Genomic DNA, 142,463 nt, shown 5'->3' with positions numbered 1-142,463 from the left:
CTACAAGGGCTGAGCTAAACTCCCACCCGGCACAGCAGTCGGGAGAAGCTAGAGGGACGCTGGCAGGAGCTGAAGGCACCACCACGCCCACCAGATGGGCACGAAAGGAAGACGGATGCTGCCTCACCTCGCCGGCCAGCCCTCCTCCTGAGTCGGCAGCAGCAGGGCACGCCTAAACGCGGGAAGTACATTCCCCGCAGAGGAGGCGGCAACTATGTCCGTGGGCAATTTGGACTATGGGCGGCCTGAGGGTATGGAGAGCAGGGGCGCAAGAACCTCCTCCTACCGTTCTGCTGGTTAGGCCAGAGGGCATGAGAGCTGTCTGTTAACATCTGGGCCGGTTTACTCTCTGGGACGGGGAGGGGCTCACGGTGTGTCTGTAGTGACTCTGGGCACGTCCAGACAGGAGGAGGCCCTGACTACCACGGCCACATCACCCTCTCTGAGCAGGTGCCCGGTGTCTCTGTCCTGAGGGCATCTGTTCTCCTCTCTCCTCTAGCATGAGATTAGCTGCCCATGTGGCTCTCCCTGGTCTGAGTGCCTCCTTGGAGTGTGTAATCATCTTTGAAACATGTTTTTTCTGTAATAGGAAAATCTTTTCAAAAAACAGCCGGGGAAAACAAAAAGCAACAAAAAACCACCATGGGGTATGAATTGATATCCATAGGGCTGACTTAGAAAGTACAGGTGACCTGGAGTGTGGTCTCACACACTGTCCTCAGGCAGACCCACAACCTGTGCCCCTTCTGCAGTGAGATGCTGCTGGAGGGGCCCAGCTAGAAGCTGTGGGTTTGGAGGAGGAGTTGGCTGCGGTCCAGGGAGGCCATCGGACCCTCACTCTTAACGGACGTCAGATCTGTGGGCCACTCTCCCCGCGGCCACTTGGTGGCAGTGTTGTCTCATTCGGCTGGCCGTCCTGCAGCTGGGGACCTGGTGTTCCGTAAGGAAGCATGTTGCTGGCCCAAGTTCTGCCAGTGCAGACTGCTGGGCTCCTGTGAGAGCCCTGAGCCTGGTGGTAAGTCCTGTTTGGTGACCTGGAAGGAGGGTTGCCTTGCTATGCGCTAAATCCCCTCATCTTCATATCAAAGTGGAAAGAACAGGAGATAAACGCAGAAGAATTGGTAGTAATCGATACCGGCAGAGATCAACCGAAAAGTTGGTAGGTAGTTATCTATACTGGAGGTCCTGTGTATGTGTATGGGTGGGAGGGGAGAGAGGGAGAAAGAGAAAGGGGGGAGAAAAACATCAGAACACAGTATTTCTGTGGAAATGGGGAAATGGACGGGGTTCGCTCAGGTAGATGACTGGCGGCAGGACTGAAATTAAGACGGTATTTGTTTTATGCTACTGCTCTCTCTCTCTGGGTTTTCTTTGTTTTCTGCTACCAGTAAATCCTTTTACTTCTTGAACTTCAGTATGTTCCTTTCAAATGAAATGTGATGTTATGATGCTCTAAGGACCCAAGGCTACAAACGCCGCTGAGATTCGTGGGTGAAGATTTTGTGTAGGCGCTCATGGTAGAAAGTGGCCACAAAGTCATGAGCACAATGTCCATTTAATGAAGTTCCAAATCCCAGTGAGTGGGCTGCTTACTTCAAGTAGTAACTACACCCCCAAGAAAACACAAGAAAAGACTTGCTTTTCTTGCATTTAACTTAATGCCTTTTGATTTAATAGGAGTTGGCTTCTACTGATTTCCTGTGCCGCTGGCCAGGGGTACATGTGTCTTCCTTATATATCACAGGTAATTTTGCCTTTCTTCTCCTTTGCTCAGAAGAGAGATCTGGTAACCCCAAGGCTGACCTGCCCTAACTGGAAAAAGTTTAAAAAGGAAAAAGGAAAGCTTGCCATTATAATGACCACATTTTCTAAGCCAAAGGTTGAAACATGCTGTAATATACGGCCTGACCAAACATTTCAATTCAAGGCTGTCTTTCAAATATTAACACTTGTAATCGACTTGTTAAGAGTACCTGTTTAGTTTTGGTTTTCTTTCCTAACATTTATTTTTAACTATTTCAAAACCTGCACCTGGATTCTGTGTTCTCCCCGTTTTGATAATCTCATTTACTTTTTGAATTGACTGTTCAGAGCCATGAGGCTGGCCTAGAGGGTGAAGACGCTGCTGGTCCGTTTGTGACGACGTTGCTGTTTTTCCTCTTCACTTAGGATGCTAAGAACATCCACCTACAAACCCTGAAATGTTGGCTAGCGTCTCAGGAGGTCATCTTGGACTGTACGAACTCTGTTATCACTGCTTCCTGGGAGGGGTGCAGTGCACGGATCTCTGGAAGCTTGTAGGCTTGGCGAAGGCCTCCCGGAGAACTGCCAACCATCCCGCTCCCAGGCTCTGAGGCTCTGGAAGCCTTAAATGTCATAGAACATTCCCCATTTGTAGGATCCTTGTGAAACTTCTCAGAGGGAAGGGGAAGGTGTGAACAGGGAGAAAGACACAGGGTCAGGGACAGGAGACCCTGGGTAATGTCAAAGAGCCAGGGTGGTTGGTCATATTCCTTTCTGCAGGCTCTGAAAAGAGTATGAACCATGTGAGCTGGGACTTGAGAACAAAGAAAAGCCAGGGGTTTGAGGATCTTGGGGATGAGTTTGCAAGGCTCATTTGTTCCCCCAAATACCAGCTGAGCACCATCTCCGTGCCAGGCCTGAACAGACACCAGTCCTCTGGAGCTCATCTTATGTTGGGGGAAGGGAGACAGTCAACACAGAGGAATATAGGTTCTAGAGGGAGCAGAGCAGAAGGGAGACTGTGCTGGTGATTCTTCCTGAGAAAGAAGCCAAGCACTTAGTGACTCTTGTGTTGTGCCTCAGAGGGAGGCTGGGATCCTAACACGAAGGTCATGTGTTGAAGCCTCAGCTTCTTCTTGTGCGGTGTACGGTTCCCTTTGAGAAAAGCACTGGGACTCGGCCCATGTGGGCTGTTGCTAGTGGGGGTCCTGACATGAAGCACATCTAGATAAATAAAAACCTCGTCCAGACGGTGTTTCTGTTTTAAGTTCCTTAAAAACTAACAATTGGGAATGATTGAGCAATTTATGAAATACTGACTACCTAGGAACTCTGCAGCCCTTAAAAGTAGTGCCCGTGAAGCCCTTGTGGTAACACTGCAGAATATTAGGGCAGAACATTACATGAAATCCACAGAATGAAAATTGTCTGTGCGCCATGACCAAAGGTATGTGAAAACATGAATATAATAATGCAGAAGAAAAGACGTCCAAATTAATACAGTGGAGTGGCCCAATATGGGTGGTTTTCCTTATTTTATAGGCCTCCATAATGATACTTTGTCATTAAAAAAAGTTTTAGGTGAAGTTTTGTAAATTTAGAATTCTTCATTTAATAACTCCTCTTCCATTTTTGCCAACCTCCTCACAATATTTTATTTTGAGTGTGGATGCAATCTAGTAATCAGCTAACTCAATGAGAAAAATCCAACTGGTAATTTGGTTTGAGTTGGTAAAAAATTAGGTTGTTTGACAGAGTATCTCACTTTTAACCAGCCATGTTGACATCAAGAGATATACCTGATCATTTCCTAATTATTAACTAATAAAAACTATTGTTTTCATGGTGCTATTTTCATAAGCCACAAATATTTTGGGGGTGGGTAGGTGGGGCAAGGATGGGGCTAACTGCAGAGCGCACGCCTGCTGTACTTCAGGACTGTTGGGCAGTTAGGCAACGGCATGGCCAGAACACTAGTCTTGCTTATCTGTCGAATTATGAAACTGAAACCCTAGCCTTTTCAGAAAGAGGTGTACAAAGTCTCTGGGTCGTCTGGAGAGAATCACAGAGAATTCTGACTTCCCTCAGGCTTCATGAAGGTGAAAGGAATTTTAACCTTTAGCAAACATTACAAAATTCTAACAAAGAAAATGATATTGAAGGGTGTAGAGTTTCCCTCAAAAAGACACGCTAATAAATGCTTAGAGCCAGTATGTCCCCCACAAAACAATTAAAGAAAAACTCCAGGGAAAATCACCAGCGCCTTTTTTATTCCATTGGAAGTTTGGAGTAATGTCAAATATCAACACTTCAAAACCAAGAAAAAAACACATTCTTTCTTACAGTTTTCACAGATTGGAGGGAAACAAATTACTGGTCAAAACTTATCAGGAGGGCTTCCCTGGTGGCACAGTGGTTGAGAGTCCGCCTTCCGATGCAGGGGACACGGGTTCGTGCCCCGGTCCGGGAAGATCCCACATGCCGCGGAGCGGCTGGGCCCGTGAGCCATGGCCGCTGAGCCTGCGCGTCCGGAGCCTGTGCTCCGCAACAGGAGAGGCCACAACAGTGAGAGGCCCGTGTACTGCAAAAAAAAAAAAAAAAACTTATCAGGAAGTTTGGTGTAGTTTTGAGGGGCATTTTAACTTTCTCTTCTCCCCTTACTAACTTTGTCTTGTCCCGTGTCCCTCGTAATTCTATGAGAAAAATCCGTATGGGATTTTACACTGGAGAGAACTTTAACATGAGATCTTCATTTGCTCAAAATTTACAGCCAGTTTTGAGCCCTCCTGATACTTCAGTGCCTCCTGTTCTGTATCTTCTATTAAATAGAAGAAAGAAATCTTCTATTTGATTCTAAAGAATCTATTTGATGTGAAGAAATCAGATGAAAATCCTATAACATCATCTGTAAATATTTCAACTCTCTAAAAGATAATGATCATATTTTAAAATATAATCACAATTTCATAATCATACTTTAAAAGATTAACTCTAATTTCTCAACGAAATATCCAGTCTATGTTCAAATTGTCTCGATTGTCTCACAAATGTCTATTTACAGTTCATTCAAACCTGGAGCCAAATAAATCAATCTCTCTCTTCAGTCTCCCTCTCTCTCGCCAACCTCTCTCTCTGTTTTAATCTCTTTCAATCTCTTGAAACTCAAAGGTCAAAGAAGCCAGGTGCTTTGTACTGCAGAGTTTCCCACTTTCTGGATGTTACCGATTATATTCCTGTAGCTTCTGTGCTTGTCTTTTCCTAGAAATCGGTAGTTAGATTTAGAAGCTTGATCAGATTCAGTTCAATTTTTCATCAACAGAGCAATCTAAGTTTACATCTTACCATTGCTTAGATCGGCAAATTTGACCCGTTTCTATTAGTCAAACAATAATCTACTGTGATGTGACACATATCTAAGTACGATTGATTGTTTTAGTTTATACCGTTGTAAGATAAACTTCAGTTTCTAAAAAAGCCACAACGTTCTTTCAATCACAGGTTCCAAACTCAGACAGGGCAGGGCTTCAAGCTTCCCGCTTGTACAGGTCAGATGTTCCTTTCCCGCTGCCCTGGGGTGGGGGCACCTGGCCTCTGCATGAGCATCTCCAGGGATGGGGGCTCGTCCACTCAGCCCATCCCCGGGGCCACGTAGGAAGCTCCCTCACAAGGTCACAGCTTCTCCTCCAGGGCAGTGCATTTTCTTCCAAGGTTTTTGGTTTTTTGATTTTAAACGGGGTTTCTATCATGTTACCCTGCTCTGTGTTAATAATGTAAATATCACTTGCTTTCTCAAATAACACACTTTCCAGGCTATCTGGCCCACTAACTGAGGGAGTTTGGCTTGCTCTTGGGAATCCTCTTAGCTTAGCCCCTGTATTCAACACTCTATCTCCTATGCCTGCTTGTGGTCAACACCTTTGTTCATATTTTATTCTAGGGATCATAGTAAGGATGCGTTGCTATTAGTCTCATTGTCACCTCTGCCTTTATCTTTATTGCTCCTGTTGGGACTGTTTCTGGGAGAGGGACTCAGGGAACCTACCAGCCAAGGGTCTGTTCCAGCTCAGCTCAGCTCCAGATGGCTCCTCTGGGCACCGGGGCAGAGGGTCTGTGCGACCGGTGCCTCTTCTGCGAGGCCCAGGCTGTCAGGCTCCCTTTTAGACACTTCAGAGTCAAGCTATTCGCAGGCATCCAGCTGCCCTGCCTGCTCCCTGCCTGCCGGGCTCAGATCCCTGATGGCCTTAAAAGGAGAGTCAGAGGGTGGGCTGCACAGGCGCAGCTTCTCTCTGAAAGCGCCCAGGGAACAGTTTGTGGGAGCGAGAGGGTGCCTCCCAGAGCTTGGCCTCAAAATAGCCCGGTCGTCTTGAGCTGCCCTTAACAGCCGGCCGTGAATCGATCACCCACAGTCTACGTAAAGCCCCTGTAAACCTATTTATATTTGATGTTTGTGCCACTCTGAACGAGCATTGAATCCAAACGGTTATTCCTGAGCATATTCTTTCCTCTTTTCCTTAAACTAAAGCTATCTTTAAGTTTCAAAGGTGTCCTCTTGCCTCTATGACCTGGAATTGGGTGGCGTGTGACATGTCACATCCACTTGTGAATGTGCCGTGGCGAGGTCCAGCTGCGTCTATGATGCCAATTCATTGTCACTGTCACTTTCAGATGGAATACTGTTGCCCAAGTGACATCAGTTTCTGGGCGGAAACTAAGTGCCTTGCCTTTTGGAGTAGATTCCATCTCAAGGAATTGTCCAGAAAAGGAGACACTTATTTATCTCAGCTTCCTCCATGACTCCATTCCAAAATCAGCTTCTATAGGGACAGTATTCCTTGCAAATGTGGCAGATGGTCAGGGCAAGATCACAGCTCTTCTCCTTCCTTTACAGCTGTGACAAGTGTATGTGACAGGAGGTTGAATTAAGGAAAGTTACAGATAGGAAGCAAATCTACGTGGATTTCCACCCAGAAAGAGTCAGAGCTGGGCTCATTCAGCAGCCGAGACAGACGTGGATGCCAAGAGGAAGGCAGGGTGTGCCATGAGCCCCAGGGTGTTTACAAGATGCCAGCTTAGAGGGGGCATCCAGGGACAATATTTTGGAAAATCTAACATGAACTGGACATTAATGTGAAATAAGGCCCAAGAAAAGGCTCCGCTTTCTCTGTGTTTGCAGGGTGACTGTGCAGCGGTGCAGTGCATGGCTCTGTGCTCGCGTCTGCACTGCACTCTGCCCACTCCCCGCCGGCACTGGAGCAGCTCTGCAGACCAACGTGGCGCAGCCGAGCCGCACCAGCACCCTCAGGTCCTGGCCTGTCTTCCCACTGTCCCTTTCCAGTGACGACAAGCTGCTTGCTGTGGGCCAAACACACTTGCAGAGTCGGTGGCTGTCAGCCCTGGGGCCCAATTCCCTCACTTCCCAGCCATGCGGCCTCAGACATCCTCACCTGTGAAACGTGTGCAACGTTAGGAGGAGCGGATGAAGTGACGCGTGTGAGTGCTCAGCCCGGACCCCGACGCGCAGCAAGGCCTCAGTGAATTGCAGCTATTTTCTTTAAGCCTCAGGCTGTTCCCGTTCTCTGGGGGGTCCACAACCGAACGCCCTCCTATCTGCCTAGAAACTTTTTTTCTTTTCTTTTTTTCTTTTTGGCTGCTTTGGGTCTTCATTGCTGTGCACGGGCTTTCTCTAGTACTCTTCGTTGCGGTGCGCGGGTTTCTCATTGCGGTGGCTTCTCTTGTTGTGGAGCTCGTGCTCTAGGCGCACGGGCTCAGTAGTTGTGGCTCGTGGGCTCAGTAGTTGTTGTGGCTCGTGGGCTCAGTAGTCGTGGCTCGTGGGCTCAGTAGTCGTAGCGCACGGGCTTAGTTTCTCTGCGGCATGTGGGATCTTCCCGGACCAGGGCTCGAACCCATGTCCCTGGCATTGGCAAGCGGATTCTTAACCACTGCGCTACCAGGGAAGCCCTACTTGGAAACTCTTATTTGTCCTTCTTCTCCTTCAAGTCCCGGCTCAGGGGTGCCTCTGGGAAGCTGCCCCTGACCCACCTCTGCCTCCTCTTCCTTCCCTGCCTCGTCCCCGCTCCCCTCTCCTCCTGCACAGACGTCCTGAGGAGGGTAACTCCTCACTGCATGGTGACTTCTGACTCTTACCCTAGAGGGCTCGACATCCATGTCTACCATTACTGATGAACACATATTTGTTAAAATAATTAATTAAACAAACTCAGGACTTTATTCAATAAAACTTTGGCTGGAAACTATAAATATCTTTGATCCTTGAAGAATTCATTGTTACTAAATGCAATTTTGTAAGAGAAACCTTCCCGACACAGGGTGGGTCAATGGAGGCGGGGTGGGAAAGATAAAAAGAATTCTTGGTGGTAGGAAGTTTGAGGAACCGCTGCGCGAGCTTCTCCTTCCATCCCAGTGGGAGCCTGATCTCCGGATTAAGCCTTTGTTTCTGAGCTTAGGAGGCAGCAGCTGCCACTGAAGGTAGGATACAGGGCTTTGCCGCTGACCAGTGCCTTTCCTGGGTCACTTCCGCCTTCTGCCTGGCATGTGCCCCTGCTGGCCTTCTGTGGGCTGGCCTTTAGTCCCTGGCCACTCCCTAAGGTCCCTTGGGGTTAGTTTGATGCAAACAGTTGGATGGGACCAGCTCCTCTCACCTCCTGCCATTTTGCAGTTAAAACTCTATGCATGCAAAATTTTGTAAATGACCCAGCATGATACGGTGACTATATTTTCAGACCCCCAAACTGAGTTTGTTAACCAAAGATTGATTTCAGACTTGTGAACTCTTTTATACGAGAAGTCTTATAAAGTTACAAATACTAAATCATATTTTATGATGTATTCTTTAATAAATTTATTTATTTATTTATTTTTGGCTGCATTGGGTCTTCGTTGCTGCACGTGAGCTTGCTCTAGTTGCGGCGAGCGGGGCCTACTCTTCGTTGTGGTGCGCGGGCTTCTCATTGCAGTGGATTCTCTCGTCGCGGAGCACGGGCTCTAGGCACACGGGCTTCAGTAGCTGTGGCACGCGGGCTCAGTAGTTGTGGCGCACGGGCTTAGTTGCTCCGCGGCATGTGGGATCTTCCCGGACCAGGACTCGAACCCGTGTCCCCTGCATTGGCAGGCAGATTCCTAACTACTGTGCCACCAGGGAAGCCCGTGATGTATTACACTATCATTGTACTCTCCTCCCAAGTCTATACTCCTATATGCACCCTTCTCTCTTTATTCCATCCAGATACAACTGGAGAAGGTCTTTCCTCCTAACAAAGATCAGTTATTTCACAGGAGTTTCAGACCCCTTTCCCTCTCATTGTGTAGGTCTTCTTTCCTCCTATTACGCCCTCCTCCGTTGTGAATTACTGGTCTTTCTTTAGGACTTGGTCATCCTCACTGGCAAACTGATGTGCTTTAGGGCCTCCCACATAAAGAAACAAGAGAACCCCTCTGGCCTCCTCACCCCCCTCCAGCTACTGTTCCATTACTCTGATTCCCTTTATAGTCAAATTCCTCAAAACGCTTTCTGTAAACACCACTCGCCGCCCTTCCCTCCACGTGGCCTCCTGCACTCTGACACATCAAAGTGCGCTTGTCAAGGCGCCACGGAGGTACTTGGGCCAAATCTAAAGAGAATCCTCTTGCTTGGCCTCCCGCTGTCTGCCTCGGCTCTGTGGCAGCGCATCTCTGGGGCTTCCTCCCGCTCCATTAGCTGCGCCTCGGACCTCTGTAGCGTTCTCCCTCCTTACCCAAGTTCTGCTGGTGGGTGTTTCTTAGGGCTCTGGAGGCCACTCTTGAAGGAACTTGGATACGCTTGGCTTTTGTTATTTAAAGTTTTGTCGGTATATTACGCTACATGACTATACCTTTTCATTAAAAACCCACAATTACATAAAGAGTCAAAATCCCACTAACCACTCCCACCAGCCCCATTCTCGTCCACAGAACTAACCGCACCCCAGGCCTGGGGCTCTGGAGCCTCGCCAGCCACTTCGGGCCTCCAGGCCACCAGCCACCTCGCCTTCTCCCCTCCCCAGACAGACGTCTTCACGCCGTTAGGAAGGGCTTCCCTGGTGGCGCAGTGGTTGAGAATCTGCCTGCTAATGCAGGGGACATGGGTTCGAGCCCTGGTCCGGGAAGATCCCACATGCCGCAGAGCAACTAGGCCCGTGAGCCATGGCCGCTGAGCCTGCGCGTCCGGAGCCTGTGCTCCGCAACGGGAGAGGCCGCAACACTGAGAGGCCCGCGCACCGCGATGAAGAGTGGCCCCCGCTCGCTGCAACTAGAGAAAGCCCTCGCAGAGAAACGAAGACCCAACACAGCCAGAAAATAAATAAAAATAAATAAATTAAAAGAAGCCTCAACATTTAAAAAGAATAAAGCCTCTGGGAGCAGCAACTCTGTGTCTCTCAGTGTTTCAGTCCCAGTGCTTGGAGCAAGCAGGGCACAGCAAAGTAGTACAATACACGGATGGCAACTTCAGTGCAGCCTGTTTGGTGCCCCTCTCACATGTACATACCCTGAGACTACATGTGTACATACGTATAGTCAATCCTCACTACCCATGGATTTCATACGTGTGAATTTGCCTACTTGCTAAAAATTTCCAAGGAAGGAGAAGATCGGAGATGCACAACCTCCCAGGAAGAAAGGCAAGTGAGCAACACAACACAACACAGCACAACAAACACCACACAACAGTCATCAACATTCGAGACGTCGGAGCACGAGAGCCTTCCTCCCAGATATTAGCTGTGCTCTATTTCCCAGAGTCGAGATGTCGCCCCAAAGCCTTTCCCCAATGAAGAAACCTTCATTTCTTTTAGCCTCAACAGGCCATGTGTCCAGAGTTGTTTGTTGTCTTTCATACTCTTTAATAGACTTACTTCGTTTAAAGGGGAAAAATTTGCCCAAGAACGTGGCTACTAGAGACCTGATCCAGTGCCCTGTTTCTCTGGCATCTAGATGTTCACAGATGTGGTAATGACAGTGAGGGAAGGCACAGAAAGGCTTGAGGGTAAGAGGAGTTACTGCCCTCTCCCCTTCTGGGAGTCCCTGTGCCTGCCCACAGGCCGTGGGGAGTGGTGCTGAAACCCGCGCAGCTCTGTCGCCCAGACGCTTCTGCAAGCTGGTACATTCCCGCCCTGTGGCATGGAGGTCAGAGGGCTGCTTCCAGATATTCTCTTTTCTGCAGAGCTTTCTGTCCAGAGCAGCTGCTGGTTTCCCAGCCCCTGCGCCCCATTCTGGGAGGAGCCGCACTCTTTCCCTGCTCTGTTGTAAACAGTAGGTGCTCAGAGAGCCTGGGCCCGAAAGGCAGGGCAGGAGGCCACACGTAAGCTGGCGGGGGAGCAGGGCCCCTGCGAGCGGGCGGGAAGCAGGCACCGCCCGCCCGGCCTGTGGGACGCCCTGCGCGGGTGGCTTGCTCAGAAGATGGGGTTCCCTCGTCCCTTTCTGGAGCACCACGCCCTCCCCACCTCCGCCATCGTTTCCTGCTGCGGCCCCTTGCGCAGCGTCTGTCGGTTATAATCTTGTCCCCTATCGGCTGCAGCCAGGAGGGCAAAGCTTCACACGTCTTGCTCGCTTGGACGGGTGTCTGGCGCTCAGGGTGCACAGCACCTGGTTGTGGTGAACGGATCCAGCCCCTGCTCGGCTGGTGACCGTCTGTACTGCACAGCCTGTGACACGGGACAGACCACTTCAGGCCTCTGACCCTCCGCTCCTTCGAGAACACGGGTTTTGAGGGGACTCTGTGATTCTATGTCATGAGCGTGAAGCCACACTGGGAACCAGCAGACGCAAGCTGGGGAGTCGCCCTGGACAGAAATGGGTAGGCAGGAGGGCTTCCAGAACCATCAGAAAGCACTCTGTGGGGTAGAGGAAGGAGGGCGGCAACCAAGGGGACAAAGGAAAACTCCTGCCCAAGGGACAGTCCTCAGACTCCGCCCTCACCAGCCCCTCTCAGCCTGGAGGCTCGGCTCTGACCAGGAGGGCCGCGTCATCTGTAACAGAATTCATGCCATTTAAGCCTGACAGTAGGCCTACTTTGTCACACAGATGAGGAACCTGGGACTCAGAGAGGTTAAATCCTTCCCCACGGTCACAGCAGCTGGAGAGGCGAGGAGATCGCATCTGACCCCAAAGCCTGAAATGTTACAGATCTCTTAGCTTCTGACAGTTCCCTGAAAACTGCAAAGGACAGCGGTTGTTAGGAGTTCAGGCTCTGAAGTGAGAACGCAGGGTGAGACTCCTGGTGCTGCCCTGTCTGTGCCTCAGTTTCCACATCTGTAAAATAATGGGGATGATGGTGGTATCTGTGCCACGGGGTTCAGTGGCTTAAACTGAAAACACAGCCGACAAGCAATGCGCGACCAGTAAGCATTAGCTGCTACTATGGTGATTATGCTTAAAGAATTACTACAATGAGGACAAAACCTGCTTTTCCAGGTTTATCTCCTGTTGCTTTTGAGTCCCCTCCGACTCTGCTCTAGATGAGAAGTCCGTGAGGAGAAAGTGCTCAGACAGTCCATGCTGGTGGCCCAGACCTGTCTGAGGTCCCCACTTACCAGCCTTCTGGGCAGAGGAGAGGGAGAGCCATCCTCTAGGTGACATCTGCCTGACTGCTTTCAATGGTGCCTCATTTCTTTCAGGTTTTGGGATTAGCTCGTCAAGCTAGCTTGTGTGGCCACTTTGAAGGAGACGCGATCCTGGGAGAGCCAAGGACTGGGGATGACAAGGGGTCAGGGTGCGGCCGGGCCCCTCGAAGGCCTGGCTGAAGACAAGACACACCCCCAGACACGGAAGGGCCGATGTGGCCGCGGCTCAGGCCAACCCTCCCACCTGGGCTGCAGGGGCTCATGCAGCCTTCGGATCAGGAGGGGTCAGGAGAGGGAAGGAAGATGGTCGGCCCAGGACACGCAGCCCCTCTTAGGTGGCCCCTGCGCCGACCCCGCTTCTCGTTACCTGCTCTCTGGGTGTCTTCTGGCTTTGCCTTCTGCTGCCTGTCTGTCTCAAGTGCCAGCTCCTGCAGAGAAGCTGGCCATCTCCTCAGTTTCCCATCAGCCCCCTGGGCCTTCTGCCTCTTGGGCCAAGGGCAGATTCAGACGCTACCCTTGAACTAGGAGTGACTTAAGAAGGGCAGTGAGCACGGCAGGGGCTCCTATGTGCGTCTACTGGACGCCCAGGGCTCAGCGTTGAGGCCAGGTAGCCAGGGCATGACCGTTAGGGGTGGAAGCAGAGACGGAGACAGAGAAAGACACAGGCAGAGAGAGAGACAGAGAGACAGGGGCAGAGACACACACAAAGAGGAAGGAGAGGCGTCCGGCACCTGCTGGAGGTGAGCACAGCTGCCTCTGGCTCAGCCACACCTCCTGGAAAGGACACCCCCATTTTATGGATGAGGAAATTGAGGCTCAGGGAGATTCAGGGGCACCTGGGTTTTGCTCAGCTTGTCTGAGCCTCCTTACTCCCGGGGAAGCTGTGGAGGAAATTTAAAAGGAAGAGATGGAGAGAGCAAAATTACTATGTTTGCATTGGGCCTGAGGGCAGTTTGCCAAAGGTGGAGGGAAGCCACACCTGTGCAGACCGGAGAGGCTGTGTGTCCCCAAGTCAACTAGAAGTTGCCGGGAAAGGCCACGATGGCAAGCACGACAGCTCCCCTTGGGGAGGAGGGAAGGCAGCTTAGCGTGGGGGGAAGATGGAGGCGTCTGTGTTTATTAAATCACACAGCAGGGTCTGGAGGGGGGCGGTGCCGCGGGACTCATTGGTGTGGAAGAGGTTCCCTGAGTGCATCTCACGGGGGCCTGGCTGGGAACGCAGCCGGCAGAGCTGAGCAAGGGAACAGACACACAGGACTAGCTGTGGGGCGGCTGGGGAGGAGGGTGGAGATGGCGGCCCAGGAAGGCTTCGAGGGGCTTGCGGATGCCCCTCCGTCTGGGGCCACTGTCCTGGTGGTGCCCTGCCCCACCTGAGGTAGCAGAACCGCACCCGCAGGGTAGGGAGATGCCAGGGAGTTGCCTACAGAGCACAGCGTCTGTGATCAGACCCTTGCACGGTCCTGAGCTGGGTGGAGGGAAGAGAAGAACCGACGACCGGGGAGAAAGGAATTCCCAGCGAACAGCTGGATCTCAGACACCGGCAGAGACTGTCAGGCGACGGTGTCTCAACGATAGTGCGCGTGTGTGTGTGACACACGAAACCGTCTAATGTCTCGTTTTAGTCTCAAAACCATGCTTGGGTGCAGTAACCAGCTATCGCTATGACAACCCTGTGCTCCAAGCCATCACCCCGGTGCTCGGTGGCATTGGGCAGTAGGCTCCCTTTCTCACTCAGCGTCTGTGGGCAGCGGGCCTGGCAGGCCCCCTCCCGGGACGAGGGGGCAACTCTCCAGGCCTGGCTCTCCCATGAAGGGGTGGGAGGGCTGGAGGTGAGGACTCACTGAGCAATACCTCAGCCGACCGGCTTGTTTTCTAGCTAAGAAAGAACAGGCCCGAGGGTTCATTTGCTCGTCAGCACATTCTTCACCTCCAGAAGGGGGCAAGCGTAGGCCCAGCTGGGGGCAGATGCGGGATCTGGGGGTCAGAGCATAGCTGCAGACACCTGCATCTATTTGAGCTGGTTCAAGCAGAGGAGGCCATAACACAGGGAACAGGCACTCCCGGAGTCTGAAGCCGAGGGCGGGCTCTAGCTTGGACTTCCAGAAACAACCCCTGCCCCACCCTCTCAGGACTAGCCCTGTGAGAGGGCTGGCGCTCCTGCTTCCAGGATCAGAATTCAGGGCGGTCAGATGCCCTGCAGGCACGCAGACCTCAGGAGAGGGTGCTGGTAGCTCCGTGGGCTGCCAGGCCCCACCTGCCTTGTTCTTTAAACAGTAAAGAGTGACCTGTGGGGACTTAGGGCTTCTCTGCTAAACGGCCCCGGCAGAGTCTGCAGATGGGACCAGAGACGGAGCTGCTCTTCCCGCAGCCCCAAGCTGACCCTGGATGCTCTGTGGCCGCTGTGCCTGCGTGAAGGCCCTCGGGCCCGGGCAGCCTTCTGAGCTGCCCTCGGCAGCGCGTGCAGGTGCGTGCACACGTGTGCCTGCGCGTGCGCGTGCGCGTGCCTGCCTACTTGAGTACGGACCTGGGTTTGGATTCTGGTTTGGAACCCTGGACCCACCACTTGTTAGCTGTATAATCTGGGGCAAAGGCACAGCTTCTCAGACCTCGGTTACTCACCCGGGAAGAGGGCTGCCAGCACCAGGCTGACTGCCCGGGAGCCTGGGAATTTCCCCAGGAGCCGGAGGGTGCTGCTGGGGTCTCCGAAAGGGCCCTGACAAGGCGCCCTCCTCCGCATCTGGGTCTCAAGCAAAATGAGACCCCCCCGGTCCTGGGTCATCGTGCAGTTCCAGTCGGACCAGCGACTCCCTTCCGCGAGAAGACAAACCGCGTCTTGTCCAGACACCGCAACTGTGCTTTCCAGTCGCAGGTGGTGGCGCTCGGGGCCTCACCGATAAACATTTATTGCCCAGAGCTACTGCAGACAGCGAAGGACGTCATAAAGTCAAATGCCAAATGAACGTGGCTTGTTTAGGACTCACTGGCTTCCCTAGCAGGACTTGGGAGGGTCTTTCATGGGAAAGGAACTGACCGCGGCGCCACACCAAGCAGGAGTGCAGACGGCCTGTCTCAAGACCACCTCCCTCCTCCACGCCCCACGGCTCGCCGCAGGCCAGGGCCACCTCTTCCAACCGCAGCCCCGGGGACAAACCCCGCCGGGTGGCCCCCGGCGGGGCTCTCGCTCATCCTTTCTTCGGACGCACCACTGACTGTGCTTCGGATCTCAGCTGAAGTTCGGGGCTGACCAGTGAGACCCTGCCTGACAGAAGGGTGGTAGGGGGTGAGTCTGCGATTCCTGACTTTCCTTTTTGGCTGTCTGGAGTCTCCCGGAAGCCCCGCCTTGTCTGGTCACCACACCAGCCTCCCCTGAACCTTTCTCAGTGGGACGTGGGACCAGGGGAAACAGTCCCCTTCCCTTTTTGCTCTCCCAGGCAACTGGTCACCGATCAGCAGGACGGCTGCAACCGGGGCGGGTCTGGCTGGCTGAGGAGGCATGAGAGGGACTGACACACCTCGGAACTGCCCAGATCATTCTGTTACTGAGGATACAGCCTGTATTCAGGCGTGGTCACTTGAGAAAAGAAAAACAAAACAAGACAAAACCAATGAGCTAAAACAATTAAAAGGTAAAAGGAAAAACACCAAAGTTAATTATCTACTTTTCTTTCTCTTAGGTTGTCAAATGACGCTCATCCCCCACCATGAACCGTAAAAAACCAGGACAGAGACTTCCTTGAACCATGAGCATTTGTGGCAAGATCCACTTCTAATACGTGAAGTGCCCACGGAATCAGTCGCCACGGTGAGCGCGTCCTTGCAATAAATAACGTTCGCGTCACGTTTAGACTGCGCGAGGACTTTTACGTAACTTTCCACTGGATTCCATGGTAACGTTTGCAGTACAAGTTGTTGAAAGTGTCATTCAGCTTTTTAAAATGAGGAAACTGAGAGGATCCATGGTTTGTCGAGGCCTCTTTAAGGAACTTCAACACATCTGGGGAGACCATGAATTCTTAGTGACAGGGATGTGGTCGGGGGAGGGGAAGGCTGTGAGGAGCCGGTGGCAGCCGCTGCGCTCGCGGGTCTGCGCCCCTGTTCACCGCCCTGACAGGGAGGCACCACATCCCCGCCTTGGAAGAGGACCCCAAGGGTCAGAGAGGCTAAGGCGCTCGTCCAAGGTCACGCAGCTAGTGCCTGCTCGTGCCAAGCCCCAGTGCCTTCCTCCAGCCTCCCCGAACCCCGCCCCCCTGCCCCTGCCCACCTGCCCAGCGCCCCTGCACTGGGAAGGGCCAGAGTGTGAGTGGGGTCGTGAGCCCGGTAAGGTGGTAGAACTTTGGGGCCGAGGGCCTTAGGGATCATTTAGCCCCTCATCTTAGTCCTTTTCTCCTGGCTGGTGGGCTGGGAAGCGGATCCCTGAACCCCTGTCCGCATCTTGGCCTGAACTGCCAACGTGAGCACTGATGTCCGGTCGGGCGGCTCAGGGCGCCCCCCACTGGCAGGAGGGGACTCCGCACCACGGGCTCTGCTCCTCTGCGTCTGGTCTGAGGTTCTCCTGCCCGGGAGGGAAGGACAGAGGACGCTCCTTGAGATTCAAAGTTTCTATTCATAACAAAGTTCTCCCCAGAAGAAGGAAGGGGGAATTGGATAGCTCTGGGAACCAGTAACAGGATAGGGAGTTTTTAACCTGTACAGACCACCTGTTGGAATCTGGCTGGCCGGCCTGACAGCTGCTTGGTGAGGGCTGGTCTCATTTGGGGTGGAGGGGCAGCTGTGCCCGGTCACCACCTACCCTTAGCCAGTACCTCTGCTGACAGAAGCAGTCGAGGACCGGGGTCCAGGGCGGCCACCCTTACGCTCATTAATTCTGTTCCATTGTCACAGGAACAGTCAGTGAGCACCTAGGCGAGCAAAGCTCTGCTTCCTCAGGGGGCAGATGTGAGAGGGTACGGCCTGGGTTTGGGGCTCACCTGGGGCCTGTCCAGAGGGCGTCCCGTCCCCGGGGGTGCAGGCAGGGGTGCCCCGGGTTTGGTGTGTGTTTAGTGAACGGCCCAGATGGACAGCTGCTCCATCCACTGCTAAAGGGGGGCTTATTTAGAACTCTGTCGACTTGACTTTCAAACCACTAAGACCATCTTTGGTGAGCCAAGATCAAGGGTAAATTGTGTAGCCATGAGTCAGGCTTTAGAAAAACTGGCAGAAACAGACAATCTTGTGTAGGTATTTTTTAGGTTGGCAAATTTTAAATAGAAAACTGTCTATTCTAGGAAGGATTTCTGTTGACAACTATCTCACTAGTTTATGGTGTATAGCAGCCAAGGACACTTCTTGTAGACAAAATTAAGTTCTTCCTGAAGTAGTGTTTTCGTAGGATTTGGGCCACAGGGCTCAGGTGAACTATGGTGGCCTGCAGTTTGATTGTTCTGGGAAAACTTCTTGGACAGCTGAAGCCTCCATGCACGTCCGAGCCACGGGGGCAAACCCCAGATGCTCAGACAACACTGCTAAACAGTAACTGAAGTGAGCAGAAACAACTAACATGCCTCACTTGAAGAGTTCCGGGTGAATTACTGTTCCGTGACAGAGGCTAACCCTCAGGAAGGTTATATCAAGCATCAAATCGTGTGTCCAACAAACATTCACTGAGCACCGAGGGTGTGCAAGCTACCCTGAGAGGGCAGTGCCCCTGCAGGGACGCGCGCCCCCGGCCCCGTGCTCCGGGCACCATTTTAGAGACGTTCTGAGTGAACGTGCTCATGTCACCAGGGCTACAGTGACACACTCAAGTGGCCAGTGCTTGGTTTCCCAGCTGAATCGGGGAAGTTCAGGGAAATCGGTCGTGTTAACGAGTTCAGGTGTATCCACTCCGGCTACTAGATTAAGGTTTTATGCGTCCATTTGGCCGAGGTGTCCACCGCTGTCCCTCCCAATGTGTCCTGTCCTCGCTCTTTGTCCTTCGAGTTCTGGCTCCAGGTCACACCGGGCAGCCCACTGGACTCCAACACAGCTTGCAGCTCTGCGCCTGGCTGGCGAGGGGCACAGTTTGTGGAAAGCAGGACTAGAGGCCTCAAGCCAAGGACCTGTGAAGAGGGTCCGCTGCAATGCAGACCCCACAAAAGCATCTTCTGTGGTGTAGCAAGGTCACCCTTGCATCTTGTTGTCCCTGGAGGGGCTGCCGGACGGCACCTTTTGAAAGTTCAAACTCATGCACCTTTGCAAGCGATGCCTCCTCACACGGGGCCAGCCCCAGGGAGGTGTGAATTCCCGTCTGGGGGCCGTTGTGGGACAAGCCGCCTGGCTCCTTTGATCTCAGACACTCTTCAGAGTCATTTGTGCGCGGAGATGGTGCGGCCTCACTTCTCAGCCTACTGTTGATGGCTTAGTTCCCAGAGGCGTGCGGGCAGGCAGCAGCTCTAGAAGCTGAGAGCTGCAGGCCCTGGTGTGGCTCTCGCAGGGAGAGGAGGGCGAAAGCCAAAGCTTCCATTTGCCTCTTTTATATTCACGGTTGCTTTCTGCTTTTAACCTTTCACGGGCTCCAGTGAACAGACTTCAGGGGCTTGTGCGGGAAGGAACCTCAAAAGCTCATTTGATCCAGCCCTCTGCCTCAGGTGGGACCACACCCAGAAGCCCCACGGGGGGACAGATGGCGGCCGCCCACCCGCTGGAGGGGCAGCCCTGCTTGGCCTCCAGCCCCTGCTGGAGGGGGTGTGCTGGGTGGGGGCTCCAGGCTCCTGCTGGCCCCTGTGTGTGCAGACCTGTGCCGGTGACAAACAAGCCCAGACTAGCTGGGCCCTGGTGACAACTCTGGGCCTGTAAGCAAAACCACCAGACACATCTGCTTGCCTCTCACAGGTTTAAAAATAAATTATGCACTGTGGGAAAGGTCCCCTTTCCCTCCTGCCCTGCACCCTTGTCCCAGAGGCCGTGTCGAGCGCCCTCTGATACCACTGCCTGCCCTCATCGCCCCTCTGTGACCACGTTTCCTGCAAAGGCAACCCCCCGGCTGATTCTTTCTTTTTTTAAAATAGAAGTTTTAGCTGTAGAACAATATAATTTGACATCTGTACACACTACAGTGTGATCACGACCACAAGCGTAGTTTCCATCTGACACAATACAGCTGAGTATCTATGAGCTTGTTTTTGTTTTGTTTCTCAGATTCCACAGATGAGTAACATTGCACAATCCATCTTTCTCCATCTGACTTACGTCACTTAGCAAAATACTTTCAAGGCCCATCCACGTCGCACGTGGCAGGATTTCGTTCTCTGTGATGGCTGAGTAGTATTCCATTGTATACATGTACCACATCTTCTTTATCCATTCGTCTGTCGATGGACACTTGGGTTGCTTCCACGTCTTGGCTGTAAAGACACTTATAAATAGTGCTGCGGTGAACATTGGGGTGCATATAAATTTTTGAATTACTCTTTTTGTTTTCTTCAGACAAAGGCCCAGAACCAGAATTGCTAGATCGTATGGTAGCTCTACTCTTAGTTTTTGAGGAACTTTCACTCTGTTGCCCACAGTGGCTGCACTGACTTATTGTACATCCCTGCCAACAACACACGAGGGTTCCTCTTCCTCCAACATCTGTTATTTCTTGCCTTCTTGATGGTAGCTCCCAGGCTGATTCGTAGCTTGATTCCACTTCTGTAACAGCGTGGGGTGCAGGGGAAGTGTTGTTTGACTGACACCTGTGCCAGCCCCCTTTTCCCTGAGCCCTTCTCCCAGTTCGGCTGGGAGGTGGGGGGATGCCAATGCCTGCTCCCCTCCAGGCCACGCTGATCCACCAAGGCTGTCTGTCACTGGGAGCCGAGTTTCTCCTCCAAGCAGAGCGGACCCGTATGCACAAGTGCTGAGGTACCATCCCCATCAGGAGCCAGGGAAAAAGCCACTACGAGCCTAAGTAACATCTTGCAAAGCTGGTCTCCTCCTCCCAGGCCATTCCTTCTCAGCCCTCCTCTCACGATGCCCTGGCCGACAGTGCTGGGGGCCACCTCTGCCTACGGGCCAGATGTCCCGCTTCCTTCGCCGGGCCCTCATGTGATCGACCCCAACACTGCCGCCGGTCTAGGCAGTGGGGGCCTTGGGTTGGCGGTACACAGAGAGAAGGTTCTGCTACCAGGGGTGACCCTCGCACTCAGCGCTGCCTGCAGTGGTGGTGTGGGCCCTGAGCTTCATCCATTGCTGGCCCTTTGGGGGCACCTGTCTCTTTACCTCCCCTCCCCACCCGCCCCAACTCTGTGCACAACACCCGAGCTCGATGCTTAGGAGGTGCTCAACACTAATTCAAAAAGATACACGCACCCCAGTGTTCAGTGCAGCACCATGTACGACAGCAAAGCCGTGGAAGCAACCTAAATGCCCGTCGACAGGTGAATGGTGAACATGTGGTGCACATATGCAATGGAATACTACTCAGCCACTAAAAAGGAGTGAAACATGGATGGACTTCTTAGAGATTATTATGCTAAGTGAAAGAAGTCAGACAGAGAAAGACAAAGACGGTATGATATTACTCATATGCGGAATTTAAAAAATACAGCCAACTAGTGAAGAAAACATGAAAGAAACAGACTCACGGATGTAGAACACGAACTAGTGGAGAGGGAGGGGGGAGGGGCAAGCTAGGGGTTAGGAGGGTAAGAGAAACTGTTCTATATAAAATAAGCTACAGGGTTCATTGTGCAGCGCAGGGAATATAGCCAATATCTTATAATAACTATAATTGGAGTATAACCTTTAAAAACTGTGAATCACTATATTGTATACCTGAAACGTATAATATTGTACATCAGCTACACTTCAATTTTAAAAAAAAGTCTGCTAGTATTGCTAAACCTGTGAGCATTTTCTGTTTATGTTACTTATTTGACACATAAAACACAGGTCAGGAATATCAATACTTGTCTGCGTTACACAAGCTGTGTGGTGGTGAAAGCCTGGGGATGCCTGACAGGGGCCAGACGTGGAGCTTGCGGAAAAAAGCAGCTGAGGGTCTGAAGAGGGCTCCAGGGTGTCGGATCTCTATTTTATTTGGATTTCTATGTTATTAGGAGCATTTCACACACAGAGAGTGGATGTTGAATTTCATCCGATGTTTATCAGCATCTTTAAAGACAATACTTTTATCTTTTGCTCTACTAAATGGTGGTTTACATCAAAAGACCTAGTATTGACCCATTCCTACTTCACTGGAAAAAAACCACTTTGCCTGGAGAGGCCACGCTGCCCACCCGCTGACACGAGGATGGGGGGCCCTGACTCTGCACCCGCCAGGGGATGGGCTGTGCGCGGGCATGAACGAGCGCGTGCCTCGGGCTGGGGTGTGGGGGCTCTGCAGGGCCGTGGCCAGCGTAGGGGTGGTTGGTGTCTTGCCACTTCCCCACCCATGGCGGCACCATTTGTGGCTTCTTGCAGATTTGCTAGTGACACTGGCACACAGGCCATTTCAAGTTCCTTATGTTTGTGGGAGGTAGTTTCTTTGCTCATTTATATTTTCCTATGTCTGTATTTCAGTAAAAAGTGTGGTTAGCCTTCTGGGGTGCTGAGACGTACGGTAACAATAGGGGACAACTGGTCACTTTGGGACCGACACGGGGCAGGCGCTGGACAGACGTGAAACCCAGGCTGAACACGGGATGGGGAAGGCCACAGGCTCTGTGGCTTGGCGGCATTGCTGTGAATTTTGGATTTCTTTGATTACGCAATGATAAAAGTTACACCAAAATGCAAATGTTCCATCGCTCATCAAATCCTTAACAAATATTTATTGCGTCCCTACTGTGTGCTAGGCATTTTGTATGTTATATTATGCATTGTTTTCCTTGGAAAATAATTTAGCATTTCTTAAGCCGCCCCTGGACCTGGCTGTTGAACCCGCAGGCAGGCCCGGATGTCTGCTTTAGATCATTTGGCCAGATCCCCAGAGACCCTCATCTCAGGGGCCTCTGATGGGCGGCCTCCTCCCATTTCGTGGTTACAGCAGCTGGGTGGCAGCCCCTCTGTCTGACAAAGTCACGCAAACTTCGTGGATTAGACTGTGCGCAGCACTGCCAGCTTCTCATCATCGCCATTTGATGGGAGGGATTGGTAGTATTTAACAGTTTTACATATTTAATAGCTATTTGTCTAAGAAGCTTAACACAATAAACACTGCCAGCCACACGGGCCCCGTGTGCTCGGCGTGAGCAGAGGCTGCCGTTCCCCCTGGATTTCCAAGTCCAGGCACCACCCGGGACCACAGTCCTCCTCTGGCCTCCGGGTGCCCTCAGGAAGGGGTCGGGAGCCTGGGTCGGGAGCGGCTGGGACTCCTCGGTGCTTCCATGCTAGCTTGCTCATTTTTGCGAAAGCAGGAAGAAAAAGAAACTAGCCTCAGCAGTAGACAGCACCAATTTGGATCCGGGCAAAGTGAACGCTTCTCTGGGGCCCTACATCCCATACACAGCAGGGACTGTAAAATGTGACTTTCCCGGGCTCCGGGCACGCCAAGTCCTTGCCACTCAGCTCAGGAAACAGGAGGGTCTGTGGGAGAGCTTCTCTGTCTGTCTCAGCCTCCAGAGAACCTCACACTCAGGGCTGCTCTCCCTGTCTTCCCCCATCCTACCGTGGGCCAGCAGCCTGGAAAGCCCACCGCTGACGTGGGGACAGCGCCCAGCGCTGAGGCTCCCCCACCCACCGTGGTCCCAAGCGCAGCAGAGGCTTGGCTCTGGTGGCCCCATGGCTCCCAGCACACGGCAGCCACGAGGGGCAGGCCCAGAAGAGGAGGGAAGGCACGGGACCCCCCCACTGACGGACAGCCCTCCTCGACACACTGGGAACATGGCACCGTGGCCAATCCCCAAGCCTCCAGGAAGGCGGCACGGAGCGGCGTCCTGAGCCGCCTACGCAGGACCATCGTGTCTCACCTGGGTTTCCCAGACGCCTGTGGCACTGTCTCCCTTCTCTTTGGACCACCGCTCACAGCAGCTGCTCTGTCCTGCAGGGTCTGTCTGAGAAAGCATGAGGCCCAGGCGCTAGCGACACCCATGGAGGGAGGCTGCCTCTGTCTCGCAGTGCTGCCCGGTGCACGGGCGTCACCAGCCACAGGCAGCTCCACAGAGGGAGCGCCGTGTGCAGGGCACTGTCCCGAGTGCACAGCCGAAATGCCCCGCATTCAGAGGACCAGGGCGTGTTCCTGGCATTGGATGTGTTTCTGGGAGCCATTCTGGCCTCGCTGATCTTGACTGGGCTGGTGATACTCTACAGAGGACACGGGACGAGACGGGCTGGGCTCTGAGACAGCAGACGGCGTGGCCGGACTGTCACTTAGGTGGTCTTCAGATTGGCCAGGAACAGGGAGTGGCCGGTCGGACAGGCCTCATGGAGTGACCCCCCCACTCCCCGTCTGGTTCTGAAGAGTTCAGCTACTCATGTGATGGGTCAAGGTCCATGTTCCACTTTTCTTACTTCAGGCAGAGTTCCGAAGTTCACCTCTTTCAGTCTCCGCTTTGCTGCCCGTGAAGCTGGCCTGGTGCGTCCGTCCTGCTGTTTCCTTCTCCTTGGATGGGTCCACATGCTTCTGCAGCTCTGCTGGTCACACACAGAGACTCTGGGTTCTCAGTGGCTGGGAAAAGCTGTCACTTTCCTGCCAAGATTCTTTCATGCTAACTCCCACTAGCTGGACGTTTTCTTTTTTCTTTCCTTTTTTTTTTTAATAAAAGCGAAAACTACGATTTTGCTGCCCCTGTTATGGGACACCTTGCACACATTATGTTATTTGTTTATTAATTAGGTGGACGTTTTCTCACCCACTCCTTTCCCTCTGGCTTTGTGTAAGCATATCACACTTACGGCTGTGCAGCCACGTTGTGGCCATGAGGAGGCGCTCACCCAGCGGCCTGGTATCAGTGAGCGCTGAAATAGCCCTGAGCTCCCCACCTCAAGACTCCCTGTTCTGTGAGAAAAACAGCTTGTTTGCTGAAGACACTGTTATTCCAGGAGTCTGCTACTTGTAGCTGAAAGCATTCCTTTTGACGCGGGGAGGATTTGGACAGACCACTGGGTAGAAAGGGGGCTCCAGGGATGTGCTGGGGGGTTGGCCAGTTGCTGGCCTGCTTCTGAGGACACAGAGGGTGGGCTTTTCTAGAACACTGCTCAGCCAGCCCTCGCAGGGCCAGAGTCACCAGGCAGCGTCAGGGCAGCGGGCGTGGACGTGAGGCCGGGAGCCCTGGCACTCACGGCTAGCGTGGCCCGGCCCATCCGAGGCGCCACGAGGGTGTCCCAGAGGGGTCGGCCCAGGCACGTCAGCCCAGGCTTTCTGACGGTGTGGCCTGGCCTGAGCCTGCCCCAACGCCTGCTCCCTCTGGCTTTACCCCAGGCTGGATGGAGGCTCAGACATGCGGCCCCGTTTGCCTGTCCAGCAGAAGCCACCTCCCTCCCTCTTGTGCCCCTGCCGCTTTCCCCAGGATTTACTGTGGGTCTGCTCCACACCTGTCCCACCGGCTCTCCCCACCCTCATCGAGACAAGGTTTGCTGCCCTGATTGGGGGACCCCGTTTCCCAGAAGTCTGACCGAAGCCTTGGCGCAGGCCTGAGCGTGGCCCGAATCCCACCCACTGCAGCGCCGGCTGCCCCTGGCCCCTCGGGCCCCCGTGCGTCCTCACTTCCGCTTCCTTCGACATGCACGTCTGCTGTTCTCAGCAGGTCATGGGGCGTGCAGGCACCCAGGGGTTGTGGCCGCTCCTGTCTCCTGAGGAGTCGGAGCCCTGGGGGCCTGTGGCTAGGTGCTGGCACAGGGCTTTCCTGGCTCGGATGTGGCCTCCGTCGCCCCTGACAGGGAGGGGCTGCGGCGCCGTGGGACAGGAGCAGAGTGCTGGGCCCCCTGGGAGCCAGCAGAACCGGGTTGCGGTGGCCTGGGTGGGTGACTTGTCTCCCAGAGCCTCGATTCCCTGATCTGTCAAGTGGGTTAGAGGCTCGCAGCTCCCCGGCCAGCGCCGGGGCCCCCCACCCTCCCTCCTGGGCCCCGTGCCGCTGCCTCCGGCCTCCGGGCCGCGGGCTCCGGGTCCTGGGCCCTCCACTGTGGGAACGGAGCGTTTGGGGCCCCGCCTCAGAATCGTCTCAAAAGCAATATTCTGAGCACCCCTGGCGGCGAGGCAGGCCTGAGTGGAAAGCTTCCCGAAGTGACTTTTCTTCCACACCCAGCCTCACCCTGCAGCCAGGACCCTGGAGGGCTGCCCAGGGCCCGGGGCCATGACGGGCAGCGGGAAGCCTGGGGGACGTCGGTCCCCCTGCCAGCAGGTTCGGGCTGCACCCCTCCCTCAGCCTTAACCCCGTCAAGTCCTCGGGGGCCACACGGCTTCATTGCCTTAACTGGCTCAGTAAGCCCGTTGGCTTGTGATCCAAGGGCAAAGGCCGACGTAATCCTGGCTTTGGGGGTTCAGACCCCTCTGTGGAGTTGGAGACCCCGGAACTTGCTCCCCACCAGCTTCCCAGCAGCGGAAGTGTCTTTGCAGCAATTCCCACAGAGAACAGCCCAAGCCTGCCCAGGTGGCACCTGGAACCCCAAGCCATTGCTGGGGTTAGGTCTGCGGCCTGGGGGGGCCCACCTTTCTCATCTGCCAGCTGCCCTGTGCTGCCACCCCGCCCCTCCTCTGGGTTATGCAGATCTGTGACTCCCTCGGCGGAGGCCCCGGGCAACCCTGCAACCGGCCGGAAGGTGTGATGCCCGCCAGGCTCCCACCCTCTGCTGGCCGAGGTGCAGGCGTGGCCACTTCAAAGCCCAGGGAGGGCGGTGTCCTGAGCGCCCCCTGCCGGCCCCTCGCAGGTGGGAAGTCCAAGTGCGAAGCGGTTCACGGCGGCACATTCCTCTGCGGCCGAGGCCGCGGTCAGGGGCGTCGCAGCTTGCAGCCCCGACTTCCGATCGCTTCGCTCAGATGGAGGCCCAGGCATGCTCCCCCTGCGCCCATGCCGTCGGCTGGAGGGGCGGGCGCGGTCGTCCAGCTCGTCCTGGAGTCTCCGCAGCTCAGAAACGCTGTGATCTGTGACACTGGTGTGGGGCCAGCACGAGGGCAGGAGGACACCGACCGCCGGAGAGAGGGGCCTGGCGTGTCCGTGGCGGGTCGGTCGGTGGAAGGGTCGCCTGCCCCATATCCCCAGATAAGAGCCGGAGGTCGGCTCATTTTTCTTTATCACGTGTCACGTCTGCATGGGGGGCTGGGAGGGAAAACTTCAGAGGAGGAAGCCTGGGCCGGGAGAGCAGCGCGGGGCAGCAGAGGGAACTCTTCTGCCCGAGGCTCTGCGGCGTGAGGGGCTCTGCCCTCGGGCGATTCAGCGGCTGGTCCGGGGCCGGGGGTTGGGTCCCGGCACCCAGGTGGGTGAGCCTGGAGCCTGGGTAGGACACGACCCGCCGGCCCTCTAACCAGGTCCTCGTCAGCAGGTGAGAGCCAGCAGGACAGACAGAGATTTTAAGCCGTTTGGGGTTCCGGCCACCGGGTCGGGCAGGAGTTCCGAGTCCCCGGAGCAGGCTCCCGTGGGTCAGGCAGAGGCCTCCGGTCGAGAAGGGGGACATATGGACCACAGAGCAGCCGCGGATGTCGGGGCCTGGTCCCCAGCACCGAGAAGCAAGGTGGCCCCTGCGATGTTCTGTGCTGTCAACACTGATCACAAGGGGGACCAGGCCTCCTGAACCAGGATCCCCAGGAAATTTACACACAAAGTCAGGTTTCAGCAGCATGATGTACCTCTTAACTGGGCCTTCCTGCCTCCTAGGGGCCCTGGGCGCCTCCCGCGAGCCCTGGAGTTGAAGCTGAATGTCAGCAGTGAGGCTGGGTCCCCAAGTCTGCTCCCCGGGCCAGGGGCACCAGCAGCTCCTCAGCAATGTTAGAAACGCAGGTTCCTGTGCCCGCCTGGTCCTGAACTCTGGGCGGTTCTGGCCACAAAGTCTGAGATCCACTCAGTCCGCTACAGGAGCCTGAGGAAATGTGGCCGAAGGGGCTGGGTCAGCGGTCGGCGAGCACCTGACCCAACGTCCGGGTCACACCTAACAGCCACTCCAAGCGCAGGTGCATGCCCGCTCTTGTTTAAAGAAAGCAGATTCCTGTGTCTGCGGGTCAGGGCCAGAGCCCCGCCCCCTCGGGGCTGAGGCAGACCTCCGTTCTGTTCCTCATTTACAAGAGAAGTGGAGGACCCACCCTGGTCCCCAGAGGACCCACGGATGGCCGTGCCGACACTGTCCCAGAGGACACCAGGGCTGGTGGGACGCGCCCCCGGTCGGAGGTGAGGAAGGTGTGCCTGGTCCTCCTCTGTCCTCTCGCACGAGCAGAGCTGGGTGGTGACGAACCAGCCCCACTGCCCTCTCTGCCTGACCCCCACCCAGGGTCGTACGGCTCCCTCTCAGAAGAGGGCAGGGACGCTGCCTCCCCCAAAGTCACGGGGACTCCTTCGGCGGGGGGGTCACAGTGGCCCAGAGAGCTCCAACTCCGCCTGAGTTGAGCCGGGGAGGGGCGAGGTGGTGGCCAGCTGAGCAGTGACCCCCCCCCCCCCGCCTGGCAAGCTGCAAGTGGACACTCCACAAACCCCTGCTGCGTCAGGTAAGGCCCCTTCCCCTGGGGGGAAGAGGAGAAAGAAGAGCTGGCTGGCCTTGCGTGGGCGGCAGCTGCCGAGAGATGTAACTCGCGCGCGCGCGCGCGCGCGCACACACACACACACACACACACACACACACACACACACACACACACACACACACACACTGTAGACCCAGGTGAGGCAACAGGGCACCATTCTCGCCAGGAGGGCGAGGCCACTGCGGATCTGCCGGGACAGAGGATTTAGAGGTGCCTGTTGTCAAGGCGATCACCCAAGTATCCCATCCACATACTGTCAGGTTCTGCGATGAAACATGGGCTTTGGACACAAACACAGCAACGGCACTGCCGCCTGGGTCCCAGGCAGATGGGGCTGCACGTCTGTGGCCCCCTGGCCCCACCTCCTCCTGCCCTGCCCCCATCCCCACTGCTGAGGATCCCACGGGGCGGGCGCGGCACATCCGCTGAGAAGCAAGAACCATGGCTCAAGGGTGACTCCCAGTGACATCGAGCTTTGGGCCCACCCCTCGGGGGTCCCACCGGGGGGGTGGGGGGGAAGGGAGGAAAGCGGCGACTGTTCAGACCTCCCGTGTGCTGGGCACTGCATGCTGGTCCTTACATGATACCCAGTGTTGTCCTGCTTTCCGAGCTGAGGGAACTGAGGCTCAGAGAGGGTAACTTGCTGAAAAGTCACACAGCCAGTCTCCCAACCACCTTGGCCACATGGCCCCGGCCCCTCATGCCGGCCACAGTTTCTTATGAAAGTCAGGGTCAGCTTGTGCCTTGCTGGGGCCCTGGGAGAAAACAGGACTGGCTCAGAGAACCATGTGTGGGGCCGGGGAGTGGGGTCCACCCCCCGTGAGCTGGACGTGCTGCAGGGAGTGTTTGTGATGGGAACCCCAGCCCCTCCCATCTTCTCCACCTCCTCTGCAGTCCACCCGACATGGGGCTGAGGGGGTCTCCTGGCCCCCGGCACAAAAAGCAGCCGACAGGATCACTGGGCGAGTGGCTAAGGCCACTTAGTCACAGTGCAAGGTCTCTGTGTGCTCAGCAAAGGTGCTTACAGAGAAGCACCTGTCTCATTTAGCCCCGTCATCACTATCACACAGCCAAAACACAACAGCTACCTCTGTGGGCAAAACTAAAACTGAACTGGGCAATCAGACCTGGCTTTGCGGCCCGACTACATGTAGAGGCCGCGGCTGTAGCTTCTATAAGCCAGATGCTGTTCTCCCCACAAGAAACAGGGACAGAGGGGTGTCAACGAGGCTCATTTGGGAGATCGGTTTCCCACCTGTTACAGATACTCCAGAATGAAAAAGCCCCTTCGGCTGCTGTGCAAATCGTAGTTTCTTCTCAGATCCGTGGGAACAGCTGGAAACTGGAGCTGGGCTCCGGGGGGAGATGGTCAGCTCGGCGAGCAGGACAGCGTCTGGACAGTGGGCAGGTGCCGCAGAGCTACAGACCCCGGACAAGGGGACAGCCTCCTGCCAGCCCGGTCGAGCCCCCGAGGGGGGCCCACCTGGTGCCAGCCTGTATCTGGCACAGGACTCGCGCCCCCGGGAGAGGGGCAGGTTCACAGACTTGGAGACCTCAACCTTAAACCCAGGTCCCTAGTTCCACGGCTTTTCAATTCTTGAGTTTCTTCCACAACATACATATGTCCAGCTTCCTCGTCTCTTCCCGGTGAGTTCATCCCATGCGATCACTGCTTCGTCCGTGTGACATGGGTTGTGTTGGGAGAAGGGGTCCGTCCTCGGGGTGGAAAGGCAGGGCTCCCGCCCTCCGTGGGGTCAAAGTCGCTTGGCTCCACTGGCCTCCAGGAGCAAGGATCCTGCTCAGACAGCCCTATGAATTTGAGTAAGTGATCAGAAAAGGCAGTTCCAGCGTTCCTGTGCCTTTTCAATTTGTACATGTTTCTGAATTGCAGTATTTTCTCTGCAAATTAACCCACAGGGAGAAAAGCCTCGCCCAGACACATGCTGAGATGTACATGAGGAGATTTGAACACACCTCGTGGTTTCAGTGAACACCCAGCTGGTGGCTCCTCGGCCCCTGTGGATGGGCCCCCCCAAGCCCAGGCTGCTCCGGGCCCTGGTGAGGTCTCCCACAACAGTGCGGGTACGGGCGTGAGGGGCAGGGTCTCTGGAGGGACGAGGGCCCTCAGGATGGCCTGTGACCTGCAGGGACTTGGGCCCCATGACTCGGGGCTCACAAAGCCACCGAGGGCTCTGGGGGTCACACCTGTCCCAAGCCAGCCCTTCACATCGGGGTCCTAACGGGAAACAACGGTGTCCACGGGTCCGAGTCTCAGGTGAGGATTTTGGTGGCCACAACGCTGGGCTCCGAGCTCCGCTCTGCAGGGCCAGCGCTCAGCGGGCAGGTGACACGCAACAGCATCTGTGGATGAGGGTGGACCCACGGGCAACATGGCCACGAATAACCACACACGTGTCACTGCACACACGTGTGACTGTACCTGTGGAACACATTCATGGAAATAGAGTTCTGATGGACATGCCAAACCTTCTTCGTCCCTTGAGAAGGGAGGGATTTCGTATTGCCTGCTCAGCCTGACCCAAGTGGAACACGGTCGCTCGGGGAGTTTTATGAGAAAAGCTGGGCATCTTTTCGTTTAAGGGCGACTTCTCCTTCCTTCTCGTGAGCTGTGTGTCAACGTCCTTTGCCTCCTTTTCCTCACTGACCTATTGGTCTCTTTATTATTGACTTAAATAACAAAGAAACTCCTCTCGGTTTCTGTTACAAACATCTTTTACAGCTTATCTTCATCTTCTGACTGGCTTACGGTGACGGTTTAGTTCCACGCAGAGTATTTTTATTCTTATGTCATCTTTTTGTTCATATCATTATGGCTTCTGGGTTCTGTGCTATATTTAGGCCTTCCATACAACATAAAAACCCTCCTGTGGTTTCTTTCAGTCAGTACACGTCTGTTTCTCTTCTTTAGCATTCAGATCATTGATCTGTCTGGAATTAACTTTGATGAAGTACAGGGCCAGCTTTATAGTTTTCCAAGATGTTTGTCTATGTAGCACCACTACATTCCCCCAACGATTTAAACACTTTTATCATAAATGACTTGTATTTTGGGTCTGTTTCTGGACTTCCTAATTATCCATTTGCCAGTAAAAGAGAGTTTAAAATATAACTTCAAAACGTGTTTTAATATCTGATAGAGCTAATTCCTCTATGATTTTTCTCTTAGATTTGCCCTATTTTTATTTTTTCACACAAACTTAGATTTAACCTGTCTAGTTAAAAAGAGTTAACATTTTAGTTGGGGTTGCACTATGTGTGCAGATTAACTATGCAGAAGCTGGCATCTTCAACCCAAGCGCATGCGTGCTGGTCCCTGTCCCGGCGTGCACGTTCCCCAGAGGCGCTATACAGTTTTCTTGCTGTAGGACTTTCATATTTCTTCCTAACCACATTGTTATACAGCTTATCTTTCTTCTGTTGCTGTGATAAATGAAGCCTTGTCTTCTGTCATATCTCCTACTGGTTCTTGTTTCCAGACAGGAAGCCTGCTGATTACTTTGCCAAATTCTCTTATATTTTTGTACATATTTTTCAGCTGCTTCTCTAGGGTTTTCCAGATATACAATGAAATAACCTGTAAGTAATCATCACTTTATCTCATCCTTTCCCAGTTTTGTACTTTCTTTCTCCTGACTCAACTGCATGGGCCAGAACCACCAAAGCTGTGTGAAGGGGCTGTGGGATCGTGAGGGTCTGTCTTCTTCCCAGCGTCTCCAGGGTTCCCCAGGATGTGAGCTTTCAGGCTGAGACAGCACTGATAATATTAAAGACGTATTCATCAACTGCTGTTTTATTAGGAGCATTTTAAAAGCTGAGAGTGGATGTTGAATTTCATCCAATGTTTGTCAGCATCTATAGAGACATTTTAATCTTTTGCTCTACTAGATGGTGGTTTATATCAAAAGGCCTAGTATTGACCCATTCTTACTTCACTGGAAAAAAACTACTTAGTCCCTTATTAGTGTATAATCTTTTTAACACACTGCTGGATTCTGTTTGCTAATTACTTACTTAGGATTTTCACACTTGCTTATACATTAGATTAGTTGATAGCTTTCGTTTTTGCTGATCTCTTTGGTGTCAATGTTATGTCCGCTTTCTTTCTACATTTGCGATGGCTTAAATAATGTTGGAACAGGCAGGGCAAATGGCACAGAGGGAAATCAGCACTTGCCACCCTTTACCCAAGTAACCTGGAAATGGGCCTTTTATGTGCATCTGTTGGAAATTAAAAGATACTTGAGATATTATGAAGAAATTCCTATTTTAAAAAGCCATCGAGATAAGAAGTCTAACGGGAGTTTTGCTTTCGGTAAAATTCCAAGTTTGACTTGCTCTTAAGGCCATTTGGTGCCCAGCAATGTGTGTTAATTTCATTGAAATATCACTATCTTATGCTCACAAGTGCAGTGGTGAAAGGCCAGGGAAGTGGAACTTAATGAGCAGCCAGGCACCTGCTTTCTCGTTTCCGGGAAGCGAGGACCTGCCTGCGGTCGAGCACCGGGCGGGTGACTGGAGATTGGAGGGAGCCTGGCAGGAGGTGGCCAGGGGCCCGGCTAGGGTGCGGACGCTTAACTAACTCCAGCGGGCAGTGCGGTGCGGAAGGCTGAGGGCCACTGCTGAGCTTGGGGGGCCGTGCTGATGAAGTGACCGCGGGGCACCAAGACCCTCGTGGTGACACCCAGCCCCTGGGTCTGAGGGAAGTCGCGTCCTAGAGCCACAAATGAACCTTTACAGCAGATTTTGTGAAATTCTGGGGGCGCTGCCACCACGGCAGCCGGGGGCTCTGTGCGGGGCGGGCATCTCAGGAGAGGCTTGGGTGGGTGAGTCTGGCCACGAGAGGCTGACTCCTCCCCAGAGGTGGCTTCCTATACCGCACGGAGTCGCTCGGGTCCCTGGCTTCCCACTGACTCCCTGGAGACCATAAGATGCCTCAGGTCTTGCCTGGGCATCCGCTCCTGCCCACGCCCAGGGTCTGGCTGAAAAAGCGCCGAGGGGGCCCCAGAAACCCTGGAGTAGGTCCCGTGCTGCCCTCCTGCCTGGTCCCAGCTCTGGGTGGTCCCATCAACTTGGAGAACACGGAGGGCGGCCTGGCGCCCTTGTTTCTGGGAGGAACTGCCATGCTCTGCCCTCTCCTGATAAACCTGGGCGTGGGCCCTGCATGTGCAGCTCAGCAGGCTGTGAGGCCTCCTCGTGCAGGTCTGTGTGGTGCCCGGTGGAAGTGCCCCGGACACACGCCGTCCTGATGGAGAGAAGCAGCCCAAGGTCACAGCCAGACCTGGGAGCTGGTCTCCCCAAGAACCAGCAGGAGAAACAGAATCTCTGTATCCCTAGGTTCTCAAAAAAGAAAGTAACTGGAAGCAAACAGGGTAGGGGGTCCCTGGAGAAAGAACCAGGCATGGCCTTCCTGACATAAGAAGCCATTTGGGGCCTAAGCCTTTTGTGATCTGAACGTGGACACAGCGCTTGCCCTTGAACAGGTCTCAGCAGTTAATGATCTTAATGGAGGCGGGAAACGCAGGAACAAAGGAAGACCAGTCAAGAAGCAACGGAACAGCGATGCAACAGAGTCCCAGCTCCTCCCCAAGGGGCGCACACCACAGTCTGAGTTACTCTGCAGGAACTAAGTCCTCCCCAGGAGGCGAAGAGGGATGCTGACCGTCCCAACTTCAGTCAGCTAAAGCCTGGGCTGTGTCCACCTCTGCCCAATTCTATGTTGAATTCTCTTCTGCTCAAGCCCCCTCATGAAGATGCAGGTACCCTTGGCTTAAAACATCCCCTATTTTGCTGCTCTGGGAAATATCCCCGGTGCTCTCCTTACTTGCCGCAAGTACTCAATCCTTCCTTCTCCCGCACTGGGCTTGGTTGTGTCTTCTGGCTCGACGCTCACCAAGAGGGGAACTCAGTTTGGGGGTAACGTAGCAAAGGTCTGGCTTCGCCCTAGACCCCTCCTAGCCTCCCGCTGGGGGGCTCCAGTCTCACCACCTGACACCTCGGTGGAGAGGAGGCTGCAACCGGCCCGCTCCCTTCAGCAGCTCTCAACCCCAGCTGAAAACACGGACTCTCTAGGAGGCTCCGCAGCTGCGCCCCCTGCAAGGAGCCCCCTGGTGCTGCCGGGAGGGACGTGGATCCCACAACAGGGCCCACGAAACGGTCCTGCTAACAGCTGACGAAAGCCCACCCATCTGGCCCATTAAACCAGCTCCCCAAACTGCGTGGGTGGACAGATGTTCCCTGGCCAAGGGGCCGTGTCCCAGCCAGTTGGAGCTCTCCCGTGCGGGCAGACTCAGCCCGCAGACACCAGCCTGAAATTTGGGGAAGGGTCCACTCCGGAGTCAGGCGCCAGGCGAACAGAAATACACGGCCACCCAGCTCTCAGACTGGCCAGCTCTCCTTCCAACCGTACGTGCTCCGAACTGGGGGGGAGAGGGCCAGGCCAGAGGCGGAGGGAGCGCTGAGGGAGGGGCAGCAGGGCCGGGAGGAAGGAAGACCGACCCCTCCCCAGCCCCATTCCAGAGCACAGATAAAAGTGAAACCTGACCGGGGAGTGTTTGTGTTGCCACGGTAACGGGGACACTTCAGCAACTCGGAGCAGATGGTCAGTGAGCAACAGGCAGCATATGCTCCCGTAAGCCCTGCCGTGGGCACAGATGGAGGGTGGGCAGGGCGCTCGCCCTGGTACCCTGACATTTCCTTCCCTGCCCTCCCCTTGGTGCTGCGTCACGGACATTAGCGCCTGTGTGTGCAGCTGGGCTTCAGTTAGCCGAGCGGGACGCTGACGACCAGGGGCCCAGAGCCCAGTGAGCAGCCCTGCCAGCCCTGGGCTGTGCCTGCGGCTTTTACAGAAGCAGCACACTTCCCTGTGGGAAGGAGGAGAATTAAACGTCTCCTTCAGCGCCTTCAGGGACAGGGTGGGGCAGAGACAGGTCCTCGTGGGGACTTCGGGGACTCAAGGGCGGGAAGCATGTGGTCACGCTGCCTGGCCACCAGCCAGGGTGTGACCCTGCGATTCTGCGTCTTGTGCTGTTTGCAAATCTTCACCGCATCTGGTCTGACCCCCTTCGTGGGAGGTTTAAGTATCAGCCTCCTGCCCAGCCGACGGGAGAAGACCCCTGCACACGCCACACCTTCCTCTGTCCCAGCTGCATCTGAACGTGTCCTGTGGCCCATTAGGTCGGACACTCCCTCTTCCTCGGGCTGCCTGACTCAGAATGAGCCTTGTATGGACAGGACGAGAGTAAATTCCTATCTGGACCCTGGGGACAGAGTCTCCCACACAAATGTCCCATCAGTACGTCTGCCCACAGAACGGCTGCGTCAACCTACGTGGCTTCTCCGCTGTCCCCAGGCTCCCACACCTCCATCCACGCCTCCTCCAGGCTGTCCTGCGTTAGCTTTTGGCCATTTTGTTTCTGATGCTTTTTTTAATGCATTAAATTCTAACCCGTCTCTCTTCCCACTTTCCCTTTCCAGAGGTGCTGAAGTTGTCATTTCAGGGAAAACAACACAAAAAGTTTTGTTGCCAATGAGGAAATCTGAAATTTCAAGCAAAAATTAGAGTTGGGAGCCCTTGTGTGAGCCACAGCCGCTGGAGGGTGTCCTCAGGGAAGAGCTCTCAGACGGAGCTGCGGGCGACAGCAGCGAGTGTGACTCTCGTATAAGGAAACATGCCAGCGTTTGGAAGACTGCAGAACTCAGAGAGCCAGTATTTTCCACATGACCAAGCAGGGTACACAACTGTGCGCCCAGAGTGCAGGGCAGACCAGTGCCTGTCACACACGCTGGGCCGGAGTTACTGAAGTGGTTTCAGATTCCACTGCAGTTGCCTTCAGAGCACTCCTGCCTGTGGAGTGTGGGATGGTTTCCAGGAAGCCTGTCCATCTCTGAAAAGGCACCAGAGGCCTCCTGCTCTCGAGCCACAGGCCTGGGGCCGGTCCTCCTTTTCTCTCAGACGAATGGCGCACTGCTGCAGACGGTCTGCTGTCTTTCCTAAAACCGGACACTAAATGGATTTGCAAAAGTGCAAAAGAATGCTGCTCTTCTCACTCATTTTTTTGGAGGAAATATGTTATTTTTAAATGAATTAATAAATACACATTTAAGGTTTTTTACCCTTTTTAATTTTCAATGCAGTAACCTAGAGTCCTCAATAGTTTCTAGGTATAAAAGGGGTCTAAGACCAGTAAGAACGAGAACTGTTCCCAAGAGGATGAAAAGCACATTTTCTACGACTCTGTGTACTTGCTAGGGGCCACCAAAGCCTGGGAGTCTACTGTAGTGATCTGCTGCTCCTCCGTGAAAGAGAAATCCTTCATATCCAACATAACAAGGCGATTTTCCTGACGTCTGTCCACACAAGCTCAGAAACATTCAGTTTGACAATCAGCTCATTATAATGTGCTGTGAACGTTTCTACGAGGGCCAGGGACTGAACCTCGCTACATACCATCCGGGATTAAAACGATTTTAATCCAGCTTTAAGACTTGGAAAGGTCCAACTGTTAGAAGGAAATATGCTGAAACCCAGAATATCAGAAAAGAGCAAAGGAAGAGGAGGATTTCTAAGGGGGGGGAGAAAAAAGAGCATGACTCTTTGGGAAAACCTTTTCAGAAAGAAAGAAAGTTCTGTAGCCTTAAATTGGCGACTCATGCTGAGTCATACGATCCCTTCAGCCACTGCGGTACTGTCTTCTCAGAAGTGCATTGCTCCGAGACCAACGCCAAAGGGATTAGACAATTTCCTCCTTTCGAGCTGACTGCATCCCCCTCGCCCGGCACACGGTGACCTGTCACTGCCCTGCTGCCTGGGACAGGAAGGCTGGGGTGACACCAGATGTGTATCAGTGGCTCAGACTATTTCAGTATCTCTTCACACGTGACAGGCTTTTATCTTGGTCTGGATCCGAAGTTAAGGGCTGTGGCTTGAACATTTGATTCAATAGACAGGCTGGTGGCTTAATTTAATCGAATCATCTGCTTTTCCTGAATTTTAACAGCTACATGGATCAAGAAAAGGGAGAGTATATCTCACGCCATTTTACACAGACTTACGAGCTAGCTGCTAACGCAAAGGACTGACAGGCTGGAGAGGCCGAATCAAACCACAAGACAGATCTTGGAGTGCTTTACTCTTGGTGCCGGACCTGCCTCCAAGAAAATGGGGTTAGGAGATGACGAAACTGTAGAACAGCCGGCGAGAAACCTGCAGCCCGTGGAACCTTCCGGAAGAGGCTTCCCCCGGCTGCTCAGTTTTACTAACATTCAGTGGCTCTAGTGCAGACAAGTGTCCAGGCGCGAAGCCGTGACCAGCGGGCCTCGCTCCCTCCTGCCCTCAAGTCACTGCCTGCCGGACCCCCTGCCCTCCGGCTCTGACCTCCGGGCAGAGGTGGGCGCTGACCTGGGTGCCCGCGGGGACCTAGTCGTCGGCACCAGCACACGTTTCCCCCGCAACTCCCTGCGTGTCCTGTGGGCGCTGACCTGGCTCCCCAGGAGACAGGCTTTCTGGGAAAACCACAGAGACGCGAAGACCAGTCTGGTTTGGAGAGGCTGCTGCTTCTCCTTCTTTTTAGTTCAGACAACTTGCCGAACAGAGAAGGTTGAAGTCAACTTCAGTTTTTACCCAACCTCTAATAAAGCCGGCTTTCGCCATCCACCTCCTCATTCAGAACTATAACCGCCCCGCAGACCCGCGCTGCTTCTGCAGAAGGCGGGTTCGGTTGGGCCGGGAACAGTGGGGGAGGCACGAGCCATGGCCTTGGGTGCCACCTGAGACCGTGAGGGAGCAGGTTTTCTAACCACACAGGACCTCGACGTGAGGGGACGTTTGCCAACTGTTGGTTGGCTCACCTCCGTGGATGGGGTCTCACGGTCAGTCTGCAGAGCCAGCTCCAGCCCTTCTTAACGCTTCACAAGGAGCTCCCAGAACATCTGGGAGACGGGAGCCACGGAAGAAGCCACGAGTCAGCTTCTGCTACACTAACAGGGAGGCAGCCGGCTCGGCCGTGGGTCACGTTGGCATCAAACAGGAGGAAGTTATGGGCATCAGGCCCTGCGGGGCCCCCCGAACGCAGCACCTGCAAGCAGCCCGGGTCCCCTCTCCCCACACGGAACTGCGGCTTCCCCAGAGCATGGCGTTCAGCGTCCCTCTTTCCACCAAGGGACGCAGTTCATGGTCCGACAACATCATGGTCCGCAAGCCTGCTCTTCCCCAAAGCCGGCAGGACAGTGGGGTGAGGAATTCACTGGGCACTAAGCCAGGCTGACACTGAAGACCGGTGAAGATGTCCAGTCACCTGTGTGTCACCAGCCGAAGCTTCAATACCACGTATAAAACACAGACCTGCCTCACACATGTGCTTCGTTTCCCTTTAGCAAATTTTTTTTTTCTTTTTTGTGAGTCAGGAAATAGTGGTGCCTGCTTATTTATTTTTCTTCCTAAATTGTGGCAGGTGCCTGAAAGAACTTGAAATTTTAAACAAGAAGCTCAAAGGACGGAAAAAAATGGAACATAACCAAATTCTGGGTGTTGAAACCTGAAAAAAAATCAGATTTATAAAATCCAACTAATTAGTACTTTAAAAAAGGACACTTTATCTCAGACGAAAACAGCGTCCCTGCCGTGCTGTGTTCCTCCACGGGATCACACACACATTGCTGCTGCAGAAATTCCCACAGCACAGTTCAGGCAGGAGCCTTCCTGAAACCCAGTCCCCCAGAAGCTCTACCAGTTCAAGGGAGCAGCGAAGTGGGCGACTCCCGGCCTGGTACCAAGGGGCGCGAGGCACAAGAAGGACCCACCGCACCACAGCTGCAGGGGTGGGTGGGCGCCCGGGGCAGGGTGCCCCAAGCCTCGTTCCCCCCAAGGCTCTGCTCCCCCTTGTGCCGCCACCGCAGGCCCTGCAAGAGGCTCAGCCGCCACTGTCCCGGCACAGCCCTCCTCCAGCACAGGCTACGGCAGCCCACGGAGAGCTACTGGGGTTGTGATGCTGACACTATTTGCTTCATAATTTAGCTTCCTTTCATCTACATAATGTCTTAGATTGAAAGCTGTATCAAGGAAGAGCTGTGAGCATAAGGAATCTAAGGTGTGTCTGCACGAATTTAAATCACATTAGAAGAACAACAAATCAGCACAGAAATCACTTTTTTCCTTTTAGGGAGTACGTGTGACTCGCATTTGAAGATGAGGACACCGGGGCCACAAAGTAGGAGGAGGCCAAGCAGAGTCAGGACCAGACCCTGCTGTCGCCACGGTAACCTCGTGGGAGTCGTCTGCTACCTAAGAGGCCTGGGTTAGAGCCCCAAGGCCTTTCCAGCTCTAGAACTTTAACTACAGGTCCAAATGAAAAACAGAAGCAAAGAAGTCAGTCATGTTTTCTCATTAGTAACAGACTAATCATTTATATTTGGCATAAACCACACACTTGCATCACAGATCACCGTTACGACACGAAGAGAGATGGCAAACCCGACCAGACCATCTGTACAGCTGCAGGCTTCCCTGTGGACCTTGTGGAGAGTGCCGAGGAACAGAGCACGTGGAATGCGGCCCTGGTGCCCGGCTCCTGGATGGGTCATAGCTTTTCCCTGGTTCTTGCATGTGTCTCCTTTAATGATGAGGTCTGGCTAATTCCTAGGAGCAAAATGCTCACCACAAACCAGTCATTTCCACTCACCCGTAGAAAACTCTAACTCCTGACAAAATGGCCTTTCTGACAAATTTAAACAAGGAATCAAAACCTAAAAGCTGTACCATGGACACATCAATGCATTTTACAAGGATCCTTGTATGTCAGAGGCCTGGGCCCACCACTGTGAGAAAGTAACTTTCTGTGAAATCGTGTTTTTAACTCAAGGACAGCTGTATGAAGACACGAGTGTGCACTGGGCTGTGTGAAAATGAAGCAGGAGCCGTAACCACGCGCTCTGGACAGACAGCGAGGCCTCTGCTGTGCGGCCGAGCAGAGGCCTCCTGCAGTGTGGCCGAGTTCTCCACTCCCTATTCTCTCCCACGAGCGTCTCTGCATTTACATTCACTGTTAGGACGATACTTGTATTCGGGGTGAAGCTGCAGTGATGCTTCTGGGCGACACGTCGCAGGTGGTTTTCCGTGAGTGTCTTCAGTTCTGCCTTGTCTTCCTGGCTCCCTTCTCTACCCGCTGCCTGTGAAATGCACAAGGGGAACGGAGTTTAAAACACACACCACGTCCCATGTACGTCTTGGACTGGGTGCCAGTAACGTGTGAAACACAGTGTATTTTATGATGTGTCTTGACTGTAGGTAAGCCAGAGGCACTATGTTCAATGTCCAAGTTTTAAAACAATTCTCTCTCCAATGGTGACACGGTTCTGTCCCACCCAGCAGGCAGGCGTTGGCTGGACTGCCTGGAACACAAGTGGCTGCGTGAGTCTCCGTGGCAACCGCATCTTCTGAGCCAGCCCGCTCTTCCTGCCAGGACAGGACAGCTTCCTAAGCTGGAGGGCCTGGGGTGAGCAGGAAAGGAGGGGTGTGTCAGCTGCAGTTCCCTCCACAGGAAGCATCACACCTGAGGCCGTGTGTGTCTGCATGGGTGCTGTGCTGCCTGGATGTGGAGGAGGGTCTAGGAGAAGCTGAGGGACCCCCTGCCCCTGCGGTGCCCCCTCACTGAGTGTGGCCTTGGAGGCCCACAACGGGTCTCCTGATCTGACGCCACCAACCATGTGCTTCTTCCATGTGACCCCTGCTGTCCTCAGGGCTCAACATCATCCTTTCTTTGTGGGTCGCTCCTGCCTCGGAGATGCTGGAAGGTGCCAGCCCCTCTCCTCTGAGACGCTCCTCCCCGCGACCCAGGGCACCTGCCCCCAACCCCTCCTGCACCCTCAGGCAGCTCTCCCTCAACCTCCCCTTTCTCCGTGGTCTGTGGGTGCTGGTGCCCCAGGGGCTATTCCTAGTTCTCTACAGATGTGCTCGCCGTGTGCGCCTGCATCCGTGTGCGTGTGCGACGTCGGCGTCTCAAGGGCAACACACCCACAGGTTACTGCTGTTCTCCCCATGCTTCCAAGTCAACGCTACTGAGATCTGAACCCAACACAAGGCAGAAACCTGGAGGTTACTCCAAGGCCCCTCACCCTGTTTCCAAAGGTCACGCAGAGCTTCAGATGTTCTCAACTACGTCATCCCTTCTGTGCCTCCAGAAGAAACTGGAGGTCTCTGCTCTAAGGAAACTGACCAACCCGAGGTAACAGAGCGAAGGATTCCAGTGTCAGGGCTTCCACAGGGGTCCCATGACTGAGAAGATGGCGGTAGAAGCCCCGCCACGCACAGACTTCCAATCCCCTTTCTAATGCCTGACTCTTCAACAAGAGCGGACTCAAGAATCACCTGGCATCTGAGGAAAAAAAAACTAAAGTAAAAACAGAGACCAAAACAAACATACAGAAAAAGAAACTTGGAAGGACAGTCTATGAAGGAAGAGAAACAAAATAAAACGAACTTACGGGTGTAATTAATCTCAGATGTGAGAGAAAACGTGCAGTCTTGACACAAAGAAGAAAGTGTGATAAAAATTAAGTATGTTGAGCTCTCAGAATTTAAAAACAGCACAATCAAAAAATTAACAGAAACGATGGAAAATAAAGTTTAGGAAATTTCCCACAAAGTAGAGTAAAAAGACAAAAAGATATTAGGAGGAAAATGTAAGATAATTATAGGACTCAGAATACAGTGTCTAACCTCTGAGACAAATAATCGAGAGCAGAGAAAATGAAAGGAGGAAATCATCACAGAATCACTTGAGAAAAGTTTCCGAACCTGGAAGATGTGAATTGGCTTCATGTCACCGTCCATTCGGCAGGTGGGCCACGCTGGAGATGGACTGGCTTCCCCCACCGCCCTGAGCAGGGGCTCCTTGGAAGCTCTTGCTGGTGGTCAGGTGTGTGCCAAGAAGCTGGACTGGGTGCTGGACCTCCCTGACTTGGGGCCCATCAGGATGGCCAGGCCTAAGGCCTTAGAAGCTCACCCACACCGACCTCCTTAGAGAGTGAAGGACACACCTTCCTCACCACAGGCCAGAGACAGACCCAGTGTGTAGAGGTTGTAAATTAAACAAAGAGGCCATCAGACTGACTTGGCTCAAGGCCTTAGCAGCCTAAGTAAGCAAACCCTCAAATGCCTTGAAATCAAGGAACCCAAACCTAAGGACAACCCACCACAAGCAGCCAGAGAGGCTACGAGCTTCAGCCGGCCAGCAGCCTCGGGCCTTGCTTCGCCTCCTCCCGGCTCTTACTGGTGACGCCTCCAAACAGATTCTGCTTTGGTGCGGCCCAATTTGAATTGACTTTTTTCCTCAAATAAACTCTTAAAAATTTAATATGCTTTAGTTTGTCTTTTAACAAAGTGAACGAGAGTTAAGTCAGCAAAGAAAAGACATGGAAAGTTGAAGCAAATGCGGCAAAATCTTGATAATGAAGAATCTGGAACGTCCATTCTGAAGCTGAAGCTTCCATTACTGCAGGACAATGGAAAGAACGGCACGCGCTAATCAGAGCATAAAGGTGGATTAGAAGAGGGAGGTGCAGAGGTGAGGGCAGGCTGCGGGCACGGAGGGAAAGGAGGAGGACGCAACCGAGTCACTCACGAAGGAGGCAAACGCCTTCAGACCCAGCTTCCTTCCTCTGCAAACCTCGGAGATGGAAACAAAACCTCAACGACGCGTGAGTGGTACTTTAGAAGCTTGACAGCGGCCTCCACAACAAAGCTAAAGGTCAGAGATGAACGGATGCCGTCACACTGCTGTCTGCTGAGGCCAGTTTTAGCTGCCAGACACGTCTCCCTATTTCTTTGTGTGCCTTGTGATTTTCTGCTGAAAACTGGACACTTAAAGCGTATACTGTGGTGATCCTGGAGATCTGATCCTCCTCGTCTCCTGGCGTTTGCTGTTTGTTGTTGCCGCCTCTGTGCTGGGGACCAGCCTGAGGGGGACACGTGAGGCCTGCTCATGTCTTTTCTGAGCCTGCACCCTTCCCTGGCCATGTGTGGTGGCTTTCTAAATTCCCCTGTATATATGCTTGCTTTCGAATGTCCTAACCCTTTAATGTCTGGCTTCCAGAAGAGCACAAAGGGAAAAAAGAGGAAACAAAAGCTCCACAGGGGTTGCTCCTCTAAATACTGTGGGGTTGAGACAGTGGCGGCCAGCGCCTGTCCCTCAGCAATCAGGAAGCCTGATGTGTGGCCCAGGACCTCACTGCCCATCCTGGCTCCAGCAAGCTGCACTAGGAACGAGGACACGGCTGTCTGCCGAGGGCTGGAGGATGGGCAGCCAAAGGGGATGGATGGAAATGAATCACAACTAACCAGCCATGCCTTCCCCTGGAAGCTGCAGGCCTTCAGACTCCAGAGTTCCACAACAGCTCCTTCACACAGTTTCTGCCAGTACAACTGCTGTCCAGGCAGATGGGTCCTGGAGCCTCCTACTGCAGCATCGTCCCTGACATCACTCTCCTGCCATGAATTTTTGAATGTAGTATTTTTATTATTATTTCTAAAAGTAACTTTGATTTTGATTTCCTCAGTAAAAGTTCAGAATAGTAGATTAATTTCCAAGTGGGAAGATTTCTGCTTTTTGTCCTTCTGTTGTTGATTTCTTAAGTTATTTTCTTGTGGACAGAAAATATGTCTTATGTGATTTCTGCTTTTCACTAAATTGGTTGAGATTTACTTTGGAACCTGTAATACCCAGTTAGACTTTTTAACTGTCCATTTATTTTTGAAAATAATATAAATAAAGAGGGCATATATTGTTCTGTATATTTCTATTACAGTAAACTTGTTAATGAAGTTATTCAAATGTATATCATACTTTTGTCTACCTGATCTGTATCTCTGAGACAGAGATGTATTAAATATACTCTTATTGGGTCTGTTTCTCCTTGTATGTTGCTTATAATTTTGATTTATGTCAGGTGCATAAAGGGTATGACAGATTTTCCTCTATCATCTTTCTTCCCCCCTTTCTTTCTTTCCTCTAGAGTGTACCCCTACATTTTACAAACATACGCAAACTTACATTTTTCTAAAAACTGCTAGATTTATTCAAAACCTATTCTCTCTCTAAGCAAGATAAAAAATTTAGTCTGCCTTTACTTTTCACCTTTTTTGTAAAAAAATAAATAAATTTATTTACTTGTTTATTTATTTATTTATTTTTGGCTGTGTTGGGTCTTCGTTGCTGGGCGTGGGCTTTCTCTAGCTGTGGCGAGCAGAGGCTACTCTTCATTGTGGAGCAGGGGCTACTCTTTGTTGCGGAGCGCGGGCTTCTCATTGTAGTGGCTTCTCTTGTTGCGGAGCACAGGCTCTAGGTGCATGGGCTTCAGTAGTTGTGACACACAGGCTCAGTAGTTGTGGCTCCCGGGCTCTAGCGTGTAGGCTCAGTAGTTGTGGCGCACGGGCTCAGCTGTTCCGCGGCATGTGGGAATCTTCCCAGACCAGGGCTTGAACCCATGTCCCCTGTGTTGGCAGGCTGATTCTTAACCACTGCACCACCAGGGAAGTCACTGCTTTTCATCTTATGCCCCAGAAACACTCATAACTTTCCTTATAATACTCGGATATTTTCGTCTCCAATTGTTTTTGCTTACTCATTTTTTACAGTTAATAATTATACAGCAATAACTATACATTTCACTGATTTCTTTGTTCAACACTTTCCTATATCCCACGCATTCCTGTTGGCTGAAGTGCTCATTTTGCTAGAGCATACCCACTTTCTTCTGGAAAAGATCCGTTGGTCAACATTTTACACTTCCTAAAAGTGTATTAATGTTTTGCTCTGATGCTACAATGCTAATTTGGCTGACTATAGGAGTCTGGGCTCAAAATTATTTTTCTCCAAAGGAAAGCAAAGAAATGATGTGACTGCTGGAGAGAAAGCAGATTACAAAGGGTTTTTGCAAAATGGGAGGAATAACCAGGGGATGTAGCTGATGCTTCAGGAGCCGGGCGGTGGGGGGAGGCTGTGGTGGAGCAATGCCACTGACCAGGTGATGGGGACTTGAGAGCACAGCTGAAGAGACTCATGGGTAGTTCATCCACAGGAGGAGACGAAAAAGTAGATATTCCCTCTGTTATTCTGGATTTGTCTATTTCTCCTGGCATTTGCTTATACAATTTAGATTTGATAATGCGTTGATGCTTGAAAGAGGGCAAATGTGGCTGTAGGAATGTACAGAAAGCAGCGTTGTCAGCTGTGACTGAGGTTGGGGAGAGTGCTGGAAAACTAAGCAGGGAGGAGAGGTGAAACGTGTGGCCGGTGGGACAGAGTGGAGGCTGGCTTCCCTGAGGCCGGCGAGCTGAGTGTTAAGGTGGGGCTGGTAAGGGTGACTGGGGGTTGTTCTCTAGCCACAACACAAATGCAAAGGATTGGATTTAACCGAAGTTTGCAGCTTTACCACAAAACATAGTAAAATGAGAGAGGCAAAGCAGTCAAGAATAGATACAAGAAAGTCACTTTCATTACTGATCATGGAAGGTAAACAGGGAGGGGATACAGCAGCGAAGGAATGTGAGGACCAATGAAGGGGGCTGGACAAGTGGACTGGGGTCCTGATCTGACCAAAGGATCACCCAGATCTAGAGGCAGGAAGCTGTGTGGCTGGACAGTAGGTGTTTAAAACTGAAGTTATTTTTTTAGTGACCACAGAGGGGACCCAGAGCAGACTTCTCTCCTTCCCTTGAACTCTACGAGGCACTGGAACTTTGTACCACCAGAGGCCTCTTGTGCCTGTCTGCCTCCCCAGAGAGTCCAGATAAATTGGGGAGACTGGTTCAAGATGGCGGAATAGAAGGACGTGCCCTCACTCCCTCTTGCGAGAGCACCGAATCACAACTAACTGCTGAACAATCATCGACAGGAAGACACTGGAATTCACCAAAAAAGATACCCCACATCCAAAGACAAAGGAGAAGCCGCAATGAGACAACAGGAGGGGCGCAATCACAATAAAATCAAATCCCATAACTGCTGGGTGGGTGACAGACACTGGAGAACACTTACACCACAGAAGTCCACCCACTGGAGTGAAGGTTCTGAGCCCCACATCAGGCTCCCCAACCTGGGGGTCCGGCAACGGGAGGAGGAATTCCTAGAAAATCAGACTTTGAAGGCTAGTGGGATTTGACTGCAGGACTTCGACAGGAATGGGGGAAACAGAGACCCCACTCATGGAGGGCACACACAAAGTAGTGTGCACATCAGGACCCAGGGGAAGGAGCAGTGATCCTATAGGAGACTGAACCAGACCTACCTGCTGGTGTTGGAGGGTCTCCTGCAGAGGCGGGGGGTGGCTGTGGCTCACCATGGGAACAAGGACACTGGCAACAGAAGTTCTGGGAAGTACTCCTTGGCGTGAGCCCTCCCAGAGTCGCCATTAGCCCCACCAAAGAGCCAGGTAGGCTCCAGTGTTGGGTCAGCTCAGGCCAAACAACCAACAGGGAGGGAACCCAGCCCCACACATCAGCAGACAAGCAGATTAAAGTTTTACTGAGCTCTGCCCACCAGAGCTACACCAAGCTCTACCCACGACCAGTCCCTCCCATCAGGAAACATGGAAAAAAAGATCTATTTCCAAAGCTGGGAAATAAGGTTGTAGGTCCTACAAGACTGAATGAAAAGTGACTAGACATGCAGATGTCCTTAAGAAGGACCAGCAGGAAGTGGTGAGGATATTTCAAACGTAAGAGATATACATGTATTAAAATAGCGGGAGACTATATCCCTTTTTGGTAAATACCAGATGGGATTCAAACACAAGACAAAGTCAGGAGCTATGCACACAGAGCTGTCGGTCAGGGTGAAGCATCAGGTGCAAAGTTACAAACTGAACTGTGATTCGTTTAGGGTGTATTTTGTTTTTAATGACGTCAACTGAAGGACACGTCTCATGAGCGCTGGTGAGCATGTCTGAGAGTGCTGGGGTTCTCCCGAGTCGTGGTTGTGGCCCAGAAGGGGACTTGGGAGTCACAGCAGCTCCAGGCCAAAGGGAGACAGCTGCTAATGAGGGGCCTGTCTTCTAACCCCTAATCTAGATTTTCTTCTATTATCAAAACCTCAGGGGTTGAGTTCAGAACAATCTGGGGCTTACTATTTCAATTTTTGGATTATCTGAAAATTCCTCCATGAAAAGAATTTCTCTGAACTTGGATTCATGTAAGATATTTTTTAACAACAAGAGCCCTGCAGGGCTCACAGACAAAGAGCAACAAATGTGCCACGCATTAGTGGCATCATAAATTAGGCTTCCCGTCTGGTGCCTGACGTCTGCTGAGAACCCGGTGTGTCTTCACATGCGCAGGCTCTGGGCTTGAGCCTAACAAGTGCAGAATGAAAAGGATGACACGACAGAAGCAGAGCCACGAGTCTCATGCTGTGTCAAGACTACGCAGTTACCTCTCCCACCAGGAAGGTGAGAAGGAAGCTGGTGCCTCTTTCGCTATACAAACACTTCTGAGGACCAACAGAAGATATGGTTGGAAACTTTACTTTAGGTTAGAATTTATAATTAGAAAACAATTCCTGGAAAATGACATAGCTAGTAGACATCATGTCTTCAAAGACAAGATCATTTGGGAAACATCCTCACTATCTAGTGTTAAAGTTAGAAAAAGTGGGATATAATGAGATTCCCACTCATTAAAAGAAACCAACCATACCCACATCACAGATGAAGACACTGGAATGAAAATGTTAACAATGACCGTTTGGGGCCATGGAATCAGGTACAATGTCTAAAAATAAGCCAACAAAGGTGTTTCTTATATGATACGAGGGAGAAGACTGACAAGGATGTTTGTCCTCTTTACGTGATGCCGGGTCTAGAAGCCACAGGTCAGCCCCTCCTCAGAGAAGACAGGCACTGTCTGATTACTTCACTCTGAAGGAGGGTGCTGGGTTTCATGGCCAGACTCTGCATCTTTTTCTGTGCACACTTTTTCTGAAGGAGGCAAACTCATCTTGAAACCAAGTTAACTTAGCTCCTTGTTGGGAGGTTTTAACATCTGAATTCTTTTAAAGTTTGGCACTTGACATGAAAGATGTATGTTATAAAGACAGATATTGTACTTCAACCTTTGATAAAACTGATTTGTTCTGAAGATATAAGTGGTGGACTTACCCAGAAGATGATTAATATCTCCTCCATTGGTCAGGGTCATACTGTCTACTTCCTGCACCAAATGAATATGAAACAAAAATTCAGAATCAAATTTCTCTAAAATTCGAACAGAAAAAATGGCACATTTCTAAGTATGTATAAAAACAACACCTGAGTTATACTTGGGGCCAGAACTTTATTCTCTTTTCCGTTTTGGCCACCATAATTATTCCATTAAAGTAGGAAGCAATTAATTAAGAGGCAGCCCTGTGAGTGCAAGGAAGCAGCGTCAAGCCTGCTCCCCTCAACTCCAGTTCCAACCGTCTGCGCTGCGCCTGCGCAGCCGCTGCTGTCAGTGGAGTCTGGAAATGGCCCTTCACGTGGAGACGGCTCACGGCACACTCCGCTGATGCGGAAAAGCGCGAGTGTGGTTCCCTCCGCAGCAGAGCCCAGGGCTTCCTTGCCCCTGCGCATGGGGCTGCTGCCCACCTTCCGCCGTGCTCGCGGATGATGGGCAGGCTCGTCACCCACACCCCCAGGAGGGTAGCAGGAGGCCACAGCAGTGGCCAGAATGAGGTTTCCAGGCCCCACCCTTGTTACCACAGATGATCGGGGGCAGCTTTACAACAGCCCAGGCCTCCTACAGAATTACCACAGAGAAGTGAAAATCTGAAGAAATCACAGGCAAATCTGTGGCTACTGACTGTGGAATTTAACACATCGTTTCTCACCAACAGCATGCAGGAGGTCAGACCATTCTCACTGTAGCTGCCGGCTAGCATTCTCAAGGTTCCGCAAGCTTTGATGCTCACCCCCTTAGTGAGGGGAGGTTCACACCTCTGCTGGTCCAGGGTCCCCACCCCTAGTTCGCTGGATCTCAGCCCAGAAAGGTCTCACAGGCTTGTGATTCTCACCTCTCTCGGCCGGCCAGGCCCAAATGGAACGGCTCGCCTCTCATCAGGCCAGGGGGCGGCCGTGGGAAATCTCCCAACTTCTGGGCAGTAACTGAATACTCTCATTTTGAGGCATTCTTAGTTTTTCACCAATAGGAAGAATTTTGCCTGTTAACTCTGCCCTGGAAATAGTGACAACCTTCTGCTTGGACTACCTTAGTATCTCCAAAAAATACTAAAACAGGAGTTCAAAAGTAGACAATACCCAGCAAAAAATGTGCTGGCCAAGTGAAGGTGACGTAATTCAATCACAGCATAAAACTGAAAAAGTGGATTACCTAACCTGAAAAAACATATTCCTGTCCCAATACAAGACTTTATGCATACAAATGTGTGTGTGTGTGTGTGCGCGAAACACACACTATGTGAAAACATCTGCAACTAGGAGACATGCGTGCACTGCAGTAACGTTTTCTGAGCACTCTCCGCGTCAGGCGACATGCAAGTGCTCACACCCCGGCTGTTCACGTGTGTCCTGTCGGAACTCCCACCACCTACTCCTCGATTCCGAAGCCTGACGCCAACTCCGCGCTCAGCACCTCAACTTGCCTCTGGCCTGCGGCCCCAGAGGAAGTTTTTCAGCCCCAGCCCTCTGGCACTAGCACCCCTTGACTTTGGTGTGGCTACTGCGGCCCCGACAGAGCAGGGGTTTCCTTCAAAGACCCCTTATCAGACGTATGTGCTGGGTCTACAGGGAAAACGCCCCGGAGGCACCGGCACCAGCTCGGGAACCACCGACACCTGAAAGAGGAGTCGCAGCTGCACCTCTGGCCTCATTCCCTGAGTCAACGGTTCCTTAAGTCCACGTATCGACCTGGGTCCTGTGACCTGCACTTGAGGTTTGGTAGTGAGACCTGTGGGGCCCAGAGCTCAGGTCTCTGGCAGAGGAGGAAGAAGGGAAGAGACAGCACATTTCCCCGGGGGCCTCTGCTCTGCCAACGTGCCCGAAGCCCGAGACCAGGTGGGAAGACTCAGCAGACACGCACAGGCCTTGCTGGCATGCGTCCTCGACCCCTCTCATCAGCCCAAGGTGGTGGCAACACCTGGCCTTGTGCTCCTGCAGGTGACAACCTTTCACCCTCCTTCCCCCAGACCCAACCACTTCCTTGAATCATTCCTCCCAGCACCTTAAAGCCCGCCAGACCAACGAGGAGCCCCTCGTTCTCCAGTCACCAGCTGCCTGCCAGTGCTCTGGTCCAGTCCCACTGGGACGCTGCCGCCCCCAGCCTCCCAGAGGCCCTCAGCGTCCGGGTGTCCCCGTCCTTCTGCACTGACCTGCTTGCTCTCAGGCTTGCGTCCGTCCACTTCTCTCTTCACCAACACCACTCAGCCTGACCTCAACCTCCACAGGGCCCAGTCCACACATGTAGGATACGTGAACGCGGGCAGCACCTGGGCCTCTGCACGGCCAGCAGGGCTCCTGTCACTCCCCAGGGGGCCAGCTGTCAAGTCACGTGGGGGTCTCAAGAGGAAGATTCCTCCCCAGCAGGGAACCAGGGCTGATGGTGAGCGTCTACGCTTCCGCCCTAAGGAAAGTCACTCTGTTTTTCTAATTTGCACGAGGAGAAATTGCCAGACACTACTCCTGTCTGCCAACAGAATTTGAAGAAACTTCTTTGTTTACTGTAGATCCAAGGAAAACTGTTTCTCCTTCAATGTTAACATGCTCCTGATGCCATCACAAGGAAGTAAGGACGAAGCCAACATTCACGACCTTTTCTCCTTGGCCCTTGGCCGGCAACCAGAGGAAACTTTGACCAGGTTGAGGGCAATGTCCTGGAGAGGACTTGGTGTTTAAGCAATGGCTTCTGGTCCTGTGGTCAAGTGATGGCTGAACTCATACAGGCCAAGCCTGCACAGTCAAGCTTTGCTTTGTTTCCTTCCTTTATTTTATTTTTAAAAAACAGCTTTAACTGAGGTATAGTTGACTTTGTTTGCTTTTTAATAGAAAAACAACTCTAATAAACTAATAACTCTAATAAAACAGGTCAACGTGAAAATATTAAGGGAAACACTAGAGCTAACAGCAGGAGAGGAACAAGGTCTCAGAAAGGACAGCGTAGGGGCCACCAGAGGCCAGGTCCACGGGTGCCTTCCCTCCAGCCCTCAGCACAGCCTGCAGGAAGAGCCTGGCCCCAGGTCAGACGTCAGGGAACAGCCCCAGAGGATCTGTGATTTGCTCAGGCCAGGCCTCTGGCAGGTGGTGGACCCAGGTTTCGAGACAGCTTCTGCCTGTCTGGACCCAAGTGAAGTAAGAAAAGAAAGTCTGTAGCGTGTACTATTCTACAGGCTTCAAATTCAAGGGCGCACCAGGCCCAACGCCACCCGGCGTGGGGCAACACGAGGCCTGCACCCGATGGTGCGTCCCAAGGACACAGGTCTGCCTCTTACGCACTCTGCAGGGCCACTGTCCCAGCGTGAAAAAGCAGCAGCAAAGGACCTCGGGGCTCAGAGCCAGAAGGACACTAGGGGTACCTGGGCCGGACACCCAGTGATGAGGCCCAGGGGTGGTGCAGGAGCTGTTCGAGGTGACACGCCCTCTAGAGGATGGCCTGGTGCTGGCCAAGTGCTCCCCCGCAGGCGCCCGAGGTCACAGCCTCTCCCACCCGGTGCCCGTCTCAACCTGCAGCCTCCCACCCTGGCTCTCCTGACCCGAGGCCCAGCAGGAAGGAGAGGGCACGGGCCTGAGCCAAAGGGGCGAGGGAAGGTGGCCGTTCACAGAACATCAGGCCCCGATGGGGAGCGCAGGGTGGTGGGGGGAAGGGAGACGGCTGGAGAGACACTGGCAGGGGCCTGTCTCCTGGCTTTGGGAGCGGACTCTGGAGGGAGGGCTGACCCTGGCCATGCCGGGCCAGGCAGCTAAAGATGGCCCTCAGCTCCCCCGCCCTCCGCGCTCTGCTGGGGGCCTGACTCCAGGGGGACCAGCATCGCACTCGTATCTGGAGTGGGGGATCCAGGCCCCCACCCGGCTCCAAGCCCACCACACAAGGCCTCGAGGCCCCAGGGCCAGCACCGAGACCCAAACCCAGTCAGAACCGCACGACGTTTCCTCCCGGCTCCGCACTGAAGGCCGCGGGCTCTGGGCATGTGGATGACAGTCTGCTGCCTGACGGCCGCCCCTCCTGGCATCGCCCTGCTCAGGACGCCAAGGGCGTCTTGTGTGGCCCTCGCGAGGGGAGAGCACGGCCGGGTAAGGGCCGCCCCTGCTCCTCCGCGGCTGTGGCCCCCTGTGCACGGCTTTGCCCCTCTCCTCGGACCCCTCGTGTAACCCAGTGGGGGCGGGGGGAGGGGAGCCCCGCCTTTTTCCCTCCAGGCCTCCGCATATCTGTCCAGGGTCCTCCTTCTCTCAGAAATACCTTCCCCCTGGTTCCCCTGAGGAAGGCCCATCGTTCTCAAGAGTCAGAAGCTGAAATTCTGCCTGTTTCCAAGCAGTCCCACTGCCCAGCTAGAGGGGGATGGGGCTGACGGATGAGTGCCATCGGCAGCATGTCCCTGTGTACGACGCAGGTGTGACGGATGGACAGCCCCCCAGCCCAGTGTCTGAGGGGCTGCGCCCTCGGCCATGAGTCCACAGCACTGCTATCACCTTCGGATTCCAGGGCGTACACAGACCTGCCTATGGTTTTCCGGGTGCCCTGTCTGCAACTGAGTCAACCTCAGCACCTTCTCGCTGTGAAGTCATGGAAAGGAGGTATTTTCCCTGCTCAGTGACACGGCACTACGTGATCGTTCAGATGACTTAGCTGGCCCTGGGCGGAAGTAACCCCGTCCCAACAATGGACCAGGGACTCTAAGAAGATGGAACTTTACTCACTTTGTTCAACCAGCCCACCTGGAAGCTTCAAGTGACAGAGGGTGGCGTCATTTGTGAGGGCAGAGACTGCAGGTGAAGTAAGCTCAAAGGAACAGCTGCAGCAACTGTGAGTCTAACTCTGGGAAGCTTTCCTCTCCCCACAGGGATGGGCATTTCCGGAACAGTCATAATAAACTCTGGCCTCACGGAACCGACCAACAGACTCCTAACATTAGGTAAGTGCAGATTCTACCAAGAACTAGTGGGAAGAACTCAGCCCCCCACAGGCCACCGCGGGACGAGCAGTCCACACACAGCCTGGCTCGGAGTCCACGTGGCCACAACGTACTAAATTCATCTTTATGCGTTCAAACCAGGTATCTGTATTACACACATAAGAAGCAAAGGATTCATCTTACTTCCCAGATCACACTGTTAAGGCTCTTACGTATAAAACCAAGTCATAGGGCTTCCCTGGTGGCGCAGTGGTTGAGAGTCCGCCTGCCGATGCAGGGGACACGGGTTTGTGCCCCGGTCCAGGAAGATCCCACATGCCGTGGAGCGGCTGGGCCCATGAGCCATGGCCGCTGAGCGTGCGCGTCCGGAGCCTGTGCTCCGCAACAGGAGAGGCCACAGCAGTGAGAGGCCCGCAAAAAAAAAAAAAAAAAAAAAGTCATAGAACATAAGAAAATGTGTTTGTCTTCTTATTAGAAGGGTGTATGTATATGTAGCCTTTACAAGAGCCTTCCTTTGAGTAAATTACAAAAAACTGGGTCTTGAACAGATGAATAAATTGACAGAAAATGAATAAAGCGGTGAGCAGAGGCAGGCTAGCACCGAGCACGGCAATTACGCCTCCACTTCACTAGGCAAAGCAATCAGATCTATCAGTACATTTATCTGTTTATTTACCTGTAAACATACAACATATTTCCAAAACAGCTGCGAGGCAGTCTCCGGAACACTGCCGCCACCCCGCCTGCCTCTTACCTGGCCCCTGGTCCCTCCAGTGCTGTCCTTGGCCAGACCGGCTGTACCCAGAGCTCATCCTGTGGTCGCTGGATCCCTGTCGGCCCCTCTGCCCTGTGGGGACACGTGATCAGCACGTCAGCAGCTACCAGACGCAGAACTCCAAATGGCAGTCGTGTTTAAGAGTAGAGCAAGACGACCCTGGGCTGGCAGCTCCCAAACTTCTAACGTCCTTACCACCACAGGGAAAGCCCCTGAAAAATGCAGATGCTGGGGCCACGGCACCGCGGCCGGGTTGGCTCAGGGCTGCACTTAAACCTGTTCCCAGGAGAGTCTGTGGGGGGGACGAGCAGGCTATCCTGTCAGGTCCCTCAAAGCAGGGCAGTAAGTTCTCCTTTCTGCCTCCTCGGGCAGCTGCCCTGGGCAGCGGCCACAGGCCCAGGCCCACACTGCTGGCCACCAGCACGCGGGGCTCTGGGACATGGTGGGCCTGACCAGGCCACCCTCTCCTCCCAATTCCCCACAAACTTCATCGGCACGCAATCGGCTCACTCTGAATTCTTCTAAATTCCTAAACCCTGACGCTTTCTTCTGTCTGTCTCTACTAGAATTCAGTACTAGCAAGTCTAAGTACATATTTAAATGTGATTCTAAACACTACCTTGGTACCTCACACTATTCCATAAAGAAAGGAGGCCAAGCCTGCCCGGCACCAGCCACAGGGGCGAACCAGCGCTCTGAGGACACGGGCAGGCGGCTCCGCACTGGCTCAGCCCCAGGCCCCTGCCCTCCACGCACACTGTTGCCAGCTGAGGGCGGGGAGCGGCCTGAAAGGCACCGGCAAGTGTCAACGGCACCAGCTCGTCCCGGGAGGAGGAGACAGCGGCTGCGTGCAGGTGACCGAAGGACGCTGGGCTGGGGCCAAGGGGCTGGGCTCTGCCACTGAGAACCTGTGCGGTGTTGGCGAGCCACCGGCGCCCAGGGGAGTGAACCACAGAATATCAGGCTGTATTTGTGAAGAAAATGATGACATCGAGGAGAGAAAAAAGGAGCAGTTTCCAAATCACGTAAATTGACTCATGATTATCTGCTGAAACCGTTTCTTCCAAAATCTGGAGTAACTCGACAGGATCACCCAGGTCTGCCATCTTACGGACACTTCACCAGAAAGAGATCACAGAGTTTCCTGTCTGTATTAGGAGTGACCGTACTGCAGCATTAACCTCTGTGAAACCACAGGCTGCCTTAGGGCTTTCAAGAAAGCTTGTCACATGTACAGCCCTCTTAAGCCTGAGCGTCAGACTCTGAAATGCAGGAAGAGGTTCAGGCACCCAAATCCCAGTGACTGCTGCAGCTGACAAAGCCTGCACCCCGCCATCTGCACGTCTGCAGCCAGCCTGTCGCTGCTCTGCTAACCATCTCACTAGTGACAGGAATCCTGGTGCGGTGCTCACAGGGCAGACGGCCTGAGTGACATGCTGCCAACAGATGTGGGGAACAGGGGACACAGAGAGAACGCTGCCTCTTTCTTCTGCAAGGAATAAACTTTTGCTCTGGGGTCTCAAACGCCGCCTATCTCCAGGCAGCTGGAGAAAGGTAAAGGATGGAGAGGGGGCGAGGCCAGGCGGGACTCTGTCACCATTAGGAGTGGGGAGGGGCCGGAAGCCCCTTTACACAGCACTGACCGGCAGCAGCTGGACGCGACCTGAGGCCTCACCGACCTCACGGCACAAAGTCTCTCGGAGCGAAACGTGCAGGGCTGGTGTGAGCAGAAGTCAAGACGGTCTGGGGGAGTAGGAATTTGGGGTAATTCTCTATTCCATCAAGAAAAAATGGGGCTGCTACAGTTACAGGTATAGATCCTACCCAAACGAGGACATGAGAACGTGATTAAAAATGAACTCAACACAATCAGCTACTGAACAAGATGTCCGACTTCACTGATAAACAAAGAAGCACCCAATCAAGGAGACAGGCTTTTTCATCTATCAAATTAGTCAGAAAAACAAACTTTTAAGTGGTGTCAAGAATGCATGAAACAGGAACTCTTAACCCCTCTGGTGAAGGTGTGAAGTGACCGTGTGTTTTTAGAAAACAAGTTGGCAACATTTATCTAAAATCCAATTATGTTTGGATCTATAATTCTGTGAACAACGGAACTCTATCCTAAGGAAACAACACACAGAAAAGCATCAAGTATAACGAGAAAAAACGGAAGCTTGAGGCGGGGGGCTACGACGCAAAGGCAGTGCGTGTGGTGGTGGGGCTTCTGTTTAAGGGGAGCCTGACCACCGTGACCACGATCACGCTGGAAGTCAAGTGCCGAGGAGAACAGAGCACACAAGCATGCAGAGTATAATCATAATGAGACGAAAACACAGGAAAACATCTGTCATCATCTGTTACCTTCAGGAGACAGAATTAAAGGTTATTTGGGTTTCATTTTTAATTATTTTCTTTATATTCTAAGTGTTTTCTCATGTACTTTTATCATGAGAAAAAATAAGTCCAAACCTCTGTCAAATAAAGGCCCACCAGCCCAGCGGCGTGTGTACTTCAGGGCCTCCTGGAAAGGAGGCTGAGCCCCAGAGGAGGGTCCTTAACTCTCAGCACATGAACCCTTTGAAAACTCCCTCCTACGGGGACCAGAACTTAAACCGCTCAGCAGCACACTATCATCTTAATTTTGTTTCTTCTTCCAATTTTATCAGCCTCTCCTTGCAGCTGCACGTGGCAGTGGGGCCCCTCCCGGGACCGAGAGGCTGGGACCCACCTGAGTGGTGTGAACGCCAGTGCCGCCTGCTGACGATGGGTCTGTTCTCCTTCATGCAGGCCTTGCACACGACTGACTTCAGGGCATGGAATCTGGTGAGCCAGGACCTCTGCAAACACACCAGATGGGGCGGAGCAGTGTCAGACACAGGCAGGCACTCGGGAGACGCAACTACGTGAGTGAAACTACACAGTATACTGTGCCCAAGGACACTGCAGCGGTGTGGGCGAGCTCGGCTGCAGTTTCCCTTCCACACTGCAACTCAGCAAGATGTTCTTAGGAACTGGTCTTCTCCTGCATGCCCTGGAATGGCGACAGTGGCAGCTACACCTTCTCTGTCCCCTGTAGGTTATACAAGCATTTCCAAAAGGGCCTTCAAGTTCTACTGTGACATCTATGGCCCTAACACACAATCATACCTAAAACATCCATGCCGGTAGTGTGTTATCACCTCAGTTCCTCTTGGTTGTAAGACAGTAAGTGGAAAGAGCAAGGCCACAGACAACAAATTAACATGTGACCTTCCCTTCCAGCCTCATCTGTACTATTGAATATTCGATCCTATCTGCCCTAACTTGTTTTAAAGCAGTGAGTGTGAACCTGTAATCATTTTGTACTTGGTCAAGACATTAGGAAGGAAAGGAGGGAGGGGTCCGTGATGGGTGATGTGCAGGCCATGAGCCCGGCCTACTGTTACCTTTCACTGATTCGGTACCAAGGCCACACTTACAGGACATTTTTGTCAGGACTCTGCTTTTGTTGACTGCGTAACCGTGGCTGCTTCTAAATTCTGAACACTTACATCCCTACGACGCCCTGGACTGTGTCTGTGTGTGAAGCAGCACTACCGGCACATCAGTCAGTCATGTTTTCCATCTGATGTGAAGGCGTGGAGCGCTGACCTGTCACAGACAGTCAGCTCTCGCTGATCACAGGGTCCTGTGGGTATTAACACACGTTCCAAATGAGCTTGGCCGGGGCCCGACTTGGAAATCTTCCAGGAACCGTGTAGCAGTTGTACTTACAAAGCCAGAACAGCAGCCAATGACCCCAACTAAACTGTCAGCCTTCAGGGAATATTTTCAAGTAACAAATCATCACCGCTCCTATTGAATTAGTCTGATGTCTGCAGAGGCAGCTCTGCAGGGAACGTGCATTCTTAACTCAAAAAGGGGAAAAGCAGCGAAAGCGCTCGAAAATTCAAAATGTGTGAGACTGGGCAGGACGCTGCTCGCCCGCCTCCTCACAGGTTCTGGCAGAAGCTTCAGCGACGCTGACCCTGAGGCCTGAGGCACAACCACAGCGGAGGAGACCACCGGCACCAGCAGCCTCACGGACTTCTGGGTCAATTTCAAAGCCTGGGATCTGCGGCTCCTCAGAGCGGACTGCTGGGGTCTGTTCCTAAAGTAAAATGACCGTGAGGACAGAAGGTGCTGCGGACCCTTTTGACCTCCAGCCGAGGACTCTGAGTTTTCGTGATGCATTTGAGCAACTGATTTCAAACCTGCTTTTTCTAAGCGTAAAGAAAACTGTGAACTCACGTGTTGCTCCACAAGCGCCTCTGCTGTGTGCCCTCTCTCAGACTGCAGGTACTTCTGATGAAACAGCTTCCCGTCGAACAAATTCCAGGGCATGAAGTCCGACGTTTTCCAGGGGAAGCCGCAGGCACTGTTGACCAGCACCAGGGTGGTGAGGCCGCGGACCAGGAGCGTACCCAGCTGCACAGCCCTGGGGTCGACGTGGTCGAGCTGTGGAGACAAGACGCACAGAGAAGGTGAGGAGGCAGCCGCCACTCGGGCAGAGAACCAGAGGCGCTGCGCCCTCGGGGTGCGACGTGCTCCGCACACAGAGACACCCTTGGAGCTGCAAAGGCCAAAGCTCTGACCTGCCGGGAAAGTGACAGGATTGCAGCCTCGGGCCTACTGGGAAACTTTCTTTAAAAGCAAAGGCAAAGAAAGAGAAGCCAAGACAGGGTCATTTTAGACACTGATGAGTCATCGCATTTTTAAAAATCACACTGAGTTCTGTGAACATTATTAGATATGTTTTACACGAATGTCTATCATTTAAGAATAAAATGGCTTATTACTGCATAGGGTTGATAGTCTGTTACTTCTTACAAATTAAGGTCACACCCATACAAAATATTTATTCTGCTGTCAAACCTCCTTCCTGTTCTTGGACACAGCAGGGGCTCCGTTTGGTGAGAACCTGCAGAGACGCCCTTCGCCTTCAATCGCTCGTGTTCCTGGAATTTGTGGCCTGTGCTGACCACACACAGTGAACTGACAGGCAGCAACTGTCCACGGGGTTTTGTTAACAAGGCAAGTTCAACTCAGTCTGTCGGCATCGGGTGGATCTGTGTTGCTCAAAGTAAACAGCAGCGATTTTAAATGTCATTATGTATCTCACATAGTTTACAAAATTGAAGTAAACCAGGAAAAGGGACAGATGTTCATGCCCTTTTTAAGTCAGGTCTCACCTCCCTTATTGAGAGAAGCGTGGTCGTGACCCTCAGGTCTCTCTGCCCGCGCCCTCACCAGGCTATCTGCCCCTTGCTGTCATCAGCACCTTCCACCGTCTCCCTGATTTCAGTCGTCGAGCCCTCACCCTGTGCACCCACGCACACGGGGTACTGTCTGTCTAGAGCCGCACTGTCCACACCAGCAGCTGGGGCCCTGGGTGAGGTTTGAATTTAAGTGCAGTAAGATCAAATGCTCCATTTCTCAGAGGCACCACCCCACTCGGGGGCCTGAGTGGCAGTGTCAGTCAGCACCTTCCCGCCTGCCCACCGCTGGACCTTCTCCACCTCCCGCATTCCCCTTTGCAAAGCGCCCAGCCCCGAGGCTGCACTGCAGGCCGCACGGGTCGGGGCAGGTCTCAGCCCCAGGTCAGGGCACCCACCATGGCTGCTCAAGGTCAGGTGAACTGACGCAGAGGCTGCGTATTTTCTGAGTATTGGGGGCAGTTCTCTCATGAAGCACATTTTCCAGTAATGGAGTCAGTTTCTGCTCATCTCTTTGACACCTGTCTGTCTGTCTTAAAGTAAAGTTTAAATGAAGTATACCACTCTGCAAAGCACAGATCCTATGTGCGCCACTTGAATTCTCAAACAAACCAGGCAACCAACACCTGGGCCACAAAGCAAATGTCACCAGGACCACAGAAGCCCCCCTGCCCCTCCCTGCCACACCCACTGTCCCCAGAGGTAGCGCTAACCGACTCCTCAAAGCAGGAACGGGCTTGCTCGCCAGTGAGCTGACGGAACCGGCTCCGGGCTGTCACACGCCACTGCCTGCAGGGCTGACTGGGGATGCTGAGCCTATGAACCACGCTGCGGACAACGGGCATCTTTAAACAGTGAGCCTGTTTCCAGCCCAGGAGCGCATCCTGTCAGCAATGCTTTATGGTTGCCAGTGTGGAGACCTGGCCCAGCTGTTGATTTTTCCTAAGTACTTCATATTTTTTCTTTGCTGTTAGTGTAAACACAAAAGCGCGGGGGCCATTTTGACTTGTTGTTGTTTCTGTAGAATATACCTGGATTGTGTGTGTTGGCTCTGCACCAGCCCCCGTTAAATCTGCTTAGTAATTCTAATGGTTGCCCTGGAGATCTGGAGTTTCCATATACACAATCACGCCACCTGTCAATAATGACAGTTTTATTCTTTTCTTCCAGTGTAAGGGAAGTGGTGGAAGAAGGCACCCCTGACTCACTCCCACCAGAGTGGAAAAACGTCCACTGTTTTACCATCAGGTCTGATTTCTGTTGTAGATACTCTTTGTTGGATTAAGGAAATTCCCTTCCAGTCCTGGTCTGCCGAGACTTTTTACGACAAACAGGTACTGAATTCAACCGAATACTTTCTCTGCATCATGCGTGGTACTAACGAAGTGAATCACACCGGTTTTCAAATGTTAAACCAAGTCTGTATTCCAAAAATAAACAGTTGGTTGTGTTGAAAGAGCAGAAGATTTTCACAGGTTGCAGAATCAAAATCTGCGGGTATCTTCCAGCAACAGAGAAAGTCACATAGCAACTCTTCTTCTTCCCCAAAGAACTGGAATTTAGGGAACAAGTCAGTGTGGCAGAAGGCTGACCCTGAATCCAGACTCGGAGTCGCTGGTGAGCACGGACTAATTCCATGTGGCTAAGGTATGGCCTTACCAATAAAAGTCATAAATAAAAGCGGCCGTATTTTGGAAACAGGATTCAAGGTGCTTTGCAATGAAGACAAGGAGGAGCCGAGCCCTGAGCACTTCCTGCTGAGGTGATGGAGCATCTAATGCGGACACAGAAACCAGAAAGACCAGTTCTAACGCTGCAAAGCCTCACAGTCAATATTTTAACAGTAAACAGCTCAACTGTGTGGTGTTTATACGCTAAGGTATTAGCAGTTATGTATACATGGAGGCCAAAACCCCCTAGTCAGCCGATGCTCCCTTTCAGGCATTGCTTCACCAGAGCGACTGTCCTAAAACCAGGTGGAAATCCAGACACGGCAAGGAGAGCACTGCAGACTCGTTACCACTCACCAGAAAACAAAGCAAAGGCAAACTCTGAGCTCCTCTGGTCTGAAAGGCCGGTTGGACTCAGGAGGTTCTGCACCTAAGTTCTCTGTGGCTACAGGCAGGCACGACTGTACAACACAAGCCCAAGGAGGCCGCCTGAACCTTGCGGGGCAGGCGCACGAGGGGCTGGTCCGGCTTTTCCTAACAGCCGGCTGCTCCTCAGCCCTCCTGAGTCACACAGGGGTCCCGCGGCTTCCCGGAGAGCTTGTTAAAGATGGCTCCTGAGGGCAGAGACCACCGAAAATGGGGCCGTCTGCTGAGACCCTCCCCTGGAGGCTTCTCATGTTGCACTGAGTAACTTACCTGTGACCCCCAGACTCTCCGCGTCCAACAGGGGTGGCCCAGGGCTCGAATCCAATACTAACAGTCCCCCGAAGCCTAGCAGCTTCCCAACTTTACCTTCCGACCCTCCCATCTCTGTCTAGCACTCCCTCCTGCCGTGAATCAAGACATGATGCTGCTCAGGGGCAGGAGGCCGCCTGAGGCAGCGGGGCCGGTGGCTGGCACCTACACATCACCCACACAACCACGGGCCAGGTACCAGGGTCAGCTCCAACCCCCAGGACGGGGAGAGACGCGAGCCAATAGGCAGGAGACAGGGAGTCAAGCACGTGACTCGTGATGACTGTGTCGGGGGAGAAGACGGGAACCACAGGAGCAGGGCTCTGCGTCTGTACGGAGGATGCCGACACTACCTGGTAGGCCCTGGAGAGCCACTCATCTGTAAGTGGAGGATAACACGAGTGCATCTGTCTGACGCACAGATAAGCCTGTGAGAACACAGCAGGGGTAAGCGTGTCAGGTGGGTCACTGCAGGAGGGCTGTCCACACAGTGGGTACTTTCAAAACAGCTGCTGGATTTACATGTAAATAAGTGACGTGTGAAGGCTGTGTGGGGAAGCCTACCACCTTCTGATCCTACCTTAGAGGGAAAAAGAAATCAGAGGCAGGGCACCGTTTAACGAGGCACCAGCAGTAGTGCACCCAGAAAGCTCTTCTTTCTCGCGAACACAGGGTCACCACGAGACGACAGGTGCTGCCCCGAGGGTAACACTGAGGCCTGCGCGGGCAGTCGTGACACGGCTCCTGCCCTCAGCAAGCGAGATGAAAATTCCATTTCTCCTGTACACGTTCTTATCCAATGTCGTTTTTACGCCACATCTTTAATCCAGGCAAAAGTAAACTGTGTTGAGATGCACTCCTAGAATTTAAATGGACACTTGCAAGGAACAAAAGCGGAAGAGAGTAAAATGAAATAAGTGAGAAACTGTCAAGGGCCGCCTGTCTTAGGATTGGGCCAGCTGCAGCACCCTGTAACATCACTAAAATACCCACAATACCCTGTGGAACAACTGCAGGTTTTCTGAACTCACCACACATAGAAACAAAATCTCCACCTGGCCAAAGTCAGTGGCTTTCTCGGGCGTGCTGGGTCCGGCAGCACTGACAGGCCTGCCAACCATAACCTTCTGATCTGCAGCCCCCGCACGTGCAGGGCATGAGGAGACAGCCTCTGAACGCACTCCTAACTTCCAACTCCATCCTGACCTACACCTAAGGTTCAGAATGGATGACCACAGGTAACAAACAGGAAAAACAATTCCTGCTAGAGTGCTTTGTGGCTCACAGAAAGGACCCAAGAACAGAGGAAAGAAGAGAACATGCAGCTTGGTCTGAAGTCAAGTTTTCCTTCACGAAAAACTGTGACAGAGGAAATACCTATGGGAGCAGCACAGCCCACATACGGCTGGCAGGATGAAGCCTGCTATTCCCACAGTGCTACCACCCGCAATGTCCACTCCAGACCGCCTCCTTGGTCCTGACCCCTCTCCAGACTCAGAGCCACCTGAACACATGCAGACGTCCTATGGCTTCGAAGCTGCCCTCATCTCCCCCGCCCCGTCACCTCATCTCAGGCAGCTCTTGCAGCCTCGAGTGATCCAGTCAGAAGGAAGGTGGCTCCAGGGTCCACGACCACCATGAGGTCTGCCATTATGTTTACAAGTACAAAACTGCAGAAGGGGACTGAAAGAATGGTAAAGGGCTAATCTTTACCAAAAAATGTAGTAAGGTCATTGTAACCATAACTCCACCCTTCTTCCCGTTCTTCCTTAAGGCCTTCAGTCACCTAAGCCTCTGTGCCATCAGTACATGGGGACAGGAAAGGGCAAAACTGCCAAGTTCCGGCCTCTCACTTTCAAAAGCCTCACCCCCGGAGAACCTGAAAGACCTCCAGTGTGCCCCACGTGTGAAGAGTGAGCAAGAGGAAGGGGCAGGCGTGGGGCAGGAAGGGGAGGCGCCTCGGGCGAGTGGAGCTCAGAGCCCGCAGGGGGACTGCCAGGCAGCCAGCGAGCTCCGCCTCTGGCAGGTGGGGTCTGGGGAAGAAACTCTGTGCAAGGTGTCAGAGCTTTGCTGCCCGGCTGATGTGGGAGGTGAGCAGGCACGGGGGCAGCGGGGCGGGGGAGCCCGGCCCCCACTGGTAGAGCGAGTTGGCACAGTGTCTCGGGGGGTGCCCACCCGCTCAACCCCGGAATATATACCGCAACCAACGGGATGGGGTTTGTAAAAGAAATCACATTGCTGTAGAAAAAGAAAGGTGAAACTGAAATTACGTCTGAGGTCCGTTTCTGCTGTAGAAAAACACATTTTATGTGAAAGGCTCTTATTCATGAAGATAAAAAGGACATCTACCAACATCACAGCGGTTTATACAAACATTAAGCAAACTGACAATTATTTGAGTACATACGACACACAAGGGGGCTCCATGGAAGTTATAAACACTCGGCCCGCCCCCTACTCTGCCCCAGGAAGGATGTATCTCAATTCATTTGAACAAATACTAGCTGAGTACCTGCTAAGTTACTCAGAAGCATAGGTACCAGAGAATACACAAAGATGAAGAAAGCGGAGTCCCCACTCTTGAAGAAGCCACAAGCCAAGGAGTTTAAGAACAGTCTGAACGACATGAGAAAGGGGACACGTATCCAAGAGCAGCGTTACAGTAAGAGACCCACGCTGAGAAAAGGAAGAACACGGTTCTGAAGCAGATCCTGCAACACTGGAAGAGGGATCACACAGCACCTGTGTAATTGCCAAAAACAGGTAACCAGGAGTAACTACAGGTATTTATGTGTTATCAGCAAGTACAGGTAACCAGGAGTAACTACAGGTATTTGCAGAAGGAAAGAAGTCACCTTGGTGGTGAGCGCTGGGTCTTGGTGGGCATGGAAAGCTGGGGTCTGTGGAGGGCCTGCTTCACGGGGGCTGGACTGCAAGACAGACACCAGGGCAGACAGAATCAGAGGGCCTGGAAGGCCAGCCTACTTGGAAAAGTGCAGATTCTGAGCATCAAAATCTTTAATCTACCCTGGGGTGTGAGTGGCCTGGAAAGGGGAGAACAGAGGCTAGAGACAGTTTCAAAGCCAGAGTGCTGAAGTCTTAATACCTGAATGTTTGTAGGAAGAAGCAGTAAGAAGTTGTAACATCTGCTTATGATTCAAGACAAAAACAGGAGAGGGACGAAAACCCAAATGTGAATAGCTCAGATTCTAAAGCTGGGCAGCTGTGAACTATGCCAGGCATGTACACACGGACCCCTCCTCTGACCCTGAGCGTCCGTGCCCACCAACCAGCTCTCAGGTTCACGCCCAGGGCTGCTGGCCAGCTGTCTGGGAAGGGCAGAGAGCATCTATCGCAACCACCCGGTTTTGCGGCTGGGATGTGAACGCGTCCACAGACAATGTGTGAGCGACTGAGCGTGGCTGTGTCGGGGGCGGGCGCGGGCTGGGTTTGGCCCTCCCTCGCTCTCTCCTGTCCGAGCGCACACCCCGGGTGTCTGGTGGGGGAGAGATCGACCCTTCTGAACCGTTACGGGCCCGGGAGGGCGGGCCGAGATCTCTCCCGACTCTCAAGGAGGCGTCCCGCCAGCTCCGTCGCTGCCCTCACACCCACACGCCTTCACTTAACAAGGGCCCCCAGCCCCCTCCCAGGGGCACAGCCATTCTCCCCGGGCTCCTCTCGCCCGGAGAACCTGTCTGAGCACTGCAGATGGACTCAGGGAGGAGGCGTGACCAGCCCTCACGGCCAGTTCCCTCAAGGGCTCGTCAGCCGTGTTCCCCACTGTGCACCTTACGGTCTCTTCACAACGCTCGTGCTCACCCGGAGAGACCGCATCTTCTGGACCGAGTACCAGGACCTGTACTGTGATACAAACCACGCGAAACTGGGACTGCTGCCACCGCTGGGCACCAGGCCTTCTGGACTCTGGGCTCCAGGCACCCTGAGCCCTCTCACTACCTCTCTTCCCTCCCAAAGTCACTCAACGATATCCTGCCTGGGACAAGCATTTGAAAGTCGTAAGCATGCCAGAGAGAATAAAAATGAGGAAAATATGGAAACCAGGTTTCCTACCCATTCATCTCATTTAATCTGTCTGGAGCACTCATCTCCTATGTTTACAAAACAACTTTAAAAAGTCTACTAAAACTTTCAATAGATTCTATTTCTACTATTCACTCATTCATCCAATTTTGAGCTGCCTAATAATGAAAGCATTTTTCTAAATCTGAGTGTACTTTTACACAATCCTGTGTTTCTGTGGCTGTTCCAGTGAGTTAATCAGCAGAGCATACTATTTTGATGTGCTCTAAGAATGTGATCTCAATACGTCCTCAGAGCATTTTGATTTCTGCCTATGGGACTTAGAGTGATTTAGAAAGTGAGGATTTCCCAGCCAAGGCAATATTACGTAGAGATCTCTCGAGGAAGACGTCTACACCTGCTTTTCACACACGCTGCGTCTGCTCCCCACCGGAGAGGTGCATGGCTGCTGGGGGGATGACACGACGCTGGGGAACCCATGTGGAAAAGGAGCTGTGGCTTCTTAATGTGGCTCCAACACACTCTGGAGTCTAAGCCCAAGACACAGGGCTCTGACTGAACCGCCTGTGGTCCCGTGCACTCAGCGCCAAGGCACAGCACTGCCTTCAATACGAAATGTGCTGAGCACTGGGCCTTCGACCGGCACCCAATAGGAGGCAGAGAGGGTCCAGCCGTGGAGCAGCCCCAATCGTCACGTGTCCAGTAAATCTTGAAACATCCTCACCGGGGCGATGAGATGCTATGCTCACAGCAGACCCCTTGCTAATGCGGTATAGCTCGAATTTCAGAGCAGAATTTTCCTTTCCATTAACTCCTATTTCTTTTCCTTTTAATTTCCCAATCAAAAATGACCAAGAGGGCTTCCCTGGTGGCGCAGTGGTTGGGAGTCCGCCTGCCGATGCAGGGGATGCGGGTTCGTGTCCCGGTCCGGGAGGATCCCATGTGCCGCGGGGCGGCTGGGCCCGTGAGCCGTGGTTGCTGGGCCTGCGCGTCCGGAGCCTGTGCTCCACAACGGAAGAGGCCACAACAGTGAGAGGCCCGCGAACCGCAAGGGAAAAAAAAAAAAAAAGACCAAGAACTTTCCAAGGAGCCCTGGTAGTGCCAGGAAAGATGCCAGCCACCTCCTGTAAGCTAGGCTTCGGGGTGGCTCAGATAGGTCTCCCCGAGCGCCGGGGGTGGGAGAGGTGAGCCTGGAATGTTCCAGCAGTTGGGGGCCTCCCCCTGAAAGCAGATGGTTTATCGTTTTGTTGGTTTCAGGGACCCAATGCAGCAGAGAGGAACTGACAGGCAAACAAAGCCCCAGTGTCTCTTTGGCTCATTCCAAAAGGAAAGAGTGAAAGCAAATTTAAACCACGGAGCACCCTGGGGCGGAGCAAAGAGGCTCTGAGAGCACGCAGTCTGGCTGGGACGCCAGGCCTGGGCTCCGCTAGGCTCAGTGACAGTAAGCTTCATAGAGGACTTTACACAACACTCTGGGCACGTGCCCAAGTCTGACGAAACCCTGGGGGTGAGCAAGGCAGCTACGTGCACCCCTTTTACATTCCTGGACAGGCACACAGGGCACCCAAGTTAGAGGTACTGCTCACAGGACACAGCAGGAGCCAGGGTTCCTGAGGCCCAGGGCTCCTCCCACCACCGCCCGATGGGCAGGAACCAGGAAAGGACAGGGGCAAGTGACCACAGGAACTCACACATCATGACATGTGATACCTTACCCGTGATTATTCTCTGGCTGAGGTATCCCTGTCTTAAATGATACAGATAGAAGAATCTAAGACTCCACCCTCCCCCTTTCAAGTCGCTTAAGACGGGGGACTTATTTGCTATACAATTCAGAATACTACTTAACTGACTTTCCCTGCTAGCCATGCACCTGCATCTCTATCTATACGCATGCACGTGTGTTCCTATGGGCTGTACACACCAAGTATGAAAGGACCACGTGAGCAGACCCTGTCCTCTAGAGCTGTAGGCGGAACGCACACATGGACAGTTACGACGCTGACAGGAAAACTAGCAAGTACATACCCAGCATTCAGAGAGGACAGAGTAGCGACTGGAGACTGACTGACAGATGGACGGCCTGGCCCCACTGTGCTCTCAGCACCCAGGAGACCAGTGTCCTTGGTCACTGCCTTCCCTGCTTTATAAAAAAGCCTGTCTTTTTTTTTTTAGTGCCAAGTAATACTGTTTTTCTTCTTTCTTTTTTTATATTCCTGCAGATTAAGAGTTCCTGTATTCTTTGATTTCATATATAGCAGACTTCTACGTCTGTAAATGAATGTGTGTACAGTATATATATATAAAATGTGCTATAATCTTTACAAATATAATCTAATCACCTGGATTTTTTTTTTTTTTTTTTTTTTGCGGTACGCGGGCCTCTCACTGTTGTGGCCTCTCCCGTTGCGGAGAACAGGCTCCGGACATGCAGGCTCAGCGGCCATGGCTCAAGGGCCCAGCCGCTCTGTGGTATGTGGGATCTTCCCGGACCGGGGCACGAACCCGTGGTCCCCTGCATCGGCAGGCGGACTCTCAACCACTGCGCCACCAGGGAAGCCCCATCACCTGGATTTTTAATAAACGTGTAAATACACATATCATTTAAAAGGACCTTTCCACAAATGGAAAGATATACCATGCTCATGGATTGGAAGAATGAATATTGTTAAAATGACCATACTACCCAAGGCAATCTACAGATTCCATGCAATCCAATCAAAATACCAATGGCATTTTTCACAGAAATAGGACACTCCTAAAATTTGTATGGAACAAAAGACCCCAAATAGCCAAAGCCATCTTGAGAAAAAAGAACAAAGCTGGAGGCATAACACTCCCTGACTTCCGACTGTATCTCAAAGCTACAGTAAACAAAACAGTTAGTACTGTCACAAAAACAGACACAAAGGTCAACAGAACAGAATAGACAGCCCAGAAAAAAATCCATGCATAAGTGGTCAACAAAGGAGCCAAGGATATACCATGGGGAAAGGACAGTCTCTACAAGTGATATTGGGAAAACTGGACAGTCATATACAAAACAATGAAACTGTATCTACACCACACACAAAGATCAACTCAAAATGGATTAAAGACTTGAACATAAGAGCAGAAAAAATAAAACTACTAGAAAAAAACACAGGCAGTAAGCTCCTTGACATCAGTCTTGGCAATGACTTTTTTGGATTTGACACCCAAAGCACAGGCAGCAAAGGCAAAAATAAACAAGTGAGAATACAGCAAACTAAAATGCTTCTGCAGATTAAAAGATATAAACTACTATGTATTAAAAAAATAAGCTACACAGATATATTGTACAACACAGGGAATAAAGCCAATATTTTATAACTATAAAAACTATAAATGGAATATAACCTTTAAAACTGTGAATCATTGTGCTGTATACCTGTAACATATACTATTGTACATCAACTATACCGAAAAAAAAGGAAAAAAATCTTCTGCACGGAAAAGGAAACCATCAACAAAATGAAAAGGTAACCTACTGAATGGGAGAAATCATTTGCAAATCATGTATCTGACAAGGGGTTAATATTCAAAATATATAAATAACTCATAAAACTCAATAGCAAAAAAACAAAACAATCTGCTTAAAAAATGGGCAGAAGATCTGAATAGACATTTTTCCAAAGAACACATACAGATGGCCAACAGGGACATGAAAAGGTACTCAACATCACTAATCATCAGGGAAATGCAAATCAAAACCACAATGAGATATCACCTCATAACTGTTAGAATGGCCATCATCAAAAAGCAAGAAATAACAAATGTTGGAGAGGGTGTGGAGAAAAGGGAACCTTTATGCACCATTGGTGGGAACGTAAATTGGTGCAGCCACTCTGAAAAACAGCATGGAGGCTCTTAAAAGTTAAAAATAGAACTACTATATGATCCAGCAATTCCACTTCTGGGTATTTATCAGAAAAAAATAAAAATACTATCTCGAGGAGATCTGCACTCCTATGTTCACGGCAGCACTATTTACAACAGCCAAGACACTCAAACAACCTAAGTGTAAGTGTCCACCGATGAGTGCAATGGATAAAGAAACTGTTACACACACACACATACATACACACACACAATGGAATATTATTCAGCCGTAAAAAAAGAATGAAATCTCGTCATTTGTGACAACATGGATTGAGGGCATGACGCTAAGTGAAATAAATCAGAGGAAGACAAATGACATACGATTTCACTTCTATGTGGAATCTTAAAACAAAACAAAACAAAACAAAAACAAAAACAAACTGATAGACACAGAGAACAGATTAGTGGTTGCCAGAGGCGGGGTAGGAGGTGGGCCAAATGGGTCAAGGGGTTCAGAAGGTAAAAATTTCCAGTTACAAAATAAATAAGTCATGGGGAATGTTCCTGTAAAACAACCAAATGTAAAGAAGGCTGGCAAGTGTGCCACCCCTCTGGTCAGGCGGGCCATCCTTAGAGGTGTGACAGTCAGTACCTGCAAGTCTGCAAGCTCCATGGTGGTCTTTCCTTCGAGGCACAGGGCCTGTGCAATGAAGGCATGTAGATCCTCCAGACACAGGGTGTCCACCTGCGTGGGAGAGAGCGCCAGCGTCAGCCCCAGGAAAACCAGCTCGGACCAAATATAGGCAGGGGACACATGCATGTGCACGCACGCACACACACACACACACACACACACACACACACACACACACAGAGGCAGCAGGAGAGACGCCAGTGGAGGTGAGCAGGGTCTTTTCTCCCACCACCCACAGTCCCTGGTGTGAAAATCTCCACGACACCTAGGGCCAAGCTGGACTGGGGAGCCTGTTACTCATTAGCAAGGCAGAACGCTCCAGAGCGCCTGGGGAAAGCCTGAGCTATGACCAAGTCTAAGTCTTGGAGCAACACAGGTCATCAAGTTTTGACACATATTTCCAGAACTGACAATTCAGGGGTTTGCAGACGGAGAGCACCCACAGCTGGCCTGAGCCAGAGTGATCAGAGCTGGGATAAACACCCACCCTTGCCAGCCCCAGACATCAACTGTGTCCTCAGATCCCAGTTTAAAGGAAACCAGGATTCCCCAGATATGAGTCCCCTCCCATCCTTTGTGGAATCAAAGAGTCTAACCAAAGTGTGAGTGAGAAGCAAGGAGAGACAGAGATATGGAGAAAGAGATGGACCCTGGAAAGGAGGAGGGGATGGAGGGAGATCAAAGACGGCGCCAGGCCCGGCCATCGGCAACACCTCTGCACCCTCCTCACAGGGTCACAAGGCTCAGCCACCAAATGCCACCCTGGTCCCGTCACTGTCCATTTCCATGTTTACTCCAAAATAGTTGCTGCCTTTGTATAAATGACAGCTGTAATTATTTCAGGGAAAAACCAAGAAATCTACAAACGTGCAGCACTCGTGACCAAGAAAAAAGATCCCCATCCACAGAAGCAAGGCCAAGCAGGAAGTAGTTTTTTTAAACCCATAAACCCTCACCTCTCTCTGCTTAGACAGGTTTGTCAGCAGTTAGTTCTACTTCTTGCCATTAGCAACTTCTGCAGAAGGCTGATTTTAAAAGACACTACCTATGAGAAAGGAATAACTCTTTCATGTCCTATTTTTTTCAGTTAACCTATTTCATACTCTGCCACCACCTTTGTAATTAACAAATCTATAACATATCAGAGGAGGCAAGTCTTAGTAATACCAATTTTTTAGAATTTTGTATAATGGATATTATTATTATAAAGTATTTGCTCCAGTATAGATTATAAAAAATATGTAAACTTTCTATGATGCAAACTTACACTCCCAGGAAAGCTTCTCAGATAAGCCTCTGATAAAAAATGCTGCTGACTTGGAGGTACGAATCCAAGTGAACAAAAGAGAGGGTTTTGTTTCTCTACAGGTTCTGTGCACTGAGCAGTATGTAGTTAACCCGTATAGCACATCAAAACATCTAATATAAGCTTAACTATATAAAAGTACAGTATTTTTAAAAAATTACCTTTTTAGTCTTATTAATCCTGAGAGAAGCTATCCCCGTGAATAATAGCACAGTACAGTACCTTTTGATCTGAGGGACAACGCTGATGTGTCGATTTGTTTTCTAGTTTTAAAAAGTTCCAATTTGAATGTGTCCTTGCAAGTCAAGCCAACACTGAGTCTATCTCATGCTGACTTACTTACACTAAAGAGATGTTCACTGAAAAGGCAGTTACTAGTGTAAAGAAGGTAAAAGTAGAAGTTTTCCTGATGCTTGTCTTGCTTCAGGGTTATATAAATATGAGATGTAAAGTGACTGTTCTGTGATTTGGCATTTTTTTCCTGTTGGAAGTGGATTTTCATAACTAACGATCACTTGCACAGCTGACAAGAAAGCAGAGCTGTATCGGGTGACTGTGAATGGGTTCAAGGACTATCTCTACTGCTGGAAAAAAATAATGCAAAACGTAGTCCTAGGAGCGCTAACACATGGCATCACTATCCGTATGTTCACAAGGAGTGCTGAGAAGAAAACCACTGATCCTTCTGGAGGAGAAAACTCAGCTATTGGTCATCTACCACTTCCCAATTCCCTCTATGGGTCCACCTCAGCCACCTGTAGATTCATAAACAATTGACAGAAAATATTAACTGACAATACATGCATGTACATTTAGTAAAAATATAAAAAGAAATATATTTTTACATTTAAATACTAAATAACCCTGCCATCATTTATTGATTTACACTTTGCTGAGTCTGGTGCAAATAAAGGAAAATTCTACTCAAAACTAAAGTTGATACAGGTGCATGTGAAACCAATAAAGAAGCAATAAAATCTCTAAGGGTGATTTAACTATATATACCACGGTTGTACAAAATGCAAAATACAGGACTAGCTATAAAATGACAGAGGACTTTTAGAAAGGAAAAATCAGTATATGATTCCCCTGAAATGTAATTCTACCATAAGTTTCTTAAAGACAATGAATTCAGGTTTGAAAAACAGAAACATAATTTTCTATTCCAGACAAATGAAAACTTGATAGTTACGGCAAAGCAGACGCAGACCTATCACCTACGGAGACCAGAGGAGGGGACAGCTACTGGGGATCAGGAAAGCTGGTGAGAAGGTCTACATGGCTAAAGAAACAGACACTTGATGGCAAAGGACTTGTACAAACAGTTCAGCTGGGGAAGGGAAGCAGGAGATGGAAGGTATTTAAGCCCTTCTTTTGTTGAGGCGTCCCAACGTTATCATGCACGTGGAAACTAATAAGAGGCGAATGTTTTCAGTGGCCCTTGCAAGCTCCCTGCATAAACTAACAAACCGCACGAACGAGGAGCTGGCGGCACCTCCCCACGCGTGGCTGTGGCCTTCTCCACCCCGTGCGTGGCCCAGCTCCGCGGGTGGGGGTGGCTGACAGCGGCAACCACCCTGGTGGGCTTTTCTCTGGGCACCTGTGCAGGACACTTCTCGCCTTCTACAGAATGCCTGGCCAGTAGCCTCAGGAAGAAGGTGTGATCCCGTTCGCAGGTGGAAAAGCGAACGTTTGTTAGATGACTTAGGAAAGTTGAAGTAGTCTCCCTTGGTAGCTCTGTGCTTCTGAGAAGAGCTGTGACTCTAGCCAGGTCAGCCGGACTGCAGCGCTGGACCTTCTCACCATTACATGAAACCCCACCAACAGGAACCACCACCCACATAGGGACACAGGAACAGTCCAGAGCCCAAAAAGCTCAGCAAGCGCGAGCAAAGTGCAACAGGGCTCCTGCACGGGTCAGACGCCTCAAGCCGCCATCACACTTAGGTGCAGCGCCCACCTCTAAGTCCGGCAGCAGACGGGGCTTCTCAAATGTACGCGCACACGGAACCCTCACTTGAGTCCGAGCATTTGGAAGGACTGGAGTTTATAGAACAGACACTGGGCAGAGATGGTGCAGGGGACCAACCCACGGCTACATCCCAGAGCACCACACCCCACCAAAGGCGAGGGCCAGGAGTGAGGGGTGACAGCAGCAGCTTCGACAGGAAAGGAGGTTACCTGCACAAAGAGGTAGATCAGGAGGCAGCACAACGCTTGAAAGGGGCTCTCGACCACCTGCAGCTCTTCTCGCGAGGAGGAAAGGTCAAAACAGGCCAGGAGTGTGTCCAAGCGCTGGGCCTGCAGTCCTGCCTCTTGGCTCAGCCACAGCAGCTTCAAACTAGGCGTTCCCCCTAGTTAGAGGAAAGTCCATTTACCGTTATTCTTTGCACTAGCAGGTTATAACACGCGTCTGCAGAAATACAGTAAAGGAATAAAGGGCACTAACCTCTTCCCTTCCCGATATCCGTGGGCTTTAAAGTGTAAAGCAACTGGAAATAAACATGAACAGAACTTCCTGGTTTAAACAAGCAGAAACCCTAAAAGGTCAGCATATATGTATTTCACTGAAACCAGTCTTCTTTTTTTAAGTGGCTACATTGTGGGGGAAGAGGGCTTTTTCCTACCCGTGTTGCTCGCTGTACTGTCTTAGGGCGTGAGACACAGCACAGCTGCGATGGGGTGCTTGGTGGAAACACCACCTATTTGCTGTTAGTTTGCTGTTATTTCCCCAGACTAGTGGTTTTCAAACTTCATTGTGCAGAAGAACCAGCTGCCAAAATTGTAAAAAATACATTTCGTGGGGTCTGTATGCAGAAATTCTGCTTTGCTAGGTGAAGTACCTAGGAGTCTGCACTGAACAAACTAGAGCCTGGGATAAGCAGGGCACCTGTGAGCCCCATGCTTTGGAAAGCACATCCCTAGAACTATTAAACAGAAATTCCTAAAATATTAAAATTCTACTAAATTTGTGTTTTATTCCTACATTTCATATATATGTTTAAATTATTAAAATCAAAGAGAAGAAAAACTTCTCACTCATTTACCCAAGTCACCATCAATGGCAGCACGAGTCTGGAGGAAGACACAGCAGCCCTGCTCCTTCTGCCCAGAGGGGCCAGGCCTGGGCTGGGCCAGGTCCTGCCAAGAGCAGCAGCTGTGACTTTCTGTAGGTCCTGTGGCTGTAAGGCATCCTCAAGTGCAAGGACGGCTGGACCTAACCGTCCCACAGCTTCACTAAGAAAACAAAACTCACTAACCAAATGGTACCAGAATTAAGTGACTCAAAAAAGGAAGTTCTTCCCCTTTTCCGTTTATGCTTCTCACAATGTCATTCAGTATTCTCAGGTGTGTATTTCCCACCATCAGAAGTGAAACAGCCCCGCAAGTCACTTGCGTTTCTGATATGGCTGAAGTGTTCCTTCCTCCCCAAAATACTTTTTCATTATTTATTAAATCATCTTTTCCCTTGGAAGAAAGAAAATGAAGGTAATTTTGTTTTGGCAAAAACAAAAAAAACCAACGGCACTAGTCTTTAAGATAGAAATATTATTCCAAGAGAATCACAGGGTCAGCTATTCCTTCTTAGAAACACGCTTTTCCGGAAAACAATCATCTTGCAGGGGTCTGCAAATAGCAGCCTGTGGGCAAAATCCAGCTCATTGTCTGTTTTTGTACAGCCCATAAACTATTAATGACTTTCACATTTTTTAAATAGTTGAAACTAGCAAAGTAAAAAGATTTCACAATACGAGAAAATTGTGTAACTCTGCCAGAAAAGATCAAGGGTAGCCCTTACACTTTACCCAGAGTTCCATGGGCAGCTGGGATGTTCCAAAGAACAGTCCAGAGATCTCAGCAGGTGACCTGGTCTGTAGGTCACCAACTACGATACACTGCCTCTGAAACACATCAGCTTCAAAAACCAAATTCTGTCACTTGGCAAAGGTTTTTGCCTGAATCCGTGGACAGACAGGAAAGTCTCAAGGCTTTTCGGAGCAACCGAGCCCTGGAGGGGCACGCAGACGGACAAGGGAAGTGGTCATTTCTGTGAATGACAACTTGGAAGACCATCTGAGATGCCTGGGAGGACCCACCCCAGGGTGGAGGCTGCTGGATGCCTCACTAGTAACAAAGCGATGGTCCGGAGTGTGCTTTTACAGCTATAAGTGCACGAGTCAATGAACACACTCCTCCACTCTAAGCCACGGCATTTCTGTGTGCTTTCTATACGGAAATAATGTAATCGCTGGGTTTTAGAGTTATCCTATGATTATTTTCCTTGCATGTTCCTAGGGTAAGAAACCATAAAACTGGTCTGTGTGTACTCTGAGAACAAGAGAGGTGACACTTCCAGAAATTAACCTGCATACACTGTGTGTCTCAAGTTTACTTATGAAGGTTTTAATTCATAAGTCTGATTTAAATGAATATTTATTTAGCATTCTGTTTGAAAGAGCACCGCTGGCCAAAAAAAGACAAAATAAAAAACGCTGACTACTCACATGCAAACTGAATCTTTATTCTGGTTGGATAAACTTCAGTAGCTTATTTACAATAAGTAAAAAAATTCATTCAGATATAAACGGACTAGAATGAGTTGACATCTCAATATATTAAACTCTAAACTTCCATGGATGAGCTAATTTCATGCTTGCAAAATGACAGTGTTATACTGCTTCTACCTAATACATTCAAAATATAGTGAATTAGGTATAAAAAGCAGTCAGTGCAAAATTCAACCACTGGCTTGTGACTCATACGTGTATTTGTAACATTTAGTTGACAAAGCTTCCAATTATCTTTACAAATGGAAGAAAAACACGACTGAGGTTTTAAATCCATTTATTCTAATCCACAACATCAGGGAGGTGACTTCAGAGCCTGGGGCCCTGACAGCATCTCCTCACGAGGAGCACATGCTCTCACCCACAGAGCAGGTTGGTGACCTCCAGTTACCACCCACAGAAACCTCCAAGATGTGACAACACTTTTTTCACCTGTATTAACAAGTGTCAAGATGGAAACCTTCAACAGTACATGTTCAGAGGAGCTGAAACAAGAAAACTTCACTATAGTTGTTTACCAAATGATGGAAGGAGTCAAATATAGCCCCTTCTTGTCATAAAATATACCACTCCACCTCATTTCATTTTATAAAATAGTCTTCTAAGATGATCTGCAAGATTCTAGTGAGTCAAACATCTTTACATAGCCATGAAATACTAAGTTTACTCACTGATTCTTGAACAACACTTTAAAAAAATCATTCTATTGGGTTGGCCAAAAAGTGCCCTCAGTTTTTAAGTAAAAATGAAAGACACATTATTCATTTTCACCAAGAACTTTATTGAACAATGTATTCACCCTTTTGTTCCACTACCTTCTGCCATCTTTCAGGCAACTTCATAATCCCATCTTCCCCAAACTTTTTATCTTTTTGAGCAAAGAACTGTTCCAGGTGACTTTTACAGTCTTCCAGGGAATGGAAATTTTTTCCATTAAGAGAATTTTGTAAAGACCAAAATAAATGGAAATCCAAAGGTGCAATGTCTGGTGAATACAGAGGATGAATCAGAACTTCCCAGCCAAGCTGTAACAGTTTTTGCCTGGTCATCAAGGAAACACGCGGCCTTGCGTTATCCTGATGAAAGAGTATGCATTTTCTGTTGACTAATTCTGGATGCTTTTCGTCGAGTGCTGCTTTCAGTTGGTTTAATTGGGAACAGTACCGGTTGGAATTAATCGTTTGGTTTTCCGGAAGGAGCTCATAATAAAGGACTTCCTTCCAATCCCACCATATACACAACATCACCTTCTTTGGCTGAAGACTGGCATTTGGTATGGTTGGTGGTGGTTCATTTTGCTTGCCCCACGATCTCTTCCGTTCCACATTATTGCACAGTAACCACTTTTCATCACCTGTCACAATTTGTTCTAAAAACGGAATGTTTTCATTACATTTCAGTAGAGAATTACATGTGGAAATACGGTCAAGAAGGTTTTTTTCGCTTAACTTATGTGGAACCCAAACATCCACATAACCAGCTGGTGCAAATCATTTTCAGCTCTTGACTTGGATATTTTGAGCATGTCGGCTGTCTCCTGCATGGAATAACGTTGATTGTTCTCAGTTAATGTCTCGATTTTATCGCTACCAACTTCAACTGGTTTACCCGACCGTGGAGCATCATCCAGTGAGAAATCTCCAGCATGGAACCTCGCAAACCACTTTTGACACATTCGATCAGTCACAGCACCTTCTCCACACACTGCACAAATCTTTTTTTGCATTTCGGTTACATTTTTACCTATCTTGAAATAATAAAGCAAAATATGCCAAAAATGTTGCTTTTTTTCTTCCATCTTCAATGTTAAAATGGCTACACAAAAATTCACCAATTTTGGTAAGTCTTTTATTAAACGCATGCTGATATGACAGCTGTCACATACGATCTAACAGAACTGTTTTGAATGAAGTTAAAGACAACTAAGTGCTACTAGAGCCACCTTACGGAAAAAACGAATGAACTTTTGGCCACCCCAACAGACACACAAATTACCAATTAGATACGTGCAATCAGCTTTCCTAGGTTTGTAAAATAAGGATATGCTTATTATGACTAAAAAATGGCTCTGTGAAGAAAAAAGAAATCATCTACACTTTGTCTAAAGAAGAATCTCCAGTTCTAGAGCTAGAAAGCTATTTCAAATGCTTCCCTGTTATGTGGTCCAAGACACCACAAAATGCAGAACATCCGTAAGTGGAGTGTGATGAATGAACAAGCACACATGGACGCAAGGATCCTGTGAGGGTCGTCTGGGGAAAGGAAGCGAAATCTCAAGGTACACCCTTCTTGTGTTACCAGGAACATCATCTTTCACGACATATTGTAATATCTATACAATTATAAACGTCATATAGCGAGTACATCTGGACGTGTGTATATGTACACACACGTTAAGATGGGGATGTGGATGGAATATATGCATGTAAATGAGCTCCATGAATAAAATATACTAGTAATGAAATTAATTTTTCTCCTCCCTGGCTGGTCATTTATAATTCTTTCCCCCTTTTAACTCTTACCTAATTTTTAGGTAATCTTTATAATTTTTCTGCTCCCCTTCTGTCTCCTTTCCACTTTGTTAAAAAACATCTGATTTATTTTTTATTTCCACCATTTAAGAAAGCAAGTGTTAAATCACGTGTGCTGTTAGAGGAAAAAGTCTTTTTTTCTACATTGGCCACTACATGGGGAGACTCACTGAAAATGTAACATCCATCATACCAACCTAATGGCACCATCTCAGGAGAACAGGAAGGATCAGACACGGTCTCCCCTAGAGCAAAGCTCTAGCAGCGCCGCTGGCCTGGCTGGAAAGGATGGCTTTAATCAGGCAGCAAGGACACCTTGCACCTGTGCACAAGGGGCCTGCCAAGGTGAGGATCAAGCAGCAGGAGTCCACTGGTTTTACTCCCACATGTCAGGGTGAGGTTGGAAAACACCTGAGACAGGAATTAGCTAGTCCATTTTCCAATTTAGTCTAAAACCACTTGGCATTTTTCCTCATGGATATAGAAAGCTATTTACATAAAAATCTTGTCATCTTGTATCACTACTAACATAAGCATGAACAGAGTAATTCATCTAAACCACCTGCAACAAAAGTTCAAGATCCCATTTCCAGTTTCCTAGTGATGGCAGACGTGCCGTCCCCAGCTCCTTCTGGAAGCAGAGTCCCAACTGCAGTCTGGGTGTGCCACACGCACAAACCTGTGGTTCACAAGACCCAGAAGCAGCCTCTCTGATAAATGAATGACTTCTAGAGCTTATTAAAGCCTTATATGGAGTGGCTTCTAAAATTAACTCATAATAATGGATAACCAAATATTCTCCATAATTCAAGTGAGGAAAAGAACTATCACAATCACTTTCCACATTATTTTTGGAAAGATCCTATAAAATGAAAATTACATATATAGCAGAACATTTCTGGGAAACGGTTTTGGCTATCCTTTAAAAATACTTCTTGCTGTAAAACCAAATGTCAATTCATCTTAATTTGTTTTTGTGATAAGCACCTTTTTAGGTCTGAGTATATCACTCACCAACTGAGAGAGTAAGGAAATATTCCTTCAACTTCTCTCCCTATACAATTCCACTTATAAGAAAAATGTTTTGCAGTGTTCAATCCTTATTTGGTAAATTATAGGCTTGAGTGATAGAAAATAATAGTGACTTAAGAGAATTTAATACATACAAAAACGGAATATAAAAGTTTTGAAAAGTATTTGTTTTCCAAAACATAACGAGGGCCACTAAAATAAACCCTAAAGCCCTCTTCTTCAGTTGTCTGTATGTAAAACACTATCTGCTACAAGCATGCTTGATCTTTTTCAGATACTAAGAACTCACAGGAAGGAAGGATTTACTTCAACTAATTTTTAGGAGAACTTTGTTTTTTCCTCCCCTCCCATTATGTGTTTTAAGATACCTCCCTTGAAAAAACTTTTTTTCCAGTTAAAATAACTTTTCTTTGCCTCCCCTCCCCAGTTCCTCAAGCCCACTTTCAGTGGTGGGAGCAAGACGAGAACTGACTCAAACAGAGTAGCAAGAACCCAGCCTTGTTAGTTGGGTGGGTTTCACTGAGTGACGGCCAGGCGTCGGGTCCTGGGGCCCCACCCATGACGACCTTTCTTCGCCCCCACCCCCCGCCCCGCATGCACCTTGAGCAGTGGGAGGGGAACGAGGCAGGACGACTCGGCAGACTGGCCCCGGGAAAGTCGGTATAACGCCCTTTGCTCAGGTGTTTTAGAACTTTATTAGATACACTGCTCTGGGACCCAAGGTAGAAATGAAAATTGGTATGTGTACAGTTCTGGAAAAGTATGTTTCCACAGAGATCAGTGCTGGACTTGCATCACATCAACAAATCAATGATTTATTTCAATCAGGGCTGTCTGTACCTGGAATGCTCATCTGCAGAGGCCTGACGAGGTCCGGCTGCCTCAGTGGGTTCCCAGAGTACACAAACCACTCCTTGACAGTGGGGCAGGTGCTGGTACCACCTGAGTAAAGACAGCTGCATCAGTGGACATGCGTGAGTGCCAATTCATCACCAGGCTAACACTGCACCAGACCCACATTGGCCAGGACCAACTCCACGCTGGTGAGCACAGTGAGTTCTCACATCCAAGGTCACTGAGAGGCCTTGGGCTTCCAGCAGTGGGCCCCCTACCCTCTGATCTGACGGCCATCCGTTCATTCCAACAGGAATGATAACCTTGTCGGGGAGGATGGCAGGATCACCCGGGTAAGTGATTACCAGGCAGAGAGGCAGCCACGGAGATGACTCCTGCAGCATTCTGCCTTCCTTCCTTCCCACCCTCCCACCATTCCAGAAAACATTTACAGAGAACTGGAGAAATAGGACAGTCCTTTCTGTTCTTAAATTCACTACTTTACACAACTATCAAGACTACTGTTATGTCAGACAATTCAGAAAGCTGACAGAAATAATCTAGAAGTAAAGGCCTTTCTGTCTGTTGCTGGATTATTAATTGCTACAGAAGTTCAGCTGGCTTGCATTCTTGTACCAGCCTCAGCAAAGCGGAGGTGGCGGAAGCCTGTCCTACTCAGCGTTCTCGCTCAGCCTCTCCAAGCCATCAGCGTCTGGCTCCCCTGCGGCCTCCAGACCCTGTCCCCCCCAGGGCCCTCACCACACCAGCCCTGGCCTGGGGCCCACAAGGGGAACTCTTGGCCTTCCCCCTTCACGCTGGCACTGCCCTGGTGAAAGCAGGCTCCTCTTCAGTCTCATCCCCTTTCAAGCCATTCTCCATGTCAATGGGGCTTTTGGGGTTTTGCTTTTTTAAAAATGAAAATCTGACCAGGTCGGTCACTCTTTCTAATTAGGATTCCCCAACAGCTGCCCAGGGACCAGAAGCAAGTGCGGATCTCGGAGCCCAGCAACTGCCCAGGGCCCCTGAGTTGCTCTGGGGGTGGTGACCGGTTCCCGGGCGGCTGACACTGCTGGTCTGGGGACCCTGGAGAACCACAGCTCCGGCTCACGTGCCGTGCTCCACTCAGCGGCAGCCCCCCAGATCCCCAGGCTCACCTTGTCTTTTCTTACCTCTGCATTTGGTCTGCACTCTCTTCTCTGCCCGCCCCCCCACTCCCCGCAGAGGCCCACTTCCCTTGATGGGCACTTGGTGAACTCCCCCTTTCCCTTTCCCTCACTCTCAGTTAGGCATCAGTCCCTCTAGTGTGGGGCCAGCACCTCCCCCTGCACCCCCCAGCACCCCATGCCTCCCTCCCCTAGTTCTCTGGCCAGAGTCCCGCATATGCCTGCAATTTTCCCGCGGCTGCCCACCCTAACTGTGAGTTCCCCACAGCAAGAACTGTGTCTTCTTCATATAAAACAAAGCCCAGAGCAAATATTCATTAACTGTTAAGTTTAATGAGCAAATTCATCTCAGTCTAAATTTCACGCATACCAAAAAATTTTTAAAAAGAAAGAAAATATGAGAAGTATTCTTGATGTTGTTAAAAACAAAACAATCCACTTTCTATATAATCCTCTTGGCCTAGGTTTCCATTACATTAAAAAACAGCCAGGGGGCTTCCCTGGTGGCGCAGTGGTTGAGAGTCCGCCTGCTGATGCAGGCGACACGGGTTCGTACCCCGGTCCGGGAGGATCCCACATGCCGCGGAGCGGCTGGGCCCGTGAGCCATGGCCGCTGAGCCTGCGCGTCCGGAGCCTGCGCTCCGCAACGGGAGAGGCCACAACAGTGAGGGGCCTGCGTACCGGAAAAAAAAAAAACAGCCAGGGCTTCCCTGGTGGTACAGTGGTTGAGAGCCCGCCCGCCGATGCAGGGGACACGGGTTTGTGCCCCGGTCTGGGAGGATCCCACATGCCGCAGAGCGGCTGGGCCCGTGAGCCATGGCCGCTGAGCCTGCGCGTCCGGAGCCTGTGCTCCGCAACGGGAGAGGCCACAGCAGTGAGAGGCCCGCGTACCGCAAAAAAAAAACAAAAAACAGCCAACTGAGTGAATACTGTCCTACTCATGCCAAGAGACAAACTTTAGGAGGTTTAGTAACTCACACTCAACCGCTGCCATTGATGAACCTAGCCTGCCAATTGACTCCTTGGGAATCACTAAAACATTCACAAAACCGCACTTCACACCGCGTGCAAGTGACCATCTTTCATCTAAAACTGTTCACAGCACAGAGGTTCAGAGTTGACACCTCAAAGTTTTAATTCTAAATAACACACAAAGAAAGTAAAGATAGGTTCACATTGGGCACTGGTATCCTTTATTTAAAAACACCTGATAGGGGCTTCCCTGTGGTGCAGTGGTTAAGACTCCGCCTGCCAATGCTAGGGGACACGGGTTGGAGCCCTGGTCCAGGAAGATCCCACATGTCGCGGAACAACTAAGCCCGTGCGCCACAACTACTGAGCCCGCGTGCCACAACTACTGAAGCCCGTGCGCCTAGAGCCCATGTTCTGCAACAAGAGAAGCCACCACAATGAGAAGCCTGCGCACTGCAATGAAGAGCAGGCCCCCGCTCGCCGCAACTAGAGAAAGCCCGTGCGCAGCAACGAAGGCCCAATGCAGCCAAAAAATAAATAAATGAATAAAAATTAAAGAAATAAAAAAAAAATAAAAACACCTGACAGACCTTCTGTTATTTCCTTTCTTGTTAAGACCCAGGGAAGTCATCTTTTGGACAAATATTCCAAGAGAAATGCCACACAGCATCAGTCGTTCAGCTGCAATCCAGGAGGAAACAGCTGCCCATCGAGAGAGCCCAATAGGAGCTGTGAGCTCACCTCTGCGTCAGGCCCGGCAGAGAAACAGGCCCAAGGCCAGCACCAACAGCAAGATCTCTCTTCCCTCAAAATTTAGACCACCACTGATGCCCAATCCCCTCTTTCCTCATTATTTAGACCAGCACTGACACCAAATTCCCTCTTTTCTCCATAATTTAGACCATTGAGGGTTAAGTGAATATTAATTACAAAGTATTTCTTAATTAACAAAAGAAGGGAAGCTTTTGCTTTTACAATAAAATGGTTAACTGACATCTGATGAGTTTAACTGACTAGGTCTCAGCACAACAAACTATGTTGCTTAAAATGCAGTACTTACAGCTATCTACTTACAGAGCCTTGAATAGGAAACTCTTAATTTTCAAATAAAATTAACTAGCCAGAGGATAAAAGTTCAATCAGAACTGCTGATCTGAAGTTTCATTCCCTAAACAACATTTGATAAATTGTGGGGAAGGATACAGGAAAAGAGGGATAAAAACAAGCATCTTCTCTGAAGTGGAGGGCAGGTGTCTGCAGGTTCTTCTGCGTCCTGCCCTCACCCGGTGAGCTGCCCGGTGACAGAGACCCTCGATACGCCTTTGTTTCCTCCTTCTGCCAGAAGAGGGTAAAAAGGCGGTGCAGAGCAGCTAGAAAATGCTATCAACATGGCAGAGTAAGTCTGTAGTCTGGATAAGGTCTCTGTCCAGACCTAAACATTCATTTGGAAGCATTTTCACTGTTAATTCAGACTATGCCTACCACAGACACAGTTACAGCTCCCCACTCCTAAAAGCCACAGCCGGATGCAAAGTGTTACCTGAAATCTTCTTAAAATAAAAATAAATGCATTTTGCTTGAAAATGCTATAGTTCAGCACATTCTCTGGGGTACCACATAATTTCAGAGGTTTTAATCTGGTATGCACTTTGAAACAACAGCAGAAATGTTTGCAATAATTTGGTTTGTCTGAATTAAAATAATCTTCTTAAATACCTACACATCAAGAAAAAGAGAAGAGGAAATTGAGTTTGGTAATTCCTAAAAGAAAAGGTTGATTTTCTCATCTGAACTTTCAATTTGCTAGGCTCTGAGTTCAAACGAGCAAAGTAAAAACTCAAGTAAAATTTCTTTGCTAGTTTTACTCTCTATTCACGCTATAACATTTTACACGGAAAACAGAAAAGTAGCATAATCAAACTTGTTCTTCTGCTATTCCCAAAGGACAGACACATTATACTGCTTTATAAAAGCTTCTAGTATAACTAAGACATTTTCCCCTGGGAGCAAAACTGTGGAACTGTCTACATGCCCAACCGCTCTCCCATAAAAACTCTTGATTATGCCAACACACACTCCCAGCAGTGCCCACTCCTCTCACACAACCTGGAGGGTCTGTGAGCACTGGGAGGGGAAAGAGAACGAGCAGAAGCAACGTCAACTTTAACCGCTCAAGTACTGTACTTTCAAGTTTGATAACAATCCTCCAGGCTTTAAAAAGTATACATATGTCCTTATGATCCTGTAATATTTTTTATATTGCTGGTTTAATCTGTAATTATGTGTGGCTTTAGTCCTTAAAAATACAGAAAAACTCCCCATTCTTTTTTGTATACATTTGAAAAAAAAAGTCACCTTTTAGGTCAACCCCTAGGACTTGGATGAGCTGATGGCCTGTAGGCGCTTTGTAAAGGTGCCACACGGATGACATGACTCCCTAACCGCCCATCACAAGACTATCATTCTCCTGCAACTCCCATGGATTCCCAGAATGTCTGCTAAGTGAAAACGAGGAGAGAATGACAAGGAAAAAGGACAGTTAACCTTAATTGTTGAAGACTGCCATAGGCGTGGGCTCTTCTCCAGAGCTGCAAACCAGTGAGACAAGAGCAGGAGGGCAGAGCAGAATCTGCCTTCTTGCATCTTTCTGAGTTCCTTCTGTTTCCTAAAATATATCAAGTTTTATGGTGATTTAACCTAATCTTATCATTAGGGAGACTAAAAAACGGAGACAGAGTTAAAATCAGCGGTAAGAATGGGTATGAAGCCAAGGATGGGCTGAGGTCTGAGTTGATTTCAGGGTTTCTCCCCACTTTTGGCCATGATGCCATTGAGCTGTCTAAATACCATATATTCAACTATATAAAATACATGTAAGAGTGACAGCGACCAACCACTCCCTAAAGAGGCACCCTGCAACATTCCAGATGAACTGGAGTATCCAACAGATCCATTACCCAAATCTTGCCCATAATTAGGAGCTCTGAAGTATGAAGCCATCAATTCGGTGCTGTGCTTTGGCTCAGACCTCCAGCGTCCACAGCTGTGCACCTGCAGGAGCCCTAGTGCTGACAGTCGATGACCGTGGAGTTAAAGGCAACTTTGATTCTAAACTCCAAACGAGTGGGCTCCTGCCTGCCAGTCAGACAGGGCTTAGAGACAGCTGCTTACCTAGTGGGATTTGAGAGACCATCGTTCTCCCTCCCATGTCTGAAATTCAACCATTAGGGTAATCCTTTTCTAAGGAATGCCTTGCTAAATGCAAGTACTCCTGAAAAGGTAACTTTTTTTTTTTTTTTTTTGCGGTACGCGGGCCTCTCACTGCTGTGGCCTCTCCCATTGCGGAGCACAGGCTCCGGACGCGCAGGCTCAGCGGCCATAGCTCACGGGCCCAGCCGCTCCACGGCATGTGGGATCCTCCCGGACTGGGGCACAAACCCGCGTCCCCTGCATCAGCCGGCGGACTCTCAACCACTGCACCACCAGGGAAGCCCAAAGGTAACATTTTAAACACACACTCAACACACATAATATCGGTCACCTAACTCACCTGAGAAATCTGCCAGGTGTGGCAAAATGCCCCCTGAACAGTCCCTGCTCCCTCAGCCTAGTGGGGAGGAAGGCCACCGGACAACACCCATGTGAACAGGGTGCAAGTACGAACTGTAATAAGCTTAAGAATGAAAAGCACAAAGCTTCTTCAGAGGAAATCAATTTTGATGATGGCATAAGGGAGGAATCTGGGGGAGTTGGTTTTCAAGGGCATGAGGGACAAAGAGAACTGGTCAGAAGGATGGGTCATTTGTAAACATGTGGATGGACCTAGAGTCTGTCATACAGAGTGAGGTAAGTCAGAAAGAGAAAAATACCGTAGATTAACGCATATATGTGGAATCTAGAAAAATGGTACAGATGAACGTATTTCCAGGGCAGGAATAGAGACGGAGACGTAGAGAATGGACATGTGCACACAGGGGTGGAAGGGGAGGGTGGGACGAATTGGGAGATTAGGACTGACATATATGCACTACCATGTGTAAAAGAGATAGCTAGTGGGAACCTGCTGTATAGCACAGGGAGCTCAGCTCAGTGTTCTGTGATGACCTAGATGGGTGGGATGGGGGGTGGGGGGGAGGTCCAAGAGGGAGGGGATACATGTATATGTATAGCTCATTCACTTCGTTGTACAGCAGAAACCAACACAACACTGTAAAGCAATTACACTCCAATAAAAAATTTAAAAAAAGGATGGTCTGAGCCAGAAAAATAAATTTTGTATTTTTCAACATGGATTTGGTTTTTAAAGCAATGCAAGTGAATGAAATCACCTGTGGATAAAGGGGGCAAACCCAGCTTTGATGGCCTCCCACCAACAGAGCCACTGAGAACAGGAGCCAGGCCAGCAACTTGAGGCTTCCAGCAGGAATTCGACGGTCCAGGAGGAGCTTCAGGACGGAGAAGAGAAAGGCCCTGATGGAGAGAGGAAGGAGAGAGGGACACTTCTCCAAAAAAGCTGAGGTTGGAGTGGTGAAATGTTACCCAAATGCAGCCAAAACAAACCAGGAAGTAGAAGATGAAGAAACAGAACATCAGACCAGGAAGTGCAACATCTCTTAGCAGTTCCAATAAAGGAAAACGGACATATGGATGGGAGAAAAATGTATAAACATGCAGGATAAAACTCTCCAAGGGGAAAACAGTCACAAAAAAGGAACAAGAACCACACTAGCACTCAACGCCGTCAGCACCCGGAACACTAGAGGAGGGTGGGGTTAGCTGAGACAGGGTGGGTCGTGCTGATGACTCTTCCCTCTCCAACAACTCTAGAAGCCACCGCCTTCTCCAGTGGACACTTTTTACCCTGAGGCACCGTGCAGACAGCAACCTAGGGTGGAAGAGCCTGGCAGAACAAGCCACTCTCTGAGAGGACGAGGCTGTCGTGACAGCAGGGGCTGCAGGCAGAACCAGGAGCTGGTGGCGTGCAGAGACGGCTCCAGAAGTCTGCAGAGGAGCATGCTCGAGGTCCTGGTGGGTCCAGGGCAAAGCTCAGTGAGGCCAGACAAGACAACCATGGGGAACCCTGCTGACCGACCCGGGGGCCCCTGCGGCCAGTGTGCAGAGACGTTGTCAAACACCGGCACTAGGGTGACAGCCCAGGAAGGCCCAGCCTCAGGAGCAGGGCCACTCTACCTCCTGAAATTCCCTATAAGGCAAGCCCTGAAAGGATTGGGTAAATGAACTGCCCGACAGGACAGAAATCAAGACCCTTCACAGATCCAAAATCTTCTAGAATACAATAAAAAATACTGGACATCAGAATAAGCAGAAATATGTGGACCCATTATAAGGAGGAAAAGTCAATAAACAGACACAGGCCCAGCAATGACAGGGATGATGGAATTAGTAGACAAGGACTTGAAAACAGCTACTGTGAACAAGTTTAAGGATTTAAAGGAAAACATGAAGACAGGGAAGAAAGAAATGGAAGATTGTTTTAAAAAACTGAAAAACACAATATCTGAAATGACAATTTCACCGGATGGGTTACCAGCAGATTAGACACTGCAGAGGAAAGACACTAGAAATGCGAAAATGACAACAAGAGTGACCCGAATTGAATCACAGAGAGAAGAGGCATAAAAACAAGCCTTGGTGCCTGAGGGACACTGTGAGGTGTGAACCAGGCACGTAACTGAAGGCCCAGAGTGATAGGTGAGAGAGACAGAAAAAGTTGAGCACCGTTTCATGAAATGTTGTTTTCTAAGTCAATAGGGAATAGAAATGGACCCAAAGAGCTCAAGAGTTGCAAGCAGAATAAACAGAGAGGAAACGACTCCAAAGCTCAGCTTGAACAGTGGCTGAAAACCAGCAATCAAGAAGAAACCCTAAGGACAGCCAGAGAAACACACACTTGCAATCCGTGGACACAACAGTCAGAAGGACAATCGTCAACTCATGAGAAACACAAGCCAGAGACAACAGAATGACACTCTGAAAGTGCCCAACAAAAACACCTAAAATTCTACATCCAGCAGAATTATATTTCTGAAATAAAGAGCAGCAGAGGGCTTCCCTGGTGGCGCAGTGGTTGAGAGTCCGCCTGCCGATGCAGGGGACACGGGTTCGTGCCCCGGTCCGGGAGGATCCCACATGCCACAGAGCGGCTGGGCCCGTGAGCCATGGCCGCTGAGCCTGCGCGTCCAGAGCCTGTGCTCCGCAACGGGAGAGGCCACAACAGTGAGAAGCCTGCGTACCAAAAAAAAAAAAAGAGCAGCAGAAATGGTGCACACAGAAGACCTCATCTCACCTATTAACTCCTTTAAAAGACAAATGACTGGGACTTCCCTGGTGGCACAGCGGATAAGAATCTGCCTGCCAATGCAGGGGACACAGGTTCAATCCCTGGTCTGGGAAGATCCCACATGCCGAGGAGCAACTTAGCCTGTGCGCCACGACTACTGAGCCTGAGCTCTAGAGCCTGCGAGCCACAACTACTGAGCTTGTAAGCCACAACTACTGAGCCCATGTGCCACAACTGCTGAAACCCGCAAGGCCTAGAGCCCGTGCTCCACAACAAAAGAAGCCACCGCGATGCAAGAAGCAGCCCGCACACTGCAACAAAGAGTAGCCCCAGCTCGCCACAACTACAGAAAGCCTGCATGCAGCAACAAAGACGAACGCAGCCAAAAAAATAAATTATTCTTAAAAAAAAAAACAAAAAAACAACTGACTGTTCAAAGGAAGGGTTGGAAAACTTGGCTCATAGGCCAAATCTGGCTTGCTTGCTTTTATACAGTCTGAAAGCTAATAATGCTTTTCATATTGTTTTAAATGCCTGGAAAATTATCAAAAGAAGAATTTTCTGTGACACAGACCGATGACATAAAATTCAAATTTTGTGACATGGGAAAACTAGACAAAGCTTCACTGGCACAGCCACACCCTTCTGGATGTAGGTCCATGGCACTTGGCTCAGCAGGGCTCAGCAGTTGTTACAGACTGTGGGGCCCTCAAAGCCTAAAATATTTATTATCATCTGGTCCTTCACAAAAAAGTTTGCCAACCCATGGTTTAAAATAAAAATAAGAATTGTGTGTTATGGGATTTAAAACATATACATAATCTCAAAAGGTTACCTACTATGTTTCCACTTATGTGACATTCTCAAAATGACCAAAATGTTGAGTTGGAGGACAGACTAGTGGTCACCAGGGGACAGGGACAGAGGGCAGGGTACAAAGGGGCAGCATGAGAGAGTTCCCCTGTGGTGATGGACCATTCCTGTACCTTGACATGGGATAAAACTGCATAGAACTATACACATACCAAATGAATGGGTAGACAAAATGCTGAAAAGTGAATAATGTCTATGATCTAGTTAATAGTACTGTACCAATGTCAAATTCCTGGCTTTGATATCGTACTTTATTTTATAAGATGTCATCTTTGGGGAAGCTGGGTGAAGGGTACATGAAACCCTATGAGCTATTTTTTGCAACTCCCTTGAATATATAATCATTTTAGAAGTTTTAAAAATATACAGAATAGCAGGGAGAATGCAAGTACACTGTTGTAAGGTTTTTACAATACACATTACGTGATATGATACGGAAGTCAAATTGTGACACGTTAAAGACATATATTATAAACCTTATAAAAACTGCTAAAAAAACAAGCAAACAAAAACAGGTAAATCTAATAATCCGAGTCCAATAATAAGCCAATACAAAACAAAATACTAAAAATTACTCAATTGATCCAAAAGAAGTCAGAAAAGGAGAAAATAAGGGAAAAAAGAACAGAGCAAAGAGCAAAATGAAGACTTAAACCCATGAAGACATTACATGTACTGTCAATAAGTACATTAAGTGTAAATGGCCTAAACAGTCCAATTAAAAGAAAGAGATTGAAAGACTGTATATGCTGCTTAAAAGAGACATACTTTCAATATAAAGAAATAGTTTAAAAGTAAAAGGACAGAAAGAAGATACACCATAGTCATAAGAAAAGTGGGGTCTGTATACTTGTATCAGACAAAGCCAGCTTCAACATAGGGAATATGATCAGATTTTCTAAAAAAGGGAAATCTCATAATGTTAAAGGAGCCAATTCATTAAGAAACATACAATCCTCTATGTACATTCACTAATAACAGAACCTCAAAAACATCGGAAGTAAAAACTAACAGAATGAAGGGAATAAATAAAAACATCCACAACAGTATCTGGAGATTTCAACACTCTTTTCTTAAAAACTATGAACAAGCTGACAGAAAGTCGGTGGAAGACTCTCATAGCCCTCTTCGCAATACTGGCATTTTATAGAACACCACGCTCCACTGCAGAAAAGACATCTCTTTTAGGTGCATGTGCAATAGTAAGCCAAGCCAAGCAAACAGCATAGAATACGCTTTATTATATTCATCATAAATAAACCTGCAACAGCAGCTTTTTATGTTACATCCTAACAATGTAGACTTCATGTAGAAAGCCAAAAAGTTGAGAAAGAAAAAAGGAGAGTGAAGGTCAGTTGTGAAGATAAGTTCAATCTGAGTAATTTTCCTGTTACTGTGGTTATCTAATAAAGTGATCTCTATGGCTGTCAATAAATTGCATTAACAAAGTAGGAAATTTAAGTTATGAAGTTTATATATTTTAACCTCATTTAACAAATTACTCTAAAAATAATTCTAGGCAAATATTATTCTATAACATGAAATTTTTTCATGATGAAGATATCTTTTCTTTAATCATTGGAGTCAATGTGCCATCATTCATGTTAAGAAAGAGTATATGGGCAGAGAACCACATAAGAAAAATAGAAAAATTATTTCAATAATATTTGGTTTCAAAGTTTACATAGGTTCTTCTGTTTCTGTCTTCAAATCAGCTTAAACATCTTTCTCATGTCCTCCTTAGGCCACATCAGTGTCTGAACTCTCACAGCACCTATGGGAGAAGGCAGCACATGATGGGTGGTGCTGGGAATCTAATAAAATCTGGGTACAAAGGACCTGCCACTCCCTCTGCCCAAAAAAAGAATAATCACAACACTTCAATCTGATGATTCTATCACCATCGTTAGATTATGTAAATGTTTCCTTTCTGGAATAATATTAATAGTAATGTTGGTAGGTTTGGAGATAATGGAGTTTAGGCAAATGGGCCACAGACATCCTTTCACCAGGACTTTTCTGCTTCAGTCCTTGCCCTGACAGTAGTGTGCCAGACTCTGTTTCTCATCCCAGCACCATCCGATCAGACCATGATGTTCCAGCAGCCTGCCTCAGGTCAGCAAGGCCTTGCACGGAGGTAACCGCATGCATTAAGCATCACTAGTCTGTGCTACAGAGCGCTCTCCGACACTCCCAATTTCCCCAGACTGTTCCTAACAGAGGGTTACAGGGTCTGATTAATTTTATTCCTGGTGTTAAAGGTCCTCTCAATTTTACTGGCCTAGCCAGGGACAGTCCTCTCCTTATCCTCTTGTTCCTACTGTGAAATTGAAATACAGATGGAAAAACATAAACTTAATTACAGAAACTCCAAAGGAAAATTTTGTTTATATTTTAAAATATGATGATTATATACAATCATTTTACGAAACTCACATTTTGAGGGAGAGTAACTAGACGCTGTCTTCTAATAATAAACACACCCTACACTCCTACAGGAGGAAAGGGTTTTCACATTTTTTAAAAAGGACGAATCCTTTTAAGGCATAAAAATACAACATTTTAGAGACTTCCCTGGTGGTCCAGTGGCTAAGACTCTGTACTTCCAATGCAGGGGGCGTGGGTTCGATCGCTGGTTGGGGAAATAAGATCCCATATGCTGTGCGGCGGAAAAAAAAAAAAACCTCGACATTTTACAGAAACAATGCACTTCTCTTTTAATGAATACTGGTCAAATGCTTGCTCATTAGATACAGACGTCCCAAGGCACTTACCCTTTATTCTGCACAGATGCGAGTGGCATTCTACATTACAGATTTCACAGAGAAATAAACCCCAAGTCCTGAAAGAATGCACTCTACTTTGTCTGGCCAGTTCTCAGAATTCAGGTTCACGAGCACAGTCACTGCGAGACCATGACTCACCTTCGCCATCCCCCAGCAAGAGGGAGTACACCCGCTGCCGCACTGGGCGGTAGACGAAGGCCTGGCTGGGCAGAGCTTGGTCCATCGCATCCTCCAGACTGTTGCTGCATTCGACCTCCCCGCTGCTCATGACGTTGTACACCAGGTAGCTCTCTGCCTGGACGTGATGTGCTCTGGCGACCTGCCGGAAATTTAAATGCAACTGGTTTCTCGCTGAAAACAAAACAGTGACCTTTAATAGGAAATCCAACGTCTCTGAGGGCTCAGAAATAGCGTAACTGTCACTCGAACTCATGACGTCAAGCTGGCCTCTGTGCCTCCTTTCCTTTGGGCTTCTGGCTCAAAGCTTTCTATTACTCCTCTTGCTCCTCCTCCAATTTCCAATCACCTACCAGACTTGTCGTACTTCCTCCTGCCGTCATTCATCATCCTGTCCACCTGACGGAGAGATGCTACCCAGGGCTCCAGCCGCCCCCACCAGTCTCTCCTCTCTCCAAGCCACCCTTCATCCCAGCGATACTCTGCCTTCCTGGAAACAGAGGCCCAGTCAATGCCTCCTCAAAGCATCTGGCCGGCTACCACAGATTCTTCAGCCTGAGACTCAAGGGAGGCCCCGCGGAGGCCTCCATCTCCTTTCCCACGTACACCATTGCCCTTCGTGGACTCTCTGGGGCCCAACCTCCAAAGTTCTGCAAGAACCCTCCCTGTGCTCCGGAAAACTGACCTCTTTCAGCCCTTCCCAACCAGCCACTTCCCAGTCTCTGCTCCTTTAAGGGTCCCCTACAGCGTCATCTCTCCATAACCCTGTCATCCTCTTTGAGCAGGAACTCACCTACCCCTGGCCTGATGGGCTCAAACTCACGTTTACCCTACACTGGTTACCTGGCCTTACCTCTCCTATTAAACCATAAACTCCCTGGGATTAGAAACTGCATCACGTTCATTCAACTGTTCAGGGATTTTTTATTGAGCAGAAACTATGCACTGGGCACTCATTTCTTTCTACTTCAAATGCAGCACAGTGGCAGCACATGGTAGGTGACGAGATGGATGATTTAAATGGATACCACTTTCTCATTCAGTGAGTAGTTAAGATCAGACGGCCTATAATATCCTCCATACAGGTTTCATGTTCCTGCAAAAACATTCTTATTACTGCAGGAATAAATTCATCTAGATTACTCTTCAGAATTTAAATCCAGCCTACCACTAATGGCCCTTAAAATGTGTTGCCAATAACCTGGAACATCAAAACCTCTGTGTGTCAGTGTCCCGTTGTTACTCATACACGTGAAGCAGCTCAGTCACGCCCATTCATTATTGTAGACTTGAGTCCTAATCCCTTTAACTCCTCACTTCCTTCATATGTAAAACAGGTTTAACAAAGGTGCTGACCTCACAGAACTATCGTGAGGATTAAATGTGTTAATGTACGAGGCTGGCACATAGTGCATGGCCAGTAGGTGGTAAGTACTGGTCTCAGGCTGGACATACTCGAGTGTCTATCTCATGGCTAAAATTTCTTTAAATCAGGATGGCAGACAAGCTAGCAACTTTAAGGTCAGCAAGGATTCCAAAAGAGTTATTACTTGATGCTCTAACCAATCAAAGATCATTAGAAGCAACCTATTTCTCTATAACACCCCCTTTGATACAGAATCTATCAGAAACAATATGGTTAGATATTTCATGATCCTTTTAAGGCAGAATACCTTCTAATTTATTCTCCTATTCCCTCTTCCATTTCTCACTCTTTTTTTATTTCAGAAGAGTTAGTATTTTGACAAATTTATGTATATAGCTATAATAAATTATATTCACTCTACTAAGAAATCTTCAATTTTGGCAACTCTACAGAATTTGAGATGTAACATTCTTTTCTGGGTATACACAGGGTTTTCAGAGAAGTTCTCTACAAGCATAATATTAATTCATTAATTAGCTCATCACCTCAGTATCTTTTTATCTCTGCCCTTAACTGTAGATATTATATAGCATTCCACACTTGGAAAAACTTTAACATATGCACCTAACCTGAATATTCTAAAGCAAGAATTCAGTTTATCCAACAGTGTGTAACTCTGGAGGAAACAGCAGTGGTTGTGGGTATGTACTCAGGTAATTGCTGCATTCAGCAACTTTGCACCTAAGGATTTCCAGGGTGACTATGTGTGGTCAAAATGCACACATTTGAATTTTGGTTACCTATTGACAGGGCTGGAAGACTCCATTGCAAAAAAATTTTTAAGAAAAAATTAAGGGAAACTTAAGAAACTTCAAAATTGTTTTCAAAGGTATCACTAAGCTCAGTAAATGCGAGTGTCACGGGAACAGCACACTATCTGCCCTTACCCTCCCCCCGCAACCAGCAGACAGGCCTACCAGATTCTGCCGGCCTCTTCCCATCCCAGGCTCTTTCTGCCAAACTTCCTGAAAGAGCAACCCCATCCCCAGCTCCTGCCTTTTTTGCCTCCAAATTGCTCCCCAAATCCCTGTAATCTGAACTCCCCCGGGCCCCTGGGGGACCGCAGCTCTCTGAGGCCACCCAACCCTCCTATGTGCCAATAGCCATTCTCTGCAGTATACCCAATGTTTCAAAAAACAAAGATCTGATCTCACCACACCTCTGCTTGATAGCCAATGCCTCCTTAAAGAGTGTAAGAACTAAGTCCTGAACTCTTTCAGCACACACGTGCTACCCTTGGCAGTCAGACCCAACCTGTCCGCACTCCCCTTGCAGGAGACTGGGTGAGACGGCCAGGACGCCCATGAGCACAGCGGAAGCCCAGGTGGGTATGGGGTGGGTGTGGCGGATGAGCCAGGGGGCGTAACGAGGAGCCCAGACGGGACAGGTGCAAGGTGTACACAGACGGGAGACCAGAGCGGAAGTCGGGGACTGGCAGGGGCCAGAGCAAAGGAGAGGGAGCAGAGAGGGCCTGGAATGGCACTGTGGATGTGGCAGGTGATCGCTCAGTCAGAGTCCTGGGCTGGCTGAGACGCAGACACCGCCGCCTCTCGAATGAAGACTCAGAGCAGGGGGGTTCCCTTACACACTCCTCCACTCTCCTGCTTCTACACTACCGACCACGACTGTGTCACCTCTCTAAGCGCCAATGAACTTCTAGACCAGCAGGGAAGGCAGCGGTGATCTTGGAAAGCGTCAAAGGCTTGGGTTCAACGCCAGGGTCTGCCAAGCGCTAGTCGTGTGACTACTGCAGACCATGTCACTTTCACACCTATGTCCTCACCCACGCGTCTAGCGACAGAGCTGTGCGATGACCGAAGGAGACTCAGTGAGGAACGCCTTCTGGGAACCATGAACAACTACAAAGAGATGTGTCATTGGAGAGCCACCTGCGCGACCAAACTGAACACATGCAAGTCGAGCCCAGGTTTAGTTCTCTGTCCTTCCTCCATGCTCTTCTCCTTCTTCCTCATCAGACGACTCCTCATTCTCTGCTGAGGCCCACCTGTCCCCGTGCTGTCATGTTCTACTCATGTCCCACTGCCTGGCAGCACCTCCACGTGGAGGTCCACTTCTAACCTTCCTCCAACGTCCACCCCACATTCTTTTTCCTCTAAAAAGCAGTTAAGAGTGCTTCCCAGTAGAATAAATTTCTTAACTTCTTAATACTTTTTCACCTGCAACTCTCTTAAAACATGTATCACCTTCTACCTCTTAGCTCCTCTGCTACAATATATGTAACAGAGAAAGAGGGGAAAGACCTTTCGGACAGGAGAACCCCTGCAGTTGTACAGGAGGGAGGGAAGAAGTCACCAGAGAAAACCTAAAGATACAAGAGACAGAGAACATCCCCTCTGAGACTGAACTAGCAGCCCCTACCAGACAGACAGCAGGACAGGACAAGCGGCTTGGCAATGACAAGAACAAACAAGGTCCTGCCCTCACAGAACCGCCCCATCTAGCAGGAAAGACAGGAACCAAACACGACATTCCAGGGGCATGCGCTGCAAACGTCAGGCACACACACACAGGGTGGGCAGCCAGGGGGCTTCTCTGCGTGTGTGGTGGAAAAGCCGAGCAGGCATCGACTAGCAGAAGGGGGCAGGAGAGCCGTCCCGGAGGGCGAAGAGCACATGCGAGGCTGCAAGCAGCCGAGGGGCAGACAAAGGTGGAGCTGCAGGCAGTGCCTGGGTGATGGCTGCCAGCCTTGTTCCGGTTACTGTTTCCCTCCTAAGAGCTACGGAATGCAAGTAAGGGTTTTATCTCTGTGTGCAGCATGACAAATGGACTGGAAGGGGCAGAAGTCTGTTTAGGAAGAGCGCTCAGAGATGACTGCAGTCATTCACACAAGCGATATTTTGGCCTAGGGTGGTAGGATCCACCGAGCAGATCAAAGTACCAAGACTTGGGAGAGACTGGTTACGAAAAATGGGAGAGATGGTTCCCAGGTTTTTAACTTGTGCAAGATGGTGACAGTCAATGCCAGAACAATGAAAGGTTGTGGTCATGTCTGGTTCTGCACTTGCTGAGATGCCTCAGGGCATTCATGTGGACATGCACCTTCTCTGTAACCCAAGGAGAACGAGAGGATTCAATGAGCTAAAATACACGCGCTGCACGTAGACAGATGCTCCGTGCAGCAAGCAGTTAATAAACAGTGGCTCCCCTTCAAAAACCATCAAGGCTCTATATTCCCTTCAGGACTACGTCCAAATTCCCAGCACGGCATGTACCAAAATCCACAATCTGGCCGCAGTCTATCTTTTGCAACTGTTTTCTCCTTACTTAGCCCTTCAAACCGCATGCCTCTGCTACCTGTCCCAGAACTGTGCCTGAGGGGAGAGTCTACAGGCCACCCCTCCAGCGCTCCCGCAGACCCCATCTTCACCTGTTCACAACAAATCTCAGCCCCATGAAGGCCTGGCTTCAGTTATCCCTCCTCTGGGAGCTTCTCTCTGTACTTAACCCACAGTGATTACTCTCTTTCAAATTTCGAGCACTCTCTCCGTAACAGTGATGTGACAGCGTGAGACAGAGTTTATAATGTGGGTTTTCACATGTATTGTGTCTTACTTCCTAGCTAAACTCCAAGGGTTCTGTCCTGTGCCTGCCACCCCCACCCCCCGCCCCAGTGTCTTAACCACTGCAGGCAGTCAATAAATACTCACTGTCAAATCTATCAATGGGTACACTTTCCATCATGACGTTAGATCTGGGTGGACACATCTACATACCTTCAAGATCTCAGGATCCGAAACCATAGTTATTTGTGGCTTGACTTCAGGCCCCATATTTACAAGATCTTCTTGTTTAATTTCAGGGTTTGTACACAGGGGTGCTTCTAGGTTAAATTCAGGGTCCGTATCTACAGGCAATTTCCGCTTGGATTCAGGATGTGTGCATAAGAGAACTTCTTGCCTGGATTCAGGGTGTGTACATAAGGGAAATTCTTGCTTGGGTTCAGGGTCTGTACACATGGGGACTTCTTGTTTGGATTCAGGGTCTGTGTACACGGGAACCTCTTGTTTGGATTCAGGGTGTGTATACAAAAGGACTTCTTGCTTGGATTCAGGGTCTGTACACACGGGAACTTCCTGCTTGGATTCAGGGTCTGTACACACGGGAACTTCCTGCTTGGATCCAGGGTCTGTACACACGGGAACTTCTTGCTTGGATTTAGGATCTGAACTCATGGACAGTACCAGCTTGTCCAAAGTTACTACGCCTTCAGGTTTTTGGAAAAACCATGGAGACTTCTGTCCTGGCAAAAGATATGATGCCACTCCTTTATAAAAAAGAGCTTTGTTTGGCCCCAAAGGTAACATCTCTTCCAGCTTCTTCTCACCTTGATGCAACCGAAGAACTTTAGATATGTGGTCCGCTACAGCTAAGATAATGTTACCTTTTTTGTCAAAGTTCTCTTTCACAGAGGTATAAGAAGACAAGCACTTGTAACGAAAGCTTTCGAACATGCCTTCTGGGATGATGTCGTTGCCAAGCAGGCAGGCCAGAAGAGGAAGGTCAGACAGGCTGAGACCCAGGCTCTGACAGAGCTTCTCTCGGCACAGCATGATGGTGTCCAGACTGTCCAGGGAGAGCTCACTGATGGAAAAGTAGGGACAGGTGTCATAAATTAAATAGTCAGTGTCTTCTCCAAGAATCCCAAGACAGTTGTTCTGGAGGCCATAGGAAGCCACCTCATAGTCGGCCTCCTGTAACGAACACAGAGTTTCCTGACCCAGGGCCTTCAAAGCAAACTGAGTAAATATGGCCAGCCCTGAGGGGATGAAGAACATGTTTCTGCCAGGCTGCTCCCTGTGGGACTTGATATAATGGAAGATCTTGGCTATCTCCCTGTTGTTCTTGAGTCTTCGTTTCACCCACTCGTCTCTCTTGGACTGCTCCACCATGCCATCAAAGAAGAATACCAACTTGATGCCAACAGCTGTAAAAGTTTTCACAAATTCTCGCAAAGAAGAAAAGTATTCCCGCCACTGGCCACCACAGATCCAAGAGTCCGGCGTGTACCAGTATCTGAGGCAACACATGGCATCGACCACAATGGTAGGAGTCCCTCCAGGATGCCTGCTTCGGTGGTGCTCTGCCAGCTCTTTGAAATTTACTACCGTACATATATGCGGGCAGCTACTTCTCACAAATCCCTGTAAGCCTCTCACACCCATAACTGACCTCCTGGAAAGGATCTGGAAAGGAAAAGAAACGAGTACTTATGGCGTTATCACCAGACATATGGCGCCTTTCAGAGCAAACACAGACAATATTTAACATTCACTCTCTGTCTCCAGCACGACACAGAGCACGTCACGCTGGTCAGGAGCCTGAAGAGGCTTCCCCGGACACACCCGTGGGGCTGCGCCTGCGAGTAAGGTGCTGAGTCGGACTTCCACCAGGACAGCACAGGGCAGCACTCTTTTAAGATTGTCACTAAGACTATTACTCGAGATTTCTCAACAAAGTTCGAAAACAGGTTAACAATTTCAAAGAAGTAATACTGCCCATCTAGGAGCTCAAACAGAAGTTAATTTTGAAAACATAAAATGTAAAATTGATACGTGCAACACTGATGTTTCTCAAAGTAATTCTGCTGAGTGAAAGCTGGACCAAGGAGCGCACACTGCACGGTCCCACTTATGTAAAAGCCCAGCCCACTGAGAGCTGAGCTGCCCGCCGTGGCAAGAGCCCTGTGGTCGTCTGCAGTGGGGCAGGAGACAGGGTGATGGACACATTCACCACCTTGGCTGTGGGGATGGTGTCACGGGTGAACGCATGCTCAACCTCTCGAATCATACGCTGTACATATGTGCAGTTTCCTGTGCATCAAGTGCATCTCAATAAAGGTGTTAAAAAGGAAACTACATGAATATTCACTAGGCCAAATGCAGCAACATTTGAGGTGGTGACTGACTGACTTTGGATGGAAAACTGCCCATTCTAAAATGTAAAAACACACAAAATAGTTCAAAGGATCAGAATTCACAATCTGGAAAAAATCTAAGCAGAGTCCTTTATGTAATAAGTATGATGTCCTTACGCATAACAAAAGATGTAATGTAGCCAGTAACATACATCAGTGGTCAGACATCTTTTATCTTAACGGCCTATTCTTTTCATCAGGGCTTCCGGTCCTCTGATAAAACAAAACAAAAATATCCTTACTATGCAAACAGCAGCACAAGAGCAAATGGTGCCTCTCCCAGGCTGGGGACTGAGGGCAGCAGCCCCAAGCTGCCCACGCACGGCAGTAACAGCTCCTGTCTGTGCCCACTTCCTGCCAGACAGCGCTGGGCACTCAAAGCACACGTCTCCACTCTTCAAAACAACCCTGGCGGGTAAAAATCTGTAAGCCCTATTTCAGTAAATAAATTACTAGGCTGGGAAAAGGCCCCCCTCGTGGATTATCTTTTAAGAATTTGCTGCCTGTTAATGGACCCTTGCCCCTAAGAGAATTTGGAGTTATCTGTTTAATAGCCATTAATAATAAAGAATATCTAAAAACTGAGTGGACACAAATAGCACACATTTAAGTTGAAATTGAGTGAGGCCTTGCTCATTAAGTTGTTACACATAATGGATCCATATACCCCAAACCACTGGAGACCTATTACTAGCAGTGGGTTCATCTTGGAAGGTGTGTTTCTGAAGCAGGAGATGGACTTCATAACATGATTATCTCAGCCATAATGCAGTTCTCCAGTCGGGCCCTCCGGGCCTGGTGTGGAAAGGGGATATGTTTCAGAACACAATGTCAGACTGTACAAAATACCGAAATGGATTTAAAAAAGAAAAAGGCAAGGTCTGTGGACGACGAGTGGATCCAAGGTAGATCTTACCCAGCGGGAGGCGGACTCTTTCTATACTGCGAGAGGAGACCTGCTTCTTTCCCCGAGCTCTCGTGCGGGTGCTGAGGACCCTCCCACCAAGCCCACGTGGAGATGGAGCCAGGAGGGCAAAGCACCGGCACCGCCTTCACTCCCACCCCTCACAGACGTGGGCCCATTTGTGCAGCAGCTCTGCCACATTTGCGTTGGCTGCCTTCCCTCACCGATAAAAAGACATTTTTGTTTCAAGCATTTTTCTACTAAAACTGCAAGTGACAACACTGAGTTTCTTGAAACACTCTCCTCTTTATTTTGCAAGAAGTCGGGCTCAGCCTCTGCTTTGATTTTATTCAAATGTTTTTCCTCCTTGCTTACCCCAGCAGTGAAAAGCTCACTATTTTTTAAACATGTACTGGTTTTTCCTGTCTTTCACACTGCCAATTTCTCACAGTTTGAATCACAAATTACCTCAGGAATGTTATGTTACAATGTGCTCTTCTATGGCATTCACAAAGACAATTTTGGATAGGCAAAGGTTTGGGGACTTGGGCATTAGAGGATGCCTTCCGGCACTTCGGCTCTTCAAAGCATTAATGCAGTGTTAGCCCACCATCAATGCAGTCAGTGTGGTGTGAAAGGAGATGCTTAAAAAGAGAAATCTGGATATTACCTTTTTAAACAACTTTCTTCTGTTTTTTTACGCCTTTTATTGCTAACAACATATACTCTAAAGGTAGTTTTTAAGATGACTGCAAATACATATAATATGATTATACAATATATATATTGTAAAATTATACGTATATATACACACACGTATATAAAATTTCATTTATTCTACCTGCAAATTATACAGGAAATTGTCATTATCTAGATAACTGTTGCCTGGAAAACAAAAGTTATGTCTCACTAGGTAGGAGTCCCACTGCCCAAAATACAGTCTGGGAGTCACGTGCATTAACGTGGGCCTCAGGGCAGAAGATGTCACCCTGTCAGATCCCTAACACCCAGCACAGTATCAGGCACATGAGGGCCTGGCAAGCACTTGTGAACGAATAAATAGATAAAGGCATCAAAGGGCAAGTGTATAAAGAGAAATCAGGAATCAACAAGTTTATAGACTCCAACTGTGGGCAAAGAGTACAGAGTAGAGTCTGCCCTTGAGTAGCTGACAAACTGGTCTGGGAAACAAAGCATCAGTGCAGGAGATTTTAGGAAAGAGCAGCAGGTGCACAAGTACAGCTAGAGTGTGTGACACGGGAGGAGGCCTCGCTCCTAGCAATGGCTCTGTTCTCCTTACAACCAGACCAATCCCAATGTACTGGGTTACCAGTAAATGAGGCCTGCAGAGAAGAGGAAGGAGAAGCCCAGAAGCTCCTTTATTCACAGTCTTTCAACTGACAAACACTTGGAGAAATGAAGAGAGAGGCAGCAAAACACATATGCACCCTATCTGCCACTGAGAGAACGGGGTCAAAAGCTACACATGGAGAGTCACTCTGGACACAGCAACAGTGGACCCATGGACAGCCCAGGGCACACACCCTGCCCCCCATGGAGCAGTGTTTGTAGGCAACCAGTACCAGCAGTTGTGGCCACCTTGAGCCACATCCAGCATCCCAAAGGTGTCAAGGCATAATGTTCAAAGGTGAAAAGACATAACCCATGCAAATATAAATTAATGAAAGAAACCGTAAGACAGGAAGCCAGTTCCGAGCGCATCTGAAGAGCTGGCCGACCAAAGTGAGCTTTTTAAAGTTGGAGAGGAATTGGGTTAATGTCCTCCAGAAATAGAACCATAACCTTTGGATAGATCTTTATCAGACAGAAATAATGTCTCTACAAGACAAAAATCTACAAGTTAACGTGTAACATCACAGTGTTTGAGCTCTCATGAAGAGTAAACAGCAAAGTAAAACAGAGAGGGACCTTCTGTTAGAAAACTGAATATTGGAAGAATCTCTTGGACAATGTCCCAGGATTCAGTGAAGAACATACAGTCCTCTTTTTCCATGCTCCGTGTCTGACTCTTGGACCATTGTTCTCCCAGTGGTAACCTGCTGCCCGGGGCCTGGGCCCTCTCATGAGGCCCCTCACACCTTTAAGTGGAGGATCTGAAGTCTGCTCTCTCCTCTCCTCCCCATTAGCCTCAGCTAAAAAGAGGAATTTACAGGGACCCTTTCAACACAGCAGGGTAAGAACAGGGACTGAAAATTCAGGGATGAACATGTGTCCCAGGCCAGCACACGAGACACGGCAACTGCCCAGCGCTCACTGGAATTCACAGCCAGGGCTGCGGTTCACCGCAGGTGGTCCGGGCGGCTGCACCAGGCTGCTCTCCCTGCTGTCAGAGGCCTCCACACGGGACAAGCGGAACTACTGGCCGACACGCTCTCCCTGACCAAACTCAGGCTCCTGGGCCCTCTTCTCGACAGGCCTCCACCTTGAGCTGCAAGTTCATCCTTACCAAGTTTAGCCAGATTCCTGCTGAGTCAGCTTGAGTAACCCCACCCTTGACACGTGACCCGCCTCAAGATCTGATCTAACTGCTCCCCCGCCCTCCAGTCGCAGCGACCCTCCCTCTGCTGCAGGCTCTCAATCCCCCGGTGTCTGTGCTGTGTTCGAACTTGAGCCCACCTCTCTCACCACTCAAGTCTTGAAGAGAGTCCTTCTCACTGTCTTAACAAGTGTCAGAGGGATATTTTAACACTAACTTCAACCTCAATAAAGTTTACTCAAAGTGGAAATGGAAAGCCTACAGCCGTCACGACTCCAGACTCAGGGTGCCCTCCCTGGAGGGCCTTCCGGACCACAGTCTGGCCATGACCACTGACGCCAACATTCAGAAAACCGTGCGTGGCAGATGCACCGAGTTGGGAGCTCGACCCCTCTTGGCTGCGTCCTAGGGAAAAAGACAGAACGCTGGGCAGCACAGCACTGCTGACAGAAGGGAAGGCTCTACAACAAAACTGAGCTGAGTTGAAATTCTAACCTCCACTTACTAGCAGTGAATCTTGGAGCAAGTTACTTCATTCTTCTTATACGCAAAATGAGGTTTGTAAGACTCAATTGCTGTGATGCAATTTTATTTATATTATAAATTTGGTCATCATTTTTCATTAGTTGCTACAGTTCAGTGAAATAAGCCCAGCACAAGTCAAAATTATTAAATTATCTCAAAATTTAAAACAAAGCCATATAAATTTTAGTCAGGCTTTACTGTATTTATGATTTTTACAACCTATATTACTTTTTAATATCAGGAACGTACTTATTTATAAAAATTTTTTTCTGATTAAAAAAGTAGCCATGTTCTTTGCAGAAAATTCAGGGCAGCACAAAAAGAAAAAAACTACTCATAATCTCACCTTCCAAGGGTGACTACAACAAACATCTGAGTACATATTTCTAGTTTTTTTAGTTATTCATTGTTACTAAAAATTGGGATCATGCTTTTCTATAATCTACTTCTGTGTCTTAGTTTATTACGAATATGTTCCCAAGTCGTAATGTTAACCTCCTGCAGTGTCACTTTTAATGGCTGCACCATGTAGACATAATAGGAGTTATCTAACCCTACTGCTGAACATTCATTTCCAATGCCCTATGCCATAAATAAGAATGTCAGTCACATCCGTGAATACACATCTCTGAACACACCATCTCTGATCATTTCCTTGGGATTACTCTTAGGTGTGAAACTGCCGAGTCAGCGCAAAAGCACATACTGGTCATTTGTGCCTAACTGTAGTTGTAACTCATTCACACTTACTTCTCCTCAATGACACCAGGTAACTTTATTTAGACATAAGTCAGGTTTGCTCATTCAGCAGCTACCTGTGTCATCGCTACAGCAGCCGTGGAGCCATGGCTAAGACAGACAGGGTCCCTGCCTTCTGGCAGCTTATGCTCCAGCAGGAAAGCCTCCAACAAGCAATGATCACTTGGGCATTACTGTAGGGCAGAGAAAAGCGGAGGGCGTGCAGAATATTCAGCAGGAAGACCCAACCCAGACCTGGGATCCACGACGGCCATCCTGAGGAAGCGCATTCCAAGCGGCCCTGACATGAGGCAGAAGAGCCGGCAGGCACAGCCAGAGGGAGAGGGGAGAGTAGGCGGATGGGGGGGCGTAAGCAAGAGGAATAAGGGATGAATCTTTTTTAAGTCCATAAGGTGTCTTTTTAATTATTAAATCAGTGTTTCTAAGGTGCTTAAAATATCTGTTCTATTAGGTAGTTTAACCTGTACTTTATTTACTGTATTATAAATGTGTTCTTCAACGTGGAAAATGGGGGAAAAAAACAAAAACAAAACCCCTCAGTCTGGCCAGAACCTCTGCAGTAAGGGAAGAAGAGTCTAGAGAGACGAAGAGGCGCAGTGACCAGAGTTTGCACAGCCACACACACGTGCACACTTCATCCTAAGGGAAAGCAGGTGCTGCTCAGGGCTCTTAAGCAAGCGCATTTTAGAAGCACTGCCCTGCCTGTGCTGTGGAGGAGGGAGAGAGGCAGGCCCGACTGGGGAAAACCAGCTACCCCCCCGCAAAGCCCAGCACCCTCCCTCATGTGGATGTGGAAGAACCCCAACGCTGCAGGGAGGCAGAGCCCTGTTTCCTGCTGCAAAAGACAAAGGAGGGTACAGAGAGGCTCTTCTGCTCCCCCACCCTCCCCGATATACCAGAGATCTAGCAGCTGTAGGCACAGCAACCAGCAAGACGAAGTCCCTAAGACATGCACCTTGAAAGAAGGAGCAAAGGCTCAGGGTCCGTCAGGAAAGAAGCCTGCGGGTGTGCAAACACATGTCAAAACGCACCAAGCCGTACACTTTAAATATGTGCAGCTTATTCTACGAGCCCCACGGCAGACACCCCTCTCGTCCCACTGGCACGCTATCAAGTTTTGCTCGGACTCCACTGTGGGGCACGCCTGCCAGCGACGAAGGCAGGAACGAACGGCTGCTGGGCGGCAGCCAGCAGTGTGAGCTGCTCAGTCACCTGCCTGAGGTCACAGACGGCAACGGCAAAGCCGGGATTTGAATCCACCTGCCTCCGAAACCGGTTCCTCTCACTAGGGGAGCCCCCACCCCAACACTGCACTTGCTGCCGGCACGCGCGGAACACCAACTCGCGCGGCAGAGTCAGCCTGCGGGGCACGCGCTTAGCCCAGAGCGCTCCTTTCTGAAGGTCCTCCCAGTCCCAGGGGCCCAACAGAAAGGCTGGACTGAAGGAGCAACCCAGAAGGCTGGACCTTGGGCCTTTCCGCACCCGACTGCAGCGCTACAAAACCCCTTCAAGTCAATGAACATAGAAAAGGAAAATGTCTGCCACCTACAAAAACTTATGCCTCATGTATCCAGAATTCAGGATAAGACTCCAACATAAATTTTAAAATTCACAAGTACAACTGAAACAATTCATTCATAAACAACTTCTCAGGCTCCGATTTATCACCTATAAATTCTTCTTCTACATAGTTCTAACAATTAGCTCCTACGCCACAGCGAAGAAAAGTGTGGAAAGAGCATTTGAGGTAGGCACGCACACACTGACAAGGGGCAGAACCTCTAACAGCTGACCTGGGGAAAGCGAAGGGATGAAAACACTGAAAGAGGCCGAAAGACACAAAAACTCCAAACAAATAACAGGGAAAACAGTTGTATGTGCCTCAACGAGCCCTAACACTGTTTGCATCACAAATTTTATGTTTAAAATGTTTACTTGAGATCATATCACAGGGATTAGGGAAAGTTCATATCACATTTAGCACACTCTATTAAGAAAGTAGGGAATGGCTCCAGTGGTTAGGACTCCGCGCTTCCACTGCATGGGGCCTGGGGTAAGATCCTGCAAGCTATTGTGGTGTGGCCAAAAAATATATTTTTTTTCATTTAAAAGTAATTTTTTTTTTTTAATTTAAAAAATGTTTTTAGGGCTTCCCTGGTGGCGCAGTGGTTGAGAGTCCGCCTGCCGATGCAGGGGACACGGTTCATGCCCCGGTCCGGGAGGATCCCACATGCCGCGGAGTGGCTGGGCCCCTGAGCCATGGCCGCTGAGCCTGCGCGTCCGGAGCCTGTGCTCCGCAACGGGAGAGGCCACAACAGTGAGAGGCCCGTGTACCGCAAAAAAAAAAAAAAAAAAAAAAAAAAAGTTTTTAAAATTAAAAAAAAATTTAAAAAGAAAGCAGGGAAATACTCTATTTTAGAAAGATTTCCATCCTAAATGTGAAATTTTGATGCTTAATGGGCAAAAATCCAAAACTCAACTATCCAGCAAAGTCTGCTGTTCAAAGTGTTACTGTCCCCTTGTCCTGGTTGCAGACCGTTTTATTATAAATGACTTACAGTAACTTACACGAATCTGTACTGAGTTAATTCTTCGGGCTCAAGGACTGATGGGGAAAGCATCCATCTCTGCTGTGTACTTTCTACAGCCTAGCATGCACACGGGCGTGCAGCTGGACAGGTATGTGGAAGTATAAACTCGGTGCATGCTATAGTAAGCACTCGACAACAAGAGCTGACTTAAATGGACTCCTCCTTCTCTGAACCACACTTGTTTATAAGGAAACGGGTGCTTAGGACCTGGCTTTTTTAGCTAGCAATGGTCCTGATTTACTGGCTGACTGAAGACAAATCACTGACCCTCTTTGTACATCACTGATTTCCTTATTTGTAAAAATAAGATAATGATTTACCTCTCAATTTGGCAAATTTTAAACTACTACTATAAAATCCTTTAGAAATATCTTATTATATTTATATAAATAATTTAAACCTTAAATAACATGTTTTAACTCTGAAGACTTTTCCAACAGAACACCTTATAAAGAAACAGAAATTTCCTTCTAAAAGCAAATGAAAATGTAAAAGTTATTCACACTTATTATAAAGCTCTATAAAAGTAACTGATAGCATAAGGATTGCCTCAGTTTCAAACTAATAAAATAAGGATGCAATTAATTCCTCTGAATGAATTTCCAGTGTATGATTCTAGTTTCCATAGAGATAAGAGCTGCTTCTATGATCTCAATTAAGTGAACTTCCCTTCTTACTTTCAACCTTTTCTTGAAGGACATGGCAACCCAGCAGACAAGCAAATCAAATACATGCACTGCTGTAAAGATTCTGCCCACTGTGCTAAGTTGCCAATCTCTGACACCTCTCTTCCTGACCCAAGAGCAAACCAAAGCCAGGTTACAGCAGGAGTTTGACCAGCTCCATTCATTCATATTTTCTCTCTAAGCCTCAATAAGAGGCACACACAAGGAGGAGTAGGAGGTGGGGAGGGGAAAGTCTGAAGGACAAGAACACAAAAACCAAGACAGCAGGATATGACTAATGGCCAGTTTAGTAGGGATCCAAGTACTGTAGGGCCTGAAACTTATATAATTTGAGGTCCCTCTTCTAAAAAAGAATACACTATTATGGGACTTCCCTGGTGGCGCAGTGGTTAAGAATTTGCCTGCCAATGCAGGGGACACGGGTTTGATCCCTGGTCCCGGAAGATCCCACATGCTGCAGAGCAACAAAGCCCATGAGCCACAACTATTGAGCCTGCTCTGTAGAGCCCGCGAGCCACAACTACTGAAGCCCGCGCGCCTAGAGCCCATGCTCTGCAACAAGAGAAGCCACTGCAGTGAGAAACCCGTGCACCGCAACGAACAGTAGCCCCCGCTCACTGCAACTAGAGAAAGCCCGCGTGCAGCAACGAAGACCCAACGCGCCCAAAAATAAATAAATTTTTAAAAATAAATAAATAAAAATAAAAGACACACAATTATAAACACAAGACCACTGAGGTCCTTCCCAGTGCCTTGAAAGGGGCCCGTGAAAGCGAGGCCCCTGAAGCCTGAACTTCATTAGCTTTACAGTAAACCTGCCCCATAAATGACACTGATTCAGGCTCAGGGAGTAGGGAGAACCTCAGAATAGTAAAAACTGTAAGTGACCTCAACCAACACCTACTGCGGTCTTCTCAGTTCACAGACGAGAAAACAGAGGGCCAGAAGTGATTAGAGATTTCCATGTCTGGAAAACAGACATGTCTGTTCGAAATTACACAAAGACAACTGGGAGGTAAGGTGGTCAGGAAACGGTATGCATGGAGATGAGTAGTGTGCGACCCGACACAGCCAAGGTGTTCTCACTGCTTTCCTTGAACACAACCTATAAGGAATGCACCACTGCAGTCCTGTGACAGAGGAATGGCAAGGTTGGGGGAAAACCCCTACGGCAGAGCTTAGAGATGGCAGAGATGGGGTGATGGGGAAATCGACACATAGAGAATGTGTGAAGGCTGTGGTGGTGCAGGAGTGGTAGCTCCTCACAGAAAGGTCCAAACGTGGGCAGGCCAAAGAGCACATGAAGATGCGAGGCCACGATTCAGAAATGACAGAGATGGAGGACAAAACAGGAGGAGGACACCAGACATGGAGGAACCAGAGCGTAATACATTTGGGAGGCGACAGGTGAGGAACCGGATGCTGCAGACCTGTCCCCATTCTGTTCTCATTCTCTGCATTACCTACTCAAGCGCTCAAGCCAAAAATGTGGAAGTCACTGGAAATACCACGAGCTCACTTTTTCCCCATCAAACTCACCTCCAAGTTCTCCCCACTATCATTTCCAGATTTTCAGTCCTAAAACTTCTTCCCTAAACGGCTGCAAAAGCCCTCTTATCACATGCAGTCACCCAGCACCACCATCCCTACGCCTGCCAGATGACTCTTAACACTCCGATCCGATCACATCACTTCCCTGTTCCCAATTCCCCCGAGTTTCCTGCCATCCCCAGCTCTAGCGCTCTGTCTCTCCCAGAATATGTCAGGCAGTCTCAAACCTGCAGGTCTTGAACATTCTGTTCCCTCTGAAGGAATGAATGGCCTCTTGCCCCTCGGCACCTCCCAACTCCCACTTATTCGAAACTCAGCTGGAATCCTCCCCTTCTGTATAGAAACTTCTGGCCCCTCCTTGGCCGACATGGACAAATCATCTTCTCAGCCACCTAGGCGTCATCCCGCCGGCCTTTATTCCCCAGAGGGCATGGTGCTTGCTGGGTGCTGGGGCCCCGGCTCAGGACAGCCGGGTCAATGCGGAAGGCGCCCAAGTTCGGAGACGCCAAGTGCAAAGGTCAGAGGACGCCTCCCTGGGGTACGGCCGACAGGGACCACACGGCGACCCGGAACTGCACACCTCTTTCCGGGGAGGGGTCGGGCCAAGGCGGCACCTGGAGGAGCAGGCAGGGCGCACGGCTGTGGGGACATGCGGTGAGGGAGACGCGGCCCAGGAACCGCGACGGCGCAGAACCACGAGCGCAGCCGCCGCGCCGAGGCGACGACCGAGAGCGGCCCAGACGCGCTGGCCCCACAGGCCCAGCCCTACCTAGAGATGCGCCAGCACAGCCGGAGACGCGCCCACGCAGCCCTCGGCCCGCCGCAGCCGCCGAGCACTTCCGCTTCCGCTCGGGCGTTTCCGCTCGAGAAACCGCCCCGCCCACTCGGTGGGCGGGGTCTGCGCGGCCGGGCCCCAGAGGCGCCGGGAAGCGCGATGCGCCGGCGCAGCGCCCGTTGCCTCGGAAACCGCGCGGTGCGTGGAGGTCGGGGTCACGCCTCGCTCGGCTCCCGCTGGCTCACCCGCTGGCGCTATGGGCCGCTGGTGGTGCGGACACGCGAGCCCGGGCCCTGACGCCGCAGTTTGGCGGAAGAGCGCAGGGAGGGCGGTGTGGGCTGTTAGGAGACGGCAGGCTGGCCCTGAGCCCGGGCCCCGCAGGAGGCAGGCGGCGGGGGGTCCAGAGCGGGTGGATTTTCCAGCCAAGGGACCTTGGCGCGCTGTCCACCTCGACCATGGGCCTCGGTGTCTGTCCTGTCTGGAGGAGGCCGGTGCTTTCCAGCCTGGGCTGACCAAGGACACAGCAGAGCACAGCAAGCGCTAGGTAGAGAGGAGCCTTGCTAGCATTGCTGTGACGGCGGCGGCCACCCTAACTATTCTGGAGCCCACAGTTTTAGTGGGCAGGCTTGCGGTCTGGAACGGGGCATGAGAGCTCCGGGGCGGGCAGCCACGGCAGTGGAGGAGGGGAGGAAGCGAGGACGCGCTTGCCTGGTCGTGCGGTGTCTGCGTCTCACGTTAAGGAGTTTGGACTCTGGTAGCCACCGCTTCGACTTTGTTTCTGCAGCTGCTTTAAGGCCAGCAAGGTTCCCATTAAGGACATGCTCCCCTGGGCTGGGAGATAGGCAGGCTTCAGATTATACACAATTCCCATTTCTCTGGTCACAACACCACCCTTTTCTCTACAACCAAGAGAACATTTTGGTAGCCAAGTGTTATGACAGAAGAATAACTTTGAAACCAATCTAACTTATTTTTTAAGTAAATACTTGACAAACTTCAATTAATAATATCAAGTTATTTAAGATGCATCTCAAAACCTATCTTTACATATGACCTATCTCAGGAGGGCTGCTGCAAGCCCCAGGGAGCTGGAGGCTTCCATCAGGGAAATAAGATGGTCAAATATTGTTCCTGCAGGGTCTCTTGAAGATCAAGCACTCAAAAAGTATTACCACATTGATGGGAATTCCCTGGTGGTCCAGTGGTTAGGACTCACCTTCCACTTCAGGGGGCATGGGTTCGATCCCTGGTCAGGGAACTAAGAATCTACCCGCCCCCCCACCAAAAAAAAAAAAAAGCATTACCAAATTGAAGTGACACCATATGTATGTATTAAATAATTGGGGAAGCAATCTCTTCATTCGGCCTACAAGGCTTTCATTTCCTGTTGATATTTTTTTCTAAAATCAGTAAAGAGTGCTCAGCACCTAATACTTGTTGGGTGCCATAGGGTCGCACCAACAGTATGTGAAATGGTCTCAAGCCTTGAGTGCACGGGTGGTTGGGGAGACAAACACACACTTCAGGTATCAGGGAACAAGTGACACATAAAGTCTTAGAACACATGGATGAAGAAGGCAGCAAGGAGACAATGTGCGAGCTGAGCCTGGAAGGGCGGGTTGGGCCTGAGGCAGGATTAGAAGAAGAAGGACTTGTAGGCAGAAGGGGCAAACGGAGGACAGCGATGGAGGTAGGGATTCAGGCGGTGTGAGGGAGAAGCCACGCATCCCGGACTGTAGGAGCAGGAGCCTCACACTGACAGACAGTGCAGACCCCCAGAGCCAGACGGTGGAGGCAGAGGAGGCAGGCCGACCACAGCCCCATTCACCACCCTGTGTGAGCCCTGCCACTCGGCGGCACTCGGCTCTGCCCCTCCTGAATGTGCACAGATGACCAAGACCAACAGACGTTTGAGGAAGACAGCAAAAAAGGGAACAAACAGAAACTAGGGAGAGAGAAAATATTATAAAAAACTTCATGGTCTGCAGTCTCTGGATCATATACCAGGGAAAGGAAAAAAAGTATATAAAAGAACATTCAGAAAATGTGCTCTTGAAAATTTAAGAAGCAGTAATTTAAACTTAAAAACTGATAGAAGATAAATTTGATATCTCTCAGATAACAGAACAAAGAGAAAAAGATGGAGAAAGAGAAAGACATAAGAAAATTAGAAAATTAAGAAGTTTGACATCTGAAAAATAGGAGTTACATGAAAGAGGACAGAAAAATGAAGTAGAGGACATTATTCAAGCAATAATTCAAGAACAGTTCCCGGATCTAAAAGACATGCTCTCCTGTGGAAAGGACCCACCAAACGCCCAGCACAAGAAGCCTATGAAGACCCACGTGAAAGCACATCATCACAAAATGTCAGGACATCAGGGGCAGCGGAAGGACCTTAAAGATCTTCCATAAGGAAAAACAGAAAGGTCGCATTTAGGGAGTGGAAACCAGCATGGCATGGAAAGTCTCAGTAGAGTTACAGGAAACTGAAATTTGGTGGAGCGCTAAATTTCAAAATTCTGAAGAAAATAACTCTAACGTGGAATTCTACTCAAAATCAAAATATTAGTTATAATTGTGAGGGTGGAATATTTTCAGATATGCAGCTCAAAAATATTTTCTACCAAATACCTTATCTCAGATACCTGCTGGAGGATATTCTCCAAAACTAAGAGGCCAAGAAAAAGGAATATTTAGGACCCGGACAGTAGGGAATCCAAGTGAAGAGAGAGGTGGGAAATCCCAGGAGAAAGCTAGAGACACATCTCCAGGAAAAAGCCAGTCCATGGAATGCCTGAGATGTTTGAGTGTTATTTCGTTTGTTTGTTTGAATTTATTTTATTTATTTATTTATTTTTGGCTGCATTGGGTCTTCGTTGCTGCGCGCGGGCTTTCTCTAGTTGTGGCGAGCGGGGGCTACTCTTCATTGCGGTGCGCGGGCTTCTCATTGTGGTGGCTTCTCTTGTTGCGGAGCATGGGCTCTAGGCGCATGGGCTTCAGTAGTTGTGGCTCACAGGCTCAGTAGTTGTGGCTCGCGGGCTCTAGAGCGCAGGCTCAGTAGTTGTGGTGCACGGGCTTAGTTGCTCCGCGGCATGTGGGATCTTCCCGGACCAGGGCTCGAACCCATGTCTCCTGCATTGGCAGGTGGATTCTTAACCACTGCGCCACCAGGGAAGCCCTGCTTGAGTGTTTTAAAAGGAGATATTCAGAGTTTGGTGACAGTATGTAATAGGTACATAGAAAGGTCAATAAGCAAATAAATTTGGCAATTGTTGAATCCAGTAAAGACAAAATTGTACAAAAAAGAAAACGTAATCGTGGCATATGCCTCAGCTGTGAATAATGATTCCATAATTTTAATGAGGTAAATGCTGAATGGTAATTTAATCAAAAGGATGCTATAATTATTTTTGAAAAAATGGGAGGTGATCTTCTATGCGTTCATAAATATGCGTGTGTCTAGGAAATCAGGTGGAAGTGTTAAACCTTCATCTTCTAGAGTTAGGAAGTCTGTAGACAATGTACACAACTGAAAAAGACATAGCATTAGAAAGTTTTTTAAAAGTACGAGTAAATTTCAAAAGAAGTAGCTACGAGTTAGAAAGGAAAGAATTGGGAGTGGGAATGCATGATGTAGGAAATTGCTATTTTTTTGTAAATCTAGAAGTACTATTTGAATTTTAAAATCTGTAAGTATATTACTTTGATAAAAGGAAACTATTATAAGTTTTAAGAAGTGATTAAGTAACTAGTACAATGGTAGTAAGTGGCACAATTATTACTCAAACTCGAATCTTTCTACATTCTAATGGCTTCTTAACATTTTTTACGACTACATACACTACGGTGAAGGAAAGGAAGAGCCAGCGATTACTCCCAGGTCTCTTTCCTAGGATCTAAAAGGAAAGTTGTACATAGAAATCAGTGTAAAAGGAGCACAAAGACTTACATGAGACTCTTCACATCCTTTTCCCCACCTTCTGCTTCATACCACCTGTAGACACTTTCCTGTGCCCTACTGTACACGTCAGATTCATCAGTTTGGGGATGAAGGATTTACATAAGAGAGAAAAACAGGGACAAAAAGAAAGGAAGAGAAAAAGAAAACTGTAGGTTGAAAGTAGGGAGAAGTTGGGAATTAAGAGACAGTAAAACGTTTCCCAAAAACTGGGAAAGAAGAAAAGCTACAACTGTTAAAACATGCTGACTTCTATGTGGCTGATCCGCAGTAACTATTACAGAATCGTTTTGTCACTGAACAAAGAGCATCACACAGAAAGACATTGTCCTCTTCCTCTACTGGCCGTCCTTGTGTCTATTTGTGACTTCTTGGGTCCCTGCAGGCTTCATGCAATCACAGGAGGCAGCTAACCGATGTTGGAAGCCAGCAAGGCAGGAAAGGTGGGGCAGAAAGATGGAGGGCACGTTGTGCCTTGACGACATGGTTGAGCCAGAAGTTAACTAAAACCACTCTACCTCCTCATTCTATGAGACGGTGTCTTTTTCTTAAAGTTAAGAATATTAAATTAGGGTTTTCTGCTATTTGCACCCAGAAGTATCGTAACTGTTTCAGCTTCTGCCCATGAAGGAATAATTCCTACAGAACTTGTCCTTCCACTGTAAACAACTAGATAAAATTTATGAAATTACTAGTTTTAGACATTAGGCAACAGGAAGTGAAGGATGGAGGTTCTGAAAGAAGACTGTTCTTTGATAAGATCAATTAAGCTGATAAACCCATAGCTGTATTGATCACGATAGAAGGCTAGGAGGCACAGATTACCCATAATAAGCATGAAGGATGGTATCACAGATTTCACTAACACCAAAGGGTAAAAAGGAGACTATCTGAGCATCTTTAGATGAGATGAAGAAATTCCTTGAACCATATGAATTACCAAACCTGACCAAAGAAAAAATAGAAAATCTGAGTAACCCTATATTTCTTAAACCCCATATTAAGTTGAATTTGTAAGTAAAAATCTTCCAAAAAGGAAAATTCCAGACCCAGGTGGTCTCACTGGTGAGTTCTATTCAAACATTGAAGGAAGACATATTAATCCTACAAAAACTCTCTCCAAAAACAAAAGACCAAGCGACACTTCTCTACTTCTACCACTCATCTAGTGGCAGGAAGCAGGTCTGATTTCACTCTGGACCTCCAGCCCCTTGAGCAGTGAGTGGATGAGTGAATAAACGACTAAACGAATTGGCCTTCTCATTGCCATGTGCTCTGGGCCTGACAGTAGCCCCAGCTGTGGACTGTGATTGACATAAGCCAGTCGTGGTTCTCCCATTTCCCTCGACTGCGTTTGGATCGGTGGTGGCCTGTGACTTCGTTCTAGCCCCTGAGAAACGCAGGTGGTGGTGGTGGGTCATTCCCTAATGTACTCAAGCTGGACCCTTGACCTGAAAACAGCTATGTGTCTTGCTTCAGTTAACCTACCTATGTTAATCAGAACAGTTCCAACTACCACGAAAACAATTCATAGTTCATGATTGTTCCTTAAATGTCCAGACTCACCAACCCTGCCCCTACTTACCTAGCAACACATCCAGGCATCCATTTTGAGAGCAGTTTGCAATCCTTAGTTATTAGCAATGATGACTGATAAACAGCCCCGTGCCCCATTCTACTTTCCGGAGACAAAGCAGCATTTGGAAACAGATCTCAATGGTGAGCCAGTGCTGTCCCCACTCTGCGTCTCCTAGGAGGTGTGGGGGGTCGGGGGGGGGAGTAAGAATTACAGTGACAAGAAGGAGGGAAACTGCTGGAAAGTATGTCTTAGTTTTGAGATTAGGAAAGGTGTTGATGCGAAGGTGGAAAAACATTTGCCTGAACTTGTCCCCCTTTTTTCTCCAATACTTAGGCTGTTTATTGGGGTCCCTTTCTCTCCAGCCCATTTACTGGAGTAGGGCTTTGCAAAGCCGTCTCCTAGCAGCCGAATGCAGAAGGCCCATTCATAGTACAATGGACGGAAAGGAAAGAAAGAGCTCGGTTTGTTTAAACTGCCTCTGTCTTCATTCACAGCCCGATGTCCGTCTGCATTGTGACACCCACAATGGCACTAAGGGACTCATTGTGACCGAAAACAAACCAAAACAGAATACGGGATGCTAAGATAAAAGAGTCACGCAACAAAATCGCTTAAAAAAATCTAAGTCGCACATCTGAGATTTATGTTACCTTTTGGCTGTGTGGCCTATTGACCAGTGTTTATAATGACCATCAGAGTTTAATAAACAAAAAGATAAATGGGAACTTGTACATTTTCAAGGCGCTTCCACGGAGAGGATGGGTATGCTGGGCTGCTTTGGAAGCTGTTTAATAATCATCGTTCTTTGTTTGCACAGCATTCGGGAGCCACCCTCGCACGTTGCGCTTATTTTCCTTCTGGTACACAGGCCCTGGCGGTGCCCGTGTGGCCAGGCAGCATCCCCCGCACAGCCGCCCCCGCCCGCCCCCAATCCCACCTCCACCCCCTGCCCCGACCGACATCAGATGCTGCAGGAACCCACGCCCAGTTCAGCAGGCAACAGGTGGAAGGTTGAATAGCTTCACACGTTTTTCGGGAGGGGGTGGGGAGAAAGAGGAAAAAAAGGAGGGCGGGAGGGCAGGCTTTTGGGAGCCGATTTAAGGATTAGATCAGATGTTATTGCTAGTGAAAAATTAAACAGCCCGGTGCTCTGGGGAGTGCAGATTAATATATTTAGTGACTGTGCGCACAAAGGCCGCTCATTGTAGCCACGTCTGAATGCCTGTGAATAGGATGGAACATATGCGGCCTGTCACCGCAGGTGCCCACATCTGTTCCTCTGCGGGCAGATGCTCGCAGAAAGGAGGTGGGAGGCGGGGAAGGACGGCGCAGTCGCGCAGGGCAGCTCGGGTCCGGCTGGGACAAGCGGGCGGGGCGGCCTCCTCGCGGTTCCGGCCCGGCCCGCGCCCCGCCCCGCGGGCCGGGTGATTGACGGGCGCCGGGACCGGCGACAGGTGCCCGCGACCTCCGGATGGGGCGCGTCCCGGAGCGAGGCCTCGGGAGGGCCCGGGTCGCTCGCACCGCCCTTTCTTTCCCATCCTCATTGTCTGACACGGTCACGGGCCGGCGACCCCCAGGTGGGGCCGCGCCTCGGTGCAGGTGACCGGGTGGGCCCCCCCCACACCGCCGCACGCCCGGCGGCCGGGGGTGACCCGCTGACCTGGCCCTCCCAACCCGGCGCTCATGCCCCTGCGGCGAGTGCCCGGCCCGCCGCCGCCACCCCCTCCAGGCAGCCCTCCGGAGCGCCCACTGGCGCCGCACCCCCTCCAGGCAGCCCTCCAGAGCGCCCGGCCCGGCGCGTTCAGTCGGGGGCCGCTCGGGCGGGTGAGCGGAGCAGCTGCGCGGTCATCCGATCGGGACAAAGGCGCCCGGAGCCGCGCCAGGTAAACAGCGCTTTGTCATGGAGATGAGCGCGGACCGCCGGGCAGATGATCCCGGGGTCGGAGGAGCGGACTCCGCGCCGCCAGCTGAGCCACGCGACCGCCTTTCTCATGCAAACCAGCGCATGCCTCCGCAACCCCGGCCCGCGCTGCGCCCCAGGGCGCGGGGTCCCCGCTCCGGACCACGTGGCCGGGCCGTCCTTCCTCCCTACCGCGGGTGTCTGCGCTTGGCGGGTGGAAGGGAGGGCGGAGGGGAGGCGTCAAGCCCACTGGGTCTTCCCTGGGCTCTGTCCTCCGGTACCGGCGCCCTCCGCCTCGCGCCAACCTGCCGCCCACCAGGAGTGGTCCTGGGCGTCTGCAGGCCGCCCCTCCCCCGAGGGAAACGTCCCAGGGAGGGCAGGGGAGGCCGAGCTGTGGGGCCTTCCTTGGTGTGCCGCGTAGCGTTTATCCTTAGCGAGAGGGAAGCCCCGGAGCCTGAATATAAAAGCTAGATCTGCCCCTCTTTCCCGCCGTGGACAAACGGATGGCTTGGGTTAGGATGTATCTTCAACAGAGTGATCCGGAAGGAACTTGATCAGGTGCAAACACACCGTGTATACATTCGGGTCAGTGCGTCCTGTAAATGTTCACGTGTCTCTGGGGTTCTGTCCTTAAGAAGAAGTAAGAGACCATCCATCACAGCCACCCCGCGCGGGTGAGGTTGTACCCGCAGATGTCTGTGGAGCTTCCTGTGTGCGAAGCAAGCAGGCCAGTTCCTCTGCTCTTTCACCCGCTGAAGGATTCCAGACCTGTGACTGATGGGGAATGGGCAGAAGGGTGTGCTGGTGGGAGATGGGATGCTAATGCCAATGAATAAACTTGCTTTAGGTTCCCGTCATCATCTTCTTCTTTTTCAAGTAAGCTGGCATGTTTGATCAACACCAGATTTGCTGCCTGGAAGTTTTTCATTTTCTTGTTCTGAACAAGGACCCTAATTCTTCTTAGGAAAAAGAGAACCTCTCTGTTGGGTATACAGTATTCAGTTGGTCTAAGAAAACACAAACCCCACTCAAGTCTCCAGACTTGTTTACACAGAAAACTGAACCTGGGGCTGGCCTGGAGTCTGGGTCCTGTTCTGGGCATTGTTTACTGCAATCTGCCCAAGCCCTCCTCCCCCGCCACACACATACCTCAGGGATAGAACCTTTCTTTGGGCAAACGGGGATGGAAACAGGATGGGGCTGACCACAGTGTGAGTCACACTCACTGCTGAGGACGGGCATATTTAATCTGATAAAATGATGGTCGTGAGCTTTTATTCCCAAGTGGCCTAATAAAATGATGGGGAAAATGATCAGGGTCGCCAACAAGCAGAGAACTCAGCTGTAGTTGGTGCGGCTGTGGTTCTGATTATACAGCTGAGCCTACCCTGGTCATTGGGGTCACTCGGGCTATAAGCTCTGAATGCCCGGCAAAAATAAAACACCAACACCAGGTGGTAAATCCCTCTCCCCACTCCTGTGTCTGATGTATTGGGTGCCTTCGAAGCCCTAATGAGCCTCACTTTGTACAGTAAATTTGCTGAGACATCAAAAAGTATTTAAAAGAAAGTTTCCTGCTTTTTCCTAATGAGCAAGGTGAGGATTTATGGTGTGTGTGGGAGGAGGGAATCTGGCTGCTAAAGCCAGCACGGGGGCAACTCTGTTTAACATAGTCGAGCTTAAGCTCCCTCCTGCATTTAGGGGGTTCAGAGCGATTAGTCGCAGGAGTATACAGACATGCAGTTAGGGAGTGAAAAAACGCCATTTGGTTTGGAGCAGATGGCTGGCTAGGGGGCTGATGGCGTCTAAAGGCGTGTCATCCCCCTTCAGCCTGAATCCCTAAGGGCTCCCCTTGTCTTCCCAATCAATGAAAATTAAAGTGCAAAGAAAGGATGAATAGTTGGACCTCGAGTCTCTCCTTTGTTCATCTCAGCTACTGGTGTGCAGGAGTTAAACTACAACAGACTCCTATAGAAACACTGAAGTTAAACAGTCTCCCGTTAGCTCAGCTTTGAAAGGGAGAGGGGGAGAGGGCCCAACGTGGGGTGGGGGGAAAGAGAGAGAGAGAGAAGGAGAAGAAGATGGAGAGAGAAGAGGAGGAAGAAAGTAGAGGAAAGAAGAGCCGGAGGAGGAGGAAGGGCAAGAAAAGGGCTTTCTGCTTGATTTCCCCAATACAGAATTGCGTGGCATAAATTAAGTTGGAAAAGAATGAACGCTTTGGGCAGGATTCTGATGGATTTTACGATGCCTTTCAGTTCCGCTTTGCCGCTGTAATCGAGAAATCTGTGCCATGTCAATTTAACAAATACTTGATACTGAGGCGGGTTTGTTAAAGATTTGGGGCAAGTCGTTCCCCCCCCCACAAGGTTTAAGCCCTTGGGCGTGGAACTTTTTATTTCCAGTTTTCTAAACAGGCATTCAGATGAGCCTGTTTCCCACTTCCATTTTCTAATTAAAAGGTTCCCTATATTTCATTTCTTACCGAAATCTACTCTCAGTCTGGAAGCACAGAGGATTTAGAGTTCACATTCCTTTCTTCTTTTGGCCTCTCCTGCTCCTGGAACCCTCTTACCTCTCTCCCCACCACTGTCTCTCTCTCTCTCTCTCTCTCTCTCTCTCTCTCTCTCTCTCTCACACACACACACACACACACACACACACCAGCTTCCATGCAGTAGGGAGCAGAGTTCTCAGAAATTAGCTTTCAGAGGAAACATGGATGTAGTGAAAAAAGGATGCTGACACTAGGTGGCAAGATTAAATTAGGATTCACACTGGCCCAGCCCTGTGGTGATGCAGCGAGTCCTCGAAAAGTCCACAGAGGGCGGCCACGCTGGGACTGCCACCGTCCTGGGGGCACAGGAGGTTTTGAAGTCTCCATTTGTTGTGAACCAAACCGTAGGGGGTTCTGGTGGGGTCCAAGCCTGCCTTTCTCACCTCAGCCTTAAACATTACATGCACATTACTTTCGATTAATTCTTTGCTTCTCTGGCATCAGTGGAAAACCTACAATCTGTCCTGAAGGTATTTGGGAGCCTGTTGCCTAACAGCTGGAGGGATGGCCATGAATGACTTCAACTGATTACTTTGGTATTTGAGAATTTGCCCTCTTCCCGTGCATTACATGGTACACTGTGATCTCAACATCTGCCTCAATGAAAGTCACACTTTGCCACACTTGTTCCCACTAACAAGGCAGCCGTAGCACACCTAGAGCAAGGCCCTGTGGCCAGGCGCCCTGGGGCTGTGCTGCCGTCCAAGTGACATGTACTCCAACGCTCACACTGCTCGTCCTGGAGGAAGCTGCCCTAGGTGTTGGGGGGAGGGGGGAATAAAGGAGGAGCAGAAGGGGGTGGGAGAGAGACCTCGAAGTGCGCCCAGCAAGAAGCTGGATGCCGGAGTAGGAGTCCAGGCCCCACCTTAACTCTGCATTGCGCCCGCAACCATGAGAGCAATTTAGATAGCTCATTGTGTGATAACGTGTGTTCTCGGCCCTCCCAATAAACTCATTTCCCTTAAAAAAAAAATGAAAACAAAAGTTCTAGTGTCTGATGGACGTGTAAACCCTAATAAGGTGATGGTTGTGCGAAGGTTGCGGGTTGAGTCGGCCAGGCTAGAGGGTCTTTAGAACATGTGCCGGACATTGTTGCAGAGGCCGCGGCGCGCGCGGAGGGGAGCTCTTTCTCTCCGCATTGTGCGGGGAGCAGGTGCGGTCTGCATTACCATACAGCTGAGCGCACAAAGAGCCACTGATTCAGCCTCGCACAATAACAGACTGCCTTAATGACAGCCACGCGAACGACACACACCAAACTCACTTTTTACCAAGCAGAGGGAGGCCGAGGGGGGAAGACACAGGAGAAAGGGGCCGGAGACCCAGGAAAGGTGTCGGAGGCCGAGAATAGCGCCCGGAAGGGTGCGTGTGTGTTTTTGGGGCGGAGGGGGGGCGGTGGTTTAAGGCGTCAGGATCCCGGGCGCTAGCCGGACCCCGCCCCCCAGCGGCCGCCGACCAGCGCGGGGACACCCCGAGCTCGCGGCAATAGGGTCCCCGGGGGCGCCGCGCTCGCCCCTGTGTTCCCAGACGCAGAGTCGCCGTCCTTGCCCGGAGACGTCTGGGTGTCAGACCTTCCCAAACTTCCCGAAACTGCCGCTGCCCTCTCGCCACCCTCTGCCCGCCGCTCAAGCCTGCCCCCTCCCTCTCGTGCCCGGTCCCCCGCCCTGGAGACTCCTCCTTAGGAAGAGGCTGCCCGGGAGAAGGGGCGGCCCACCGGGAACTGGGCCTCCGACTTCGCCCCCGCCGCCAGACCCCGGCCGCGGCGCGCAACAGGGACGAAGGCGGGCGCCGCGGCGACCGGAGAGTTCCCGAGGCCGGACGCGGCCTCACCCGCCGGGTGGCTCACGGCAGGGCAGGGGCGCAGCGCCACCCCCGCGGGTCCCGGGGCCTCTGCGAGCCTGTGGCCGGGAGGGCAGCGCCGAGGAGCCCGGGCGGCGGCACCAGCCTCGGGCGCAGAGGGGATTCTTGCGGTGAACGTTTTACAGGAATGTAAATGAGTGCGTTTCGTGCGGTGGGGGGCTGGGGGCGGGGGCAGGGGAGGGCCGGGGGCGGGGAGGGTGGGGGCGGGGAGGAGGGTTGCACATTTTACAGCTCACTGACCATTTGGCGATCCATTGAGAGGAGGGTTTGGAAAAGTGGCTCCTTTGTGACAGCTCTCGCCAGATTGGGGGGCTGCTCATTTGCATCTCATTAGCCATGCGGGCGGCCGGCGGGATATAAGGCGGCGGCGCGGGGCGAGCCCGAGCCCTTGCGCGCCCGCGGAGCCCCGGCCGGCGCCGCACCAGACGCACAGCCTGGCGCGCAGCCTCCGCCGGGACCCGGTCCGGGACCCCGGGTGTTGACCTGGATGGCACTGGCTGGGTCCCTGGGAAAAACTCGGGTCCAGGGCGCTCCCCGGACCGCGGCCGCCGAGTGAGCTGGCCGGGCCGCACCCGCGGGCGCTCCGCCGGCGCCGGATTACCGCCTCGCGCGTGGGATTTCCAGACCCCGGCTCGCTAATCGGACTCGCGGGGAGCCCTGCAGCTCGTCGGGAATTGGGCTGAATATCTGGACGCTTTCTCTCCTCTCTTTTTTTTCTTTCTTTCTTTCTTCCTTTTTTTTTTTTTTCTGCGAAGAATCTTGAGACAAAACCAGGAAGCAGACGACCCCTACCTACTCGTGGATTGGAAGAAAGAGGGGAAAACCGAAAGTTGCCGCGCCAGAAGCAATCTCTCCGGGGAGCCTTTTTTTTTTTTCCCCCTCGTGCATCCCCGGAGCCGCAGTCGCCTCCGCAGGGAGGATCTAAGGAAACTCGGCCTCCGAAAGAGCCGGAGACGGACCCTTGAGGAAAGAAGTCCGGATAATCCCAGCCCGAGGCAAAGCGGCGGCGCTTTCCTGCCCGCGCTCCTGGAGACACCTTCCTCCCCGAGCATTCCCTGGCGATTTCAGAAGAGAAGGGGGACGCGAGGAGAGCGAGCGCGGCCGGCGGTGCACCATGGGCCGGCGGTGCGCCCTGGCCCTCGCCGTGCTCTCGGCCCTGCTGTGCCAGGTAAGTTGCCAGGCGCGGTCCTAAGGGCCGCGCCGTCAGGTAGGCTGTCAGCGGGGCTCTCCGGCTCCCTGTGGCGTCAGGTGGGGGGGGACCCGGGGCGCGGGCCGCGCGGGGGGCAGGGCCCGGGGCAGGACGCGGCCGGGCGGGCTCCCCGCGCCTGGAGCCCCACGCCCTAGCCTCGCCCGCAGGTCTGGAGCTCCGGGGTGTTCGAGCTGAAGCTGCAGGAGTTCGTCAACAAGAAGGGGCTGCTGGGGAACCGCAACTGCTGCCGCGGGGGCGCGGGGCCGCCGCCGTGCGCCTGCAGGACTTTCTTCCGCGTGTGCCTCAAGCACTACCAGGCCAGCGTGTCCCCCGAGCCTCCCTGCACCTACGGCAGCACCGTCACGCCGGTGCTGGGCGTCGACTCCTTCAGCCTCCCGGACGGCGCGGGCGCGGACACCGCCTTCAGCAACCCCATCCGCTTCCCCTTTGGCTTCACCTGGCCGGTGAGCGCCGCACCTGCGGGCGCGGGGCGGGCGGGGCGGGCGGCAGGTGGGCAGGGAGGCGGCCGCCAGCCCTGCTCCGGGGCGCGGCGGGGGCGCGCGGCTGGGCCTGGGCAGGTGGGCGCCGCGGTCCGCGGGCGCCTGGGGCATTGACTCCACGCCCGGGTGATCTACAGGCGGCGGCGGCGGCGGCGGCGGCGGAGGGGAGTGTGGGAGGTGACAGCCGGGATAGAGTGAGGCAGAGAGGCTGAGGACCTGGGACATTTCCGTATCCGGTCTCTGCGCCTAGCCCCCAAGTTGAACGGGCCCCTTCACTTGGGAAAGTTCTAGTTCCCCAGCTCGTGGACTGGCTAGTTGTTCAGTCGCCCTCGCAGCCTGACAGCCCCCAGGCCCTCTGCTTGGCGCCTTCCCCAGGAGACTGCAGACAAGCCCCTCCAGCCCCGCCTGCTGCGCGCAATCGTTTTTCCTTTTCTTTTTCTTCTTCTTTTTTTTTTTTTTTACTGCGATATCCTGTATTAACAGGCTGAAAAAACACGTCAGGAAACCACTCTTTAAAAAGTTCTTCCATTTCCTTAAGGAAAGTGAAATCAGACAAGAGATGTACAGAGACCCCCCCCCCCACCCCCACGACACACTGCACACAGACCTGCGACGACTTGGTCGTCCCGAAAGCTTTGATTCTTTTTTAAACATTTCTGGTTTATCTTCTGTCTCCTCCCCCTTCCTCCAGGGAACCTTCTCTCTGATCATTGAAGCTCTCCACTCTGATTCTCCTGATGACCTCGCAACAGGTAAAAACAAACCAAAACGCTCCCAAACTGTGCAAACTGCGTCTCCAGTTATTATGTATTTGAGTTCAGATCTCCCCAGAAACAAACGTCTGCATCTTTCATTCTGCAAGTTACTCCGGAAGGTTGAGGAGAAGAGCCTTCAGCCTCCTTGCCCAGCATCCTTTCCACCTCCCTCACTCCCCGAGCCTCTGGGTTCCCAGTCAGAACCAACAGAGCATCCTCTTCCTGCAGAGAACCCGGAAAGGCTCATCAGCCGCCTGGCCACGCAGAGGCACCTGACGGTGGGCGAGGAGTGGTCCCAGGACCTGCACAGCAGCGGTCGCACAGACCTCAAGTACTCCTACCGATTCGTGTGTGACGAACACTACTATGGGGAAGGCTGCTCCGTCTTCTGCCGCCCCCGCGACGACGCCTTCGGCCACTTCACCTGCGGGGAGCGAGGGGAAAAAGTCTGCAACCCTGGCTGGAAAGGCCAGTACTGCACTGAGCGTGAGTCCCTGCGGGGGCCGCCGCTGCCTCAGTTTACCCTCCCCAGGCCTGCTCCCCCACCCCCACCCCCGGCAGTGGGGACGTATTCTCTGAGCTGCTGGCATCTTGGGGTTTTAGCCCCGGAGAGATGTTCTGGTGGGGAAACCGGGGCCAGGGAACCAGAGAGATTTGCTGAGACCCCACAGTTAGCCAGTGGCAGGTTGGGGTCAACTTAGACGTTTCAACTTCCGCTATGGGAAGCTGCCTTTCTTAATCAGGGAGGATTTTGGACACAGGGCCAGGGGTCAGGAAGTAAGCCTGAGGGAAGGGAGGGAGGAAGGAAGGGAGGAACAGAGAGGAGGCTGTGTGCAGGGCGTGCTTTTACCAAAGGAGTTCTCTTTGCCCAGACAGCTTCTCATTGAAAAGTGCTTCATTTTCTCTCCGGAGTTGGTGTGCTTGGCCCGTTTAAAAACACTCCACTGTTCACGACACTTTCACTCGCGGGGTCTATGGACGTGGGTGGGTGTGTTTCGAGGCCTGGGCCTGCCAGCCCTGCTTGTTCTGCTTGCGGGATGCTCGCGTAGTACCCTGCCTGGGAGGGGGGACATACCTTTACAGAAGTGACTTAGGCCCTGCCTGCCGTAGTTCTGTATTCTCCAGGCAGGCAGGGTAGCTGCACAGGTGCAGGGGGCATAGGAGGGTTGTGAGGACCGGCTGGCTCCTGGGCCTGGTTCAGCTGGACCCCACTTGCCTCACTGCCACCTCGCACTCTAGGTGTCAGGTGGGGTGGGTCCTAGGGCTTCCCCAGAAACCCCAGGGAACCTTGCTTCCGCCCCCGAGCCTGGGAACCTTCTCTGGCAGGACAGAACCTCTCGCCGGGAGGCGCAGCTTCTCAGTTTGGATTTGCGCGTACCTGCAGTGTCACTGTCGCTCAGCCCGCACAGCTTTCCACAGCTCCTCTGAGCTCGCCTTGGCCTGAGCTGGCTCTGTTGTCTTAAAAACTTGTGGAGCGGCTTGTTAATGAGTTTCATAACCAGGAGAAGGGAGCCAGCTGAAACCCCAGCCTCCAGCCTCCCCACCCCCTCCGGGACCTCTGGCCGGCCTGCCGCCTCCCTCCTGGCTACCCTCCCTCTCCCTCGCCGTGGGGTTGCCATAAACTTAAACTTTTTTTCTTCTTATTCAAACACTGGAGTCTGTCCCCGCCCCCAGCTCGCGCGTGCCATCGATTAGATCTCTCCGGGGATAGGCGGCTGGGACGCACGCCTGTTCCCATTGGTGGAAAGGGTGCACGTGTGTGTGTGTGTGTGTGTGTGTGTGTGTGTGTGTGTGTGTGTGTGTGTGTGTGTGTGTGTGTGTGGTGTACACGCTGGGGTGTGTGTGAGGGGTGGGGGCATGGGGGGCGAGGGGGAGGCCGGTATTGTTGCACTGGGGCAGCTGCTGGGAGAGAACAGACAATAGAGCAGCTGTCTTGCCCTGGTACTCTGCATACCAGCTGTCCACCCTTATCTACACACACACTTTCTGGGTATTAAGAGGTGGAGCTTTGTGCATAGAATTGGGAAGTGGGGGAGGAGGAGGGGGAAGGACTTCTGACCCTCTCTTAGAAGAAAAGGGGCCGGGTGTGGGGGGGGCTTCCGCGCTCTTTTGTCCTGGAGCCGCTGCGTTAAGAAGAACGCCCCTCCTGGGCTGAGTAAAGTCCGCGTGGCTACCGGGCAGGACGGCCGACGCCCGGGGCTCGGCGAGGCTCTGTGGCGGAGCTGGGCACGGTCTGTAGCCCTGTCGTGCTGGGGGCCACTCTGGTGGGCTTGACGCTGTGCCTTTTCTTCTCGCAGCCATCTGCTTGCCGGGGTGCGATGAGCAACATGGGTTTTGCGACAAGCCAGGGGAATGCAAGTAAGTTTGCAAGAGCTGCTTTTTTCTTTTTCTTGTTGTCCTTTTACACCTAGCGTATTAGTAAAGCATCTCTAGATGTGCTTTTGAAAACCGCAGGTAAGATTACCTGGTTGGAGGGAGCTGTTTTTCTGTGTTTCTACTAAATAAATACATGGACGGGCATAGGGTCAAGGGCTGTCATCCATCTAAGCTCCTCAGTGGTGTGGAACTTACAGATGCAGATTTAAAAAGAATTGGCACAGAAGAAGAGAGAGTTTAGTTGGTTCTCAAACTTCGCAGCACATTAGAATTACCTAGAGATGCTGCCCCGGTTGGCCCTTGGACCCAGAGTCAGACCCTCTGACGTGGGACGAAGGCATCCACGTGGTTTAAAGCTCCTGAGGACGGTCCAGTGTCCTGCCTCATTTGAGAACCAGCGGTGTTGATGCTGTTGGAAGACAGTCTCTCGTGAGTGGGAAAGGTGTTGCCAGGAAGCCGGTAGCGTCAGCGTCCACTGACTCTGTCCTCTCCTCCAAGGTGCAGAGTGGGCTGGCAGGGCCGGTACTGTGACCAGTGCATTCGGTACCCCGGCTGTCTCCACGGCACCTGCCAGCAGCCCTGGCAATGCAACTGCCAGGAAGGCTGGGGGGGCCTTTTCTGCAACCAGGGTAAGCCTCCTGTCCCCCGCCAGGCAGCCTGGCTTCCCGGGCTCTGTCTCAGGGAAGTACGGTCTCCCGAATTTAACCCTGGGCCTCCCTTCTCCTCCTCTTCCCGTCTCCACCCTCACAGACCTGAACTACTGCACACACCACAAGCCCTGCAAGAATGGGGCCACCTGCACCAACACGGGCCAGGGAAGCTACACTTGCTCTTGCCGGCCTGGGTACACGGGGGCCAACTGCGAGACGGAGGTGGACGAGTGCAGTGCCAGCCCCTGCAGGAATGGAGGGAGCTGCACGGTGAGTCTGGCCACCGTGGGCTCTCCTGCCGAACCGGGAACCCTGGTTTGAGACAGACCGTGTGGGTCCCTCGGAACGACGTAGGAAAGCTTTCTTCATCTTCTCCATTACTCAGGACCTCGAGAACAGCTACTCTTGCACCTGCCCGCCTGGCTTCTACGGCAGGATCTGCGAGCTGAGTGCCATGGTGTGTGCCGACGGCCCCTGCTTCAACGGGGGACGGTGCTCGGACAACCCCAAGGGAGGGTACACCTGCCGCTGCCCTGGGGGCTTCTCTGGCTTTAACTGTGAGAAGAAAATGGATTCCTGCAGTTCCTCACCCTGTTCCAATGGTAAGGGGGCCGCCTGACCCATCCGAGAGGTTGTCCAGTGGTCCACACTGGTGAGAACGCGTCAGAAGCGCAGAGTTTAGTTTCAGGCTGAGTTCATCACTTTGTGAGTTGCCTTGCGTTTCAGAAGCCCTTCCGTCTGAACAGTGAGAAACTGTTCATAGACATCTCATCCCCGAGTCTGGAAGCACCCAGGGAGCTAGGAAGGCAGGCAGGGGCGTTCCTTGTCCGCAGGGCCCGGCGCAGGTGGAGACGCAATGACCTGCGCGCCGTCCTGCGGCGCCTCGGGTGCCCGAGACTCCGAACATCAGCGGGTCAGCCCCAGCGCCAGCCCAGCCACTGCGCTTTTGGAGGGAAGCCCAGCTCTGCTCTGTCACCAAGCAGAGCCGTCTGCTGCGAGGATGTATGGTCTCCACGAGTGGGGGGGGCGCCCTAAGCAAACTCACAGAGGGGGAAGCTGGGCCCCAGGCAGGCGGGACCATTCTGGAAGCGTCTGGAGCTTCTGCGTGGGGTGTGATAATCGATGGAGAGGAATCAGCTCGCTTTGCTCTCCATGTTCTGTACAGAAGGTGTGGCGTCCTGGGGTCAGGCTCTCTCTCCTGTTGGTTTCCAGCCGCTGAACCAATAGAGCAGTGGGTGCTTCATGTCTAGAGAGGAAGAATAGGGAGGTTTAGCAGGCTTGGCTCTGGAAAGACAAAGACCAAACCCCAGCCTCCTCCCTCCCTTCCTTTCTTCGTTTCTCTTTCTTTCTGTTTCAAGTCTTACTTGTCACTAACTGTGTAACTGTGGGCGAGCACGTCATCCTCTTTAAGCCTTGGTTTCCTCATCTGTAAACTGGGTCCTTTGTTGGCTTGCTGTGAAGGCGAATGCAGCGCTGTAGGCGAAGCGTTTTGCACGGTGCATGTCAGGAGGTATTAGCCTGTATTTTTTAGGTGATTTATGGAGCTTGACCAGAAACCCCACCCCGGCCCTCGCCGTGGGCCTGTGTTTGATGTATGTTGTCTTAAGCGGTGGCCTCTGTCCGGTCTGCCCCTGTGTCTCTGCTTTGGTGTGTGACGCAGCGGCCGGGGCAGCACGTGCTTCAGGGCATTTTCTGGGTGACAAGCCGCTGCCCTTGTCCGTGTCCCAGGTGCACAGTGCGTAGACCTTGGCGATGCTTACGTGTGCCGCTGCCAAGCCGGCTTCTCTGGGAGGCACTGTGATGACAGCGTGGACGACTGTGCCTCTTCCCCGTGTGCCAACGGCGGCACGTGCCGGGACGGCGTGAATGAGTATTCCTGCACCTGCCCCCCCGGGTACACGGGCACAAACTGCAGTGCCCCCGTCAGCAGGTGTGAGCACGCACCCTGCCACAACGGGGCCACCTGCCACGAGCGGGCCCTCCGCTACCTGTGCGAGTGCGCCCGGGGCTACGGGGGCCCCAACTGCCAGTTCCTGCTTCCCGAGCTGCCCCCGGGCCCCGTGGTGGTGGACCTCACCGAGAAGTACGTGGAGGGCCAAGCCGGCGCGTTCCCCTGGGTGGCCGTCGGCGCGGGCGCGGTCCTCGTCCTCACGCTGCTGCTGGGCTGCGCCGCCGCCGTGGTCTGCGTTCGGCTGAGGCTGCAGAAGCGCCGGCCCCCCGCCGACCCGTGCCCGGGGGAGGCGGAGACCATGAATAACCTGGCCAACCGCCGGCGGGAGAAGGACATCTCTGTCAGCGTCATCGGGGCCACGCAGATCAAGAACACCAACAAGAAGGTGGACCTGCACACGGAGCCCGGCACCGAGAAGAACAGCCTCAAGGCTTGCGACCCCGCCGTGGGCTATAACCTGCTGCAGGACCTCAAGGGTGCCGCTGCCAGCGGGGAGCCCCACAGCAAGCGTGATGCCAAGAGCCAGCCCCAGGGCTCTGCGGGGGAGGAGAAGAGTGCCCCGACCCTCAGGGGGTGCGTGCTACGGGCCCGAGGGGACAGGCGGGAAGGCCAGCAGGGGGGAGGGTGCCCGACCCTCGCGGGGTGCCTCGGGCCAGGCCGGGCAGGGGGACCAGCTGGCTGTGTTCCTCCAAGCTCTGGTCATTGTACTGTTCAAAAATGTTTTCACGTGTTGACTATGGATGTCTTTCGTTTCCCTTCTAGTGGAGAAGCAGCTGAAAGAAAAAGGCCGGACTCTGTGTACTCCACTTCGAAAGACACAAAGTACCAGTCGGTGTACGTCATATCCGAGGAGAAGGACGAGTGCGTCATCGCAACTGAGGTCAGCGCACGGCTGCCCGACCCACCCTCGGCCCGGCCGGGTCGGAACCGGGCCTATGACTTGCGCTAACCTCCCCTCTGTCTCTTGGCCCCCCTAGGTGTAAAGTGGAGGTGATGTGGCGAATTCCCGTTTCTCTTAGAATAAGTGAACTTCCAAGGATATCTGCCCCGACGATGCTGCTGAGAGGAGCGGAGGTGCTCGTGACTGCTGCTGGGAAGCCAGGTCCTCTTCCTGCCGAGGGGGCGGCCGGCAGGCGTTCCAGGCGCCTGTCGCACTGCCTTTTAGGACGTTTCCATTGCACTATGGACAGTTGCTTTTAAAGAATATATATTTAAATGAATGGACTTGATCACTACGTGAGAAGCTCGCACTGCTTGGAGTGTATATGTTGGATTCTTATGAGCCAGTCTTTTCTTGAATTAGAATCACAAACACTGCCTTTATTGTCCTTTTTGATACTAAAATGTGTTTTTTCTAGGTGGAAAAAAATGTGCGTTATTTTTTGGATTTGTAAAAATATTTTTCATGATATCTGTAAAGCTTGAGTATTTTGTGATGTTCATTTTTATAATTTAAATTTTTGGTAAATATGTACAAAGGCACTTCGGGTCTATGTGATTATATTTTTTTGTATATAAATGTATTTATGGAATATTGTGCAAATGTTATTTGAGGTTTTTTTTTTTTACTGTTTTGTTAATGAAGAAATTCCTTTTTAAAATATTTTTCCAAAATAAATATTATGAACGACATCCAGAGGTGTACTTACTCACCCCGCGTCAGAGCAGACTTTCACTCATACTCGTCCGAAGCCGTGAGGACAGAAACGGCCTCTGCTTTTCTGTTTCCCAGGTCTTTGCATAGTTTCATTGGATTGATGAAAAGCAACTTTCCTCGCTCCTCTGCCCACCTCAGAGAACCCTCCAAGGTCACTGTCAGGAGAAGGAAGGGGCGGGCGCGGTGCTGCTGGTCGCTTGATTCCCTGAGCATCCCCTGAACTGCACGGAAACCTGAGGGCTCTTCACGTCCGGTCAGTGCTGAGAAGCCTCGGAGCTGGTCACCTTCCATCGGAGCCTTATTTTTATCGGGACTGGAACAAAGCCTCATTTTGGATTAAATACCCACAGAGCACTTTAATGTCGTCATGACAAAGGCTTTCGGTCCTCGAGTAATACTTATTCATTGATTTGTGGGTTTATCTCTAGCTAATTGAAAAGAGTTAGTTGCCTCCTAATTCAACCACGGTTGCCATGGGACAGACAACAGCAATGATAAAAACACTCTTCTTGGGTGGTTACTACCTCCATGTGAATTATCTCATTAATCTCCGAGATAGTAGCTTCCTTACTCCCATTTTATAGCTGAGGAGACTGAGGCTTGGGGAGGTGAAGGTACTTGCTCGGGGTTGGTAAGTGGCAAAGTCAGCATTCAAGTCTGGGCAGTCTGGCTCCAGACCCTGGTTTGATCATTATCTGTCAGAACTCAGCTTCTTATTGAGAACGACAGGGATTTAACAGACCGCATCACTGGTGCCATTCAGTGGTCAGCTCTCGAGGACAAGTCAGTGTTGGGGAAAAGTGCTTTACTCCCGGGGTCAGAGGGGAACAGGCAGAGGGCTTAACTAATGAGAGGGAAGAGGTTGCCTTTGTCTCAGTGACTGTGATGAATTTATTCCATCAGTCGTTATTGTACAGTCAGAAACTCTGGACTCTTCCTGTGGAGGAAACACAAAGCGTGTTGTGTGTTAGCCAGTCCTGATGCCCATCCTCGTGTGTGTAAAGGACGGAGAAGCACGTGCAGTGGACTGGAGACCAAGATAACAACGTTGGGGCCAGACGGCACCCAGGAGCCACCCGGCTGGGGCTTCTGCCTCTGAAACACAACCCCATCCATTCCCCACCCCTCTGGCTTGTTATTTTGGAATAACTGCTCACGGGCAGAAACTCCAGTGGAGAGATTGCATCCACGGAAAGAAGTCAGCATCAGGGCCAAGTGCGGCTGAGGGAGATTTAGGCTTCTGTCCCCTGCTGACTTTAAGGGTTAGCAGCATATTCTAGAATAACTGAGGGGGTCACCAGGTTTCTTTCAAGAGGCTACAGGATCTGGTGAAAGAGTGGGGTGAACTCAATCCCGTTTACGCTTGTTAACCTGGAGTCATCCATAGCTCCCTCTCACTTTCAGCAGTGACCTGACTCGGATAACAAATGGCTTATCTAGTTTCAAGATTATGGAATATTCTGGGATTCTCGCAAAGCCCATTCTATGAAAGGACCTCAATGCACTTAAAGATAATGTCACTTTCATCTTTCCCAGCCTTCTAGTAAAATCAGGGAAGAAATTCATCTTTCATCTAGGTAAGCAAGTAACATGGCAAACTGAGACCGAAAGGTACAGCTTTGGAATTGCCAGCCAGTTGAAAACTGGTGCACGTGGTTCCCTGGGTCCCTCCTGAGACTTACGTTTTAATTGGACATTGAACCAGATGGTCCCTCAGCTTTCAGGGTTTACATCATTTGCAGGGGGAAGTTCAGGTACATTGACCAAAACATCCACATGAACACGTGGGTATTTACAGACAAGTGTCCACGATTCACTGCCCAAGCGACGCCGGCAGACTAGCCTTGCTAGGAATCAGGCAGGAAGGAGCATCTGTGACAAGAACAAGGAGGTGAAAAGGCAGGTCCCTTCAGCAGGGGTGAAGCTGGCGCTGGACCTGTGCTCCCAAGTTCTGAGGAGCACGGAGCGTGGGTGACGCCTGCCCGAGGGCCCGGCCTGCAGCCTCAGGCCTGCAGCCCACGCTCCAGGCACCGCCTTCCGGGACTTTGGTGAGACAGAAAGGAAGGTGGGGCGCACATACTTTTCCTTAGGCCTTTTTCCTTTAACTTTTCATTTTCATAGGGACGTAATTTTGGACTTCCAGAAATTCTGCAAAGAGTTCTCGTTATGACGAGGGCTGTCACGCCCGTGCTCCTTCCATCCTGACTGGTTGGCCCTCTGCAGTCAGGACGAGCGGTCCTTTCTTGTCCACAGCAGTGTAGATGTTCCTCAGTGGCTCACAGTCTGCTGCTGCCCCAGGGTGGGCGGTCCCCACCCTCCCGGGTGTGTCTTACCTTCAGGCTCACAAGCCCTCCTGGCCCAGCTCTGGAACTGGCCCCTCTCAGTAACCCTGCTTCCATCAGTGGAGGTGGGAGACAACCGTGTTTCTCATCTTGTGCCTTTGTGAGCCTGACAGCAGCCGGCAGTTACCGAGACGTAAATTGTGAGACCCGGGTGCCAGCCCCAAGCAGGCCCTTGAGCGAGCGTGACTCGGGTGCACACTCTGCGTCGTTGAGTAGACGGCCAGCAACACAGTGGAGGAAGTATTTTTGCCAAGAAAACTGAACTTGAATCTGGTCAGACGCCTTGATCCCGTTGCAGGAGTCCAGGGCGCTGAGGACACAGTCTGGACACCAGTAGGATCTGCTTGGCCGAGTCCAGGGCAGAAGGAGAGGGATGAGGGGACCCGCAGATTAGAAGCGACTTAGTCAGAAAACAGTTTAAAAATTCATGAGCTGACTGGAGAGACATAAAGCCCGACTGGATGTTTAATGGTGTTAAGCAGTACTTGTACATTTTTTAGATGTGAGAGGTTATTACTGTTAAGTCGAACACAAAAAGAGTACTTAGGTTTTAGAGAAAAATTCTGAAATATTATGGATGAAACAATATTATGTCTGGGATTTGCTTAAAGGTAACGAGACGGGGTGCTGGCAGCGGGCGGGGTGCAGGTGAAACGCGAGGGCTGCTGGCGGCCAGTCGCGGGGCTGGCTGTGGGTGGGGCTGGCTGCACCCTTCTCGCCCCTTGCGTGTGTGTTGGAAACTTGCCGTAACTGAAGGCATTAAGATGACTTACACAGTGAGTGCACGCACCCAGGTGACACAGTCACTGGTGCGCGTGTAACGCTGTGTCTCGTAGATGTGCGAGCACAGTGGGTTTCAGGGAGGTTCCCGGTCTTTGCACGTTCAGATGAGGAATCTTGCGAGACCAAACCAAGGCCATCCTACGGCTCGAGACGCAGCGGGGTTTGCTCAGGGCTGTGGTGCCAGGTCCTGGCCCTGCCCCCTGGCTGGGCTCAGTGACTGTCAACTCCGCTGAAACATGATGGTCTTTCCTGAGCAGCTTTGCAAGGACCCGTTCTCCACGTGACTCCAGAGGCTCCCAGAGCACAAACCCGAGAGTGTCGTTCCTGAAAACCAGCTAACATCTGCTTTTAGCATAAAGTTCAAAATCCTCACCTTGGTCTGTCAGGCCTTGGTGTAATCCGGCTCCTGACCGTCTTTCTGCCTCAGTCTGTGTCACTCTCCCCACTGTCCCTTCAGCGCTCAGCTCCAGCCACACTGGCCATCGGCATGCGGCTCTGTACCCCTCCCCGGTTCCGAAACTTGGCTGTCACCTCCCACCTGCTGGGCCGTGCTGCGCGGCTCCTCCCCGAGCACCTGCCGACAGGGAAGACCCCTCTGGGCCGCCAGCTGGGGTACCTGGCCTGTCGCAGCACTGTCCTCTGGCCGGCCTGTGGCTGAGTGTGTGCAGCGACGGTGGAAGGCCTGTGTGTCCCGGGGGCGGGCAGGGCTCTCACCACCTCCAGGCCCAGCTTGGAGCTTGAGCGAGAGCTGTCGTCTGTGCACGCTCACCACCCAGGAGGGAAATGCGTACAAGTGTGTGAGGATTTGGTCACGACAGAAGTTTTATTCCTCCCAATGTGACTGGTACTTTGGGATCATAGCATGAAGCCAAACATAGATACGATCTGAGTGGGAGACCACATGACTTTGTTTTTATTCTAATAAGTAAAAGGTCACCTAGACACAGAGTGTGCTGTGAGGATGCTTGCTTGGTACCCAGCCAACGGGGCCATATGCAGTTAGTAATTTCTTAGGCTGTGAATTTTGTAGAAAAACTGTAGGGAAGTTAAACGACTTTCCTAAAGGGCAGCTGCTGGATGTCTGTAGAAACACTGAAAAGAAGAGCGGGACTTGGAACTTGGGCTGAGCTGGGCCCCGAACGTGTGGGTGTGCGTCTGTGGGACGTCAAGCCTCACGCGACAGGCGTGCGCACCACGGTACGCTCGACCGTGCCAGGCAGTTGTCATCTGGAAGTAATTCGGAGACAAACTTTTTAAAGATGATGCGTGTCCATGCAGAATATCAGCATTTCCCCCCAGAACAACCTTGAATTACATTCATTTGCTCAAATAAACCAATATTTCCATTTTGGAGAAACCTATCTCACCTGCGTCACCCTGGGAGGTGGGGCGGTGTCGTCCTTGCCTTTTCTTGCTGGCAAGACTTGAAAAACAACCACACTCTCTTTCTCACCTTCCTTGTTTCTTAAGAAAACATCCACTGCTCCACATCTGGCATTTGCTGACTCCGCATTATGGAGATTATAATCTTAAAAGAAATGGGGGTGGTGTCCCTGAAGGTGCCAGCATGAAGCAGCATTTTAAAAGGTACGACGCAGCCTCGGGATCGCTTCCTTTTCTGAAGCTCACGGATGAACACGATGATGCCACGAGCGGCACTCCTAAAGGGCACCGGCTTCAGGGTAAGAGCAGAGAGTCCAAAACAGCAGGGACAGGATGCACGGGGACCAAGGCGCCGCCCGCAGCCTCGGAAGGCTGGCCGGGCTGGTGGGGGGCTGCCGTGGTGGCTGAGTGTCCTTGTGATGTGACCTCTGAAGACCACGTGAACGTGCAGCGGGAACAAGCGTGGAGACCTAGAAAGCTGCGGGCCTGCTCAGGTTCGAATTCTCCGCCACCAATTTCTGCTGTCTACGTCTGTGCTACACACGCACTGGCTTCTACCTCTCATGTGCTCAAATCAATATTAACAAAAAGTTAATAAATCTTTAAGTTAACTTGAACTTTAAAATGACTGGACCAGAAGGGAGAGTGTCAGTCCTGGGCACTTGACCAGAACCTTCGTGGCTTGTGAGCTCGCATCTTCGGAGACAGAATTGGAAGCTGAGACTTTCTGCCATTTTCGGGGCCCAGCGGTGCCACGCAGGGCTTTTACGGGAGTGACCTGCGATGCGCTTCCGTAGCACCAGTGATGTTTCCACGGGGCCCTCGGGCTGCGCTCGCTGCTGCTCTGGAGGCAGGGACGGCGCCCACGACCTCCTCCAGAGTTAGAGTGGCTTCCCGGGACTTTGTGAATTTCAGCCCTTTCTGAGAAGCTTGGAAACCACTTGGGAATAAAAAGTCAAGTTAAATACAGCATTAAAAAGGGCGTGTTCATAAGGGGAAAACGTCCTAAATTTAGGAGGAGTTTAAGATGGAAGAGCCAGGCGTGCTCCCTTTCTGCTCCTTTTGACCCAGGAGAGGGAAGGAGGCTGGTCACCGCCAGCAGAGCAAAAGGCCCCGCATGCGTGGTCCTGACCCAGCAGGACCGCGGGCGCTGGGCTGCTGGCGATGGTCTGACCAGCACGCACGAGGGAGAGGGGCAGGGTCACCGAGGCTCCAGAGGCAGGCGCGAGTCCGTCTTGGCCAGCGCCCCCTTCCGGGAGGAGGCGCTGCCCTTGGTCCCCGTTCTCAGGCCTCTCTGCTGACCCCACCCTATTCCAATGGCATAAACTCGCCTCTTGTTCCCAAGAGGGCCCTACAGAAAGTAGGACTCTTCCACGCCACTGAGGAAGGGAGGTGGCCTCGGTCCCCCACGGCTCGCGGTGGGGACTACCTTGTGAGGCCGTCCTGGTGGCCAGGTGTTCCCCTGGATGCATTTGGCGTGTCCCCCAGCAGACACACTGATGTTAACAAACTGGCCCAAACAGAACTTGGAGGGTGACCGCTTTGCAGTTCCCCTTCCTCCCTTCCTGCAGCGCAGCTCATTCCAAAGCCAAGGATCCTAGTTTTATTTATCTGCTGTTTTGAGTGATCTTCGGGTGGATCGCTTTGACAGCCCAGGAGGTGCCCCTTCGGCTGTGAGGCAGCCCGGACCCTCCTGGGCTCCGAGGGCCCCCGCCGTCCTCAGCGTGGGGTGAGCCTGGCCTGAGGCAGTAGAATTCTCAGTTGGAGGAGGAATGCCCTACCCTGCAGCTGTGCCCTAATATATTTGATCTTCTCTGTTTGTAGACATTTGGATGGTTGTCAGTCTAAGTAATGTTTCATTGAACAACTTTGTACATAAATCATTGTGATTATGTCTCATTTTTTCATTATGATAAATTTCTAGTAGTGGAATTAGTTTGTCAAAGGGAATAAACATTATAAAGGCGCTTACGATCTTTAAATTCCCACTAGAAGATTTGTACCAATTTGTAATCCTGCCCGTTGTTCACCAACAAAATGAATCATGATTAAGAAGTTCATTTTCCAATTTGGTTAGTGAAAATAGTGATCAGAATTATTCAATTTTAACCTGTTAGGTGGAGGCTTGAGTCCTGGAGGCCTTACTCTTCCCACGGCACCTGCTGTCCACCAGTGCGGACCTACTGTGTGTTGGGCATTTCATAGACATTTTTAAGGTAAGTTCATAACACACCTGGGTGGAGATGATTATTTCCTTTTCCTGCGGCACAGAAAGGTCACAGGTTCAGTGAAGGGCCCAGCAGGCCAGCCTCTGACTGGTGAGGGCTGGCATCCCCGGGAGAACATCACAGACCCCCCAAGCGTGTTTGCAGCCAGCACTCTGCGTGCCTTGGGTTTTCTTCATGGGTGGGTGTGCTTTTTGTGTTAATTTTTCTCAACAACTATATTTGCAGTATAATTCACACATGGTAAGATGCACATATATTAAACCCACAGTGGGATGAATGTTGAGAAACATGTACACTCATGAGATCAGCTCCACAATCAAGATGGAGGACTCCCACCCCCATCGCTCCAAAAGCCCTATGCACAATCCCTGCCACGGGTCAGATGACTCCGGTAATGGAGGTGCTGGGAGCTCGCGCACGTGGACCCTTTTCACCCCACCGACCCTGTCTCTGCTCACATGTATCACACGTCTCTTTTCATTGCTTCGGAATTTTGTAAGAACTGTTCCACCCAAGCCCCCTGCCTGAGGGAGGTAAAGGGACCCCCACCTTACCTCTGCCCATGGGGAAATTGGCCGTTGCACCGTCTGTCCTCTGCTGACCTCGTCACTGATTCAGTCTTGGCTCAGAGAACCCACCCCCAGCATGGAAGCTGGTCCCCGGCATGGAAACTGATCCCCGACATGGAAGCTGATCCCCGACATGGAGGCTGGTCCCCGGCACGGAAGCTGATCCCCGACATGGAGGCTGATCCCCGGCATGGAGGCTGATCCCCGACATGGAAGCTGATCCCCGGCACGGAAGCTGGTCCCCGGCATGGAAGCTGATCCCCGACACGGAGGCTGATCCCCGACATGGAAGCTGATCCCCGACACGGAGGCTGATCCCCGACACGGAAGCTGGTCCCCGGCACGGAAGCTGGTCCCCGGCACGGAAGCTGATCCCCGACACGGAGGCTGATCCCCGACATGGAAGCTGATCCCCGACATGGAAGCTGATCCCCGGCACGGAAGATGATCCCCGACATGGAAGCTGGTCCCCGACATGGAAGCTGGTCCCCGACATGGAAGCTGATCCCCAGCATGGAAGCTGATCCCCGACATGGATGCTGGTCCCCGACATGGAAGCTGATCCCCAGCATGGAAGCTGATCCCCGACATGGAAGCTGATCCCCGACATGGATGCTGGTCCCCGACATGGAAGCTGATCCCCGACATGGAGGCTGATCCCCGACATGGAGGTTGATCCCCGACATGGATGCTGGTCCCGGCATGGAGGCCGATCCCCGACATGGATGCTGATCCCCGACATGGAAACTGATCCCCGATATGGAGGCTGATCCCCGGCATGGAGGCTGATCCCCGACATGGAGGCTGATCCCCGGCATGGAAGCTGATCCCCGACATGGAGGCTGATCCCCGGCATGGAAGCTGATCCCCGACATGGAAGCTGGTCCCCGACATGGAAGCTGATCCCCCACATGGAGGCTGATCCCCGACATGGATGCTGATCCCCGACATGGAGGCTGATCCCCGACATGGATGCTGGTCTCCGGCATGGAGGCTGATCCCCAACATGGAAGCTGATCCCCGACATGGAGGCTGATCCCCGGCATGGAGGCTGATCCCCGACATGGAAGCTGATCCCCGGCACGGAAGCTGGTCCCCGGCATGGAAGCTGATCCCCGACACGGAGGCTGATCCCCGACATGGAAGCTGATCCCCGACACGGAGGCTGATCCCCAACACGGAAGCTGGTCCCCGGCACGGAAGCTGGTCCCCGGCACGGAAGCTGATCCCCGACACGGAGGCTGATCCCCGACATGGAAGCTGATCCCCGACATGGAAGCTGGTCCCCGACATGGAAGCTGATCCCCAGCATGGAAGCTGATCCCCGACATGGATGCTGGTCCCCGACATGGAAGCTGATCCCCAGCATGGAAGCTGATCCCCGACATGGAAGCTGATCCCCGACATGGATGCTGGTCCCCGACATGGAAGCTGATCCCCGACATGGAGGCTGATCCCCGACATGGAGGTTGATCCCCGACATGGATGCTGGTCCCGGCATGGAGGCTGATCCCCGACATGGAAGCTGATCCCCGACATGGATGCTGATCCCCGACATGGAAGCTGATCCCCGACATGGAGGCTGATCCCCGACATGGAGGTTGATCCCCGACATGGATGCTGGTCCCCGGCATGGAGGCTGATCCCCAACATGGAAGCTGATCCCCAGCATGGAAGCTGATCCCCGACATGGAGGCCGATCCCCGACATGGATGCTGATCCCCGACATGGAAGCTGATCCCCGACATGGAGGCTGATCCCCGGCATGGAGGCTGATCCCCGACATGGAAGCTGGTCCCCGACATGGAAGCTGATCCCCCACATGGAGGCTGATCCCCGACATGGATGCTGATCCCCGACATGGAGGCTGATCCCCGACATGGATGCTGGTCCCCGGCATGGAGGCTGATCCCCGACATGGAAGCTGATCCCTGCTCTAGATGCTGGTGGCCTTTTTCAGCTTTCCTTTTCCCGTGGCTGCCTACCCCCTGGAGCCTCCCTGGGGCTGCCGTCAGTGCCTCGCCTACTGCGCCCCTTCTGCTTCTGGAGACTGCTCCCTCTCTCTGTTGAGGGCCAGGCCTCTGGTGGACGTGGAGTTCTGGTGCGGCTGGGAGAACAGGATGGGAGCGGCGGAGCAGGCGGCGTCTCCCAAGCGGCTTCACAGAGGGATTAGGAAGCAGCCCAGGTGTCCCCGCTCTTCCTCGGGCTGCTCCTCGTGGTGTCTGCGTAAACTTTCGTCAGTCGCCACCAAGACCAGCGTCATGGGGTGACTGGTTGGGACCAGGTGGGGAGGCAGGATGGGGGCTCAGGCTGAGGGGTCAGGGGCAGCGAGAGGCCCAGAGGGCAGCTTTGTTTGACTGGAATAAATGAAATTCTACAAATCAGCAGCAGGGATACAAAGGACCGTGCCCCTCCTTACCTGCTTCCACCCACCCCCCTCCCGGCTGTTGGCAGAGAAAATATAAAGCCACCCGCTGCAGCACAAACCAGCGGGACTTCTGGGTAACGCGTCTATCGTGTCTCTCCCGACGCTGCTGCCTCACCCTTCTGGGCCTTGCTCCATGCCCCTCATACCTGCCGTAACTTAAAAAGTTCTTGAGACCTAAAGACACCTTTTTAGACAGACCACCTGGTGAAAGCAAGGAGTTCTGCCTTGGTTCATTTCACCTGAATTCAGTTTACATCGGAGCACTTGGGTGCCACTGCTCCGCCCTCTGGGGCCTGAAGCTCCGAACACCTCACCGTGAGCATCGCAGGTCGGCCAGGTGGCTGCCTCTGGGGTTTGCTGACACCGTGGGAAGCCCAGAGGACAAGCCCCATGACACCGTGGCTGCGTTCGTTAAAGCTCCCAGCCTGCGGCTTCGTCAGCTGACATCGGGGACACAGCTCTGGGTCTTCTCTGCTCGAGGGTCAGCCGCAGGAGAGCTTGGGAACACTCGCTGGACAGAGAAACAAGTGGGGTTTGCCGGCCTGTCGTCCTGCCTGAGCCCAGACGGCAGAGTCGGGTGGCAGTTTTGCCTTCTGGTCGCAGCTGGAGACAAGCTGAAGGCCAGAAGTCCTGCCCCTGCGGCGCTGGCCACCCGGTTACTTTTTCTGCAGCCCTCGCGCTCCGGGGGGGAAGGGAGCCACTGTCCCTGCAGCCAGGGCACGGGCCGGGCACCGAGCCCACAGCCCGAGGGGCCCAGGGGAGTGGTCGGGCGGGAGCTTGGGCCCACGTCGGCCACGGGTGTCGGCTCCAAGCGAGGTGGGATCTCTGTGTTGCCACCCTGCAGGTGGGGACACAGGTCACTGTCACAGGAGGCCGGCTCGAGTTCCTGTATGCTGAACACCTGCCCCCAGGCTCTTGGCGTCTGACACAGCGAGACGGCGTTGGAGCAATTCTCCACTCAACATCAGGGTTCAAGTGATCTGATCACACTGATTAAATCAGGCTGTCATCACGAAGCACCTTCTGACGCTGCGCTGAGGAGTCTGGCGTCAGTAAAGCGTTACTCTGCAGAAACAGAAGATTCAGGAGCGAGACACTGACAATTGCACGGTACTCAATTGTGAGTTGACTGGTGTCCGGGGCCAGAGGGAAACAGTTTCAGGACGACAGTGACTGCCGGCGTGTGGTCCCGCCAGGACCGGAAGTGAAAACGGCAGACGTCAGTGCTGCAGAGGCGGCTTCCGTGCCCGCCGTGCCAGCCGCTTGGATGGCCGCGCAGAGGGTGGTACCAGAGGGGCCCTGCCTGGGCCCAGATGCCGGCCAGAGGCCAGGCCTCCCTCCTGCCCTTTAGGGCCAAGCCTCCAATCCGCTCTCAAACGTGCACCCAGAACTGGGGTCCCTGCTCTGCACCAAGTGCATTTCATTTAATTCTTATTTTCAGATGTGGAGGTCGAAGCCCAAGGTCACAGCACCAACAGAGAGAGCAAATCCCAGAGGTTTCTGAGCTTCCCCCATCGCACGGCTTCCCGGTGGCCAGTGGCAACA

General features: G+C 51.2%; 2 protein-coding genes across 12 annotated transcripts; one reads left to right on the top strand and one right to left on the bottom strand.

The window, feature by feature from the left end:
• Window positions 1-35,771: 35,771 nt before the first annotated feature.
• Window positions 35,772-110,517, bottom strand: FAM120B (family with sequence similarity 120 member B). Of its 11 annotated transcripts, none has more exons than XR_013830898.1 (12): window positions 110,248-110,515; window positions 97,765-99,234; window positions 92,566-92,746; window positions 80,339-80,440; window positions 73,549-73,721; window positions 70,020-70,112; window positions 58,117-58,323; window positions 56,576-56,684; window positions 53,824-53,916; window positions 48,109-48,160; window positions 41,071-47,304; window positions 40,141-40,446 (listed from the first exon to the last, which is right to left on the bottom strand). XR_013830898.1 is itself a non-coding variant. In XM_079939901.1 (11 exons), exons 2-10 carry the CDS (start codon window positions 99,211-99,213, stop codon window positions 48,120-48,122), a joined length of 2,448 nt encoding a protein of 815 aa, XP_079796027.1. In that variant the 5' UTR covers window positions 99,214-99,234; window positions 110,248-110,512; the 3' UTR covers window positions 37,153-40,125; window positions 48,109-48,119. The 11 variants fall into 11 exon arrangements, 9 of the variants coding, with proteins under 9 accessions (XP_079796035.1, XP_079796029.1, XP_079796028.1 ...); XR_013830899.1 differs by having other exon boundaries at window positions 41,176-47,304; XM_079939901.1 differs by lacking the exons at window positions 40,141-40,446; window positions 41,071-47,304 and adding an exon at window positions 37,153-40,125 and having other exon boundaries at window positions 110,248-110,512.
• An 11,861-nt stretch (window positions 110,518-122,378) lies between these two features.
• Window positions 122,379-131,160, top strand: DLL1 (delta like canonical Notch ligand 1). Its single transcript, XM_079939272.1, has 10 exons — window positions 122,379-123,275; window positions 123,464-123,760; window positions 124,488-125,037; window positions 126,849-126,909; window positions 127,426-127,556; window positions 127,678-127,847; window positions 127,963-128,179; window positions 129,306-130,101; window positions 130,291-130,408; window positions 130,506-131,160. The coding sequence occupies exons 1-10, from the start codon at window positions 123,222-123,224 to the stop codon at window positions 130,509-130,511; spliced, it is 2,400 nt and encodes a 799-aa protein (XP_079795398.1). The 5' UTR covers window positions 122,379-123,221; the 3' UTR covers window positions 130,512-131,160.
• The last annotated feature ends 11,303 nt before the right edge of the window (window positions 131,161-142,463 follow it).

This window comes from Stenella coeruleoalba (genome assembly GCF_951394435.1).
Source record: "Stenella coeruleoalba genome assembly, chromosome: 12".
In the NCBI taxonomy this organism is placed as follows: Eukaryota; Metazoa; Chordata; class Mammalia; order Artiodactyla; family Delphinidae; genus Stenella; species Stenella coeruleoalba.
The sequence above is the reverse complement of the archived record's forward strand: the minus strand, read 5'-3'. Positions and strand labels throughout refer to the sequence as shown.

Excerpts from the sequence above, each read along its gene's own strand:
- DLL1 (XM_079939272.1), top strand. The coding sequence starts at position 123,222 with ATGGGCCGGCGGTGCGCCCTGGCCCTCGCCGTGCTCTCGGCCCTGCTG. Across the intron at positions 125,038-126,848 it reads AGGCCAGTACTGCACTGAGC|CCATCTGCTTGCCGGGGTGC; the intron begins GTGAGTCCCTGC and ends TTCTTCTCGCAG. Across the intron at positions 128,180-129,305 it reads TTCCTCACCCTGTTCCAATG|GTGCACAGTGCGTAGACCTT; the intron begins GTAAGGGGGCCG and ends TCCGTGTCCCAG.
- FAM120B (XM_079939907.1), bottom strand. The coding sequence starts at position 99,213 with ATGGGTGTGAGAGGCTTACAGGGATTTGTGAGAAGTAGCTGCCCGCAT. Across the intron at positions 92,747-97,764 it reads CGGATCCTGAGATCTTGAAG|GTCGCCAGAGCACATCACGT; the intron begins GTATGTAGATGT and ends AATTTCCGGCAG. Across the intron at positions 56,685-58,116 it reads AGGCGCTTGTGGAGCAACAC|AGGTCCTGGCTCACCAGATT; the intron begins GTGAGTTCACAG and ends GTGTGTTTGCAG.